The 135,000-nt window shown below is 46.1% G+C and overlaps 10 protein-coding genes and 1 long non-coding RNA gene across 36 annotated transcripts in view; 8 read left to right on the top strand and 3 right to left on the bottom strand.

Moving 5' to 3' along the window:
* The window catches only part of usp5 (ubiquitin specific peptidase 5 (isopeptidase T)), an 8,077-nt gene extending 2,457 nt beyond the window's left edge, over positions 1–5,620 (top strand). For 3 of the 8 annotated variants that reach the window (XM_049730320.2, XM_049730318.2, XM_049730319.2), the window contains exons 4-19: positions 183–310; positions 535–680; positions 756–940; positions 1,000–1,094; positions 1,159–1,352; positions 1,497–1,568; positions 1,640–1,922; positions 2,014–2,167; positions 2,321–2,483; positions 2,549–2,637; positions 2,715–2,900; positions 3,624–3,767; positions 3,865–4,004; positions 4,326–4,476; positions 4,559–4,643; positions 5,075–5,620. In XM_049730320.2, the coding sequence (XP_049586277.1) occupies positions 183–310; positions 535–680; positions 756–940; positions 1,000–1,094; positions 1,159–1,352; positions 1,497–1,568; positions 1,640–1,922; positions 2,014–2,167; positions 2,321–2,483; positions 2,549–2,637; positions 2,715–2,900; positions 3,624–3,767; positions 3,865–4,004; positions 4,326–4,476; positions 4,559–4,643; positions 5,075–5,168 (2,309 nt within the window). In that variant the 3' untranslated portion in view covers positions 5,169–5,620. The remainder of the gene's footprint in view (positions 1–182; positions 311–534; positions 681–755; positions 941–999; positions 1,095–1,158; positions 1,353–1,496; positions 1,569–1,639; positions 1,923–2,013; positions 2,168–2,320; positions 2,484–2,548; positions 2,638–2,714; positions 2,901–3,623; positions 3,768–3,864; positions 4,005–4,325; positions 4,477–4,558; positions 4,644–5,074) is intronic. The other 5 variants (XM_049730325.2, XM_049730326.2, XM_049730322.2 and 2 more) reach the window with 3 other exon arrangements.
* A 5,846-nt stretch (positions 5,621–11,466) lies between these two features.
* On the top strand, positions 11,467–20,455 carry cops7a (COP9 constitutive photomorphogenic homolog subunit 7A). Of its 2 annotated transcripts, none has more exons than XM_049730363.1 (8): positions 11,467–11,560; positions 14,855–15,007; positions 15,628–15,703; positions 16,078–16,166; positions 17,933–18,135; positions 18,219–18,324; positions 18,825–18,994; positions 20,044–20,455. In XM_049730363.1, the coding sequence occupies exons 2-8, from the start codon at positions 14,885–14,887 to the stop codon at positions 20,081–20,083; spliced, it is 807 nt and encodes a 268-aa protein (XP_049586320.1). In that variant the 5' UTR covers positions 11,467–11,560; positions 14,855–14,884; the 3' UTR covers positions 20,084–20,455. The 2 variants fall into 2 exon arrangements, with proteins under 2 accessions (XP_049586320.1, XP_049586319.1); XM_049730362.2 differs by having other exon boundaries at positions 11,523–11,560; positions 14,885–15,007.
* A 1,657-nt stretch (positions 20,456–22,112) lies between these two features.
* pianp (PILR alpha associated neural protein) lies at positions 22,113–43,698 on the bottom strand. 4 transcript variants are annotated; one of them, XM_068651814.1, is made up of 9 exons: positions 43,606–43,698; positions 42,513–42,726; positions 41,862–41,984; positions 41,413–41,790; positions 41,157–41,329; positions 39,101–39,504; positions 28,750–28,828; positions 23,685–23,822; positions 22,113–23,432 (listed from the first exon to the last, which is right to left on the bottom strand). In XM_068651814.1, exons 5-9 carry the CDS (start codon positions 41,315–41,317, stop codon positions 23,411–23,413), a joined length of 804 nt encoding a protein of 267 aa, XP_068507915.1. In that variant the 5' UTR covers positions 41,318–41,329; positions 41,413–41,790; positions 41,862–41,984; positions 42,513–42,726; positions 43,606–43,698; the 3' UTR covers positions 22,113–23,410. The 4 variants fall into 4 exon arrangements, 3 of the variants coding, with proteins under 3 accessions (XP_068507915.1, XP_049586325.1, XP_049586326.1); XR_011087357.1 differs by lacking the exon at positions 22,113–23,432 and having other exon boundaries at positions 23,710–23,822; positions 27,962–28,828; positions 41,862–42,726; XM_049730368.1 differs by lacking the exons at positions 41,413–41,790; positions 41,862–41,984; positions 42,513–42,726; positions 43,606–43,698 and adding an exon at positions 39,571–39,623 and having other exon boundaries at positions 39,955–41,305.
* Positions 43,699–47,947: 4,249 nt separating this feature from the next.
* On the top strand, positions 47,948–54,468 carry znf384b (zinc finger protein 384 b). Of its 3 annotated transcripts, XM_049730342.2 has the most exons (11): positions 47,949–48,086; positions 49,165–49,232; positions 49,613–49,844; positions 50,029–50,142; positions 50,328–50,458; positions 50,531–50,622; positions 51,006–51,230; positions 52,360–52,527; positions 52,604–52,682; positions 53,085–53,243; positions 53,364–54,468. In XM_049730342.2, exons 2-11 carry the CDS (start codon positions 49,170–49,172, stop codon positions 53,709–53,711), a joined length of 1,611 nt encoding a protein of 536 aa, XP_049586299.1. In that variant the 5' UTR covers positions 47,949–48,086; positions 49,165–49,169; the 3' UTR covers positions 53,712–54,468. The 3 variants fall into 3 exon arrangements, with proteins under 3 accessions (XP_049586298.1, XP_049586299.1, XP_049586300.1); XM_049730341.2 differs by having other exon boundaries at positions 47,948–48,086; positions 53,085–54,468; XM_049730343.2 differs by lacking the exon at positions 51,006–51,230.
* A 2,250-nt stretch (positions 54,469–56,718) lies between these two features.
* Positions 56,719–65,916, top strand: gnl1 (guanine nucleotide binding protein-like 1). 2 transcript variants are annotated; one of them, XM_049730339.2, is made up of 12 exons: positions 56,719–56,921; positions 57,498–57,645; positions 57,862–57,998; positions 58,099–58,250; positions 58,468–58,539; positions 61,655–61,847; positions 62,114–62,212; positions 62,299–62,481; positions 62,996–63,174; positions 63,293–63,479; positions 63,725–63,865; positions 63,983–65,916. In XM_049730339.2, the coding sequence occupies exons 1-12, from the start codon at positions 56,849–56,851 to the stop codon at positions 64,228–64,230; spliced, it is 1,812 nt and encodes a 603-aa protein (XP_049586296.1). In that variant the 5' UTR covers positions 56,719–56,848; the 3' UTR covers positions 64,231–65,916. The 2 variants fall into 2 exon arrangements, with proteins under 2 accessions (XP_049586296.1, XP_049586297.1); XM_049730340.2 differs by lacking the exon at positions 58,468–58,539.
* Positions 65,917–82,455: 16,539 nt separating this feature from the next.
* On the bottom strand, positions 82,456–84,485 carry LOC137840590 (uncharacterized). Its single transcript, XR_011087336.1, has 2 exons — positions 84,339–84,485; positions 82,456–83,411 (listed from the first exon to the last, which is right to left on the bottom strand). It is a non-coding gene; the product is annotated as an uncharacterized lncRNA (long non-coding RNA).
* Positions 84,486–85,185: 700 nt separating this feature from the next.
* ddr1 (discoidin domain receptor tyrosine kinase 1) lies at positions 85,186–106,966 on the top strand. 2 transcript variants are annotated; one of them, XM_049729527.2, is made up of 20 exons: positions 85,186–85,461; positions 91,293–91,471; positions 93,249–93,354; positions 94,723–94,798; positions 95,156–95,308; positions 95,376–95,523; positions 95,902–96,004; positions 96,539–96,725; positions 99,714–99,963; positions 100,170–100,295; positions 100,586–100,648; positions 100,765–100,931; positions 102,016–102,217; positions 102,530–102,595; positions 103,583–103,869; positions 104,022–104,149; positions 104,589–104,786; positions 104,853–105,123; positions 105,471–105,620; positions 105,705–106,966. In XM_049729527.2, exons 2-20 carry the CDS (start codon positions 91,336–91,338, stop codon positions 105,843–105,845), a joined length of 2,958 nt encoding a protein of 985 aa, XP_049585484.1. In that variant the 5' UTR covers positions 85,186–85,461; positions 91,293–91,335; the 3' UTR covers positions 105,846–106,966. The 2 variants fall into 2 exon arrangements, with proteins under 2 accessions (XP_049585484.1, XP_049585483.1); XM_049729526.2 differs by having other exon boundaries at positions 103,517–103,869.
* On the bottom strand, positions 106,957–114,751 carry flot1b (flotillin 1b). 6 transcript variants are annotated; one of them, XM_049729528.2, is made up of 14 exons: positions 114,613–114,744; positions 114,104–114,160; positions 112,953–113,028; positions 112,526–112,616; positions 112,055–112,198; positions 110,535–110,654; positions 109,751–109,846; positions 109,533–109,685; positions 109,282–109,463; positions 109,149–109,194; positions 108,932–109,069; positions 108,571–108,735; positions 108,422–108,501; positions 106,957–107,430 (listed from the first exon to the last, which is right to left on the bottom strand). In XM_049729528.2, exons 2-13 carry the CDS (start codon positions 114,144–114,146, stop codon positions 108,469–108,471), a joined length of 1,287 nt encoding a protein of 428 aa, XP_049585485.1. In that variant the 5' UTR covers positions 114,147–114,160; positions 114,613–114,744; the 3' UTR covers positions 106,957–107,430; positions 108,422–108,468. The 6 variants fall into 6 exon arrangements, with proteins under 6 accessions (XP_049585485.1, XP_049585486.1, XP_049585487.1 ...); XM_049729529.2 differs by having other exon boundaries at positions 106,957–107,391; XM_049729530.2 differs by having other exon boundaries at positions 108,422–108,498.
* A 2,086-nt stretch (positions 114,752–116,837) lies between these two features.
* tubb5 (tubulin, beta 5) lies at positions 116,838–121,728 on the top strand. The gene is made up of 5 exons (XM_049731687.2): positions 116,838–117,028; positions 119,417–119,525; positions 120,142–120,252; positions 120,426–120,670; positions 120,767–121,728. The coding sequence occupies exons 1-5, from the start codon at positions 116,972–116,974 to the stop codon at positions 121,577–121,579; spliced, it is 1,335 nt and encodes a 444-aa protein (XP_049587644.1). The 5' UTR covers positions 116,838–116,971; the 3' UTR covers positions 121,580–121,728.
* A 1,492-nt stretch (positions 121,729–123,220) lies between these two features.
* mdc1 (mediator of DNA damage checkpoint 1) lies at positions 123,221–132,528 on the top strand. Of its 2 annotated transcripts, XM_049731409.1 has the most exons (12): positions 123,221–123,288; positions 123,707–123,849; positions 124,137–124,703; positions 124,790–124,847; positions 124,923–125,755; positions 125,894–125,956; positions 126,237–128,872; positions 129,562–129,666; positions 129,745–129,927; positions 129,988–130,113; positions 130,311–130,421; positions 131,277–132,528. In XM_049731409.1, the coding sequence occupies exons 2-12, from the start codon at positions 123,720–123,722 to the stop codon at positions 131,472–131,474; spliced, it is 5,010 nt and encodes a 1,669-aa protein (XP_049587366.1). In that variant the 5' UTR covers positions 123,221–123,288; positions 123,707–123,719; the 3' UTR covers positions 131,475–132,528. The 2 variants fall into 2 exon arrangements, with proteins under 2 accessions (XP_049587366.1, XP_049587367.1); XM_049731410.1 differs by lacking the exon at positions 123,707–123,849 and having other exon boundaries at positions 123,230–123,288.
* A 2,099-nt stretch (positions 132,529–134,627) lies between these two features.
* si:dkeyp-77h1.4 (uncharacterized) overlaps positions 134,628–135,000 on the top strand; it is a 7,995-nt gene continuing 7,622 nt past the window's right edge. For 4 of the 5 annotated variants that reach the window (XM_049731592.2, XM_049731590.2, XM_049731593.2 and 1 more), the window contains exon 1: positions 134,632–134,962. The gene's annotated coding sequence lies outside the window, so the exon portion shown is untranslated. Of the gene's footprint in view, positions 134,963–135,000 lie in introns of all 5 variants that reach the window. The other variant, XM_049731595.2, reaches the window with a different exon arrangement.

Genomic DNA, 135,000 nt, shown 5'->3' with positions numbered 1-135,000 from the left:
TCTTGTGAGGTACGCAGGCAGCCATGTTGACGTACGTGACGCTTTATGACAACATTTTTACTACATTTAAAGTACATTGCCTCCCCCCTAAATTTTGGTGGATTTTCAAGGTGCTGTTGTAAATACATGTTGACGCACAGCGTATTTTGATCTTCAGCTTATCGATCGTCATATTTTCTCAGGCATCGAAGGTGGGTTCGATGTGGAGCAGGAGCACTACGAGGAGGACTACAAGGTTGTCATCTTTCCCGAAAGACAGGAAGTCACATCGGAGGAACTTGGAGCCATGCCCGACGTTGTTAAAGAGCGGGTGAGCTATTGTGAGGTGCTCTTAATGTGTTTTGTGCGTGCGGGTTGGCATTTCTTGTGGCTGCGCCCTGGCTCAGCGGTCGCTTGACATTTTTCCGCTTATCTCAATTTGAAGGATGTGAGGTGGCATTGCCGTACGTGTCAGCAGAGCTTGATTAGGGAATGAATTTAAGTCAACTTGACTTTTGTTAGCTCATCTGCTCTTTTTCCCCGCGCCCTGCAAAGGTATCCCTGTCAATGACGGGCATCATCGCCGCTGACTCCGTGTCTCACACCTTGCAAGTCCAACAGTGGGACGGCGAAGTGAGACAGGAGTCGCGATACGCCGCCGACCTCAAGCAGCTTGACAACGGAGTCAAGATTCCACCCAGGTGAGCCTTGACATTGCCGCCGCCAGCCTGCTTCACTCAGTTGCCCGTCATCATGAGTGTCCCTCGGTGCGATAGTGGCTGGCGCTGCGAAGTGTGCGGCCTCCAGGAGAATCTCTGGATGAACCTGACGGACGGCAAGATTCTCTGCGGTCGGAGATACTACGACGGCTCGGGGGGAAACAACCACGCCCTGCTCTACTTTCAGGAGACAGGATACCCGCTCGCCGTCAAACTGGGGACCATCACCCCGGACGGAGCTGGTGAGACCACCACGCCCAGTCGAAAGAATTCAATTCACCTGGTCAGTTTCCATCTCCAGATGTTTATTCTTACGACGAGGACGACATGGTGCTGGACTCCAAGTTACCAGAGCACCTTTCCCACTTTGGCATCAACATGATGACCATGGAGAAGGTAAAAGTGCACTCGGCATGTGGCCTTAGCGACGCTGTTCCCACTCGCGTGAGGTCTTTTCCAGACTGAGCGGACGATGACGGAGCTGGAGATTGCCGTGAACCAGCGCGTCGGGGAGTGGGAGGTGATCCAAGAGTCCGGCACCGCCCTGCGTCCGCTGTACGGGCCCGGCCTGACCGGCATGAAGAACCTGGGCAACAGCTGCTACCTCAACTCCGTCATGCAAGTGCTCTTCACCGTTCCAGACTTCCACAGCAAGTTCGTATCTGTCCTTGAGTGAAAATGAAGCTGAACGTTTGCTTTAGAGCTGCACTGAGCCGTGTTTACGTTCAAAGCACAACAGCTGCGCATAGGCAATCCGCAGTGGCAAGAGGATAACTTTGCAAAGCTATTCCGTTCCAGGTATGTGTCCAACATCGACAAGATAATAGACGAGGCCCCGAGTGACCCCACCCAAGACTTCAAAACCCAAGTGTGAGCATCTCTCGATTGTGTCCGTGCCACGTCTGTAATTTAACCGTGACAAAATCGGTTGTCTATCCCAGAGCCAAACTGGGCTACAGCCTGTTGTCGGGAGACTATTCCAAACCGGCGCCGGAGCTCGGGGGAGAAAATGGTGCAGCTGAGCCCAAGGTGAAGATGACAAAAATGGCTTGGTCTCAGCTGATAATGTTTTGCTCATGCGTTCTCACTGACTTCCAGGATTACCAAATTGGCATAGCGCCGAGAATGTTTAAAGCACTCGTTGGCCGGAACCACCCGGAGTTTTCCACCAATCGACAGCAGGATGCTCAGGAGTTTTTATTGCACTTCATAAACATGGTGGAGGTAGGTTTGAGCACCCCAGACACTATTTCATCGGGGTTCCCCCCCGCCCTCCTTTCCTCCTTCTTATCTTGTGACTTTCTTTGGACTCTAGAGAAATTGCCGATTGGCGCCCAACCCGTCCGAAGCCTTCAGGTTCCTGGTGGAAGAGAGGATTGTGTGTCAGCAGTCCCAAAAGGCCAAGTACACGCAGCGGGTGGATTACATCATCCAGCTGCCCGTGCCCATGGAGCAGGCCAGTAACATAGGTGAGCCGGTGCTCTTGAATATGATGGCATGCTTTCCAGGTGCAAACATGTTTGTCTCTCTGTAGCCGCTTGCAAGAACGGCGAAAACAAGGACCACTCGAGTGATCAGAATCCAAAAGTATCTTTTATTTTGTATTAACGTCCACCCAACAGACGAGCTGCAGGAGGCAGAGCGCCAGCGCGAGAACGGTGACTCAACGGTCATGCCCGTGCGAGCACACATCCCCTTTGCGGTTTGCTTGGCGGCCCTCAGCGAGCCTGAATTGCTCACCGACTTCTGGAGCTCCGCCGTGCAGGCCAAGACCACCGCCACCAAGTACGCGTGCAGCGGCACTTCAAATTGGATTGTTTACACTGAGTTGACCGCTTTTGTTGTGTCAGAACAACCCGATTCGCCTCATTCCCCGACCACCTGATTATTCAGATTAAGAAGTTCACGTTTGGCCTTGACTGGGTCCCCAAGAAACTGGGTGAGCAAAGAGAGCACTTTTCCTGAGTTGGCTATGGCTTAGCCCCGGAAGCCGCCTCACAAACATTCTCCACGCAGACGTGAGCATTGAGGTGCCCGACACACTGGACCTGAGCACGCTGCGCGCCACGGGGCAGCGGCGGGGGGAGGAGCTCTTACCCGAGGTGGCCCCGCCCCCACTCATGACCCCTGATGCGGAGGTTAAAGGTATCCTGGGCTCCCATGGCAACGAGGAGGACGACTCTCTCTACTCCCCACTGCTGTGTCAGTCTGTCATTTCTGCTTCTTGTCCCTCATACGGGACTGCTCGGCTTTTCTTCTTTTTCTTGCTTTTCTGCCTTTGACGTCCTCATCTTGCTTCAGTTCTTCACTTTTCCATCATGTCAGCGAGGGAGGGTTGGTTTGTTGTATAATTTGTCGTATTTCTACCAAATATTGGCCAACATTTTATCCACTCCGTTTTCGACAAAAATTACCTGCCTTACACATTTGAATAGTAGTAGTAGTAGCTTTACTTGCAAGTTGAATTCCTGTGGCAACTTGAACCATTCATATCACAAATCATCATTTCCTCGTGGAAAGGATTGCAAATGGCTCTAGTGTAACCCCACGTGGTACAAAAATTAGTTTTTTGATAGCACGACAGTATCGTACTTAATTCACCCTTCCAAAGTGACACAATTGGATTGAGTCAAAATGGACAGTATTGGCCACATTTTTCACTTCACTTCAATGGCCGTTGTGCTGCTCCTCTTGGTGTCTCTTTTGTACACATGGGACCAGTATGATGCAGGCATAGGGTGAGACCAGTGGGCATGGTCACAATTGCTCCCAAAACAACATTGGCACATTGTTTCGTATCACCCCTTCTGAGGTTAAGTTAATCGGTATCTCCAGCCACCATATGAGGAAACTTGTCAGCATTTTAATTTGATTTGGCTCAACAATCAAGTCGTCAATATAATTCAGCCTTTCAACATTCCTCAGCGCCGGTCCTCGACGACTCCACCGTGTCACAGCTCTGCGACATGGGATTCCCTCTGGAGGCGTGCCGCAAAGCAGTCTACTACACCGGCAACACCGGCATTGACTCAGCCATGAACTGGGTGATGGGCCACATGGACGATCCAGGTGCGCCGAGCGAGCCAATGGTCTGCGGGCGGGGCTTGGTCGCTTTTGAGCACGTCGCTCAAGCCGTGCCGTCCTCTCCTTTTCCATTGGCCCGCAGACTTCTCCGCCCCCTTGGTCCTGCCGGGCTGCAGCGGCGGCACCACGCCGACGATGGAGAGCGTCTCTGAGGATCACCTGGCAACCATTGTCTCCATGGGCTTCAGCCGAGAGCAAGCCACCAAAGCGCTTCGAGCGACGGTTAGAGGCTCGCATTCGCACAAGTCATCTGATACCCCCGCGTTTGGGAAAGGAGTGCCAATTTGGTTGTTTCTTCAAAGTAAGGCAAACAGTCGCTGGCGCACGCAAAGGTTGCCGTCAGCCACAGCTCTCGCGCTTACCCTCGCACACCGAGCCACTCGTGCCACCGCGCCAGGTAGAAAATAAACAATGTTATCTAGACAAGACATACTGAACAAATGCAATCTGAATTCAAACTAATGAGTTTTTACTCAGCAACTTGTTGACAACCTTTTTCTGTCTTGAAGTTAAGTCATTTGTACAATATCACGTGTTTGTCAGAGCAATACTCTGGAGCGGGCCGTGGACTGGATCTTCTCGCACCTGGATGACCTAGAGTCAATGGAGGTTTCTGAAGGAGGACGCTCGGCCGGCGAGAGCGAGGCCTCTCGGGAGCCTCCGCCGGGGCCTTGCGTCAGAGATGGACCAGGCAGTGAGTGGTTGGGGGGGGGGGAATACTTTTCTTTGGGCAAGTCCTGACATGATGATTGATGTTCTCTTGTGGTCTTGTTCAGAATACGAACTGTTTGCCTTCATCAGCCACATGGGCACGAGCACAATGTGCGGCCATTACGTCTGTCATATCAAGAAGGATCAGCAGTAAGTGTCCGCAAATGATCTCACTCGTGGGCAAGTTTTTTTTTTTCCACGTGCGCATTCTAGCAGCCTGCAGCCCCATGCAAACGAAAACCCTGACCTTCTGGAACTACGTGGGGGGGCAAACGTCAAAATCGACTATCAGTACACCATTGTTGGTCTGCTAGGGCACCTAATTGCCTGACTATGGAGGACAAAGCGTATTCATGGATCATAAAGACTCAAATGAATTTCTTATACTTAATACCTGCAGAGGGCGCTGTGTCGTTATATAAAAAAAAATCATGAGCTAGTAAATTAAGGCCTCTAAAGACATTCATTACACTTGAGTGTTGTTTAAGACCACAGAATTCTTTTTATTTTGATAGCATATTATAAATTCTTATGTATTTCTTTTTTGAATAATCATGGCTTCATATGTCTGTGTGTGACAGGTGGGTCATCTACAACGACCAGAAGGTATGCGCCTCTGAGAAACCTCCCAAGGACCTGGGGTACCTCTACTTCTACCGGCGGATGGCCGAATGAGACCAAGGGGGTGGGGGGGGCTTGTGGCACTTTTGTGGCAGTGAAAGTGGCGAGTATGGACACACGCACAGCTTTCGTGGCGCACATACTTCCCTACAATGTCTTCGAAAGACCTTGGCACACACAACTGTACATACTTTCTGATGACTTGGCTGAGTTTTTTTTTTTTAATCCAAATTTTCTAAGTAAACCCGCCATGAGACAAACTCTCACTTAATAACCTAGGCCTCCTTCAGCCTCTAAAATGGTGTGCCCATAGTTTGTTTTCAACGCATGTCTTCCTCCTTTGAAACGCAGCGTCCACGTCCTTGTGCTTGTTCAACATCATTTCAGCCAGGTCGGCCTTCACCTCATTCATTCATTCATTCATTCATTCAGAGCGGGCGATGGCGACAACACGCTGGCTCCAATGTGTACTACGAAAGAAAATAAAAACACCAAATCAACTTTCAGCCAATGTTGTTTTATGTGTTTTATTCCAATCATGCCTACAATAAAGCTAGCATTTTCCCTAGATGAGCTTTTTCAAGTGAAGTGATGCAGAGGCATTAGTTATTACACCCTTAAGGCGTGTGCAGAATCTCACTTGGGTTGCTTACAAAAGTACAAAGAGCAAAGTCACAAAGTTGTTTCTTTTGCGTGATCTAAGTTGCCGCTTTCTTCATTCTGTGTTGAGCCTCCTACAGTCTCTTGCAAGTGTAGCAGAGGGTGAGCAAAAATGTCTGCCTTGACTGAAGATATAGCACATCTAACAGCTAAGAAGCAATTAAGCTAACTAAAGTACAGTGTAGAGTTGAGCCACTGAAAACTTGGGCTGGGCTAATTCTGGTTTTGTGACAGTGCTGTAGTTCTAAGTGTTTCAGCGTAGTCGGAGCTCTTGTTTGCTGACACGACATTACAAATGTCACGCTTGAATTGATATTTTGGGTCACATTCACGCTATCATCGTGTACCTGAACTATATGGATAAAAAACAAATTGTTCCAAAATTGCGATATTTGGCAGAATACTGCACCAGTGGTGACACATTAAAAGTATTCTTTAAATGCGTTTCCCCTCAAGAAATGAAAGTAAATGCGGACCACTTGACCTTACTCTCAGGTCTAAAGGTTTTGTTTTGTGCAAGGTTTGCCCTCCGTGGCCTAGTGGAAGATGACATTTGATTTGACAGCTCTCACGCTGTGACTCGCAGGCTTCCCAGGACCGACTTGACTCTTTGGCCTTGTTGGATTTGGTCCACAATTTGGGAAGCGCGCTATCCGCGCCTCACGGCAAAAGCCATAGCCAATCACCTGTTATCCAATTTACTCACCGCGTGCTCGTTTTATTTCTTCAGTTTTAGGAAAAGGCTAAGACACCGAAACAAAATTTAGACTTACATAGGTTGGTTGAGTTCAATCACAATTCTTGTTAAGAAAGCTCTGTTTTCAGGAAAGTACAATACAGCGCTGGGCCTTTCGTGCGGCCATGCTCAAGAGGAGAAAGTCTCCATTCAGAAAAGGCAACGTTCAAGGTTCTTTGTGTCATGCTGTCATGTGTCGTCCGGATCATTTCCTGTTTTATTGTGATTTTCCTCTCGTTCCAGTCAGTGTGTCCTTCCCCTGTGCGTCCGGTCACGTGAACCCCTGATTCCAAGTGTGTGCACCTGCGTCAATGACCAACTGTCTTCACCTGTGTTCCCCTCCTGTGTCCATATAACCCGCGTCTTTCCTAGTATCCAGTGCCAGTGCGTCTTGCCTTGTCAGAACACTAGCGATCACGAAACCCTCGAGTTCCACGTAGAAGCCTTGTTTGAGCGACTTTGATCACCGATGTTAACTTGGTTACATCGCTACCTTGTTTTTGTATTTCCCTCGGTTCGAGGCGCTTTGATTTCCCCTTTTTCTCCCTCGGTTCGAGGCGCCTTTGTTTTCCCTTTTTTCCTTCCTAGTGAGGCGTTTTTTGTTCGACTGTCAGTGGAGACAATAAAAGCCTTTTTGGACATTGAACTCTCTGCATTCGAGTCCTCTCCGTGCTCTGCGCCTGACACTTTGGTCATCTTATATTCAGTTGCACATGCCAGTGTGGGTCAAATTTGATGGGTGATGAGTCAGGGGGTGTGGCAAGTTCACAGGAGAGTTTGATTCCATGAGAGTGGGTGCTGGTTTGGTGAGAGCTGGTTCCGTGGGAGTGGGTCATGATTATGGGTGATTCGGTATGTGTGGGGGCTGTTGTTTTCCATCCCGTCTTTCGGCCTTGGCGATCATCTTTGGCCAGGTTCCTGGTTGTTTTCCTCCTGCCGCTCTTCTTCTGGCACCTCTACCGGTTTTACTTCCATGTGTCCTTCCTGTAAACCATTCTTGCACATACACTTCGCCCACTGTCGCACACCGCCCATTCATCATTCTTTCAATTTTGTCATTTTGTACAGGATTATGTGAGCTTTTGGCTTTGACATCATCAATTTATTAATGTTCCCTGACCATGCAAAGTTTGTACTCACCATTTCCCATGTTTTTGTTTGTTTGTTCTTTTGATACTCCGTGTACTTGCTTACGTCATCATATTCTTAGTTTAATCATGCTTCCAACCATGTATTTTCTTTGTTAGGCAAAATATTTCCCTCTGTCCAGAACGTTCAGTAGTAATCGAAAACTGGCGTCTAGCATTAGTCAAAACATAAGATATAATCAAGTACTGAACATTTTTAGTCGGCTTTGACTGTGTCCATGATTTACAAAATCATCAGGCATGCATTAAACATTTCCTTGAGGGTCATTAAAGGGCTAGAGACACCGGTATATGTATAAATCGGTTTTAGTTAGCTTATAAATATAAATTGACGCTCGAAACAACGAAAAGGAAGCTGTTGCTCTGAAAAATATAATTTAAATTTGCGGCACAGACGAGTTTGACTGCACCGAGCCGCCAGCCGGAAGTGACGTCTCATGACGTCTCAAGTTGTACGCGTTTAGCTTCAGTGAATGTAAACAAAAAGAGAAGAGGGGCCAGCGCGTAGACGTCGGGCCAGGTTTGCGGCCAACCCAGCTCGCCTAGCCGTGCCTTCCATTATCCTGGCGTACATTTGTTCGCGGGACGACAAGATGGGTTGAGTTCGCCTTATAGGATCCACGAACCGGACAGTGCGTGCCTGCTGTGTGCTCGTGTTCACAGTGGCCTGGTTGACTGTCATCTTTCCGGACTCTGCTGTGCATCGGGAGCGGCTAGCGTGCTATCACTCTTATTGTTCATCTTCTTGTTTTATTTTTCCTGTGTTGTTTACTTGTATGTGCGTTGTGAACTCTGTCTTATCTTTCCGGACTCTGCTGTGCATCGGGAGCAGCTAGCGTGCTATCACTCTTATTGTTCATCTTCTTGTTTTATTTTTCCTGTGTTGTTTAGTTGTATGTGCGTTGTGAACGCTGTCTTGTCACTCTGGGATAGTGAGAAACGTAATTTCGATCTCTTTGTGTGTCTTGACATGCGGAGGAATTGACAATAAAGGAGACTTTGAGACTTTGACATTGAAAAGTATGTCGAAGAGTGACGGGAGGGGCACAATTCAGAAAACGTGCTCAGCTCGTCGAAAAAAATGCGATTTAAGAAATAAAATTTAAAATGCGCCTAAAACCTAAACCAAACGCTGCAGATGTTCATTTCTTCATTCGCAGTGGTCAACTCGGCACTCTACTCTTTTTACTATGCCAACCTAACCACAGTGACGGGAGAGGCACAATTCAGAAAACGTGCTCAGCTCGTCGAAAATGCGATTTAAGCAATAAAATTAAAAATGCTTATAAAACCTAAACCAAACGTTGCAGGTGGTCATGTCTTCATGTGCCGAGATCAACTCGGCACTCTAAAGCCCCCAAGAGCACTGTTTACTATGCCAACCTAACCAGAGTGACGGGAGGGGCACAATTCAGAAAATGTGTTCAGCTCAGCCCAAGTGAACTCCTAGATTCATCATATTCTGCGTCAAAAGAGGTTTCTGAATCGGATAAAATGATGCTAATATTGCCGCTAGAAACGGAGCTGTCGCTATCATCTGCCATGTTGTTTGGGTTTGTTGACATCCAGATGTACAACTTGTGACGTCACAGTAATGGTGCCGCCAGTTTGGCTTCGTGCGGGACCCGATCGATAAACTGGCATTTCATTTCAGCTTCATTCTTAGTAATCGGTGTCCATTTTTAATTTCCAATGCGGCAAATGTGTTCACTTTATACATTCTATCAAATTCCATTCTAATTGAAAAAGAAAAAGGGATGTCTCTAGGCCTTTAAGCTATTCAGGCAATATATAAAAAAACATTTGTTATTTCAAAGTGCTCAGAAATACATATCAGATCATAAAGTTATAAAAACCTTTGTCATTACCACCTATCAAAAATGTCTAGTTATGTCTTCTTTATTGATTTGGTGTGTAGGTATAATTATATGGTTAAAATGTTTCTTTTATTGATTTAATATGTAAATATACTTGTCTGCTTATGTACTTTATTCAATGAGGTTTGATCATATCTGTTTTTGTAGCTAGGCAGGACTTTTTGTATTTTGACCCCATTCCTTCAGCCTCCATCTGCACTGATTTCATCCTCCTCCTAGCAGGCACGCTAAACTTACACAAGACCACTCTTTTCGTCAGTTAATTTCACTCCCTTGCTGATTATGATGGCTTTTATTTCAGCGCCGATGCACTTTTGGCACACTGATAATTGGGCATAACAAAAATGAAGATTAAGCGCACTAACAGTCCAGAGAGGGTCATGTAATAGAAGGAGGGGAAAGCACCAAAAGTCCATAATTGTGAAATATTTCCCCCTGCAGGGTCAACAGACTACTGAGGATTCTTGCTAATCTAAAACTAACACCAAGCAAGTGTCAGTTTGAGCTATCGCCGACTACACGCACCCACACATGCTCGCATGCACTCAGCCTTTATTGACTACAATTTAACTGTCTGACAGTTTATATGGCAACTATATGGCAACTGTTAGTGCCTGTGAGCCAGACTGTCCTTTTAAGAAAGCAGCTCTGATTGGTTCATCATACATTTTCTTTCGAGAGGGGCATTATACTTAGGGTGTATTCAGACCAGAAAAGTCCTTTAGTCCGCTTGTTTGGTCTGGACCAAAAGCGGACTAAGGGTGTATTCAGACCTGACTGTTTGGTCCGCTTTAAATGGACCAACGCTGGTCCCGACCTTATGTGCAAACAAATCCTGGTCCAGATTAAAGAAACGGATCGAGACCCGCTTTTTCAAGTGGTCTCGGTTCGCTTTGTTGCGTGTTGTGCGGGATGTCCGATGTTGAGCCAGGAACAACAAAGATGTGGAGTATAGAGTTGGTTCTTTATTGACAAGAGCTTGGGTTGTTTAATGGCGGCCAATGCACAAGGCACGGCAGCAGATGAAACAACAGCTTCCTTCTCCAGGTCAGCTTCTTTTATACTGCCCGGAAAGGCGGGAACTTGTCACATGACCATTTGGTACCTGAGTGTGGGGGGCGTCACCCCCCTATGTGTGTGTGTTCTTATGTGTGTGTGTCTATACAGTTATGTGTGTTGTATTCATGTCCTGATTGAGCAGTTATGTCTTTATAAACTAATAAAGAGAATTGTACAGATATGAGCATCTAAACATACATGAGATTGTCTAACGGTTAGACTCTAACCTAACAGAAAATGTACAAATTGCTCTTGCTCTCTCTTCAGCTTCCAAACGAACTCTGGGGCGGATCGCTTCAGATGTGAATACACATAGCGTACATCCGAACCAACAGCACAGATATGCAGAGCAGGAATGCAACGCATAGTACTCGCATGTTTTCCTCCATTTTTGGGTCTGTGCAATGTGTGCCGCCCTGGTCATTGCTGTCCAATTGGAGCACAGATCGTCACAAAATGTTTACAAAATATACTTTGCTTGCAAAATGTACAGTCCGAATAGGAACCGCACCAAACGAAGAAAATTAAGTCCGCTTTTAGTCCAGACCAAACAAGCGGACTAAAGGACTTTTGTGGTCTGAATACACCCTCCAACTTCACGCTGTCTACAAACTCGAAAACTGAAGCCAATATTTCACTGTATTTATTTGGCCTGGACGCAGCTCAGAATTTAGCGTGAAAGTGGTACATATTATTTTATTATTTTCTTCCTCAACCACAAAACATATTGCAGATGACAAAGAGGGCACTTGAACGTGTTTTGGACGCTATCTCCACTCGAAGGTATGACATTGTATGGCCGCTGGATGTCGCTGTTCTTGATGCTCCATTCTGGTGACATATGCGGCTACAAACCGCGTCACGTTACCCAATCAGAGAGCACCTTGTCTTGTTGGACGTAAACTAAGCGGAAGTGAACGAACCACCGGGAAGGCGACACAACAGGATTGTTATCAGCACAACAAGGTAACAGCTGTGTTATTTTTAAGAATTTTACGGTGACTTTTATGCTTTCACACCTTTGTTAAGTCACATACAAAGTTGTTTACATTAATTCTTCTCTGCGGAGAGGCTTAGAATAAACCATGGCCTAGCGTTTCGAAGTCGTCGTGCATGCTAATGTGCTAGCCTGACATGCCGAGCTTTAGTCGCTCAAATAATAACACATATTTAGGTGAGGTGGGTAAATGACTTTTAGTCATTTAAGTGAGTCTTTTAGACTGAGTTGTTTCATTACCTTGTCACAGACTTTAGTGAATGGAAAACACTATTATAGGATAGGGAATCCTTATAGCCGAGGAGGCAAGGGACACGCAGGACATCACATTTCTAGTGCGATTTACTTCCAGAGTAAATGAAGTAACGAATAAATAATGTGGTACCAAATGTCAAAGTTGGCGTTGTTTTAGGCGATTATTTATATTTAACTACGTTTTAGAACGCAGGCATCTTGTTTGTTAGTGTTATACACAATTAAAACATTTAGCTGTGAAAACTCTGCTACTATTTTGGGTTGGCTTGATTGAAATGTATTAACGTCGATGTACACGCTACAAGGTGAAGCATTTATCATTCCCAAATTGCGTAACACTTCTCTTAAGCCATATACTGTTTCAATGTGTCTCAAACTTGCTTGTCAACCACCCTAATTATCAAGATTAAAATTACCCAAATGTCAAAACTACACAACGGTTTTACTCCTAAAAGGTGTCCTTATAAAATAAAATAGTAATAATGTAAGCCACTGTGGCGTTATGCACAATTTGAACCTGAATGAAGAACTAAAACCCATTTTTTAAAGCAAGCATACGTTGTATATGGCAAATTGAGACAAAACATGCTGCTTCGATTAATACTGCGCTCATAGAAGAAGAATTCAAATGTATTAATTCATCAACATATATAGCTTTTGTGCATGTGTGGAAATTGTGATGTAGATTTGCTAAACTTAATTCTCTTAAACAAAGCAGGCAGGAACAGGCCGATAGCCGTCAAATGATGTCAAGTTGTTTTCTGCATGCAAAACGACAATAGTCTAGTCATCTGCCTCGTTTTGAGTCTGTAAGTTTCCTAATGACAAGGTGCGACTCGGCCGGAGTTCGCCGTATCGAAGATGCTATTTACTCGTGTTTCTTCCTCCTAATAGCATCAAAGCATCTTATTTAAACTCCAGCTCATCAGGAAAATGGCTAGTTCTTGTTTACAATTGTGAAAAACGCTACAAGAGTCATTACAGTATAAGCGCTACTCAAGTAAAAATCACAGGTGGTGATCTTCAGTCATCACTCCTTATTGCCTGCAGGATTTTTATTTATTTATTTATTTATTTATTTATTTATTTTTTGCCTTAATTGAGTGTGGCCCGGGTTAGGTTGTATTCTTGTGTAAGTTGCAGAACTCCGGTTCAAACCGACCGGACCTTTTTTCCCCCCATCCAGACACTTGCAATAATAACAGTTCAGGCAACAAATAAACCGTAGGCCGCAGTGATAAAAGTGCAAGCTGAATCATTGTGCTCTCTGGGAGGAAGCTCTTATAATAGCTGATACAAGTCCATTGCACATGATGCTGCTTTGTCCTCTCACTTTTAATTAGACGAGTTCAATCATCCTTCTTTTTATGCTGTTCCCGAGTTATCCATAATGGTATGTTTGTGGCCAAAATGCCCTTGAGTACGCCCATACGCCCTTGGATATCGGTATCGACCGCCGTCCGTCGTGAGTACCGATTAGGGTTGTCAAGATACCAAAATTTCAGTAGTTGGTACCAATACCTGTGATTTTCCACGATTTTCGATACTAATTCGGTACCACGGTTAAAAACAACAGAATCCACTTACTTTTAAAATCACTAATCCATCTGCTATAGCCAAGAAGGCGACCAAATGTAATTTTGCATATTTGAGCCTTTGTCTGCGCACTTTGGCAGAACCGGTATGTCATTGCCCTGCCCTGCCCCCTCCTCAGCCCCCACTGATTTGATGGTATGCCCCCCCCCCCCCCCCTCCCTATAGAGAGGTTCGGTGAATGCGCACATGAAACTGATGGGATTCGGTACCTCCAAAAAGGTTAAGAACCACTGGTCTATGTGTTTGACATTAAATACATTTGGTAACCTTATCGTCCCAGCTGACTCATGCCAAAATGACGGCACGTAGGCTTATTCGGTTTAACGTATTTATAACGTAACGTGGCACAACAGTGATAGTAAACTGAAAATCACTCACCTTGAATTCCCTGAACAAGTCTTCAAGGGGGCGGCTTGGTGGTGCACTGGGTAGGACGTCCGCCTCACAGTTAGGAGGGTGCGGGTTCGGTTCCACCTCCGGCCCTCCCTGTGTGGAGTTTGCATGTTCTGCCGCGGGCCCGCGTGGGTTTTCTCCGGGCACTCCGGTTTCCCCGCACAAAACATGCTTGCTAGGCCGATTGAAGACTCCAAATTGTCCCTAGGTGTGAGTGTGAGTGCGAATGGTCGGTCTCTGTGTGCCCTGCAATTGGCTGACAACCAGTTCAGGGTGTCCCCCGCCTACTGCCCGATGACGGCTGGGATAGGCTCCAGCACACCCGCGACCCCCGTGGGGACTAAGCGGTTCAGAAAATGGATGGATGGATGGAAGTCTTCAAGGTGTTTGGCCATGTTGGACGTGTTTCCACTTTTGGTGTGGAAACCTCTCAGGCATTTTGTGCACGTTCAGTTGTTCGAATCTATAATTGCTCCGGTTGCATCTGCCTCGAATACAAAATATTTCCACACACAACTCTTTGAGCAACCTGGCTTCTCAACAAGCCGGCGTGTTGGACTTCTTCATCCACTTGCTGAAGCCATTGTTATGAAAGACCGAAAGTTTTCTTCTTCTTCAGCACCACTGACGGCTGCTCCGTGCTGCTCGCATACTTTCAGTTTTGGCAAGAATTGACACAGCTCGCCGAGTGAAAAGTTAAATATACAGTTCCGACGGTACAACAAAAAAGAAAAAAAAAAAACAGGTATTAATGTTTTTGTTTTTTGCCGGTTGGTACCAAATTGGTACTGGAAGTGTCTGTTCTTGTGACAACCCTAGTACCGATACCTTGAAATAAGGCTGGTATCGGTACTTGCCCGTTCCTCATGAAATGAGAAGGGGTAGGGCTGTGTTCATGACATGGATGGTTTTGAAAATGCCTGCAGCTCAAGCAGAGGGAGTCCCTAAAAGTCTGTTCTTTGGCATTGAGCACTGGCGCTTAGAATGCTATTCCTTGAATGCGCGGCCGGCACCTTAAGTGGCCGTTGGCGCTCTCTCTTTTCTTGTAGATGGAGGCGGAGCAGATCCTGTCTCTGTCCGGCTCAGCACTGGCCCAGGCCGTCAGCTCTCTGCTGGAGACCCCCGGCCTCTACGTCTTCTCCGACATCCTGGAGCTGCCTAACGTCCGAGAGGTAAGCGTCCCGCTCGGGCGGTGCCGCCTGAGCAAAATGGGCTTCGCCAAAGTGCTACTTTTGTATCCGGCAGGGCTTTGGATTGAAACTCTCTCTCTCTCTCTCTCTCTCTCTCTCTCTCTCTCTCTCTCTCTCTCTCTCTCTCTCTCTCTCTCTCTCTCTCTCTCTCTCTCTCTCTCTCTCTCTCTCTCTCTCTCTCTCTCTCTCTCTTTCTCTCTCTCTCTCTCCTCTCTCTCTCTTTCTCTCTTTCTCTCTTTCTCTCTTTCTCTCTCTTCTCTCTCTCTCTCTCTCTCTCTTTCTCTCTCTCTCTCTCTCTCTCTCTCTCTTCTCTCTTTCTCTCTTTCTCTCTTTCTCTCTTTCTCTCTCTCTCTTCTCTTTCTCTTTCTCTTTCTCTTTCTCTTTCTCTTTCTCTTTCTCTTTCTCTCTCTCTCTGTCTCTCTCTCGGCATCAAAGCACTTTTCCATTGATGGGCTTTGTCGCCATCTTGTGGCATTTTAAAGCAATTTCAGAAAGAACCCGAAACATTTTTTATCGTCGTGGCAGATGGAAAAATATTTCTCTACTCAGCCGCTCTTGTTTCTCATTTCCTGCAATCTGGTCATGGTTTTATCTTTGGCCAGCTGGAGAACGGCCCTCACGCCCCAATGTACCAGCTCCTCAATCTCTTTGCCTACGGAACCTACTGTGACTACAAAGGTACGATGCCACACGCGAATGACAAGCGCGTATCTCCCTCACAGTTTATCACAGGCTGTATTTTGTGGCTGCTAAGTGGGCGCCCAGACTCGCAGGTATGAAATAAACATGGTCTTAGGAGGGGCCGCGGGCAGCTTCATATTTTCTGTTGTCCCGCCGAGCCTTGTTTGCGAAGCCTAACCGACTTTCTCGTTTAACATCAGCCTTCTCTGCTCAGTGAGTATATGGTTACTTACATTTTTTTTAATAACAGCATCTTAGCGGCACCACTTGTTTTGATAACGCGAGAGGACTACGCCAAAGAGGCGCACGTTGGAGGCGCCCGCAAGTCCTCGGGTGCACTGCATTGCTGAGCAATTGTCATTCTTTCCCAGAGCGAGCGGCGTCCCTCCCAGAGCTGACGCCCGCTCAGCGGAACAAACTTCGCCATCTGTCCATCATCAGCCTGGCCTCCAACCTCAAGGTACACGCACCAATGACCTATTAGCTAAAATATTAAAACTTGTGTTATTTTGAACGAATCATTGGCGCTTTTACACGCGTTTGTGCCTAAAGCCCTATTCAGACGGGATTAGTTTTACAGGGGTACGCAGAGTAATCACCGTTTGAAATGTTCAATTCGGACGGGACTAGAAATCTCTGTAATGTTACTAAACATGGGTGGAGTAAATGTGTTTACGCCCTGCCATTACCCCTCGTCAGCATGTGCATGCTCTTGTTTTAATAATTAAATGATAATGATTAAATTTAAATAATTAATAATTAGTATGTGAAATACTGCCTTATCTAGTAGAATAGGTTATTGGAATCTAGTAGAATAGGTTATAGGTTATTGGAGGGATTTACATTACCTAAAGCAATAAGAAGTTTTGTGATTCTGATAACTGTTGTGGACCTTTGAAGCCTTTTCATTGGTCTTCAGCATGTGCGTTCAGAACGTACTATGGTAAAGAATGTCGGGGATTTTTGACTGTCCGCAAAACTGAGTGCGTCTTCAAGCCCCTCCATGTTCTTAAAAGTGCGGCTAACTATTTTAAAACACGATGTGGTATTACATAAATTTTTACTGAGTGTAGGGGAAACGTTGTCAATAGGAAGGTGGTTAGCTTGACTGTATTCGTGTGGTTCAAATTTTCATCTTACTGAAGCTCAGGGCGCCGACCAGAGGGCAAAATGGTGGAATAAGCAGGAGACAGGAGGTTGACTTTTCCACTTTATCCAACATTCAAATAAAAAAACAAACAGAATTCCAAATAAGGCTGAAAATGGGGTGTCTACACTATTTTGATGGTGGCCAGTAGTGTCCAATGTCCAATCAGGTGAGTTATGGGTTGACGCGTTTACCTGTGTGGGGCGACAGGCAGGTATGGATGGGTCTTTGGATGTTATGTGGGATTAATTTATAGAATTATGAGTGTGGTTTCTGGAGCAGAGAACAACAGCACGTCATCCACCATTAAGGGTTGGTACAAGGCACTTAAACGGGTGAAATTGAGCTAAATAACGTACAGTTGTATAATGCGGCGCAAGGTAGCCTTAGCGTGATTACACACAGACGCCAGTAGAAAACTCAACAGGCACTGATAGAAAGATAATAAACACATCGAATGGCGACATCACGTACCTCACACGGACGCACACTCGATGGACGCACGGAGGAAGGCACAAACACAACTTCAAAGACAAACTCTCAAATCTTACTCGCTGTAACTGCCCGACAGACGCCTCAACTCACTGGCAACTAGCTTTTTGGCTCGCGCTTGCCGTATGCGCCGCGAAAGCCAAAACGGACCGGAAACGTGAAATACATGAGTCTGTTTTACACTGGGGGTCGCATTCGGACGGGATTAACATTACATACGGTAGTTTCACCTGACCGTATTATAGAAGGTAAAAGTCGCTGACATGTCACGTTCGGACGGGACTAAATTTCCACTAAGAATACCACATGAAACTAATCCCATACGAATAGGGTTTAAGAATAAAATTGCTGCCATGATGATGTACTTGACCAGCCCGAGTGTGATTTTGCCTCATTATTGCCTCATTTCATCCTATCTGACGTCCCGCTACGGTTCTTTCCTTGCTGTGTGCTGCCACATTTAATGTCACGACTCTCAACTAGCCTGGCAGACTGTTCCCAGCTTCCTCCTTAGCCATTTCAGCAAATGCACCATTTCCTCGAGAGTACGCCACGTGACGCGCTGCGCGTTCCTTTGTCCCCCTCAGTGCCTGCCGTACTCGCTGCTCCTGCAGCAGCTGGAGCTGAAGAACGTGCGCGAGCTGGAGGACCTGCTGATCGAGGCAGTATACTGCGACATCATCCGGGGCAAACTGGACCAGCGCAACCAGCAGGTAGAGGTGGACTGCAGCGTGGGGCGCGACCTGGGCCCCGACGAGCTGCCCAACATCGTCAACACTCTGCAGGAGTGGTCAGTGATGTGACGGTCTCATCGCCTGACTCAGCCCCTCCTGGCCCCCCTCCTCCATGGCCGCACTTATGCTCTCCTCGCAGGTGCGCGGGCTGCGACGCGGTGCTGTGCGGCATCGAAGAGCAAGTCTCCCGGGCTAATCAATACCGTGAGAGCCAGCTGAAAGTCAAAGTTCAAGTGGAAACGGAGGTCAGTGGCGTCGCCGCCGCTGCCAGCCCTTTCCTCTCCAGGCGACCTGTGATATTTCAGAAGAAATCCCCAAGTAGACTTTTTTTTCCCCTATTCATCACGGTCTCTGACTCAAGTGCTTCAAGTGACGTTGGGCGGTCCCCTAAAGGCATTTCTCCGTGAAATGACGAGCGTCTTCCGCGTGATAAAGCGACGTGATGAAATGTCACTGTGACCGCAAACGACTCGAAACTTGAGAAAACGACAGCACATTTTGTATTTTCAGCCACTAACGAGTGAAATTTCAAATTTGAGCTACTTTTCTTGTTTTAGGCTGCACACATTTGTACATTTTATGTCATGGGTAAAAATATGCAAAGAATGTCCATTTCAAATTGTTGGCCACGCAACGATTGTCAATTAACAGTTGAGGCCGCAGGCTATTATTGGCTCGAGGTTTTTTTCCGTCCTCTACTTGTGGCCCAAACGTCTGTGGTAACCTGCTGGTGACTCTTCCTCAGGTGTTAAACCTGCAGAAAACCCTGAAGGCCAGCGCGGCCTCACCTTCGTCGGGTCCCGCCCCTGCCGGCGCGGCATCCAATCAGGATGCCGACCAGCCAGCCGAACCGCGGGACCCTGCCTCCTCTCAGGAACCGCGACAACCGGGAAAAAAAAGTTCCAAGGTGAAAGGGTGAGTACCATCAAAACGTTTTCATTTGGCTGGTGACGGAATTGAGTGTCCTTCGTTCGTTTCCCTCCAAAAGCTTTAAAAGGCCTACGCGTCATGTTTATTACATTTTATTGTTTGTGGTGAAGCGCTTTGGCCTTGGGAACACGTGCTTTCCAAATACGTATTGGCTAAGCATCTCCTCCAGCATGAAATGAACGCCATGAGAGCAACGTTAATATATTTGTTAGTTTTTATCAAGAAACACTCAAAAGATAGCTGTTGCGCTCGTTCGCCTCTGCTGCCAGCTTCCGACCACTCATCTGTCCCGGATTGTAAAATGTCAGCACACCATCCACACCCTTTGAGATGTCGCCATCTATCTACTAATCTCTTTATTCATTTGTTTGTTTCAACGTGGTGGTGGCGGCTTACCCAACTTTGGCTGAGGCCCCCAAGTTCCACTCCATGTTTTGAAATCCCCGTTAATGATACCTTAACCTCAATCCCATAATTAAAGCTAGTGAAGACACCCGCTGGAAGGACTTTTTTTTTCACCATTTAAAGCAGTTGCCAGGTGTCTCAATCAAAGTAGTAGCAAAGTTGTAGACAATCAATGACAAAGTCGGTTCTCCATAACGCTGACGTAGCGCAATGGCTAGGTGTATTCCTTTGTTTTTCTTGAAGACATTTGGTGTTCAGACTAAAAGCTGATTTGAGAACAAGGTGATATCAAAGTACTGACACCTCTGGGTGTTCAGGAGAGAGGACCCTTACCCTTGAGGAAACTGGTCACCGAGGGGTGTCGCTTGTTGCTCATTGTAGCTCGCTTGCTCAACGTTGTGCTCGTTTTTGCCGTCAGGTGACTATGATTTTGCCGACATTCAGAGAGCAATTTGGAATGTCTCCTGTAATCCTTGCGACGGTCCGCTTAAGAATGCTAGATGACAGCCAACCAATATGAGGACAGCAATTGACAAATGCATATCAGCGCTTCTACCCTCCCTCTTATTTGTTCAAACAAAAAAACAAAATCACCCAAATAACCCTTGGCCTCATTCTCTACTCGCCAGGCTGCGAGGCAGTGGCAAGATCTGGTCCAAGTCCAACTGAAGATGTGACAAACGGCACCACCCACGGGACAAAAACAGAAGCGTTCAAACACAGTGATGGGTTCAAACCCTCGCCAACGCCGCTTCCACGGGGAACGTTTAGTTTTTTTGTTTAGTCACCTAATGTCATCTGGACGGGATCGCGCCAACGACGGCGTCCTCTTTCCTGACTTTTTTTTTTTTTTTTAAAGCATGAACAAGAGTGGATAGTCAGTCGCCTCGGCCCAAAAGCGGGAGCTTCTCTCATGCGTTTTTGTCATTTTTAATACTTTCAACGCACTCCATTTGACTTGGGCTCCTTTTTGCCGTTTCCCCTCCCTGCTCAGTTGAGAATAAATTGTTGGGAAATAAAAAGAAAAAGACTAGATCTCAATCATGTCACCATCAGCTCTTTTAATATGTGCGCATCTCCAAAGGGGGCTGGCGCTAAATGTTAGCTCACCGAAGGGGCCTTTAGCAGGTCAAGCCGTTAAATTAGGGCACCTCTCCGGAGATGCCCGGGCATCGCAAGCGCCAAGGCGTCGTGCCCATTTCATTGCGCAACAAGAAATTGAGGAAAAAATGCATTTACACCATCAAAAGATGATACGGGTACATATTACGGGCAATGTCATTTATTTCAATTTAGATCGCTACACTACACACAGTCAAATACTTAATTTCTTAAAATAATTGTAAAAACAATAGCATTTAACCGTCTTAAGAAATGAGAATACCCCCCAAAAAAGGCCAGTTGTTTTTAAAAGACAAAGTATTATAAAATCGTCAAGTCAATCGATGTTGGCTACTTGTTCATGAGGTGAGTGGGCCACTTTGATTTGTTTGTGATAGTCCGCTGCCATTCGGTCCTATCTGAACCGTCATAACTCATCTCTCCCCCCCCCCCCCCCCCCTTTAGTCAGTTCCGATCACTTTTATGGGAGAGAGTTTGAGAAACGTGATTGTTTACAGGGGGCTGCCACGACGCTTTGCTGAGGCTCATGGGAGTCTGTGAGCTAAGGCTCATGGGAGTTTGCGGATGGCTAATGCTATAATGATAGCTGCTACACACACGAGGCTAAGGGAAACATAAATAAGCAGTACCAAGGTGTTAGATCAAACTTTAGTTAGTTCCAATCATTTTATAGGAGATAGTTTGTTTCCAAAGGGCTCATTGGTTATAGGTTAGTGGATGCATACCGCAACCCTAGTCAACCTCAGTTTGTTGCAGTATAGCTTCGAGTTTATGCGCCTTTTAACCCGGTGCGCCCTATATATGAAATCATTTCTAAAATAAAAAATTCAATGAGGGTGTGCCTTATAATCCAGTGTGCCTTATGGTGCAAAAAATACGGTATTTACAGACTGCAAGTTTGAATTAATATCCTGTTTTTGATTAAAGGGGTGGGAATTGAAATGAATTAATTCATCCCAAAAATGATTCTTCATCATTATCGTCAGTTGCGGCCCTATTTTCCAGTGAGTCCTTTGCATCTATTGTGCGGAATCTATTGAAAATTAATTAATCAATTAGTGTCGGTTCATTGCGCTTGAATAGAATGTAAATACGCACAGTGGTGCCTTGATAAAAAATTAATTGGTTCTGCAACCGCACTCTCCCCATTCTCCATTGGAATGAATTGAAAGCAACATAACCATGAGAGTGTCCCCTCCACAAAACCACGGCTGTTGTATCAAAGTGCAGGGGCGTTTGTGCGCCTGTCTGAAACTTGCATGTTCCCACCGTCATAACAGCCCAACCAAGATGTGACACCAAAATGCCTGACACCCACAATTTACCGTATTTTTCAGAGTAGAAGTTGCGTTTTATTTCATAGTTTGGCTGGGGAGGCGATTTATACTCAGGAGCAATTTCTATGTGAAATTATTCACAAATTTTCAAAATTCAAAAATCTGCGATGTAGTGAAACCACAATAAACGAACCGCGATGTAGCGAGGGATTACTCGCTAATTTGAACTGCAGCTGACGACATCAGCGGCGCGGCGTACACGTGGCGTTGTTTACATAAAGGACGAAGAATTCGATCGATGGATTTAAAGTCAAAGTCTCCTTTATTGTCAATTCCTCCGCATGTCAAGACACAAAGAGATTGAAATTACGTTTCTCACTATCTCAGGGTGACAAGACAGAGTTCACAACGCACATACAAGTAAACAACACAGGAAAAATAAAACAAGAAGATGAACAATAAGAGTGATAGCACGCTAGCCGCTTCCGATGCACAGCAGAGTCCGGAAAGATGACAGTCAACCAGGCCACTGTGAACACGAGCACACAGCAGGCACGCACTGTCCGGTTCGTGGATCCTATCAGGCGAACGCAACCCATCTTGTCGTCCCGCGAACGAACGTACGCCAGGAGAATGGAAGGCACGGCTGGGCGAGCTGGGTTGGCCGCAAGCCTGGCCCGACGTCTCCGCGCTGGCCCCTCTTCCTCTGCCTCGCAGACCCGCTGCCGACGCATCCCAACAATGCTCCAGGATGGAGCAGTCCGAGCTCACAACGCAGTCCAACCGGGGGAGGAAGAGCAGGCCAGTCCGGCGTCGCTCCATGACGAAGCAGTCCGAGCGCCCTTAATCTCTCCGCACCAAAGTCCAGAACGCCATAAAACCCACTTCCGCCAATGTTGAGCAGAACATGCCCGCCGCACTAGTAGCACGACGTATCACACGAGACGAACATACACAAAACCGCCGGACAAACACTCAGTAAACACTCACAAAACACCGAACGGGACAGAGAGTGGCCGCTGCGTGTGCACGCGGCGCCATAATGATAAGGAGTGACACTGATGGTTTGATAAAATTGTTGTTTATATTATAGCTATCTGATACATAGTTTATATATCATTATATGGGCTTGTGGAATAATTTGAACTGCAACTGACGACGAGTCCGACATCAGCGGCGCGGCGCACACGCAGCGTTGTTTACATAAAGGATGAAGAATTTGAGCGATGGACTTAATGATTTGGAGTGACACAATATTATAGTAAATATTCTGACTGGAAGCGCAGAGATGGAAATTGGGATCCTGCACAGCTATTAAATTGTTTGTTTGTGAATTTGTCACGGCAGCTCTGCATTTGGCACAGCTGGGAGCCGTGCACAGGAAATTTACGCTGAACTTGTGGGGAAAGGAGGGAGGGAGGGAGGCGTGATGAATTTAGGTTTAAGACCTCAGGCAAGTAGAGGGGCTTCTGCGGCGGCTCCAATAACTGCGGTCCCTCCACGTATTTCACACCTTGGGAGAAAATGAAAAATGCTGCTGCAGGCGGGAAGAAAAAACAAATTCTGGAGGCTCCGTAGAAGTGGAAAAAGAGAAGCCTTACAGGTTCACCACCGGGATCCTGACACAGCAAGAGACAAAACAAGAAAAGGTGTTGAAAAAAAACAATGGTAGTCTGAAGCCAGGGTGAGCGCAGCTGAAAGCACTCAAGCTGCATCCCGAGGGACTGAGAAGGAGTGCAGCACTATTGTTATCCTTATTGAGATTAACTCCAAATACCCTTGAACACAATCGTTCTGCATCTCCCCCCCCCCCCCCCCCCCCCCACCTCCCCCCACCTCCCGCTTCTGACTTTTATTAAGCGAGTCGTTACCTCTCCCGGTCGGAGAAGGAGGTATGCAGCGTCTGCTGGCTCTCCTCAGACGCCAGTGAGCACGGGAGCGCGCGAGAGAGGGGCGGGGCCACGCCGCGAGACAGCGGCGGCGGATGCTGCGAACAGCTGCGATCAGAACTGGAGGGAGGTGAAGAAAGTAGAATGTGGCCTTGAGTGTGGACCCAACCCACCTCTTAATACCTCAACAACTATCATTATTATACAGAAAAAAACAACAGCACACAACTCTTACTATCGCGAGAGCAGTACAGAATTGATACGTCCCAACTCACGTGATCGAAACAGAACAAAAATAAACACGTCACACTCGGCATCAATGCTGATCATTTAATGTATCAATGTGTGTTGAGTACGTCAAAATTGGGTTGCTCTGAGCTACCAATCGGATGATGGAAAAATGCTGACGTCAAATTTGAAATCTGCCGGAGTCGTTGCTCGTATTCTAGAGGGATACAGGCACAAATGCGATTGGACCAAAGACCCAACATGAAGAGGGTCAGAATTTTGTATTCCAAAAAGTATTTTGAAAAAAGTTAATCATCCTGCTCGTAGTTTACGTTTGGCTAACACGATCGATTGGGAAGGCCCTCTTCAGATTTGATTGACATGGCAATGCAGAGGCTAAAATCTGTCAAACATGCGCATGCTGGAAGAGAAAAAGACTGTTGGGAAGAAATGAAAACAATTTGGTGGACCAAACATGAGAATTACGTATGTAAACGCAGCTCAGAGCCCAGCATGAGAAACGAGAAAGCTTGTCAAGAACGGTGCAGTCGTTTTCACATCGGCAAACGCATTAACGCTGCAAATGCAAGGAAGGATTAGTTGCCCTCACCGGAGTCATTAAAACAATGGCCATGGGAAGGCAAGTGGGAGGCATGGAGTCAAAGGGGGTGTCGAAATAGACGGCTCATAAAAGTCTCAGAATTATTTTGTAAGAGTTTTGCTGCCTTTCTTGAAGGCATCCTCTGTTTTAAGAGCACTTGTGGCTGTTGCGAAGGAAGGCGAGCCTCACCACACTACCGACGTACTTAGGAGCCGTGGGCCCAACAACCGCTCCGTGGACACTTTGGTACCGGAACGCCGCAATTAACCTCCAATGGAGAAGCTGTAACAGAACATGACTTTAAGACTGCGCTCGCTAGCTTCGACTCGTGTTAGATTACGCCACCTTCTGATTTATTGAAATTAGGATCCCATGATTAAAGCAAATGATGATGGAAGAACATGTGGAAAGGCCAAATTGAAACTAAAACAGACTGATGAATTCTTGACTATTTGTAATACTCTAGGGCAGGGATGGGCAAACTACGGCCCGCGGGCCACATCCGGCCCACGGGACCGTTTAATCCGGCCCGCCAACCCTAAATAAATTGTATTATTAAACATTTTTTGGAGGTCATTTTGCCTGCAATGACTGCGTTTCCCCAGTAAACGGGGAACCACTCGCGCATTTACTACCGGAAGCCGTGTCAGAAAGCTCAGTGCACACTCACAAATGCGTGTACGTACTCAGTTGTACGGAAATGGCGCACTCGCGCTCTATTTGTATCAGTGCCGAATTTAGAGCGTGGGCTGTGACGACAGCATTCTTGTAATTTGCGCGCCAAGCTTTCGGATACAGTTTTACGCTAAAGCCACCCACAAACCTTCCCCTGGAATCCTTCCATTAAAATGAGTCGCCCAAGGAAAAGCAAGGTGGACACTGAGTGCCGAGTGTTTAAAAAGAGTGGCCAATTTGGCTCGACGTACGCGACGTGACGTTCAGCCACATGAACATCAACAGATCTAGGTAATCGGACCAACACCTCGGATCTCTCCTGAGAATTGCCACAACAAATTTTACTCCAGACTATGACATACTAGCAAAAAAAGGGAGACCAACAACACTGTTCCCACTGAAAATGAAGGGGAGGCTTTCAAGTTTGTTGTAAAAAAATGCATTTTGAATATGATCTGTACAAATAGCAGGGATTGAAACTAGCGACCATTCTCATTTTCAAACAATGCAGGATGCTCAAGGACATTGATGCACCACCTGTTTGTGACTAATCTTAACCTGTAAAGTTCTTAAGGCTTACTTTAAGGAAGTGTTTCCCGTTTCCTCACCTCTGTTACCAGGTGTTTGTGAGTTAAAACGCTGCTCTGATTTTCAGATACCCCTCACCGTGTTTGGCGTTTTCATTACTTTATTTGGATGTATGCTTTCACCGATTCTTCAAGATGATATATTTGGTCAGAATGTTTGCCGTTTGATGTGATCTCATAAGATAAACATCTTTCATTTATCTGACCTGCAGGCACTGAAGTGATGGAGACTGTTATTCATAATAACAGTGTCGTACTTTATGAGAATCACTGATAGCAGTTTTTTAGGGATGTTTTTTTTTTTAATGCTGTTAATAAAAATGTTCAAAAAACTATTTTTGAATATCCATGCTTTACTACCTACTAAAGGCCAAAACCTTTTATGCAATGACCTTTACAGGTCGTTTATATTACTTCACACAAACACTACATCCATCTGCTCCTGGTTCGGCCCCCCGGTCAAAATTTAGAACCCAATTCGGCCCGCAAGTCAAAAAGTTTGCCCACCCCTGCTCTAGGGCGACCTGCTAAAAACATTTCATGATGCTAATGTGAAACTGGCTGCTGGTGCTGGATTCACAAAAGCTTGAAAGGTGAGCTGTTCTACACGCAACCAAAACTCTCGTCTGTCGGAAACCCGCAATTTTGAATCGAGCCGTGTTGGCACCTGCACAACGTCATTGGACTACTCCAGCAGCGCCTTGGCTCGCCTTGCTTGTTCACAGTCAAAATGCTGCCTTGTGTTTCACAGCCAACATATCACAAATTCGACTGAACTCCAGCGGAGTCATCCTCAAAGGAGGAAGCCGCTCGGTTTTGATGCTCTCGGCAGAGCGTGTTGTTACGTCGACTGAAGTCAAATCAGTTCGCTACAAAGTGATGGATAGTTTTTTTGGGAGGGGGGGGGGTTGAATATGAACTTGGTTCTCACTTTGTTTGCCGCTGATGTATTGATAGATTTAGACATGCTCAGATTAAAGCTGTCAAAAAAGTGTCGCTACTAAAAACAATTCATCATCTCCGATGTTGATGTTGCGAGCATCTTCTGCTTCACACTTGCAAACGTTTTCGCTCCTGCGCAGTGACTTTTGGAATGCTAATGCAGATTCTTGAGGTCCTAACACCACAATAACAAAAACCGTAGTGCTAACCCAGTGCCGCCATGTACTACCAAACCCGGCGTGTCCACGTCTTCTTCTCAAGGGCTTCTGACCGCCCCGCTGCATGTTTTCCTCATTTCTTTCCGGCACGTTTGATTAAAGTGATCAGGATCTTTATTGGGCTACAGCGGCGCTCACCGATCATTTGATTTGCGTTCGTCGGCAAAGGGAAACATGTAACCCCTCAAGGGCTGGATTTGGACATTATCCCAACCCAGACCGTGAACAAAATTGTAGATTGGTTTTTGAGTGATTTCAATTGGTTGTGAAAATATCAGATGACACACAGGCAGTTTGGATTTTTGAAAAATTCATAAATGACTCGAAATTGGACAGACAAGGTTTCTGCCCATGGTGACAATGCAGAAACCAACGTGATTTGTAAAAATGCCAGAGGATTCCTTGCAGAATCCAAAAACAAGAACAGCAAATCTGTTCTTATCCGACCTGAGAAACGCCTGTCCTGTCCTGTCCTGTCCTGTCCTGTCCTGTCCTGTCCTCGGCCTTTCTTCAAGCTTGATGTGATCAGCCTGATGATTTTAACACAACTCGATGCACATATGCAGCTCTGGACGGTGGCTCCAATCCACTATATGCGATCCTTCTGCATGCAACATCCGCCATCCCGGCACTCATGTGACAGGTGCAAGCTTGCCATGGTTCAAAACTGAAAGCAAATCTTTAAAGGCATTACCTGTACAAATATGAACAAATGAGCGGTTGAGCAACGTCACGTCTCGTCATTGTTGAAAATCGGTTGAAAAATGTAGGAATTAAAAGGGAAGAATGAAATTTTAGAGAATTTGGCGTGAATTTCAAAATTGAAAATTTTGAATTTTTGGTAAGTTGGGAAGTGAGAAAAATGCTCGCATGAATTTTTGAAATATGTTGAAATTGGAATGGAGTGAATCGGATAAATTATGTTGAAGAAGTAGCAGGACAAAAAGTGAGGAGAATAAAATAGAAGAAGAAGCGGAAGAATAAAGTGAATAGTGTAGAATAACATACTAAGTGTGAAGGCCTTCGCATGTAGCAGCCGTCTCAGTGGGCCACCAAGGTCAAAACGCGCAGACAGGCTGATGGCAGCTGGGATCCAAGCTGGTGTGGTGATGCCTTAGTCTCCTTCACAGAGGAGCTCCGGGGTTCATTACAGGGCCACCAAGGCCTTGACAGCTTGGTTCCTCCCTCTGCTGGCGCTGGCTAGCGCTGACGCTGGCCTGGCTTGGCTGTGGCGACATGGGCCTCCAAACATGTGAACATTTGAAAGAGCTTGCTCAGCTGCCGCCGCCCTGCACCAGCAGGAGGCTTCAAATTCAGCGTGCCTGCTTTTTGCTTGGCAAGCCAACTGAGAACATACACGATCTATTGATGACCTATGCCAGCGACATTCTAAACGGAGAACGGCAACGATTTGAAATAATGCAACTTGAGTCGTGAGGAATCTGTTGTGCCACTTCATGTCACTTCATCCTCTATCAGTGATGAAATTGTTTCTCGAACCGATCCCATATCAAGTTTGTTCGCATAGAACCACAGCGCTGATGTCAGTATTTTTCTGTCCCCTAATTGGTTGATCAGAGCAATACATTCACTAATCGATATCTAGTACAGTATTTTCAGTCCATATTTTTGTCCCATTCTCAAGCGCTTGTGATAATGCGTATGACACACTTGTGATTTTGTAGCATGTTTTCTATGACTGTGGCGTAACGCCAATGGCGCTAGAAGACGGGCCGCGGGTAGAAAATATCTAGCCCAATGCTGCGTGATCGTAAATAAGAGGAGGAAGTTCCTACCAGAGTTTTGCCGTGATGATGATTGCAGTGAGGATGAGCAGTGTGGAGATGGTCACAGTGACGTAGAACTGAGGGTCCACTGTAACACACATGCACACGCACGCCATTAATATTTTCCAAGCGTGACCGTGCATAATTGCGCAAGAACAGAAGTAGAAATCAGTGAGGGCAGCTGATTATGAAATTGGATGTGCAAAAAGAGCCTGGCCTCCGACCGAAATGGCCATTGCACCACGTCTTCTGCATGCAGGTGATCAGGCCCATGGCGATCAGGCCCATGGCGATCAGGCCCATGGCGATCAGGTTGATTACTCTGAGTCTTTGATGTCAACTTTATGAGGCTTTCCAGATGTAGTAGGCGGATGGGGGCTGAAGGAATGAGGTCGAAATACAAAAAGTCCTGCCTCGTTACAAAAACAGATATGCTCAAACCTCATTGAATAAAGTACATAAGCAGACAAGTATATTCACATATTAAATAAATAAAAGAAACATTTGAAGCATATAATTATACGTACACACCAAATCAATAAAGAAGACATAACTAGACATTTTTGATAAGTGGTGATGAGAAAGGTTTTTATAACTTTATGATCTGATATATATATTTCTGAGGACTTTGAAATAACAAATGACTTTTGATATATTGCCTAAATAGCTTAATGACCCTTAAGGAACTGTGGAATGCATGCCTGATGTTTTTTCTCTGAATCATGGACACGGCCAGAGTCGTCTTGACCGTTCAGTACTTGATTGTATCTTATGTTTTGACTAATGCTAGACGCCAGTTTTTGATTACTACTGAACGCTCTGCACAGAGGGAAATAGTTTGTCTAACAAAGAAAAGATACGGTTGAATGCAGTACGACAGTGTATGTCCAAGATTGGAGAAGAATGTTCACAGGAAGGTCACGTGGAGATAAAACCAGTGGGTGCCAGAAGGAGCCACCCGAGAACTCGGCCAAAGATGATCGCCAAGGCCGAGAGACGGGATGGAAGACAACAGCCCCCTCCAAACACACACACACACACACACACCAACAGCCCCCCACCAACACACCGAGTCGCCCATAACCAGCACCACTCCCATGGAAGCAGACTCTCCTTCGAACTTGCCCCACCCCGAAGACTCATCGCCCATCAATCCCAGCCCACAATGTGCTACTGAATATAAAACTGATCTAACAACCTTGGACTTTGCCTTTTCTGAATGGAGACTTTCCGCTCTTGAAGGGCCCAGCGCTGTATTGTACTTTCCTGAAAACAGAGCTTTTTGAACAATAATTGTGATTGAATTCAACCAATCTGTCTAAGTCTAATTTCTGCTTCAGTGTCTTTGCATTTTCCTAAATCTGAAGAAATCAAACGAGCACGCAGTGAGTAAATTGGATAACAGGTGATTGACAAAGGCTTTTGCCGTGAGGCGCAGATAACGCGCTCCCTAAATTGTGGACAAAATCCAACAAATGGTGACCATCCGACGTGATTTCTTCAGAAGGGAAAGTGCATGCTCCACAAAGGATTCTTCGTTCTCCGCTCTTGCTCAACAGTATTGCAGTCCGATCGGCACAAAAGGTAAGGGGGAAACTTTTTTTCTCTCTCCCAGTTCAGCAATATTGTGGAGTGAAAGCGGAATACAAAAATTAATAATTTCAGCTCTGTGTTCAGGAATGGTGGTTGTATAGAAGTGTGTGTTTGTGTGGAACTTGGTAAAAGTGATTTGTGGAAAAAATTAAAAACACAAAAACAGGTGAAGGCGTCGCTGATATAGCAGTACGGATGCCGAGCGACTCCAATAGTGTGACCTTAGAACATTATAGGGCTGTCTAAGGCGAGGGACATCTGGGATGTCCGAGTCGTGGTGAATTAAGAGAAAGGTGGTGAGGACTTTGTCTGATCAGCAAAGGGCGCTCACACCGCTGGAACTTGTGGGATGCCAGTGACTAGCATATGGGCACCTGAGTGGCCTCAATAGTAGACACTTAGGAACTTATACTGTTGCCTAAGGTCGGGGTCGATTGGATCGGCCAGGCCACCAATACGAGTCGGGGACTCGTGAAAAAAAAAAAAAAAAAAAAATGGTGAAGGCATCGCTGATATAGCAGGACGGATGCCTGGCGACCTCAATAGTGCGACCTTAGAGACTTATATTGTTGTCTAGGGCGAAGGGTAACTGGGTTAACCAGGTCGCTACATAATTGTTGAAGTGTGTCTATGATGATATTGTGTGGAAAGCAGGCTTGGCTGTCAGATGGGACAGCGGCACAGCTGAAGAAGTGAGTGATTAGTTGTGGTGCTGTTCATGGGATGGAAGTGATGATTTGTGGTTCATGAAGAACAATAAGTTGATTTGTATAAAATTGTTGATTTTATTTAGATTTTGCATGAGAGTTGGAGTCAGAAAAATGGCTTAACAAGAATTTGATAAAGAATGTATATTTAATTAGCATGAAGGTTATATCCCATTGTGTGGTGGGGTTAAACTGTAACCATTTTTGTTTTCAAAAGGGTGCGGCTCTAAAATTTGGGCCAAACGGTCAGGTGGGCACAAATGCATATTTTGGACAGAGGTGGGGGGTTACATTGGTGGCGAGGCTCTCCGCACTTCAGTTGCCTCCCCCCCCCCACCCTTGTTATCAGCTGGGAAGATTGTCATGTCTATGTTGTGGGCCCGTGTGTTTGTTTATGTGCATGTTTGTCTTTGTGTATCAGTTCGTTATAAAGGATGGAATTGCGTTAAATGGTTTATCAGATTTGCATTGTTAAATGTAAAAATTAGAAATGATAGAATAATCTGAGGGTTGTGGTCAGAAACTCGTCCAACGAGGAGAGTGCCCAGCCCTCATAAAAATGTGAGAGTAAGAGAGAACATACATTGTAGAATTGGATAAAATTAAATTATGATTGCAGATTTTAAATTTAGGAGGAATTATTGATTGGTTATGACATAAGACTATACAAGGACATGTAAGGATAAGTCAAAGATTTGAATCACTTAGAGTTAAAAACAACAAATAAAAACGACATTGCAAGGGGGGCACTTTTTATCAAAAGAACACCAAGTAAAGTATTAAGTAGTGGGCATTCGTGATTGGGATTAAATTAAGGATAAAATTAGGTCAATGACTAGAAATCAATGGTGCTCTACACAAAAAGGCTTAAATTTTAATGGGGAAATATTTGGAGTACTGTGTTGGTCTACATAGGTCATGGGCCTAGTTTATTTGGTTTTGATTATGGTTTGGGTTTATTTTGTTTATTGTTAGGTTTTCCTTGTGTTTATTGTTAAGGTGTTCCTTGTTATTCTCTTATCCCCTGCATTGTAAATGTCTTCTTTATGCAGATAGGTTAACAGGCTAGGAATTTAGTGAGGAGATAATTGATCAATTGATGGGGGTTAATAATTGTCCAAATCCTAGTCACATGTTTTGAGGGACCACAGCATTATATTTAATTTGCAGGCCATTATTTCGTATGTGATGACAGTGTCTAGATAAGTAGACTGTTTTATCAAAAATGTGAGAATGAAGGAGGAGGTTTGATTTGTAATCTGGCATTTGGGTGCCACTTTTAAGAGTCTGTGCAGGAGCATAGATTGTTTTTGTTTGTTTTTAAAGATATATTTAAAAGTTTATCTCGGTGCAGTAAGGATATCGCAATTTTGAAAGACTTAAAATTAAAAGCAAAATTCCATTTTAATTCTGACACATGCCAGCTAACATGAGGATGGGAAATAAATAAAGGAATGAATACTAGCTCAAATGTGGCATGTGTTTTAAATTGGGTGATAAGACATTCACTTCCAAGCGCTATCCTTTAGCGCTGCTGACAATAATAACTTATGAGATGTTAAATCAAGGAGGAGTGTCATATTTGGAACACCGGCGCTGTATGACCTATAGATTGAACAATAACATTCACCGCATATACAACCATGTTGGTAGATTGTTAAATTACATTACAGTTTATTACAAAGGATTTCGGAACTTTATTTGATGATAAACACTGGAACAAGGATTTTAGCCGTGTTCATGGGTAGGGTGGATGGATTACTCAAAAAAAAAAAAAAAAAAAAAAGCATTTGATAAGGGCGGCTTGATAGTAAGATGATGAGTGTGCGCAACTGATAGGATACAAAATGTTAATAGGAAGATTTGGGGTGTAAGGAACAAATACTACACATGAAGACTGATAACACGAAGATAGTTTTGTGAAATTTGTGTCCCAGTGTGTTCTGCCCTAGCGCATGGCACAAGTCCTGAACTGAATCCTTGTACTCTACTGGCTGCCTCAAAATCAACAGAGGACTGTCCCTGGTCATGAGACACCTTTGACCTTTGGGAGAACACCAGGAACTATTATCATGCTTGAAGGGGGCAAGCACAGCTCTTCACAGGACAAGAACCATATAGTTGGTGGAATACACACAGTTGCAGATCAAAAAGAAAATGGACTGAAAGAACAAAGACAAGATGGACGCATTTGAGAATGGCGGACGGTCCAGCCCTGAATCATCATCATGAGAATCTAAGAGGAGAGGCTGCTAAAGACTTGCACGAGTCACATGAAGTCAAACTGGACACATTGCTAAAGACTGCTGAAGCATTACAAAGTTGGTGGAGTGTGGGACAAAAGGGATGGAAGTGTGTTTGGGTGCTGGGGCAGACATAACTGAGGAGTTTTGATAAAAGAGGGAATAATAAGGCTGCTTATTGACACTGAAACGGGGATAAAAAACAAAATACATAGATATGGAAAGTGAAGATGCACTGACAAATTATACGACAGCGTGATCAGAAACTTTGTAAAGTGGACATTGATCAATAGAAATTAAATCATTTGAATCATAAATTTTTATATGTAACTTAGCATTTCGAAGACATAATTAATCTAACTGAAATAATGAAATTTTATAATTGGACCAGTGAAAATTTGGATTCGGGCAACAGAAGGCTGAAGTGCTAAACTTAATTGACCTTTATCAAAACAACAGAATTTAATTACACATCCACTGCGACTGATTTATAGGATGCATATTTCAGCTTGAAGGGGTGAGGGGCCATAAGAAAGTTGGAATTCTGGATAGTCAGCAAAATAGTAATACAGTAGGGCTTTAAATAACCAATACAATGACATGACCCTTGTGACAATTGATTTAAATGGCAATTTATGATAGGCACTTGGGGTTAGGATTAACAATCCATCCATCCTTCCATTACTGGTGCGGCTTGTCCTTACGAGGGCCACAGGTGATTAACAATAATAACTACAATTATTCATTTCTGTAGAAATTGCGTGTGAAAGCGAAGAGGCTGAATACAAATTCGGGGAAAGCTACAAGATTATGTTTAAATTTGGAACGTGTTGAATTGGCTAGAAAATTGATTAAAATATAGAAAGAATTTTGTAAAATTGGGCGTGAATTTTAAAGTTGAAAATTTGAAATTTTCCACAAGTGAGAAGTTTTGGAATAGGATGAACCGTTGAAAAATTGAAATGGGTTGAGTCAGTGGAAAAAAAAAAAAAAAAAGAAAAAAGGAAAACTAGAAGAAATTCGAAGGGAAAAAATGAAATTTTGCAAAATTTTACCGCAATGATGGAAGTGAGGATGTGAAATTTGAATTTGAATCTAGGAGGTTAAAAGAGTAATGGAATAAATCAGATGAATTATGTGGAAATAGTTAAGATAAAAATAAAATAAAAGGAAGAAGAATGCGGAAGAAGTTGAATAATAATAAAGTCAAGGCAATTCAAATTTATTTATATAGCCCACAAGCAAGTCTCAAAGGGCTCCAAATGTACAAAAATTGCCAATTTAAAATACAAGAACAATAAGTGTGAGGGCCACAATGATGATCATGACAGCAAAAATATTTCTAATTGGTTTTGATAGGTACAAAGGGGGAACATGGAAGAAGGTTTTCAAAATTTGTGATATAGCGTGACTCAATTATCAAGAGTAAGTATTTCTTTTTAATTCTAAGAATTGGCATCAACAAAAAATGAGAACGATAATCCAAGGTTATAGTGTAAGTGGCAGGAGGAAGCTGTGTATATTTTTAAACATTATTTTCAGTATCATTATTTCTTAGGAGGGTCAGTAATGCTTGTGAGAAGATGAATGAAGGAACAAGGTAACAGTAAAAGGGAGTGCTCTAAAAATGTTTGGTTCTTTGCCAGAGGTAGTTATTTGGAGGGATGAATTTAAACTGAAAGCAAAATGGAACTGTTTAGTGGAAGAAATATGGGAAGATGGAAATATTGAAGTTACAGCTCAACACAAAGTGTCAAATAGTCTAAGTGTGAGATGTGAGCAAACTAAATGGGGAGTTAAATCATGTTCCAGTATTATGCATATTGGCAAACGATGTGAGGACAGGAGACCAGACAATTGGATATTAATTTTGGATTTAAAATAAAAAAGGGACATTTTAATTGAGGAGAAAATTTTGCGTAGGGAGGGTTCTTTTTACAATTTAATGTTGTATGTTTTATGTGTGTGTTGTGGGATGACAGTTTGTCTGTAATGCTGTATGAATGTCAAGTCTGTACTTGGGATTGGGTTTGTGTATTGTGAATGGTTAACATGATTCAAGGTTGGGGTGATGTGATCACAGCAGAGGATAACATTCCTCTCACCTGAAAATATACTACAGATTTGAAAAAGCAAGATTGATCAGGGCTAATTTTGGACTAAATATGGGTTTAGGATTACTCTGGGGCACCATTGACAACAAAAGACTTCAATGGAGAAGGCCCATTTCAAGATTATGACCAGACGTGACTATACCAGCATTGGTATCAAGACTCTGAGCCAAGACAGTGTATGACAACAACTCTGGACTTACCTGACAGTGTGACGAAATGTATGTGACGGAATTTGTGATGACTTGCTTTGTTTTGATGTTTTACCTAATTGTATTGCAGCCTCTAACAGCAACCCAGGGAGCAGATTGTGCTTTATTTGTTAAACTTGCGTTTACTTTGCAGGTTGTCAACTGCAGTCTTGGAGAATTTTGTGTCATGTCTGTGAACATGCATTAACAACTAACCCCTTACTTTTCATAATGAGTCTGTAAATGTGATCGGTTTCATGACAGGCTCCGCAGGCTCCAATTTTCTATTTCATGCGTTTGACATGCGCCCGTGTGTGGATTATTATTTTTATCATTGTGAATTTTATTTTTTTTGGTATTATGGATGTTTATTGTACGGAGAGCTGCATGCACAGCTACAGGTGGGTGGTGGCTTTTGTTCATACAGCCATGTGAGATGCTGCCAGTCGAGTTTCAGGGACTGAGAATTGGTGATTCCAGGCTAGGATGGCATCTGGAGGTACACCGAAGTCCAGCTGGCGATGGGTATGTCACCATGGACATTGTTATTTTTACTTTATAACCATTGTGACACGTTTTTTAGAATGTGTCAAAAGGGGGAGGTAGAAAAAAATAAATAATAAATAAAACAAAGGGGGGAATTGTGAGATTTTAAGTGTTTTCAGATTTGATGTTTTTTAAGTCTTCAACATGCTGGACAGAGGAGAAGAAGCAGCTCGGCAGAAATGAAGTGAATGGGAGACAACATCATGAGATGGAGCCAAAGCCTGGTAACAAGTGTGAAGAGTTTCAAAATAGCTTATAATAAACTGTAGACCTTCACAAGATAGGATCAAATAGGTGGGAGAGTATTAAATGTAAAAAATTACAACAATAACATACAGACTCCAAACAAATTGGGAACAGGTGGATTATGAACGTTAAAGTTTGAATAACACATCATTTACGTGATTCATTTGCAGGATAAACAATGGAAGGGATTGATAAACTGAACAAATTTAAGATGATTGCGGAAGTATTATGTCGGAAACAAATAGATTCGACAAGTTTTTTCCCTATAAAATGGTGCCGTTTGGGTTTGAAGTACATAGTCGCTTCAAAGGAGGAAAAGCATGATTTAAGATATGTGATTGATCAATTAGAAGGCTATCCCTTGTACCAGGGGGGTCAAACTCATTTGTTCACGGGCCGCAGTGTAGTCATAGCTTCTTTCGGAGGACCGGTATGACTGTCATACCCAAATAAATGTGTGAGCACCTCATAGAGTAAAAGCTACAAAACAAACTGGCAAGTAACTTGCTTTCAAATCAGAGAAATAAAAACCGGTCTAATATTTAAAAATCAAATATTATTAAAAGTGAAGACAATTTGCAATTCGAGTAATGACACGTGAATAAAAAGCACAATTTGTCTGCGCGGGCCGCATAAAATCATGTGTCGGGCTGCATCTGGCCCCCAGGCCTTGAGTTTGACACCTGTGCCTTATACAAAGGTAAAGTAGGATTAGAATTTGATAAAACAGATATGGACATCATCATATTCCATTAGAGTTTAAATTGCTTGCAATACAATTACAAATTAGTTAACACCTGTGTGATTGATTGAGTGGTTGATTGATTGATTGGTTGGTTTATTGATTGAGTTATTCATTGAGTGACTGACTGAAGGGCTGAGTGACCGAATGGGCAATTGTTCGATGTCTGTCTGTCTATATGTATGTACTATATATGTATGTATGTATTTTGTTATTTGTTTTACGTATGTAATTCGTTATTTGTTTATGTATTTCTCTTTTACATTTTCTTTCTCATCTTCCACTTCTTTCGGCTGCTCCTGTTAGGGGCCGCGACTGCAGAGCGATCGTTTCCATATCTTTCTGTACCACCAACCATCTGCATGTCCTATCTTTGTCTCTGCCACACTCTCCATTATTTTGGCCAGTAGATTTCCAAGCCTCGCTTCTAACATTCTTTCCGATAACTTCATGCTTTGCTTAATCAACATAACAACACCTCTGTAGCTACTACAGTTCTGCGCATCGCCGTGGTCTGAAATAAGGAATAGAAGTGAACACCTTTCCGGGGAACTTCTCGCTTTTTAAAAATCTCCCCTGCCATCTCTCCTTGATAGTTCCATGCTGTCACTGGAATGTCGTCTAGGCCAATTGCCTTTCCACTCTCCATCTTTTACAAATATCTGGGTATGAATTTTATCTATATTTATTTTTCTCACTCATTGGCGGCTCCACAGAGGGACGTGGTGTGCCAACAGAGGGACCCTGGTGGCATCAACGATTTTGGTGACCTCAGTAAAACTGAGGTCAACAGAGGGAGTGAAGGAATGAGGTCGAAATACAAAAAGTCCTGCCTCGTTACAAAAACAGATATGCTCAAACCTCATTGAATAAAGTACATAAGCAGACAAGTATATTCACATATTAAATAAATAAAAGAAACATTTGAAGCATATAATTATACGTACACACCAAATCAATAAAGAAGACATAACTAGACATTTTTGATAAGTGGTGATGAGAAAGGTTTTTATAACTTTATGATCTGATATATATATTTCTGAGGACTTTGAAATAACAAATGACTTTTGATATATTGCCTAAATAGCTTAATGACCCTTAAGGAACTGTGGAATGCATGCCTGATGTTTTTTCTCTGAATCATGGACACGGCCAGAGTCGTCTTGACCGTTCAGTACTTGATTGTATCTTATGTTTTGACTAATGCTAGACGCCAGTTTTTGATTACTACTGAACGCTCTGCACAGAGGGAAATAGTTTGTCTAACAAAGAAAAGATACGGTTGAATGCAGTACGACAGTGTATGTCCAAGATTGGAGAAGAATGTTCACAGGAAGGTCACGTGGAGATAAAACCAGTGGGTGCCAGAAGGAGCCACCCGAGAACTCGGCCAAAGATGATCGCCAAGGCCGAGAGACGGGATGGAAGACAACAGCCCCCTCCAAACACACACACACACACACACACCAACAGCCCCCCACCAACACACCGAGTCGCCCATAACCAGCACCACTCCCATGGAAGCAGACTCTCCTTCGAACTTGCCCCACCCCGAAGACTCATCGCCCATCAATCCCAGCCCACAATGTGCTACTGAATATAAAACTGATCTAACAACCTTGGACTTTGCCTTTTCTGAATGGAGACTTTCCGCTCTTGAAGGGCCCAGCGCTGTATTGTACTTTCCTGAAAACAGAGCTTTTTGAACAATAATTGTGATTGAATTCAACCAATCTGTCTAAGTCTAATTTCTGCTTCAGTGTCTTTGCATTTTCCTAAATCTGAAGAAATCAAACGAGCACGCAGTGAGTAAATTGGATAACAGGTGATTGACAAAGGCTTTTGCCGTGAGGCGCAGATAACGCGCTCCCTAAATTGTGGACAAAATCCAACAGGGCGGAGCATCAGCCTTCACCAATGTGACAATTAATTCCCAGGAACATTCTTGGCAATGCAGCACGTCATTTCCCGCTATACCTACCTTCCTCTAGCTCGGCCTCCTCCGCTGCCCCCCTGTCCTCCACCCCCTCTTGGTTCCGGGACTTCAGGGGCACTTCTTCTTTGGGATGCGCACTGACGTCGGGGTACAGCCAGTCCTTGGAGGATGCGGCGGCGGTGTTGGCCTCCCGCCGACTTCCGTGCCCGCGCATCTGCTCCGTTTCCTGGCTGAAGAGGAGGTGGTAGGTCTCATCCTCCAGCGGCTGAGTGGGCCCCCAGACCACAGCCCAGAGCGGGGTGGGCGTCACCTGGGTGGTGACGGACAGCTGGACGGCCGGGGCCTCCACCCGCTCCTCGTCGTCCCGGTTACAGGTGGAGGGCTGCGTCACCAGGGCGACTAGGATGAGGGAGACGAGGGCGCTCAGTCGTCCGACAGGAGCAATGGAACTGGAGGAGAAGACAAAGGTTAATGAGGGGCCACAAGTTGGCTGGTTTTTCCCTTTGCCATCTTACCATCTCTCCATCGCTTCTCTGTGTTCACTCACGCAACGGCACGCCTATCATCTCTGAGACAAAACGAGCAAAAGAGAGGAAAACAAAGGGGGAGTGTCCCGATTTTCTGCACTGTGATCGGATTGGCTCTCTAATCGATTGGAAATATACGCTTCTCGCGGGCCATTTAAAGTTTTAACGCACCGCACGCCCAATGGCTAAAAAAAGTAGCTGGCGATCACGCGTTCGCAGCCAAGCCAATCAATCATCGTCGGTGACGGCATGCACGTCGTGCGCGCGCGCGCGCGCGGCCAATATCTCCGATGACTATTTGGGCCAACTCGACTACTTCTTGACCACCCAAATTCCAAGCAAATGTCACCCGCGACGCAAAGCGGTGCCTACCTCTGGCGAGGGGAGAGTGGGAACGAGACGGAGAAAAGTGGAGACACGAGCGCAAAGTGGGAGCAAAAAAAAAAAAAGAAAAAGCATCGGTTGCCTTAGCGACCGAGACACATCGAGTCCGCTGGAGAGAGAGAGACATAGAGAGGCTTGCTTCAGTCGGGCTGTGTGTTTTTAACAAATGGGTTCAAATTAAAAATATCGGATTTGACGCGGCAAAGAAATGATACAAAAAGCTGTTCCGAAGCTCCTTAGGCAGGAGAAGGAGCAATAAAGAAAAAAAATCAATATAAAAACTGCAAGGACACTAGAGGGAAAACAAACCAGGGCGGGAGGGCGAGAGATGGAAGTATAATTGAATTCACATTCAAATACATAGGTCACACTCACGCCGCGATAAGCCGAAATTCCGTCGGCGTTAAAAAAAAAATTGCAAATTTGGGTTGTGACAGACAGAGGATACAATCGCTCACAAACACACACGCAGGCCGCAATTGTCAAATTGCGACCGAATGCCAAGATAATTATGTTGCCGTGACTCATGCCTGACGTGGTATTGTTCAAACGTGGGCATTGACAAGAATCCAATTATTCAATCAATTTGTCCGGCCATTTTTTTGTCAATGGGTTTTTAGAAAAATAGCTTTTAAAAAAAAGATAAGAAATAAACTGCGTTTCATGGTAAAGTCGTATCTATGTAATGACTACTGTCCATGAAGAGGCGCGGCCTAGAGAGTGACATCATGAGCTGCAGTTGAATCCGGTTGGCCGTTTTGTCTGTGAGTGGGCGTCTGGGCGTGAGCTGCGGCCAACAGAAGGTCATTGCGAGTGTTTTCATGTTGTATTTGTGTGTTTGCCCTGCAGTAATCCAATTCAAGTGAGAGATTAGACTCTAATGGGTCCCTACTAAAAGTAAAAACCTTTTATGCAATGACCTTTACATGTCATTTATATTACTTCACACAAACACTACATCCATCTGCTCCTGGTTCGGCCCCCCGGTCAAAATAAAAAAAACCAATTCGGCCCGCAAGTCAAAAAGTTTGCCCACCCCTGCTTTAGTATCTACTAAAAGTAAAAACCTTTTATGCAATTACCTTTACATGTCATTTACATTACTTCAGACAAACACTACATCCATCTGCTCCTGGTTCGGCCCCCCGGTCAAAATTTAGAACCCAATTCAAGTCAAAAAGTTTGCCCACCCCTGGATTAGAGGAACTGAAATGCTTGAGCCACACAATGTAGATGCAGCCTTGGTCTCGCTCCTCTTTCTCGGCCGTGGCTCCTCACTGGAGGACACAACGTAACCACGAACCAGCGGGCTCCACGTCGTCTTCATCTCTTCCTGCGTTGTCATCGTCATCTTCAAGGTGTTCTAATTTTAACAAGGAAACCGCAGTGATTTGTGACCATGCATGTTATCTAAAATTATCACTCAAATCTGCCAGAAGCTTTTACCGTCTGTCTCGTCGTCTTCCGTGTCACCCTCGGACTCCGGCGGCAATTCTAAACGGACGTCTCTCTTCACCGTGATGTCGCTCCTGTTGCATTTAGTTCAAGTCACTTTGCCGTTACCATGATGTCCATCGAGCGGGAATCCGGCAAGAAAGCAAAGTACTGCCCTGCCGGGAGCTCGCCAAAGATATGGGTGAGTCGCCGATGTGGCGCGATTTACTATTTTGCACTTTTAAAGGCTTGATTTTGTGTGTTGGCATGTAGGTCGAGGCCATGCGGAGCTCTTCACTTCCCAACGGTCCCCAACGGCACACAATGAATTCGTTTGTGCTCGCGGCCATCTCAGGGAGGCCAGGTAGTGGCAGTGAGGCAGCGAAAATACTGCGGAGAGACCAAGAACAGTTTATAACGTCTCGGCCAGCCGGATGCGCGCCTGGAAGCGACGCACTCACAGTTGAGGCCGCTGTCGCCGTCGCCTGCATCGTAGCGGGAGCCGATGAGGAGAGCACCCGTCTGGTGCACGCAGTCCGTCACCCCAGTCACACTCCCGTGATTGTTCAGTCTGGACAGCACCCCTGTAGTGTGTGATCCGACACGAGAACTGGGATGCATGGGAAAGACGGCTTTCCTCTTGACTAATTAATTTTTCCTCATTTTAGCAAAGAACCAAGCACCAGGGAAGTCGCATATGTCATGCAAACTTCCAACGGCAACACATGTTTGTTGTAGTCTGCCCGAAAATACTGGTTTTGTCCTCTTGCCCTCATTATCGGAGCTCTACCCCCCACCCTTTATAGTTTAATGACTTGAGTCTCTGAGATTTCTTTTCTCATTTTATTTGACTCAATAGTGCAAAATTATTCTCTTCTTTCTTGTACTGTTTCCATTTTGTTCTTCCAAAATGACACATAACACATAATATTCCAACTTTATTCACATCAATTTGGATTTTATTGTGCTGACTTGTCTTTTTTCCTCGACTGCATTTGGATGAATTTACGACTTTTCCTCGCAACACTCTTCTTGGTTTTCCTGTCGATTTCTGCTTGGTTCAGTTTTCTTTTTTGCCATTCACTCTTCATTATGAAGTGAGCCCCACTCACCCGTGGTCCAGTCCAGAATCTTGATCCACGGCCGTCCGTCTGCGAGTAGTACTTTGTCCCCCCGGGGGCTGAGGGCCAGGGCGCCCGTGCAACCCGTCACCTGACCGCTCCAGTGACACAGCAGCCTCAGGGGCTCTGGCTCGCCGCCACTGCGCCTCTCCCATACGGACACCCCTTCATCGGAGGAGCTGCTGAACACCAGCGGACCCTGTCGCTGCATGCGGATGGTTGTCATGGTGACGCGCGCGGATGTTGTCGAGGCCCAGTTGTTTAGAAAGGGTGGCTAAGCTAGCCAAGATGAACAATGACGACAAGGCGTTACGCTTGAACGCCTTGGCCAGATTGCAAATTGTGCAAAAACAGCTCCAGATTTCAATCATCAATAAAAAAGGCTCTTGCGGCACATTATGCCAGCTTGCACATCAACAAAAGCCATTTGGAAGCAATAAAAGGGCTCGGCTAAGACACAGCGGCAAGATTTACCAAAGGCTTTTCTACAAACACGTGACTGGAGAGGGAGGAACATTTGTTGTCATATTTTTCCATGTTTTCGGCAAGCAACTTAAAAAAATAAGCTCATGCGGAAGGCGGATAGCCGCGCATAAAGCGTTTCTTCGGCAAATCCCCCCGGGAAAGCATGGCGCCAAACGCTTTGGAAAACGGCAGACTGACTCGGAAGGTGATGGGATCAATCCATTGCATGCATTGAGGGTCAAAGAAAAGAAAAGCACTCAATGCTGTGTCTACGAATAACATTGTGTGTCTCACTTTAAAGTTCACAACCTGAAAGTATTAAGTAAAATGGCCAAAAGTGGACACTGATCTCTGCCGCTGTCATGAGTCAGCGGTACTAAGCGGAACTAAGTCCTATAGCAAAAGCCGTATCGGTACTTGGCCTTCCCTTGTCCTGGTGGCCGAGCTACTCACACCAGGAGGAGCAACATGATGGCCATTGAAATGAAAACTGTTGACATTTGATTGAAAGATTACCACCAACATATGTCATCATGCTGTCTTTTGGTTAGATCGAATGTAAGACACAACTCTGCGGAGGTCATTTGAGGTCTGTTGCCATGCCAATAGAGCCACTTACCTGGATGGAGGTGACCGCTTGTTGGTGCGCGTTGATTGATTGGCAGTTATCCAAAGAGCGCCAGCTCCAGGCTTGAACCTTGCCCCCGTCTGCGGAGCGGGGGTGTGAGAGAGTGCCGGTTTAGCGCTTGACGACAGTCACGTGGCGCCCATTACTGTCAGTCGCAGCTGATGCACCTGAGCCCCCCCCCGACCGTAATCATGTAATGTAATCGTCACATTCGACTTCATGCTTATAGCTGCAACTTGATTTGTCCGCGATCTTTTTTGGTTACACACACACACACACACACACACACACACACACACACACACACACACACACACACACACACACACACACACACACACACACACACACACACACACACACACACACACACACACACACACACACACACACACACACACACACACACACACACACACACACACACACACACACACACACACACACACACACACACACACACACACACACACACACACACACACACACACACACACACACACACACACACACACACACACACACACACACACACACACACACACACACACACACACACACACACACACACACACACACACACACACACACACACACACACACACACACACACACACACACACACACACACACACACACACACACACACACACACACACACACACACAACCACTCCCACGGAAGCAGACTCTCCTTCGAACTTGCCCCACCCCGAAGACTCATCGCCCATCAATCCCGGCCCACAATGTGCTACTGAATATAAAACTGATCTAACAACCTTGGACTTTGCCTTTTCTGAATGGAGACTTTTCGCTCTTGAAGGGCCCAGCGCTGTATTGTACTTTCCTGAAAACAGAGCTTTTGTCACGGTCGGGTGGAGCATGGAGCAGGACGACCAAGTGCAGCTTGGACCAGGGTTTATTGAAGCAACTCAAAATACAGACTCGGTAAACTGACATGACTTAAACAATAACTTGACTGACTGACCGGGACGTGGAACAAGAAAACAGCAGGACATGACGGCACCAAGACAGGATGACAACACCGAACGACAGCAACCAAAACCAAAACCAAAACCAGCAGCAACCAATACCAATGATCCGACCGGGAGTGAGGGGCAGACAGGACTTTTATACACGACAGGTAACGAGAGGCAGGTGGGAACAATCACACTGATCATGGGCACACAGGAGGGGAGGGGCGAGCACACAGACAGAAACCAAGACAACAGACACATAATGGAGCAGTTGGGGACGAGACGTGACAGAACCCCCCCCCACAAGGGACATCTCCCGACGTCCCAAAAAAAAAAAAAAAACTAGGGGAACTGAACCGCATCGCACTCGGGCGGCGACTTGGGGAACCGAACCGCACCGCACTCGGGCCGCGACTTGGGGAACCGAACCGCACCGCACTCGGGCGGCGACTTGGGGAACCGAACCGCACTCGGGCGGCGACTTGGGGAACCGAACCGCACAGCACTCGGCGACTTGGGGAACCGAACCGCACCGCACTCGGGCGGCGACTGCGGGGACAGATCCGCACTCGGGCGGCGACTGCGGGGACAGATCCGCACTCGGGCGGCGACTGCGGGGACAGATCCGCACTCGGGCGGCGACTGCGGGGACAGATCCGCACTCGGGCGGCGACTGCGGGGACAGATCCGCACTCGGGCGGCGACTGCGGGGACAGATCCGCACTCGGGCGGCGACTGCGGGGACAGATCCGCACTCGGGCGGCGACTGCGGGGACAGATCCGCACTCGGGCGGCGACTGCGGGGACAGATCCGCACTCGGGCGGCGACTGCGGGGACCGAGCCGCACTCGGGCGGCGACTGCGGGGACCGAGCCGCACTCGGGCGGCGACCTAGGGGACCGAGCCGCACTCTGGCGGCGACCTAGGGGACCGAGCCGCACTCTGGCGGCGACCTAGCCGCACTCTGGCGGCGACCTAGGGGACCGAGCCGCACTCTGGCGGCGACCTAGGGGACCGAGCCGCACTCTGGCGGTGACTTGGGGGACTGAACCGCACTCGGGCGGTGACTTGGGGGACAGAACCGCACTCGGGCGGCGACTTCGGGGAACAGAACCGCGCTCGGTCGGCGACCTAGGGGACAGAACCGCACTCCGGCGGCGACCTAGGGGACAGAGCCGCACTCCGGCGGTGACCTAGGGGACAGAGCCGCACTCGGGCGGCGACCTAGGGGACAGAGCCGCACTCGGGCGGCGACCTAGGGGACAGAGCCGCACTCGGGCGGCGACTGCGGGGACAGATCCGCACTCTGCGGAAACTCGGGGAAACACAACCGCACTCTGCGGCGACTCGGGGAAACAGAACCGCAATCAGCGGCATACAGAAGTCAGTGCCGCAATCGGCGGCCACTCAGGAAGTCCGTACGGCAATTGGCGGCGACTCCGGAAGTCTGTACCGTGATCGGCGGCCACTCACAAAGTCCGTACCGTGATCGGCGGCATTCGGAAGGCGGGGCTGTGCGCGGCGGCAAGAGCCATCACGCGCCGCAGCAGAGGGAGCGGAGCCAGGGACGATCGCGGGTCCGACGCAGCTGGCTTGGATGTCTGGCGACGTTCGCGGGTCCTGCGACGCTGGGGTGGAGCCCGATGGCGGCCGTGAGTCTGATGACGCCGGGGGGGGGGGGGGGGGGGGGGCACTCCGATGGCGGCCGCGGGTCCGGCGTCGCGGCAGCGAAGTCCGACGACGGTCGCAGAGCTGATGGCGCCGGGGGGGAATTCCGATGGCGGCCGTGAGTCCGGCGTCGCTGGAGCAAGATCCGATGGCGGCTGCAAGCCCATGGCGCTGGAACATGCTCGGATGTGGATCGGGCGTCGCAGCGGGAGCTGGTGGTGAAGGGTGGTCCAAGCGCTGGCCGCTGTGATGGTCGGATCATTCTGTCACGGTCGGGTGGAGCATGGAGCAGGACGACCAAGTGCAGCTTGGACCAGGGTTTATTTAAGCAACTCAAAATACAGACTCGGTAAACTGACATGACTTAAACAATAACTTGTCTGACTGACCGGGACGTGGAAAAAGAAAACAGCAGGACATGACAACACCGAACGACAGCAACCGCAACCACAACCAAAACCAAAACCAAAACCAAAACCAAAACCAGCAGCAACCAATACCAATGATCCGACCGGGAGTGAGGGGCAGACAGGACTTTTATACACGACAGGTAACGAGAGGCAGGTGGGAACAATCACACTGATCATGGGCACACAGGAGGGGAGGGGCGAGCACACAGACAGAAACCAAGACAACAGACACATAGTGGAGCAGTTGGGGACGAGACGTGACAGCTTTTTGAACAAGAATTGTGATTGAACTCAACCCATCTGTCTAAGTCTAATTTCTGCTTCAGTGTCTTGTCATTTTCCTAAATCTGAAGAAATCAAACGAGCACGCAGTGAGTAAATTGGATAACAGGTGATTGGCAAAGGCTTTTGCAGTGAGGCACAGATAACGCGCTCCCTAAATTGTGGACAGAATCCAACAACGGTCAAGACTTCTGGCCGTGTCCATGATTTAGAGAAAAAACATCAGCGAGTCTGATTACACAGTTCCTTAAGGGTCATTAAGCTATTTAGGCAATATATCAAAAGTCATTTGTTATTTCAAAGTGCTCAGAAATATATATCAGATCATAAAGTTATAAAAACCTTTCTCATCACCACTTATCAAAAATGTCTAGTTATGTCTTCTTTATTGATTTGGTGTGTAGGTATAATTATATGCTTAAAATGTTTCTTTTATTTATTTAATATGTGAATATACTTGTCTGCTTATGTACTTTATTCAATGAGGTTTGAGCATATCTGTTTTTGTAGCTAGGCAGGACTTTTTGTATTTCGACCTCATTCCTTCACCGTTCAGTACTTGATTGTATCTTATATTTTGACTAATGTCACCTAAAGTGAGTAGAGTACTTTTATTTTATGTAAATAGTCTGGTCGTCAGTTATCATTTTTAATTAATTATTAAACGGGTTGATAAAATACTAGGCGTATTTTTGTGATTGTTGAAGTGATTATAATTATAACGTGTGCGAAGGCAACATCAATTAGTTCCGAAGCCGAAATAATAACGCTGTAAAAAGCGTCAAAATTCACATTTTTAAAATTTAAAAACACCTAAAAGTTAAAGAGTATATATAAATATATATAAATTGTTTGCAATTTTATTTATTTTTCATTATGAACGCTGTGCTATTGCCGGACGTGACGTCATTACGCCAGTCTCCCTTTTGTCTGACGACTTCATCCGGAGGAAGTAAAGCGCCAGGCGAGGCAGCCACCATCCGAGGAAGAAAAAAAACTTTGAAAAAAACTGCACCTTTTTTTTTTTTTTTTTTTTTTTTTTTTTTTAAATTTATTAAATCCACACATTTGGGAATTATATCCAATTGAAAACGGGTGAACGATCTTCGGGTGGGGGCGGGAGACCGAGTTTGACGGTACGAGTAAAAAAAACATGTTCATGTGTCCATGCGATTGCTTGCTAATTGCTTGCTAATTTTGCATGACTCGGCAGGGGTAGTGTGCCCTTGTGTATGCTCGCGCTAACCACCCCCCCTCTCTCCCTTTCTCTCTCTCTCTCTCTCTGTCTCTCTCTCGTTGTCATCCATTTCTATTTTTTCCTCCCCCTTTTTTGCTCTTTATTTGTTGCTAGCACATTGACAGCCGTGCTAGCGCTCGTTGCTAACATGCTAATCAGCACACATTGGGCCTGTTTAGATAATCTCGGTGTGAAATTGATGAAAGACGCACAATTGGGCCTTAAAAACATGATCAATTTTACTTTAGGGTGATATGAGTCATATGGTATTTTTTTTTTAATGTCTCATACTTCCTCCTTGTCGTTACTTAACCATTTAGTGGTTATGCGTCTTTTACTTTTGATGTGCTGTACATAACTCTGACAAATGACAGTAAAGTGAATGTCGGGTTAGAGGTGTAGGAGTGGCAACTCCCAGCCAATCAAGATGAATAGTTGATCTTTTTTCTTACATTTTACTGCAGTTTCATTCTTACATTTCTCAAAACGCTGCGACTCGGCCATCAAATATGAAAACTGTTTAAACGTTGCACCACATCAAAAGAAATTGGAATTTGATTTATTGAAAAGGTTGGATTTATACAACCAAAATATTTTTGCACAGCTATATTCTGGGGATTGACATTTCATTTAGATTGACTTACATATTACAATATGCATTTTTAATGCCATACACAACATGTAAAATGATAGCAGTTGAGCTTTTTAAATACAGTACTGTGACTGCTAATATGTTAATGTGTGTGGGGAAGTCTAACTAAAGGGCTGTTGTTTTAGAGGGTGTAATTTTGCTCGTGCAGCCTTTGACCAAATAGTACTATCTATTGAAGCAGTGTGAAGCCCATCAAAACAGAAAAACTTGTCTATTGGCAAGCCCTGGGCCTTTTGTCACATCACATCATTACGTCACGATATGACACAATTGGGACATTTTGACCCGTTTGACACAGTTGATGAACTTGTTGTCTTGCTTGCAGGAATAATGGAGGATTCTCATTTTAACTCCTCCTATTTCTGGTCCCACATTCCCACTATGCCGGGACAGGTAAGACACGCTCATTTGAATTACTCGTTTAAATGTACCATGCTGTCGGTTTCACCACACCAAAAGTCTCATTTTGCACGAATACCTCAAATATGATTCTGAAATAATGACATCATGAAAACTGGAAACTTGATAAGATGATGGCAGTTGCAAAAAGCAAGTGCCTTTGGTCCGAGGAGCTCCTCGGCGCCTTCAGGGCATCAGAAACTCGCACTGAGATTGCCAGTTGTGAGCTTTTGGCCTCATCCTGACAGCATAAACGGCCCGTTATTGGGGCAAATTCAAATTCAGAAACGTTGTGTCAGACGTAGTCGGAAGCATGGCGATTGTCTTGATGTGTGATCCCGGCCTGAGAATGGATGCAATGTCTGCGTTTGCAGCTGGAGAATGCCGTGTTCCTGAACAAAGTGAAAGAGCAGCAGGAAAAGAGCGCCTCCTTCCCACCGCACTCGGCGCCCCACTATCAAACGACATTGCTCGGCATCCCAACGCCGGGGTGCAAGACGGCGGATGGTGGCGGGCAGCCTGCTGGCGCCGCCCATCTTCACCCGCCGCACAGCAGCCAGAATATCACCGTGCTGCCTGTCCCCTCCACGGGCATAATGACGGCAGGTGGGTCGCTTTTCCCCCCATCTCGTTAAGACCAACCAAATATTTACTGTGGGAAGAGTGTGAAGAGCCTCAATTTGGTGAACATAAGAAGTGACTCCATCATTGGCTTTCTCGCTCCTTCTCATTAAAGCCTTCACAGCGAGCAACCTTCTTTTTCTTGTCTGTTTGTGTGCGTGCTGTGCAGCGGGACTGGTCATCACAACTCCCCAAGGAACCTTGGTGTCTCCCACATCCTCGCCGTCCTTTGTGTCTGCACACCCCACCACCACCATGATCGTCTCCGCCGTTCATTCTCAGGGTACGCCCGACTGACCATGAAAGTGCCACTGCCACCGAGTGGAGTGGATCTGCAATCATACATACGGAGAAAAAATATGTTCAATCACTAGTTCATACCGGGTCAACTGTCGAAAATGTTGACAATGAAATACTTTGAGTAATCGTTGAGTTTCCAACTTACTCCGTTGTTTCAACCTTCCGAAGACAAAAAAGATGACGGCACGTCCCACGTGGTGGTGGTTCCGGCGCCATCCAAGCGAGGCCGCAAGAAGAAGAGCATGGCGGAATCGGGCAGCGAAACCGTCATACTGGCTCAGCTCAGCGCCGGCGGACAGGTGTGGTGCCCGACTGAAAATGCAGGCGAGCAAAGACAGTAATACCTAACTTTTTATTTTTTGACACTTGAGGTGACATCTTTGCATCATCACACCCGAGATCCATACGATTTGTCCAACGAGGACGGGGAGCCTGGGCTGAAAGACAGCACCAAGACTTACAGGTATGAGAGTAAGGGAGTGGGGGGGGGGGCTAGCGGCTGAGCACCCTGGCCTTCTTGCTCGACTCGCTCCTTAAATAGATGCTACCGCACGTGGCGCCGCAACCGAGGCGCAAGCCCGTTCTGCTTCATGCGTGTGACCCCCGCATCCTGGCATCCTTTGCATCGCATAGTCTGCGCTTTGAGTGGAGTGAGCTTTCCCCTCTTCTGCTTTCACTGATCTATCTCTTGACATCTTTCCCTCATTTGATCATCCCTTTTCTTCACATCTGCGGTTCATCCTCCCCTTCTCTCCTCTCCTCTGCTTCCATTGTCTCGCATCTCCTTTCCACGTGCGTCCGCCTCTCCCTTCTCTCCCCCCATTTCTGTGTCTCCCCCGCCCGTAGGTGCCGGATGTGCGCGGCGACCTTCTTCAGTAAGTCTGACATGCAGCTCCACTCCAAGTCGCACACAGAGGCCAAACCTCACAAGTGTCCGCACTGCGCCAAGTCGTTCGCCAACTCCAGCTACCTGGCGCAGCACATCCGCATCCACAGCGGGGCCAAGCCTTACACCTGCTCCTACTGCCAGAAATCGTTCAGGCAGCTCAGTCACTTACAGCAGCACACACGGTACTGTAGACACCCCTCTCGTGACCCTCACACAAGTCCACGCTTGCAGCGCACTTGCCTCGCATAGGGGAGACCCTCCTTCCATAAGCTCCCGGGCTTTTTCCCAAGATGGGATACCTGTTTTTGCTCCATCGTGCCTCGAGAGCAGCTTTTTTGTTTTTGTCACGTGAACGACGATACTAAAGCGCTGAATTGGGCACGGTGCCCTGCATTGGCAACGTAGTCAAGTGGAAACGCGACATGGCGCTTCATCATTCATCAACGATAATAATGTCAAATGATGATTGATTTAATGTCATCAAGGAAGTGTAGTTAAATGCCCGTTGTCCCAAATTCTCTGCCGGTCGCATTTTGTTTCAGAATGGAAGTCATTCATTGTCAACACGTCTGTCTCCTTTTTCCATCCATGTGCTGCCCACTTCTGTGTCCTTGCCTGACTGCTTGGCATTTCCTCTTTGCCCTGCAGAATTAGTTGCACCTTTTCCACTATTCATCTTTTGTTAAATGATGTCGCACCATCAACTCATCTGCCCTGCTCGGCTTTTTGCGCCTCTCATTCATCCTCCCGCTGCCAGAAGGCATTTGGATTCCCTCTGCGTTTGCACAAGCCCAGTCATGCATGCGCATTCTTTACATATGCTATGTGAAGCTGTGTACACACATGCCCCCCCCCCCTCCACGTGAGTCATGTGACTGCAAAATACAATTTGCTTGATTTTGCTGCTTCAGTGTGTGCATGTTTGCCATTCTTGCCACGAGGCTTGATTTGGAATAAGATGAAAAAGATTAGAAATGCAATGCATTGATTTTAATATGATCTTTTTTGTCACGTAAAAGTCTTTAAAATGTGCCATTTAATTTTCTGAATTGACCAAGAATATTTAAAAATGCAGAAGCAGCAAAGTTAGTAAAACCAAATGGTCCCGAGAGTCATCCCTCAGCTTTTGCGGGTCCGCACCTTTTGATCAGTCATTGTTGTGTGTTTAGCGCTTATTTTCATGTTGAGCGCATTCCTTGATATGCTCAAAACCTCTAAGCTGCCATGACCTTGCTGACAATTGTTGATCATGTTTGACATTTCAAAAGTGGAACGTGACCTCTAACAAGAACCGTGACATCTGCTCACCAGTAACCATACGGAGTCAAAGCCTCACAAGTGTCCACATTGCACCAAGTCGTTTGCCAACTCCAGCTACCTGTCCCAGCACATCCGCATCCACACGGGCGTTAAGCCTTACACATGCTCCTACTGTGAGAAGTCATTCAGACAGCTCAGTCACCTTCAGCAGCACAACAGGTCAAACACCGTTTTGTTTTCTTACTCTTTGGCTCTATGCACTCGCTCAATAACCGCCGTTGTGCTTTTCGACCAGGATTCATACTGGAGATCGGCCATACAAGTGTACGAATCCTGGATGTGAGAAATCCTTTACGCAGCTCTCCAATCTACAGGTGGGGCAAATTTATTTACCATTGTCAGCTTTCAATGCAATCTAATGAATTCTGATAAAATTTGAATAACATTCATTGGAAAGTAAAGTATTCCCCGCCAAAATTGTTTTAACACAGATGTAACCATCACCATGTATTATATTGTATTGTATACCCATTAATGTTTGTGTTATACTGCCTTCTGTTGGCAAAGATGCAGAAGCAGTTGCTCGATAGAGCAATCTTTTTTTCTTTACATGCCTTTTGTTATGTTCTTTCTGTATATTTTCATCAAGCATTTTCCATCGGGTAGTATTGGGTTGTTGTTTTTTTATTCATCTTTTTGAACAACATTTTATAGAATTCTGAGAAAGTTAATGAATCCAAAATCTCACTGTGCTGTTAACACCTGTCCCAATCAAGTCCCATCGACGTCAGCACAACAAAGACAAACCTTACAAGTGCCCCAACTGCAACAAAGGCTATGTGGACGCTGCCAGCCTGGAGGTGCACATGTCCAAACACACGGTCAAGCACGCCCGGATCTACTCGTGCGGCCTTTGCAACCGCACGTACACCTCAGTAAGACCCATATGCATTTGTGAAGAGAATTCCCAGTGGTCTCGGTGGCCCCACACGCCTGCCGGCTACGTTACTCCGTGTAGTCATGTGTCCACTGTCTCCCCTCTCCCTTCACCCCAGGAGACATACCTCGTGAAACACATGGAGAAACACGGCCAAGAGCAGTTGAACGCCTCCGACGGCGTGGCAGCGGCACAGCACAGCCAAGGCCAGGCGGCTCGCGCTCAGCCCGGAGCTCGTAGCCGGGGCGAGGGCTCGGAAGGTGTGGAGGGCAGAGCCGGGCGTGGTCAAGGCAGCTATGGCCAGCCGAACGCCATCCCCTGTCCTTTTGACCTTCACCAGTACAAGACGGTGTCAACGGGAGACATCCAGTACAAACCCATCGGCGTGTCGGACGTTGTTCCCCACAAGGACCTCTGCCTAACCGTGACGTCTTCCGGCATTCAAGTGGAGCACCTCAACTCGTAGAGACGCAGGCGGATGAAAACGCATCCAAGGACATCAAAGCAATACTAAAACAAAACGAGAACATTTGGAACTGTGCCTGCAAATGTTTTCTTGTTTCTCTGACGGGACAAGCAATGTGGATTTTATTTTGCTGGAGTGTCCTCGGGGAAGAGAAATGTGAGCCAATGAAAAGATTTACAGTCCATCACAGTGATGGTTTGAAAATGAAGATGGAGGAAGCGAGAGGGTGAGTGCCTGTCTTGTCCTTTTATCACCTGCTATTCTGTACAAATACAGCAGGTGGCTCTTTTTACATCAGTGTTATGAACTTTTACTGCGTGGCAGACTTTGTTAAAGGCACAGAGGTTGTTTACTTTTCAGGAAAGTCAAAAAATTGCATTTGTAGATGCATTGTGTACTACTCTCTGATAACGTGTGTCGTGTGGATAAATATGTATAATGTACACTCCAATGCAGGCTCTTGCTCGCATTGTAATGCCATCATTCTGCTCTGTGTATGTCTTGCTATGAAATATGCTCAACATAATGTTTGCTATTCTTGGTGAGGGACGCACTTGCACATCTGACTTTTTAAGAGGGGATATTGAACAATAAACAAAATGTGTGGCACCTTTATCACTGATTTGTTTTCATCACATTCGGTTGTATTCAATGTGTATGAAATCTACTTTGATTTACAAAAACATTGTAAAAAAAAAACCTTGAAATATGGTTATTTTTATTTGTGTAAATATTAATAAATGTTTTGGAACCTTTATCACTGGGTTGTTTATGCATATTGATCATATAATGCTACATGATATGCAAAAAATAAAATATTCTGTCTGAAATGTACTTTAGTGGCAGAAGAGAGGAACACGTCTTTATTCCATGACTGTCTGCCATCAACTGCGGCAAGAGACAATTTTTTTTTTTTTTTACGTCACACACGTTCACATCGTCAGCCGCTGGGATAGAAGTAACGGTTACGGCACAAAAGACAGGCAAGTGTACCCCTACAACTCACTTTTTTCGCGGGCCGCATTGTAGTCATAGCTTCTTTCGGAGGGCCATTATGACTGTCAACCCAAATAAGTGTATGAGCACCTCATATTCAATACGGTAAAAGCTACGAAACAAACTGACAAATAACTCGTTTTCAAATCAGACGAGTAAAAACTGGTCAAATATTTAAAAAATAAAAGGTTATTAAAAGTGAAGACAATTTGTAATCCTCGTTATGATACACAAATTTGATGCATAATTTGTCTTCGCGGGCCACATAAAATGATGTACCGTATTTGCCGGTGTACAGGTCGACTCGGTGTATAAGTCGACCCCCTAAAATTCGACGGAAATTTACGATTTTATGATATATCCTTTGTATAAGTCGAGCTCAATTGTTGCATTATATTAAACTTCAAAATTCAATATGCGAAATTTATTGACGAAATGTGTTCAAATTCCGGGAGGCCGTGCGCATGCGGCTGTTTATAAGCACCGCGGAGGAGATCGCGGCCGGCGAGCTCGCGCACGCCGCCCGGCACCAACGGGAGGCCGGAAATAGCTCCAAGCCGAGCGGATCGGCACTTCATAAGCACCGCGGAGGAGATCGCGGCGCCTCATTCGACTTCCAGCGGCCGGCGAGCTCGCGCACGCCGCCCGGCACCAACGGGAGGCCGGAAATAGCTCCAAGCCGAGCGGATCGGCACTTTATAAGCACCGCGGAGGAGATCGCGGCGCCTCATTGGACTTCCAGCGGCCGGCGAGCTCACGCACCCGCCAAGTGGCCGAAAATAGCCCCCGCCGAGCGGATCGGCTGTTTATAAGCACCGCGGAGGAGATCGCGGCGCCTCATTGGACTTCCAGCGGCCGGCGAGCTCGCGCACCCGCCCGGCACATCCGGGAGGCCGTGCGCACGCGCCAAGTGGCCGAAAATAGCCCCCGCCGAGCGGATCGGCACTCTATAAGCACCGCGGAGGAGATCGCGGCGCCTCATTGGACTTCCAGCGGCCGGCGAGCTCGCGCACCCGCCCGGCACATCCGGGAGGCCGTGCGCACGCGCCAAGTGGCCGAAAATAGCCCCCACCGAGCGGATCGGCTGTTTATAAGCACCGCGGAGGAGATCGCGGCGCCTCATTGGACTTCCAGCGGCCGGCGAGCTCGCGCACCCGCCCGGCACATCCGGGAGGCCGTGCGCACGTGCCAAGTGGCCGAAAATAGCCCCCGCCGAGCGGATCGGCTGTTTATAAGCACCGCGGAGGTGGTCGCGGCGCCTCATTCGACTTCCAGCGGGCCGCGCACTCGCGCACGCCGCCCGGTTCAAATTTTCTAAGTGCAACGCACAATGAGATGCATGAGAAACGGCCTTGGTTACCATCACATTTGAAGCGATGAATACGAAGTTAAATTTTATGACTCGGTGTATAAGTCGAGGTCGATTTTTTTCGGTCGATTTTGGATCGAAAAAGGTTGACCAATACACCGGCAAATACGGTATCTGGTCCCCGGGGCTTGAGTTTGACATGCCCTACAGCCTACAGCGTCTCCCGTGGCGAGAGACGATTCATCAAAGAGAGCATGCATCACAAAACCCCACCCGTACCTGTAGGCCTGCTGGGTGCAAGGCCTGGTACTGAGGTCCGCCACACTTTAACCAATTCCTAAATTAAAATTCTTGAATAAACCATGAATAAAAATCTAAAATTAAATTGACTAATTATTGTCACAATACATACACCGCAATTAACTTATCGTTTTAAAAAAATCGCACCGCACTTGGACGCAGCATCATGAAGATTTTACAAAATTGGACGAAACTAACAGGCCTCATTGTCTGGGGGAATACAATCAGTCACAGTTAGCATTTCAGTCGCGTTTGGTTATTTAAATGTAAAAAAAGTGGTGTCAGTACGGCAAAAAAAATTCTGTGGAAATTGACGTGTAATATAATTCACGCAAAAATAAATTATTCTAATCTCCTCTCGCTCGGTGAGTGAACATCGCAATGGTTTCGGCCGACATTCTCTGCAGTAAAACATGGCGTCACTGGAAAGCGGACATAGTCGAGAAACTTCGTGGCTGTGAAACAGTTCAAGAAACCAGGCTACTCACGACGACGTTTTCATCACAACCTATACCCGCTATCTTTCAAAAACATGCCTCGGAAAAAGCCATTCAGCATCAAGCAAAAGAAGAAGCAGCTGCAAGACAAACGGGAGCGAAAGCGAGGTATGGGAAAAAAAAATAGCCCGCTGGCATGAAGCATTACCTTGTTAGCATTAGCTGTTATTCAATTAAAGTTTCAGGTAATGCTACTCTTGCCATCATCGTGGCGGCGCGTTTGATGAAGTTAATTACTAGTTTCTTTGTAGGCCGTTGTTGTCATTGTAAACTGTAAGATAATGTCCCACACAGTGTTCTTGTCTACACTGTCAAAGTCTTTTGTCAATCTAGACAAAAAGACAATTACGCGTTGAGCATTTTAAAACCTTGAAACACCTTTGAGTCTGCTATCTTAATGCACTTTGGGAAACAACATCGAGGGATTAAAGAATAATCTCGATGTGGCATTATCATCAAACAGTGGTGAATTGAACACCATCAAAATCGACTCGCAGGCATATATTCCTGATCCTCTTTTGAAATAAAAAGGGTAAATTGTACCCCAGCTTATTTACGGTCGTCAGCGTGTTTAGTGATGGTATTTGATGTGTTTCTGGACACATGAATGTTTAAGCAAGGGAACAGAATAATTTGGTCCTCAATGTGCTGCATACTGACTGACTGACTGCTTTGACCACCCAGGTGACATGGGCTCGGGACCAAGTAGCCGCAATGCCAGCGTGGAGCGGGAGGCGGACCGACAGTCGGACACGTCAGACAGCGAGACCACCGACATCCGCAGGATCAACCAGCAGCCCTTCGGCCGAGAGGGAAGACACGATCCTAATAGGTGTCTGCCCCTTTCGCTCTGTTTCCATCCAGTTTTCCTCATCAAATGCATGCCAGCTTCACAAGCAGGAAAAATAACAGATTAGGTTCCATATGAGCAATACCGCCACGCGTCCTACTCGATTCGACCGTGCCACACGTTGCCTTTCGAGCAGACACGGCCTCCGTAAAGCTGAAGTTTGCAGTGACGCCAAATGCTTGTGTTTCCTCTCTGGAGGTTTCGTCTTCACTTTGAAAAGGAGAGCAAAGAGGAAGTAGAGAAGCGAAAGAAGATGGCCCAGGAGAAGATCCTGCTGCCCGTCTCCGACAAACAACTGGAAATCGGCATCGAGGACATCTACCCGCCAGAAAAAGGTGGCTTTTTTTCTTTGAAAAATTGTCTGCATGACGTTCCTTTTAAATAGAAGAGTGCTTAATGGGATGGGACAAATGAGCGTTTGATGCCGCTAAACAGGCCTGGGTTTCCCACGACGGCCGCCCTGGACCTATGAGATGAGCCGAGCTGACTTGCTGAGGGAAGAGGAGAAGTCATACAAGCGGTACCTGGACGACCTGCGGTCCAGAAACCCGCCCGGATCCCTCAGCCATTTTGAGCACAACCTGGAGGTAAAATAAGAAGCCAAACGACTTTGCCAGCGTTTCACAGAGAGTCACAGCCACCTCAATGAAAGTTTCCTTGATTTTCAGTTGCGTTCGCTAGAGCATGGCTCCCTGATCAATTTGGCACCAGGCCGCCACAGAGAAAGAAAAAAAAACATCGGAGCATATAGATCACTGCCCTCATGTGGCTGTGGAGATCATGTAAACTTTTTTTTCCCAATAGACATGGAGGCAGTTGTGGCGAGTGTTAGAGATGTCAGATGTCGTCCTGCTCATTGTGGACATCCGGCACCCGGTAGGTTAAAATTGGAAACAGTTTAGTTTGTTTGTTTCTCTGTTTATTTTTGCGCTCGCTCGACTTTCAAGTGTTCTTTTCCCCTCACGTACCGTATTTTCCGGACTATAAGTCGCACCAGCCATAAAATGCCCCAAAAAGTGAAAAAAAACATATGTAAGTCGCTCCGAAGTATAAGTCGCATTTTGGGGGGCAATTTATTCGACAAAATCCCACACCAAAAACAGTCATGAACGAGCAACAACAGGCTAAACGATAGCAACAACAGGCTAAACCAGGGGTGGGCAAACTTTTTGACTTGCGGACCGAATTGGGTTCTAAATTTTGACCGGGGGGCCGAACCAAGAGCAGATGGATGTAGTGTTTGTGTGAAGTAATATAAATGACATGTAAAGGTCATTGCATAAAAGGTTTTTACTTTTAGTAGATACTAAAGCATGGATATTAAAAAAAACTTTTTGAAAACAAATGCATTTATTAACAGCATTAAAAAATATATATATAATATATAATAATATATATTCAGTTAGTCTTATTAAATACGACACTGTTATGATGAATAACATTTTTCATCACTTCAGCGCCTGCAGGTCAGATTTATGAAATATGTTTATCTAATGAGGCGAAATCACATCCAACGGCAAACATTCTGACCAAATACATCATCTTGAAGAATCAGTGAAAGAATACATCTAATAAAGTAATAAAGAAATCAATAGTATTGTTGGTTTCGCTTTTTTGCTAGTGCATCATATTCTGGAGTAAAATTTGTTGTGGTAATTCTTAGGATAGAGCCGAGGTGTCGGTCCGTTAACCTAGATCTGTGACGGGCTTTGTTGACGTTCATGTGGCTGAACGTCTTCTCACACACATAGGTCGAGCCAAATTGTCCACTCTTTTTTAACATTCGGCCCTCAGTGTCCACCTTTCTTTTCTTCGGGCCACTCATTTTAATGGAAGGATTCCAGGGGAAGGTTTGTGGGTGGCATTAGCGTAAAACTGTATCTGCAAGGTCAGCGCGCGAATTACGAGAATACTGACGTCACAGCCTACGCTCGAAATTCGGCACTGATAGATGAAATAGAGCGCGGAGTGCGCCGCGTCCGTACTACTGAGTACGCACACGCACTTGTGAGTGTACACCGAGCTTTCTGACACAGCTCCCGGGAATAAATGCGCGGGCGGGCACTTCATCATCTACTGGGGAAACATAGTAATTGCAGGGAAAATGACCCCCCAAAAAATTAATAATACAATTTATTCAGGTTTGGCGGGCCGGATTAAACGGCCCCGTGGGCCGGATGTGACCCGCGGGCCGTAGTTTGCCCATATCTGGGCTAAACGATGGGTATGCTAACGTGACAAACACAAACAAAGAGCTGAGAACGGGCCTGACGTAACATATAGAGTGATTAAGGACAACTATTACATGAATAACATGTTTATAAAACCATCGGTGTCACTCCAATTCATTAAATCCATTGATCGTTCGATATGGTAGCAACCGGCTAAACGATAGGTATGCTAACGTGACAAACACAACTGAGGAGCTGAGAACGGGCCTGACGTAACATATAGAGTTATTTAGGACAACTATTACATAAATAACATGTTTATAAAACCATCGGTGTCACTCCAATTCATTAAATCCATCGATCGTTCTTTGTCAACAATGGGTGCGCGCGGCTGAGGGCGCTTGCACTTCAAAATATTCCACAGGCTCATATAACGATAGATAAACTATATTTCAAATAACTATAATATAAACAATAATATTATCAAACCATCCGTGCACTTTAAATCCATTAAATCCATCGATCAAATTCCTCGTCCTTTGTCAACATCGCCGCGCGTGCGCCCTGACGTCAGCCTCGTCTTTATTCCACAGATCTAGTATATAACTATATTGTAGTGTTAACAAGGTACAAGGATAGACGTGGGTTTGGTAAACGGCTCTTTATCAAACAAAACAAACTTCCAAGCGTGTGGCGGCGTGGACTTCCAGACACGAGAGCTCCATGGCATAGGACCGGGCTTGCGTAATGGCCATGTCCGAGCCCCATGCACTGTTCGCGGACAGCCACTCGGCTGAGCGCCGGCCCCCGACTCAGTAGAGTAGGACCGGGCGTGCGTAAAAGCCTTAATAGTTTTTCAAACCTTCTATGTCACCCCAAATCCTTAATTCCTTCAAACTCTTTGTCCTCCGTGTCACTTAGAAATGATCACCACTAATGATGCCGGTATTCCTTACGTGGGTACATTTGTCCTTTATGTGAACAACCGCCGCGCCGCGCCACTGACGTCACTTGAAATAGTAATCCATTGGTACATCACAGTTCTCCAAACTTTCTTTCTGCTGCTCGATTGCTGTTTTCAGCTGCATATTTTACAACTGAAGTTTGTAACTTGCAAAATATGAGTTTCTTTTTGGTGCCATTTTTCTTAAGCCCACCCAGTTGATGAGTCACAGCCAACGGTGAAATTTAGAGCGCCCTCATCCAGTTTCGTCTGAAAATATAATTTTTTTTCAGATGTAGTTTTTTGTTTTGTTTATTTGGTTGTTTTGTCAAAGTCTGCTTTATTGTCGATTTTTTTATTTTTTTATTTTTTTTTTTTTCCTTTCATATAACAAGACACACAAAGAGATTGAAATTACGTTCCCACTATCCCTAGATAGTACACACAAAAAAAACCAAGAAGGCACAAACAATGAATAAATAAGAGTGTTGAATAAATGATAAATAAACAAATAATAATAAATATAAGAGGAGCAAAAATGGAGCAAGTGTACATACAGCAGACAGTGGACTTGGATATGGTGCTTTAAAGTGTTAATTGCTTTATTTGATGTTTTCTCTATTTTTTATGTTTTGAATATGTTCAAGATAAAGATATAAAAGCATGTGAAGTGATCAACTATACTAAAAATAACATGGGAAGTGGTCAACTATACTTGTAAGTAAGTGATGTCTTAATGATCAAGTAAAAATTTGTGAAAAAAAAAAACATAAGTCGCTCCTGAGTATAAGTCGCCCCCCCCCCACACCCAAACTATGAAAAAAAACGCGATTTATAGTCCGGAAATTACGGTATTTATGAAAGATGTATCTTGCAGGTTCTGCAGTTCCCCCCCGAGGTGTACCGCTACATCACTGGTGAGCTGAAGAAGCACATGGTGTTGGTTCTGAACAAAGTGGACTTGTGTCCGCCCCCCCTGGCGATCGCTTGGAAGCATTATATGACGTCGCAGTTCCCACAGCTGCGCGTTGTCTGCTTCACCTCCCACCGCGGGCAAGCCTACAGCACAGGTGAGCAAGGCTGCCGCACTTTTCGTCTTCATGTTACCAAAACAGCACCACACCAAAATGTCCCCAAACCGTGCGTCACTGTTCTCCAAAGAGGATGCAAGGCCAGCTTGCTTCAAGTTGTTTATCCGACGCTCCGAGTTAGAAGTTAACGGAAATTGGATATTCTCCACGGCAGAGCCGACAAACCTCTCTTGGCGCGATTGGGGGAACGTTTGCGCTTGTTGCCGATCTAATGGTGGCCCGCCTGGCTGTTTACCGGCTCACAGTGCTCCAGAAGAAACGGATGAAGCGCAAGACCGACTGGAACCACGGCGGTGGTCCTGCGGAGATCCTGAAGTCCTGTCAAGAGATCACAGCAGGCCGAGGTAAAGCGGTCCAACTGCTTGACTTTGGTCCTTTGACACGACTCTTCCCACATTGGCGTTAAAAATGTCACCTTCGTGCCGCGCAGTCGACTTGTCCAACTGGGAGTGCAAGATCCAAGCCGACATCGTTGCCGAGCAACAGGGAGAGGAGGGGCCGGACGAGCAGGTCGAGTCAGTGCTGGTCGAGCATCAGAGTGATAGTGCCTTGGAGATGAGTAACCCGGCGCAGGAGCTGTACAAGGATGGCGTCCTCACCCTGGGTTGCATCGGTCAGTGTTTGGTGGGACACAAACTGGCTCCTTTCCAAGTTTGAATTAATAATGCTTAGCAATGAATCTAAATTAGTCCATTCCAGTCGCACCTTTTGTTAACTGCGGCCACAATGCTTTAAGTAAAGTACTACTTTTGTCTAAACCAGTGGTTCTTAACCTTTTTGAAGGTACCGAACCCCATCAGGTTCATATGTGCATTCACCGAACCCCTCTATGGGAGGGGGGGGGGGGGGGGGGGGATGACGTACCAGCAAATCATTGTTACTTCTGCTGTTGCCTTTGCAAGACCAGTTCAGATATGCGTTATCGCGAATTTACACGGCATTCAGGTGTGTTCGGCCATCCGTGGGGGGGAGGGGGGCAGGGGCAATGACATACCAGCTCTGCCGAACCCCTGAAGCCGACTCACCGAACCCAGGTTAAGAACCACTGGTCTAAACGTATGTAGCTCCTCATCTCAAAGCAAGTCACCTCAAAAACAAGTTTGAGCGCTCACTCTTTTCATTTTTAGGATTCCCGAATGTTGGCAAGTCGTCCATCATCAACAGCCTAGTTGGCCGGAAGGTGGTGAGCGTGTCACGCACCCCGGGCCACACCAAATATTTCCAGACCTACTACCTCACCTCCACCGTCAAACTCTGCGACTGCCCAGGCCTCATCTTCCCCTCCCGTGTGAATAAACAGTTGCAGGCACGAGCAAGTCGCCCCCCCATACACATACACACACACGTGTGTGTGTGTGTGTGTGTGTGTGTGCGTGCATGCGTACCATGAGAGAGCTCCCTCGTAACATAGTTTGTTTCCTTAGATTCTGGCCGGCATCTACCCGGTGTCGCAGTTGCAGGAGCCGTACAGCTCGGTGGGTTATCTGTGCGAGAGGACCCCCTTCCTCTCCGTGCTGAAGCTCAAGCATCCAAACTTGGAAGAAGGCGACAGCCGACAAGGAGAGCGCCTTTCGGACGAGGAGCCCTGGACTGCCTGGGATGTTTGCGAGGGTACGCGCCTCTCCTTGCAAGAAGTGAAGCAGCCAATTTTGTTTTGCTTGACTCTCGCTACGAGTTGCATTGGCTGTGGAAAAATACATGTATTCCGCTATGATTAGGAAAGTTTTCTGTGGGGTTGCCACTTTGTAGTAATCAATGCGCCATCAATTAGCATTCTGATTTATAAATTTTTCCAAAAGTTCACATGGCTTCACTTTTGGAGCTTACACTGTGCCGATGCTCCTCTCGATCCCCAGCATGGGCTGAGCGGAGAGGATACAAGACGGCAAAAGCAGCCCGAAATGATGTATACCGGGCGGCCAACAGCCTCCTGAGGTTAGCCACTGACGGCCGCCTATGCCTGTGCTTCCGACCGCGCGGCTACAGCTGCCTGAGAGGTGAGCCCAATCGGCAATATGCTTCGTGTCCCAAACCATATGCCAGGGGTGTGGAAACTCTACCAAGATCTCGATTGCGGGGCAAAATCTGATGTTCTCTTTGCCGGCAACGCTCAGAGCATTGGGAAAGCCACACTGACATCCCGAAGATTCTGACCTTGCAAGGACGGACGTCGACGGAGGACACCGCGGGCAAGAGGGACGACGAAGAGGACAGCGAATCCAGCATCGAGCCCGAGGAAGAGAGAGACCGGGACGTGGACGACGACAACGAAGAAGACGAGGGCTTTGGGCGGCTCGGGTCAAAGCGGCGGACTGTTTCGGGCTTGGCGGGCAACAAGTTTCATGTTCTCCAATGTGAGTGAAGGGAAGGAGCTTGGGGGACTTCTTTGGCTCTGGTGTCTTCCTCACTGGCCGCTCGAGGCGCGTTCCGTCTTGTGTCGTGACCCTCTTCAATGCAGATGTTTGTGCGAAGGACAAAGCCGCCACGATCATTGTCTTTTCGGCAGGATTGTCGGCCAAGGACGCTAGTTGGCTTGCTCGCTGAGGAGGCTGTTAGAGATTCGCTCACTCCAACTTATTTTGCAAGAACCACACGGGAGACAAGCAAGTCCTTTTAGACACCTGCAGGTGGAGAGTTCACCCGTTGAAGGAATGAAGTCTAAACTCTCCCTCCTGCAAGGGCATATTTATTAAGAGAAACAGAGTGGGGATAAGAGTAGGCTGAATAGGAAGCCCTTGTTCTCGAGTCAAAACATATCAGGGGGTGTTTTACGACCTTGTGTAGGATGGGACAAGCTATTTTATTTATTACCGGTTGCATTCCAACATACCGTAATTGCCGGACTATAAGGCGCACCGGATTATAAGACGCACCATCTAAAATTTAGGGATATTTCTTTTTTTTTTCTTACATAAGCCGCACCGGACTATAAGCCGCACGTGCGCACGAGTTTTTTACAAAGTACATAGAAAGCCTTTTTAACGTTTTAATAACATACTTGAACATGTCTTTCTTAACATTGCCTGTGATGCAGCAGTAGTACCGCAGCAACGCGGAAGTGTGCACGCGAGTTATTAGCGAAGACTGGACACAGAAAGTTTTTTTTAAAGCTTTAATAACATACCTTAACATTTCTTTCCAAACACTGCCTGTGACGCGGCAGTAATACCGCAGCAACACGGAAGTAACACAGCAGCAATACGGTAGCACAGCACGAACAGGGCTGGTTAAAAAAAACATACCAGTAAAAGTAAAAAAAAGACCCGTCTTCATCTTCCTCCTGTGCACTGAAACTATCGAAGTCTTCCTCCTTAGTGTCCGATTGGAATAGCGTTAGATATCCTTCGCCTCACACTTTCTCAGTCTGTCTTTCGTCGTCGGTTTTATGCATTTCTTCGAGTGTGAAGAGGTTCTGTTCATGGTAATCTTATTCATGCACGAAGCGCTAAATTATATTAAACTAGCGAGCGACACGTATTGCTTAAAAGCGGCATCATATGCATTTCTTTTATCCCCCATAATGACGGTTTGTGTATAAAAGCTTCCTGTCTTTGTGTGAATGCGGGTGTGTGCGTGATGCGCGAGACGATCACGTCTTCTTCGGCGCATTATCTCTTCTTCGTCTGTCTCGCTCTTACTTCCTGCTAGAGCGCCCCCCGGAGGCCGTAGAAATCCATAAATACGCTCCAGAGTAATCCCAAGGGATTAATAAAGTTGAATCTGTCTAAATCTAAGATAATGTCATCAACATCGACTGTCTTTGGCTTAGAAGCGGCATCATATGCATTTCTTTTGTCGCCCATGATGACGGTTTGTGTATAAAGGCTTCCTTTCAGTAATGTCCGTCTTGATCGCGTGATGCGCGAAATGTAAACACAAACTAGCGCGTCTTCTTCGGCGCATTATCTCGCCTGTCCCGCTCTTGCTTCCTGCTAGAGCGCCCCCTGGAGGCCGGAGGCCATAAAAATCCATATATACGCCACGCCGCCGTTTAAGGTTCAAAGTAACCTTCTGAATAAAATGCATTAAAAGTTCACATTCATTACAACTTGTTTTTGGTGAGCAAAATGTCAGAAGAATTGAATTTAAATGCTGATTGATTGGGTTTTACTACAATGCAGATTACTTCACTGGTTTCTTTTATATCAAACAAGTTGTTATCAAACAACATGTTTGATTTAAAAGAAACGAGTGAAGTGATTAAAGAAAAGGAAAAACAAGATGAACTTAGTACAATTACAATGCAGATTGTCCAAACAGCGCCACTGCTTTGTGTAATCTCTGAGTGATATGGCAGAGTAAGAGAAAGGGTTTAGAGCACCGGTGTCAAACTCAAGGCCCGGGGGCCAGATACGGCCCGCCACATCATTCCATGTGGCCCGCGAAGACAAATTGTGCATCAAATTCGTGTGTCATTACTAGAATTGCAAATTGTCTTCACTTTTAATAATAGCTTTTTTTTTTAATATTTGACCAGTTTTTACTCGTCTGATTTGAAAACGAGTTATTTGTCAGTTTGTTTTGTAGCTTTTACTGCATATAATAGTGTTAAGAGTAAAAGTGATCAAGTCATCACAAAAATCCCGAAAAAAATCTTATATAAGCCGCACCTGACTAAGCCGCAGGGTCCAAAATTTTGGAAAAAAGTCGCGGCTTATAGTCCGGAAATTACGGTAATCATACGATAAGGATAATCTGAAAAACCCTGACATCTCCCTCCTGTTTTATCATATGATTATGTCACCCCAAACAACAAAGGCAAGCAAGAAAATATAACGAAGAAAGAAGAATAGTAAAAATAAAAAACAACAAACAATGATAGCAACAATTTCCAGTGAAGATGAGGTTTTCCCTCAATACCCCAGATCAAACTTATTGTGTAAGCGAAAAACCTGCTGGTCAGATATTAGCAGGAAAAGTCTCACACGGTCCCTCTGCCTTAGGCGACCAGAATGCTATAAATAAAAAAAGAAAAACACAGAAACCGTACATCATTGTATCCATTACTTGCGAAGCATTTTTGATGGTCAAATCAACAAGTTTCCATAAAACATGCTCAACAGAACAGCATCTACGCAATCCACGTCTCATTATCATTATCACATCTGTCACGTCTAAGAAGTTGTATATGTGCTCGTGTTATCGTCAGCTGATGATGTTCTAGTCTGTAGGTGTGGTCTGTCACTCACACTGGCGCACACACTCGTGTCCAGTTGGCAGGCAGCATCGGACAACTCTTGTGACCACAAAACCATGATCCGTTCTGAACAGGCACGTGCACTCATAGGATGCAGGTGAGGCAGTGCTTCTGAACTTCTGGACGAAGTAGGTCCCGTCCGATGGTGCAGCCATGTTGGTAGTAGAGCCCTTACACCTTGAAAACGGCCCTCTCATCCTGGCACACAGCGGCGATGTCCAAAACTCCCATCCAGTTTCCTCCGTCTGCAAGTCCAGAGCGGGATGGGTCGGCAACACTGATTGTGACAGCTCGGTGTTGATATCCAACTCCTGGATGCCGTGTCCCTGTAAAACAATGCTCTAGACTTTCTTGCTACGTTTCACACAATAATAATGATGAGTAGATCATCAGATACCTCTCGTGCATACACTCCAACAAACGTTAAGTAGATGTGAGATAACTTGCATGAAGTCTACTTAACCAAACATTGAGTAAATATGGGATAACTTAAAAACTGTCCCAGTCAACAATTCATAAATAGAAACTGCAAGGTATAATAAAGAACTTTAGCTAAACAAGGAACGTTCATAACTTGTGAGGGCCTCTCACAGATAAGACAAGGAAGGGAGTATAAGAACTCCCTAAAACCTGGCAGATGTGTTGGCCTTGAGCGAAGGTATGAGACCTCCGGTTCAGGCCGGCCAGCGCTTCTACAAAACTAATTATCCTGACATTTCCCCACTGTTTATCACGTATTTGCTCAAATTCACACATCACCGTAAACAACCCCTTTTCTCGACTCTCAGTCGTCGGATCACATTCATGAGGACAAATATATTTATACTAAAGAATAAACGTTGCGATGTCATCATTCAGAATCGCATGGATCTGGGAAAAGTCTGGTAACACAGATGCAGGAATTTTAGGTATATCTGAGCAATCCCGTCCTCCATGGGCGATATTACTGTAGTGACGAGACGATTAAACAGAGCACGAAGACATGGTATGCAACATCCATACAAGGTGAGCATAGCAGCAAACACTGCAACTGATGGTAAAATTGAGGACACAATGGCGTTATACTTCCCAAAAGCAGTCATCCACTTGTAGTGCTCTTTCATCCTCGTTTTGAGGGATCGCAGGCCTGCAATCGCCTCCGTCAGGCTCCCATCAGGGGCGGTGTTGTTGGGGATGAAGGTGCAGCATTGTTCTCCAAACATTGCGCAGACCCCTCCTTTCTCAGACAACATATCATGAGCATTGTGGTTCTGGATCGACATTAGGGAAGGCGTGGCTAGCTGTTCATGCACTGCCTCGAGCCCCGCTTGTGTCCGTTTGCCCAATTTCTGCATGTTGTAATGGATGTAATTTATCCTGTCTACGTTCTTGTTCATCGTTCACCAGCAGGAAATGGAGGACTCCCATCCCGCTGCAATTTGGTCATTTAATTCTTATTAATCAGGAACTCCTCTAGGGACTCCAATTGCATCAATTTCGGTCAGATCATCGTCGCCTCTCAAATTTAAAGATATTTTGGTTTTTACCAGCTTTTTTCCCCAGATCTTGGCATGTTGATGTATATACAATTTCGCTTGACTACATTCTTTGAAAGCAATGGCTTCTTTTTTTTTCTTTTTTCTCTCAATGGATATTATATAGAATGCTCTGTCACACATTTCACAATCCAGTAGACGTGACAGATTTCACACAATCTTTAGTCAATGGCAACGGTACAACATAAATAATCGGTCGCAAATCCATACATATGACATATTCATTTTTTTCTGTCTTTGCAGCTTGTTTTGCCATAAGCAATCAATTGTTTCTTTTTTCAGTTACTCTTATAGTTAGTTACCTGAAACAAATTATCCACATTCATTCTAGAGATTCATCCCATTCTTTAACATCTACAGCGGTTGTTGACAAAGTACACATATAAACATCATACTTTCATGGCGGTCCAGATCCGACACAGCAGATCATCCTGCAAAGGTCAAATTGATCTTTTAAATTGATACAATGCAGCATAATTTTTAGGGTGACCTATATAAGTTGCCCACACATCTCTCCCCTATTCATTATGACTCCTAGTACCCACAAATACCATATTGTTGAAGGTAACAAAATGGCAACAAAGATAGCCACCCAACATGCAATAACGTCATTGTTCCATTTTCTTGTTCCCGGCATTTCTCTAAGAGGTAAGGCTTCTTTTGGCTTACTTTCTGCGATTGAACGTTACCTCAAAAGAAATGACCCTTTTGTAATTTGCCACCTCAACTGACCTTTCTGCTATTTTAATGGCAGTTGGTGTAGTTATCAAGATTCAATATGGCCCTTCCCCCTTGGAAGAACACCAGTGTTTCGTTTTCAATGCTCTTAATGAGAACGTGGTTTGTTCTTTTTGCCTTTTAAATATTTTTCTCGTGTAATCTGCCAAATTTTAATCATCCTTAGTTTCCCACTTGGAGTCAAAACATGGTAATCTATATTGTCACCCAAACAAACAACAAAAAGGAGTCTTCCTATCACATTGGTCCCAATTCATCCAAGCTCACCACACAACATTCATATATCATTTTCAACTCAGGTTTCCTGGTAGAACAATCCACCAATTAAAAAAAAAAAACTTAACTAAAACAACTGGTAAATTAATCTGAATTTTTTTTCTTTGTTTTTAAATTTGAAGAACTCAGTCTCTCAGATTTAGCTTGCATTTAGAATTTTGTATAATCTTATAACACAACCAATCAATTATTCCTATTAAATGTAGCATTGGAAAATCTTAAATTCACAATTTAGCGTCTTCCAATTCCTGAAAGCATGTTCTGTCGGTTTTTTTTTTTCTTCTTCGAATTTCTCATGTGGGCTCGACACTTAACATGCACTAGTGTGGATTAGTTTCTGCTCGCAAACAGATTTCTCTCTTTTCCTCTCATTTTTATCTGTCCAAATTGTTTCTGTTCTGCGGTGTAAATTGAATAGACAACAGTCTAGCAAATTTCTTTATACTAAAAGTTTAGCCAATCTTCATCAATTTAACACATATGCACACACATGCACAGCTCTCGCATGCGGAAGGTAGGTCCCAGCACCAATGATTCGTCACAGGCTGGCCATTTCCTGTGGTCGAACATGAGCTGGTCCCTCCCATGCACACGAGGACAGCATATTCTAATTTTATTTATTTATCTTCTAGAAGCAAGTTGCATTTCTTTACCACTTAATTTGCACATTTTATTTTTAGTGTAACACAATTTGATCTCTAGTCATTTGTAATTGGGCATACAAACAGCATTGTCATACTTCTCGTATGGACAGGAGCTCTAACAATCTAAAAAGATTTTTGATAACCTGACAATGACATGTTTTGCTGTCATATGGGAGAGGTTTCAGATCTTTTAAATTTCGATACATGATTTGCATAGGACCGGTAACTCCTCTTGCCCCTTGCTTGAGCCGCGGCTTGAGCTGCGGCCTTGCACCCGCTCACAGGGGCCTTATTGTCTCCTGGTCTGACTTGTGACCTCATCAGTTTTTATCTTTCTAGCTTTTGTCTCTTGAATTCGTTCTCATCTCTTTGTGAAGATTTCAACCACACTCCAGCACTTCTACCACTTCTTCCACATTTCAAATTTCCTTGTACTCCATACATTTTCTTCCACTTCAGCATGTATTGCATACAATTAAGAAATCTACTCGCCATGAACCTCTCATCGCAAAGAAGAGCCAAGCAAGAGATTTACCGTTCTTATTTCCCATCTTAATTTTAGTAGTTTAAGGTTTTACAATTTCTTTCCAAATTTTTCTTCTTTGAGGATCCTCAATGCAGGTTTAAATTGACCTTTCAACAAATTACTAGCCTGTATTATTGCCGTGGATCAATGCTAGAACTGCTTTTTAGTCAATTTATCCTACCAGTCACACACTCAATCACACATTTGCGGTTTTTTTTAGGCCTATCATAGCTCGGACAAACCAAAGCCGTATCTCATAGCTCGGACAAACCAAAGCCGTATCTCATAGCTCGGACAAACCAAAGCCGTATCTCATAGCTCGGACAAACCAAAGCCGTATCTCATAGCTCGGACAAACCAAAGCCGAATCTCATAGCTCGGACAAACCAAAGCCGTATCTCATAGCTCGGATAAACCAAAGCCGTATCTCTCGTGCACCTGTGGCTTTTTACGCGTTTCACAACAACACAATCACACAACTTCAGGCCTTTAACTTACTTGTCCCCTGGTTCGTTGCACTGCCGGGTCCCGTCAATCCACCTCTGTCAGACGAAGGCAGACCTAAGATGCTGGCCCAGCAAAGAATTCTCTTCCCAGGACTTTCTTCTCCAGGTCCTCCTAATGGATGCTGGCTTGTCGACAATGCAGCATGTCCTTCTTCGTCAGACAGATAGCGGGTATGAGGGATCCCGGGTTTCGGCACCAAAATGTTAGAGATTCGCTCACTCCAACTTATTTTGCAAGAACCACACGGGAGACAAGCAAGTCCTTTTAGACACCTGCAGGTGGAGAGTTCACCCGTTGAAGGAATGAAGTCTAAACTCTCCCTCCTGCAAGGGCATATTTATTAAGAGAAACAGAGTGGGGATAAGAGTAGGCTGAATAGGAAGCCCTTGTCCTCGAGTCAAAACATATCAGGGGGTGTTTTACGACCTTGTGTAGGATGGGAAAAGCTATTTTATTTATTACCGGTTGCATTCCAACATAATCATACGATAAGGATAATCTGAAAAACCCCGACAGAAGCTAGTTAGCGTGCCCGCTGAGGACACTCGTTAGCGTGCCCGCTGAGGACACTAGTTAGCCTGCCTGCTGACGACGCAACACGGACTCCGTTCCTGTACTCCGACAAAGCCACTAGATGGCAGAGGGTACTGAACAAAATCACCTCTGGGCTTCTTGCCTCTTTCATTTGTTACTTGCCAGAGCTCTGTTAATCAAATTGAGAGTTAGCTTCATTTCCTGATATTTGCACACTGGCGCCCCTGATGGAGAAAATATTTTTCTACTCCATGCTGTGCCTCACCTCTGCTTGTTAATGCACAAAGCTTCTCCACAAAGCTTCTCCTCCTGATGTCGGGCAGCCGTGTGGCTTGTATTTTTTTAGGTGTGTGTTCTCACAGCAGGGAACAAAACTTTCGTCTGTCCGGCTCAGGAATGGCCGTCCTGGGCGTGAAATGGCGAGCGCTCCTTGGCCGCAGTCGACAGATTCGTTATTATAATTGCAGGGTGTTCTAAAGTGTGAAGGCCAGTTGTCTGTTTTGATGCTTGGAACGGTCCTTTCTTGGTTCCAGAATCTCTTCAATGGACCGCTTTCTGCAATAAACCGGGAGTGTCCGAAACCTCGGTGTTGTCGCATCTGTAAACAGGCTTCAAACTACTCTAGAGGGCGTCGGGGGAGAGACTCGAGTCACGTACTCGCCTCACATGGCCAATTTTCGACCTTGAGAGTTGCTTCGCATGGGAGGATTTTTAAAAAAAGCTTGCATTTTCAAGATGGCGTGTAAAGGTTATCTGATGTGCTGTGCTGAGGCTGCAAGTATGGAGGGCGCTCATGTTTGGATTAAATGATTTTTTGGTAACAAATTGGGGCAAAAGATTGACAAGGATAAGAGCCACAACAATGACATCTAACTTCACTGTCACTACCCAAAAATGATAAAACATAAGCAGTACAGATGCAAATGTACTGCCAAGATGCCTCCATATGGTAGTACTTTTTGAAGTCCCAATGATCATCGTCACACACACATCTGGGTGTGGTGAAATTTGTCCTCTGCCTTTAACCCATCCCCATGTGATTTTGATCCATCCCCTGGGGGAGAGGGGAGCAGTGAGCAGCAGCGGTGCCGTGCTCGGGAATCATTTGGTGAGCTAACCCCCAAATTCCAACCCTTAAAGGGCTAGAGACACCGGTATATGTATAAATCGGTTTTAGCTAGCTTATGGGCTTATAAATATAAATTGACGCTCGAAACAACGAAAAGGAAGCTGTTGCTCTGAAAAATATAATTTAAATTTGCGGCACAGACGAGTTTGACTGCACCGAGCCGCCAGCCGGAAGTGACGTCTCATGACGTCTCAAGTTGTACGCGTTTAGCTTCAGTGAATGTAAACAAAAAGAGAAGAGGGGCCAGCGCGGAGACGTCGGGCCAGGTTTGCGGCCAACCCAGCTCGCCTAGCCGTGCCTTCCATTATCCTGGCGTACATTCGTTCGCGGGACGACAAGATGGGTTGAGTTCGCCTGATAGGATCCACGAACCGGACAGTGCGTGCCTGCTGTGTGCTCGTGTTCACAGTGGCCTGGTTGACTGTCATCTTTCCGGACTCTGCTGTGCATCGGGAGCGGCTAGCGTGCTATCACTCTTATTGTTCATCTTCTTGTTTTATTTTTCCTGTGTTGTTTACTTGTATGTGCGTTGTGAACTCTGTCTTATCTTTCCGGACTCTGCTGTGCATCGGGAGCGGCTAGCGTGCTATCGCTCTTATTGTTTATCTTCTTGTTTTATTTTTCCTGTGTTGTTTAGTTGTATGTGCGTTGTGAACGCTGTCTTGTCACCCTGGGATAGTGAGAAACGTAATTTCGATCTCTTTGTGTGTCTTGACATGCGGAGGAATTGACAATAAAGGAGACTTTGAGACTTTGACTTTGAAAAGTATGTCGAAGAGTGACGGGAGGGGCACAATTCAGAAAACGTGCTCAGCTCGTCGAAAAAAATGCGATTTAAGAAATAAAATTAAAAATGTTTATAAAACCTAAACCAAACGTCTCAGGTGGTCATGTCTTCATGTGCCGAGATCAACTCGGCACTCTAAAGCCCCCAAGAGCACTTTTTACTATGCCAACCTAACCAGAGTGACGGGAGGGGTACAATTCAGAAAATGTGCTCAGCTCAGCCCAAGTGAACTGCTAGATTCATCATATTCTGCGTCAAAAGAGGTTTCTGAATCGGATAAAATGATGCTAATATTGCCGCTAGAAACGGAGCTGTCGCTATCATCTGCCATGTTGTTTGGGTTTGTTGACATCCAGATGTACAACTTGTGACGTCACAGTAATGGCGCCGCCAGTTTGGCTTCGTGCGGGACCCGATCGATAAACTGGCATTTCATTTCAGCTTTATTCTTAGTAATCGCTGTCCATTTTTAATTTCCAATGCGGCAAATGTGTTCACTTTATACATTCTATCAAATTCCGTTCTAATTGACAAAAAAAAAAAGGGATGTCTCTAGCCCTTTAATGCTGAGTGCCAAGCAGGGAGGCAATGGGTCCCATTTTTATAGTCTTTGGTATGACCCGGCTGTGGTTTGAACCCACAACCTTCCAGTCTCAGGGTGGACACTCTACTACTAGGCCACTGAGCAAATACTTGAAGCAAATGGAAAATGCGCAATTTCATTTAGTGATTTATTTTGCTGGCCACGAGAGAGAGCCAGCATTCCTAACTCCCACTCTTTGCAGACGGCCAACCTTACGGCGTGTAATGGCTAAGCAAATCTGGGATAACTTCTTTGGATGTCTCCCTAATTGCCATTGATCGTCTCGACGCATAACTCATGTCAACATATCCGAGACGTATGTATTTTGAATCGCTCTGCTTGTCAATGTGGCCTGACGTTTATTCCGCCCCACCCTGACAGCGTTCATGCGGGAGACGGTGACCGGCGGTAATCGGCGAGCGCCGCCATAAACAATTTACTTTCGGGAAGAGGCTGGAAACTCCCAAGTCTTTCTTTTTTTTTCTCTTGCCGGTGCATCGTCGCGACGACTTCCCAGCTCGTATGGATCTCATACGCGGCTGACGAGATCATCTCCTGCCATCTGGAATTGTTTGAGATTAAACGCAAATAGCGGCTGATGACATCCAGACGCGAACACGCACGAGGGCGCAGGAACAGCGTTGTTGCTTTGCACTCAGATGCGCCGTCAAATGCATTTGCTTTCGTTTGGTCTCGTCCCCCTTGGCTTGACTTGACACACCAAACGTTTGGCTGAGAGCTGTTAACTAAATGAGAAGCGGCGCAAAAAATCTCATTAGGACTTTTGGTTTGTCAAGTGGCAACTTGCACTGGCAAGTGTGTGACTTGGCAAGTGTGTGACTTGATGGTGAGGAAAGGTAGCCTTGATGTCAGATGAACGGACGCACCGGATGCGAGTACACCACAAGCTCGTCCTCACATCGCGATGCAGCAAAATTGGATAATCGGGTTTGAATGATGTGGAAAATATCATACACAAATGAATAAATTGGTTCCAAAATAATAAAAGAAATCAAGCATTTTTATGTTGCTTCTTTGGATTTAATTAGCTTAACTGGTTTGAACTTAATTGGAGCGTTTGTTTTCTCATGTTGTGACCTCTTTGAAGGCATTGTCACTTTTGCAGGACTGACAAGTTCATTCCTCTTGGGAAATGGTTATCTACTTTGAACTACCTTGTACCTTGATCCGAGTCGTAATGGCATCGAATCGTTTTACTTTAACTTATCACACCGCCATCTAGATTTGTCCCACAGCGTCAGGCGGCGCTGCGCTAAAATCTGATTTGTATTCTTAATTTAATGTGAAATTTTAATGGTAGGATTTGGAACTTGTGAAAATAATTCCACGTCAATTGAGCTGGTCCGGACAGAGTATCGGAGACATGGTTACTCGTGGCGTTCAGGTGCAGTGATCTCAATGCGTGCTTTTGTGTCTGCCGATAACATCATCGGCGTGTTCAGCTTTTGTGGGAAAGTGGCTGATAACTCTTGGGAATGTGTGCGCAGCCTGCTGTTGGAGTGCTGGCTGTGGACACTTTGTGGAAGGTGAAAGACAGCCACGTTGTATTCACACAGTTGTCATGTATTGTTGTCCAGCCATGTGAATTCATTGTTGGACGAGAGTGTAAGTTAGTCATTTGGGCTGTGCGCTGCTTGTGAACTGAAACTCATGTGTCAGTGGGGTATTTTTAGCACCACCTCTCACTGCATTGCCATGCCACTCATTCGCACCTCTCTGAGTTTTCTGCACCCCTACCTAAACTATTCCTCAGTCATCCATCCATGCCCAATAACACTCGCCAAAGGGTCCATGAAATAGAGAGACGGAGATTGTTAGAGATTTGCTCACTCCAACTTATTTTGCAAGAACCACACGGGAGACAGGCAAGTTCTTTTAGACACCTGCAGGTGGAGAGATCACTCGCTACAGGAATGAAATCTAAAAGTCTCCTCCCTGCAAGGGCATATTTATTAGGAGGAACAGAGTGGGGGTGGGAGTGGACAGGTTTGGTGAACCCCCGGCCTCTGATAAGATCAGAGCAGGGGGTGTTTTACACTGTTGTGGGAAACAGAACAACTTTGATTGCTTCCCCTGCAGCTGGTCAATCAAGCAGAGGAAGCAACCACTTCATCTTACTCTGCATTGTGAGGGCAAGACAAGATTGATTTAATCATTATAGTTTACATTCCAACATAATCCTACGATAAAGATAACCTGGAAAACCCTAACATCTCCCTCCTGTTTTATCATATGATTATGTCACCCCAAACAACAAAGACAAGTAAGAAAATACATATATATATATGTATAATGAAGAAAGAAGAATAGTAAAAATAAAAACAACAAACAATGATAGCAACACTTTCCAGTGAAGATGAGGCATTACCTCAACACCCCAGACCAAACTTATTGTGTAAGTGAAAAACCTGCTGGCCAGATGTCATTAGCAGGAAAATCCTTACACGGCCCCTGTGCCACAGGCGACCAGAATGCTATCAATAAAAAATGAAAAGAAAAACACAGAAACAGTACATCATTGTATCCATCACTTGCGAAGCATTTTCGATGGTCAAATCATCAAGTTTCCGTAAAACATGCTCAACAGAACAGCATCTACGCCAGGGGTCACCAACACGGTGCCCGCGGGCACCAGGTCGCCCGTGATGACCACATGAGTCGCCCGCAGGACTGTTCCAAAATTAGCTCAAATAGCGGCACTTGTCAGTGAGCTGCATCTATTTATTTTACAGTCAAACCTCGGTTTTCGAACGTCCTGGTTCATGAACAAATCGGAATTCTAACAAAAAATTAGAGATTTTTTTGCTTCGGTTGTCCAACAAAATTCGGAGGTCGAACCTCGCGAGATGAGCCGGGAGGAACCGAGAAAACCCGACCGCACGGCCCGGATGCCGACTGACTCCGTTGTTATTGTATTTTCGTTACTTTGAGGGTTTTATTAACCCCTAATCATGCCTCCAAAGAAAGCAAGTGGGAGCAGTAAAGCCATCCTAAAACACAAAGACGCTCTTAAAGCAATGCGACAGTGAGCGCCCGGCGCGCTACGGTTGCGCGATCGGACCAAATTAAGCTCCCTGCGCACTGAGGTCCACTTAAATTTTGGAAAGTACATCAGGACTTTAAAAATGTTTTCTAAATTCTAGCGACGGCTCTGTCACAATAATGCGACCATCGCTGTGCAGTTGCGCGGTGGGCGACGCGCTCCGGTTGCGCGTTCGGCGGTGCGCTGCAGTTGCGCGATCGGACAAATATGCGCAAATGAAAAAAATGCTTAAAAAAAGGCGGGTTCTTTTGTTTTGAAACGGATTAAAATTTTTTCCATTATTTGTAATGGGAAAATTAGATTCGGAATTCGACCGATTCGCTTCTCAAACCGCCTTCTGAAACGGATTGTGGTCAAAAACCAAGGTTTGACTGTATTTTTGCTATTCTTGTTAAAATCACACATGTGAACTGCAAATGACAATAATAACACATGGTGAAAGCCAAATTGAGCAAATTGGCTATTTCAGAAGTGTATGTCAAACTGGTAGCCCTTTGCCTTAATCAGTACCCAGGAAGTAGCTCTCAGTTTCCGAAAGGTTGGTGACCCCTGATCTACGCAATCCACGTCTCATTATCATTATCACATCTGCCACGCCTAAGAAGTTGTATATGTGCTCGTGTTTTCGTCAGCTGATGATGTTCTAGTCTGTAGGTGTGTTCTGTCACACCCACTGGCGCACACACTCGTGTCCAGTTGGCAGGCTGCATCGGACAACTCTGGTGACCACAAAACCACGATCCGTTCTGAACAGGCACGTGCACTCATAGGATGCAGGTGAGGCAGTGCTTCTGAAACTCTGGATGAAGTAGGTCCCGTCCGATGGTGCAGCCATGTCGGTAGTAGAGCCCTTACACCTTGAAAACGGCTCTCTCATCCTGGCACACAGCGGTGATGTCCAAAGCTCCCATCCAGTTTCCTCCTGGAGAGCAGTCATCGTTAATGCAGACGTGGGTCTTGTTACCTTAGATGTAACATGTGTAATTCACTCCAGCTGGTCTCTCCGTGTAGGCCACTTGTGGTATTGTTCATCCTCTAACAGTCACATTGAGATTTGCCCAGAAGTGTTCACCATAGGCACCGTCTGCAAGTCCAGAGTGGGATGGGTCGGCATCACTGATTGTGACTGCTCGGCGTTGATATCCAACTCCTCCCATGGATGCCATACGTTTCGCTTCAGTGACATTCATTGCTCTGGCCTCCAAGCGAACTTGCGTGGAGGAAGGGGGGAGTTTCGAACACACATAGCACGCCTCCCGTGTATGAGCTCTCACAGTGAACCTGACATACCGGTACCAAGTGTTGGTTTCGTATGGGTTTCTGGGGTCCCATGACCAGTCTTCAAAGTTCTCATCATGTGACCATCGTTTACCACGGGCAACATTGTCATTTGGTCTGTTCAGATGAGTCAATAGACCATAGCACGCTCCAACCACAACGCAGCAGAGGATCCATCTGGCATATGGAGCCCCGTTGCTACTAGGATGGCAGAGACACCGGGACATCCCCTCGCCTAGCGGAGTGGGGATCGATGAATTCTTCACCAACATTGAGACGCCTCACCCTAAACGATGGGGCCCCTTTGTAGTCAGCCTTCCCCACCACTCCGAATTAGGGGTCCAGCACTCTCTGCAACTTGCAGTGGCTGAGGTGAATCCAGCTGGGCCGTTGAGAAATTTTTACCGCCGTGGGAGTAGCAAGAAAAACTTGGAACGGTCCCTCCCACCGCGGGCTGGCCCAGTTCTTTCTTTTGATGACCTTGATGTAGACCCAGTCTCCTGGATTGATGGGGTTGTCGACCTGTGAGGAGGAAAGATCAGGCGGCAGTAAATTTGTCTTTGACACAGTTTGAGCGTCCTGATCATATAATCTGCCAAGGACTGCTCTTCATCTGTTGTTTGCAACTCTCGTAGTTCTTATCGTTCTCATGTTCCTGTTAGCCTGCAATTGTCCAAATCAAAAATGTTTTCTTTTAACTGTCTTTCTTTTGAACCTCTAAATCTCTCGTGTTGCTAACCTATCTACACCAGAACAAAAAATTTACCACAGTATAACACCAAATGTATTCAAATTCATTGTCATAAAGTGTTGTATTATTACTATCTTCCACTATCTGTCCTACTCACTCCCTCCTTTTGAGGCTTGGCAACGCCCATGCCTCACACCTTGACAAATTTTTTGGGAGAATGCGTTCTTTACTACATACGATTCCATCATCATTTCTGTCTTTCCAAAACGCTTCTCAATTTCTCAGTTCACACATCTTCTACATGTGTTACTGGTTCTCCAGTTTTTTTTTTTTTTTTTTTTTTTTTGTAGTTAATTATCAACCCAAAAGCTACGTGTTTCTTTCTAACATTCAACCTGCTCAAAATCACTCTTTCATCAAAGTCGCTCTACTAATTTTCCATAGTAGTCGCCAACAACTTTAACCATTCAACCTGTAATTTCTTTTCATTCAGGCTATCATTCATCAATGTTCATTTGCATCTCACACACAGTCTCCAAAAAGGAGTCTTTCTATCACATTGGTCCCAATTCATCCAAGCTCACCACACAACATTCATATATCATTTTCAACTCAGGTTTCCTGGTAGAACAATCCACCAATTCAAAAAAAACTTAACTAAAACAAACAATTGGCAAATTAATCTGAATTTTTTCTTTGTTTTTAAATTTGAAGAACTCAATCTCTCAGATTTAGCTTGCATTTAGAATTTAGTATAATCTTGTAACACAACCAATCAATTATTCCTATTAAATGTAGCATTGCAAAATCTTAAATTCACAATTTAGCTTCTTCCAATTCCTGAAAGCATGTTCTGTCTTTTTTTTTTTCTTCGAATTTCTCATGTGGGCTCGATACTTAACATGCACTAGTGTGGATTAGTTTCTGCTTGCAAACAGATTTCTCTCTTTTTCCTCTCATTTTTATCTTTCAAAATCATTTCTGTTCTGCGGTGCAAATTGGATAGACCACAGTCTAGCAATTTTTTTTATACTAAAACTTTAGCCAATGTTCATCATTTTAACATATACGCACACACATGCACAGCTCTCGCACGCAAAAGGTAGTTCCCAGCACCAATGATTCGTCACAGGCTGGCCATTTCCTGTGGTCGATCATGAGCTGGTCCCTCCCATGCACACGAGGACAGCACATTCTAATTTTATTTATCTTCTAGAAGCAAGTTGCATTTCTTTACCACTTGATTTGCATATTTTAACTTTAGTGTAACACAAATTTGAGCTCTAGTCATTTGTAATTTGGGCATACAAACAGCATTGTCATACTTCTTGGATGGACAGGACTTCTAATAATCTAAAAAAAATTCTAATAATCTGACAATAACATGTTTTGCTGTCATATGGGCATCTATTCTTTCTTTCTCTGTATGAGCATAAGCGGTCAAAGAGGAGGAAGCTTGTCATGCTAAAAATTTGGCTTTTCCTCTGCTCCTTCCTCCACCCTTTGATTGGTATTGTTTTGCAAAACGACACTCTCGTGCAAAGTGTCCTCGTCTCCCACAGTTCCAACAGTTGTCTGAATCTGATGGGGGTTTTGATTTGAATGGCAGCTCGCGACGTTGTTGGTATCTAACTCTTCCTCTGCCCCTTTGGGAACTTTGGTAGAAGATCGTTGTATCTTTATTTAGATCATTATCAACATCTAGATGAAATACATCAGAACTTTTGCCTTTCTCAATCCCTTTATCAGCGTCTCTGGGCCACTGCATGTTTTTTGTAAACCAAGCAGTGTCCGCTTCCACCAAGTGTTTCCTCACCCAACTGCCCAAGTCAGGGGGGAAACCAGTGAGGAGCGCAATTTTAAGATGTTGCTGATAAGAACTCTCATCTGCATCATTGAATGGGATGCCACTATGTACCCAGAATTCTTTTTCAAATCTCAATTGAATGGCGGCCTCATCACTTTTCAACTTTCTATCTTTTGTCTTTTGGATTTCTTCTCTTCTTTCTTGTGAAGCTTTCGACCACATTTTAGCACAATCCAATTCACTCTCTTTTCTTTTCTTTTTCAGTCCATTTTTCTTTCTATCCACACTCTCTTCTAAAACATCAACTACTATCTTCCACACTTCAACTCTCAACTTCCCTTCTACTCCATACTTTTTCTTCCACTTCAGCATATATTGCATACAATTAAGAAATCTACTCGCCATGTACTTCTCATCTCCGTCAAGAGGTAGAGATTTACCGTTTTTATTTCCCATCTTAATTCTAGTAGTTTTAGGTTATACAATTTCTTTTTCTCAAAAATATTATTATTATTATTATTACTATTGTTACTTATTTATTTATTTAACTATGTCTTTGAGGATCCTCAATGCAGGTTTAAATTGACCTTTCAACAAATTACTAGCCTGTATTATTGCCGTGGATCAATGCTAGAACTGCTATTTAGTCAATTTATCCTACCAGTCACACTCCCAACCACACAAACTCAAGCGCTTTGTATTTTTCTCATGGCTCGGACAAACCAAAGCCGTATCTCATAGCTCGGACAAACCAAAGCCGAATCTCATAGCTCGGACAAACCAAAGCCGAATCTCATAGCTCGGACAAACCAAAGCCGTATCTCATAGCTCGGACAAACCAAAGCCGTATCTCATAGCTCGGACAAACCAAAGCCGTATCTCATGGCTCGGACAAACCAAAGCCGTATCTCATGGCTCGGACAAACCAAAGCCGAATCTCACGTGCACCTGTGTTTTTTTTTTTTTTTTTATATACGCGTTTCACAACAACACAATCACACAACTTCAGGCCTTTAACTTACTTGTCCCCTGGTTCGTTGTACTGCCGGGTCCCGTCAATCCACCTCTGTCAGACGAAGGCAGACCTAAGATGCTGGCCCAGCGAAGAATTTCCTTCCCAGGTCTTTCTTTACCAGGTCCGGCTAATAGACGCTGGCCCGTCGACGGTGTACAGCGCGTCGTCCTCCGTCAGCCAGATGATGGGTATGAGGGATCCGGGTCACGGCACCAAAATGTTAGAGATTTGCTCACTCCAATTTATTTTGCAATAACCACACGGGAGACAGGCAAGTTCTTTTAGACACCTGCAGGTGGAGAGATCACTCGCTACAGGAATGAAATCTAAAAGTCTCCTCCCTGCAAGGGCATATTTATTAGGAGGAACAGAGTGGGGGTGGGAGTGGACAGGTTTGGTGAACCCCCGGCCTCTGATAAGGTCAGAGCAGGGGGTGTTTTACACTGTTGTGGGAAACAGAACAACTTTGATTGCTTCCCCTGCAGCTGGTCAATCAAGCAGAGGAAGCAACCACTTCATCTTACTCTGCATTGTGAGGGCAAGACAAGATTGATTTAATCATTATAGTTTACATTCCAACATAATCCTACGATAAAGATAACCTGGAAAACCCTAACAGAGATCCAGGAGCGTCAGTGGGAAGCTGGTTGGACTGGTTGCCATGGTGACCAAGCGCAAAGAGTCAAAGTGCTCGATTACAAGGAGCTTAGTTTGTCTGTCTACTTGGCTCACTGTTGGAATTTTAACTAGCACAAGGAGCATTTTGATCTTGACCATGTTTGTCCTTGAAAACGGGCCTCAATTTTTTTTTCCAACTTTTTTCAACCGAGCTACAGTGTGAAATTTGAAAAAACAAAGCTTTGTGGCAGACTAATGCGGCTGTGTATGTTAGCTTGGAGCCAGCGAAGCATGTCTTTTCATGCTCGCCCAGGTGACTTCTCAACGCCTTGTCCAGCCACCACTGCTTTGTTGGTCACCAGGGCAACCGTCAGTCCCAGGTGAAAAATCTCCCCCCCCCCCCCCCACCTGTTATTTCCTTTTTGTACATCTGTGTCTTGCTCGCTCTCTATTCCTCATGACCTGTTTCCATATTTCTTTTCAAAAGTGAGATTCTTGGGGCTGGAATGTTTGTCCCATGCACTTTCTCCCGCAGCCTCCCCTCCTCCTTTTGCAAGTCTGATCCTGCGAGGAATTTGCCGTTAGAGCCGCAACTTCACAAGACGAGCCGGCCCCTATCAACCGATAGCACCTGTGATTAGCAACTGAGTTCCAACACTCCGCTACTGTACACTACATTTGTTAGGATCACTCCTATTCTCCAGTTCTTTCTCTAGAGATTTTTTTACTTTGATATTACACTATTCAAAAACAACACTTGTACTTTCTACTTGTGGATCCTCGTGCGTTAGTAACCTTTGTTGTCCCATCACCACTTTTTCTTTTCCCAGTCCAACGGGCATGAACCAACACATAAGGAAATTGCAGCCGAAAAGGCTTTTGCTGTGGAGCACAGGTAACCAACTCTTTTTGAAAGGCGAATTTTCTCGCAGTTTCTCCTCCTGCATGCTTCGGGGTCCCATATCAACAACTCTCAGCCTTTGCGGACTCATTGCTGTGCTTTACTGCAAAAGCCTTCAGTCTGACTCATTATAGCCTAGGGCCCGTAATGCTATGCAGCTGCTGCTGCCGCTCTGTAATAAAGTTCCCTTCACACGCATCAAGTTCGCAGTAAATGGCCTAAACAAGGTGCTTTGTAACACAAAATGATCATTCAGAGTTTGTTTGTAAATAATCATATAAAATGACAATCATCATAAATAAACACATTAACTGAGCTAATCTGTGGTGGTTTGTGTCATAAAAGTATATCCTGCCCTCCAAATATGTTGAATATCTGAAGACAGTAAGCTCAACCACTTTCACTCATCAAGACTCTGAAGGCCAGGTTGAAGGTTGACTCTAGGTTTAATAACAAGGTAAAGGGTGAAACTGGGAGAATACAAACCACATTCTATAATCAGTCATACGAACTAAATGAATTAAATCGATATGAAATCTCAAACATGCTTTTATCCTGTCGTCTAACATCACAGAAAACTATAATTTCAGAAGTCAAAAGATCTATTTAGATCCATAATAACTTAAACAAAGATACATACCAACGATGCCTTGTATCACACAAAATGTAGGTAGTAGTTTTGCCGAACTGCAGGAGAGAATAGAACAAGCAGCGTTCTCTTTCAACACTGTGCTGAACCTGCGCTTACTTCCTGATTCTAGTCACGTGACCTACTCTACCTTAACACTGATCACAGACTACAAAGACATGACAGTATAATTAAGAACGAAAGTAGACCATTACCATAAAAACAATCATTGGGATAAGCTTCAATGCATTTGCATGCAACCTTTCTAACTTTGTCAACACCTGATTTTAATCACTGATACCTTTTTGTTACCCAAAATATAATTCTGACACTCATTTAAAAAAATATTTACATGTTTTCTAGCCCATCAGGTTTTGGGGATATTTTTATTTGGCCTTAATAAGCTTGCACAATATGGATTTGACCACACCTAATATATAGCTAGTACGTTTAAAAAAAATCCATCATTTGTTGAACATGACCCTTAATTTAGAAATATTACTAAACATATGACTTTATGTAATTATTTTCTCATGAAAACATGATATGTTTTGACGTCAATTTCAATGTCATATTCAGTCGACAGCAAGTGGCAAAATGGCCGCCTTTATTGTATTTCATTGTACTGTGTTTCTTTTTGGGAGCAAAGGGTTAAAGAGGCATGCAATCAGAGCTCCTGTGCAATATTTTAAAAGGCTTTTCTCACACCCTTCAGTTTCACTCCAAACTGCTGTCTGACGGAGCCCCGCCCACCGCAGCCTCTTATTGGATCAGGCGCCTGCTTGAATACCCAATGAGGCACCTTGCTCTCATCCGCCATTGGCCACAGCTGGTGCAGTTATGTAAATGAGCACCTGGTGGCGCCCGCTGCGGTCAGGCTGCCCAGCCACTACCGCGGGGCTCGCATTCACGGCGGACTCTCAGTTTGGCGTCTCAGTTTGGCTTCTCCTTCACCACATTTATTGGACACATTTTGTTGCCTTGTGACGAGTGCAAGTGCGCAAAGCAACCCCACTCGCTTAGTTTGGAGTCAGTGTTTGGAGAAAGTTTGTGTGGACGCTTCCAGACAGTAACGAGACGGAGTGACCAAAAAGTTTGAGGGCGCTGTCCGAAAATAGCGGTTGCGGTGTTGAAGGTAGGTTTCCTTTTCAATTTCTATTCTATTTGCGGCTTCTAGCGTGTGTTTGTGTTCATGTGTGGCTTGGCGTCCGTCAGTCTCGTCGTGAAGCGGTTCTGGACTGCCGCCACACTGACGGAGCCCTCCTGCCGGGCGCATGTGGGCCGACCAAGGTGTAACGTTGCGCCCAAATATTAGCAGCCCTGTATCTGGAATTTCCCTGACAGTCTGCATCACGTCCTGGATTTACTGCATACTTTAAAGCTACCAAAACGCATGTGTGCAAACCAAGGTGGACTGCTTGGTTGCTTGCTTGCTTGCTTGCTTACTTGCTTGCTTGCTTGCTTGCTTGCTTACTTGCTTGCTTGCTTGCTTGCTTGCTTGCTTGCTTGCTTGCTTGTCAAGTGACTCAAATGAACATGTCAAGTTTTACATTGAGGACCTTATTTTATTGGTTTCTCAAAATCCACAAGATTGCGTACTACTTTTTATTCACTCGACTTTGGCAGTTGAAAAACAAATGCGAATTTGAGAGACTGTTTGCACATTTGTCCCTTCACGGCCACCATACCCTAATTGTTGCTCATGGTTCACTCTGCTGAGTGACAGCTGAAGCAAAAAGTTGAATATTGGATCCCCAACAACTTTGATTACATTTTGAGATGACAACTGTGCCGACCCCATTAATGTGAGAAATAAAGCACAAACCTGAATACTGATAAGTCTTACAATGGAGAGCGTGGCTTGTTTTGGTCACTGCAGAACTCTTGCTATCCACTAAAAATTGATGAACCTGTGTTTATTGATTTCAACCACAATTTCCTCGGGTGTGATTTCTGTGTAAAGACTGCACTGCTGACTACTGTACTTGTGAAAAGTGTCTTTTGTGAAAGAATGTTTGGTTGGGTCTGAGCCTTTTCAGAGCCGCATTCCTCCCCACTTTCTTTACATGGCACATCCTCGACTAAAACAAAGTCAAACAAAAGCCATTCTTTCCCAGCAACGGCTTTGGTCGGTGCTTGGGGGTCACCACCCATGTCACGCTTGCACTAGCTCGTGTGACCTTAGATGACATCATCTGGCGCATGTGCTTTTGTTTCAGGGCAAGTGGACACAAACGCAACATGAGGCCCTGCGTGCAAACGTTTCAAATGAGCAACAAAACCGAAATTGGATTTGCACAGAGCAATCTCAGATGGAATTTTGCACACACTGCACCAATGTGTTGCATTGAATGCAAAAGAGAAGCGAGCTGCAATTTCTTGCTGCGTTCACCTCAAAGCAGAAGACGCGTTGCTTGGTCCAAGAAGGCCTTTTTAGCTTTATGAGCTTTTTGGAGCAATTTCATTTTTTCTTGGGCAAAGGGAATGCTGGCTTGTTTAATGACTTTTTGGCTGCTAATTTCACCTATGTCCCCCTCCGTGTAATCGCCGTTTATGTGTTCGTGCCGTCCGGCCAAGACGTGAAACAGTTGGAGAAGATGTGTGCTGTGATGTTATTCATATGTTTTGGTTAAATTGGGAGGGACTTTGTTCTGCTTTTTTTGTTTTGGTGTTATTTATATTTCAAACATATTGCTGCTGTCCGTTGACAGCCTTGTACATGACATGCCCCCCCCCCCCCCCTCCCCACACATAAAAATAATTCTCATGAGACACAAATGATTGTCATAAGAAAGCTTTGCCACAGCAGAAACACGAATTCCTCATTTCACAGTCCGATGCGTTATTTGATGTTTTGAAAGATCGAAGCAGATTGGAATGTCCAAAGCAGAGCACCAACGGGCTTGAAAGGAGGCCGTTGACGTCAACGCAATTAGTGCAGTGATTACATGACATGTCTCCTTTATTTAACCGCAAAATTGAACAAGCAGAGCAAATAATCCTTTTTCTGTGATCTTCCATTGTTTCATGTTCCATCACGGGACGCTGTGATGAGATAGCGTCGATGCCGCTTGCGTGTGTGTGTGTGCTGGGCAAAAGTTTTATTTTGGCTTCGGAGCTTGACTTGAAAGAATTTGTCATTTGTCTCCCATCACATTTTGTCACGCCGCAGAAGAGAAAGGCGCCCCCCTCCTCCCCGTGCCTGCATATGAAACTTGATATGAGCAAGATGATGTCATGCTCTGCCAGTCACAAAGCCTCCGTCAGTTCAGGGATTGAGTCTGAGAATTGAGACTGTCAGATGGACGCCCGGTAATGAGACGAACGCCCTGCACACTTTTTTTCCAATTGCACCACATTTCAGTCCTGGGGGACGAAACACGTGATTGGTGGCCCAACACAATCTTCTGGTCTGGGCTGCCGGATTGAGATGGAGGCACTGCCATCAAAATAGTCGAATGGCACATATCCAATCTCTCCAGATAAAAAACAACTCCTGGAACACTCCCAATCAGTTCCTTCTTTTATGCTCATCCCAACTTTGTTTGATTTTCTATTATCTGAACATCAATTGCTTTTGAGTAAGCGAGCTTGAGAAGCGTGAGATTGACTGGCTGACGGTCGGGAATGTTCTCAAGGGACCGCCGGCGTTACTTTACAGTAAAAAAAAAAAAGGTTGCAACTTGAGCTGGTTCTTTTTTTACTTGCTCCTCGACTCAAGACCTCACGCGTCCACGTGGGCTGCTCGCTCGCTTGGGGCCTTGTCACCCGGGCATCAATCACCAAAGTCTCCTGGCAATGCTGCCGAATAGTAGAATCGTGGAGCAAAGTCGTGCCCGGCATCAAAGTTGGATAAGGGGTGCTACCTTTTGCTCTCAATTGCCGGCGGGGGGGGGGGGGCACATTAGCATGAAGGGCTTGTCGTGAGCTGCATAATTGAAGTCTCTTTCCAAAAGCTTTTGTTTTTTATGAGCAAATTTTGTTGCCTTTCTGTGAGACAAAGGAAGGCCATTAATACCTGAAACTGCTATTTTGACCCATTCCTATAGTTGAGTCTTGTGCCACACCGTTTTCATTTGACAAGAATTTGTCTGCTTGGGACTCTCTATGTTGCCAGTTAAGGTCTGGGATGTATACTGGTGTTGGCTCTTTGATTTCTGAAATTGTGTCTTTTGAACGTGGCTCACTCACAGGTGAAGAGTGTGTCGGTGCCTGCAATTAAAGGCAACCTTGCATTCCAATTAGAATGCACGATGCTCCTAAGAGAACAATATATTGGTGCCAGAGTGCACTTGACAGCAAACTGGCGTTGTTTGCCCACGCCTCATTAGGAGTTTTAGCGCTGACGCTTTTCTCATTAATGGCTGGAAGCAAAGGTCACAGCCCCTCCCCATCGAGGCAGGAGCAAATTAAAACACGAAAAAGTCGAATGGGACAAAGCAACACGGAGGACCGACGCCGGTAAGTCGTCGCATTTGCTCACAAACAAATGGCGTCCACAACAGAAGCCTCTTTTGGCCTGAGTAAAACTGTTGCCATGGCAACTATTCAAGAACCATCGAACGCCGCCGCGTCACACCTTTGTACAGTATGAGATCATTGAACAAACGACGCTAGCGCTGAAACCAAAGCACCAAGCACCCTCTCATTCACGACAAAACGAGCGAGAGTGAAGAGGCTCTGCTCACGCTCGGCACGTCCCGACTTGACTTGCGTGCGAGAGAAGCAAAACGCTTCCAGTCTAAACTTGCCGACCAGTTCGAGTCTCCTGACAACAAGTTGAGCCTTGGTGTGCCATGTTTTCTTTCACTTTGTAGCATTGGTGACTGGCACTGATGAAGCCCGAGCCGTGCTCATCAGTCAGCCCCCCCACTGCAAGTCGTCATTGTTTGCAAACTCCCGCTCTTCCTGCCACCGCCTCTTGGACTTAGTGAATTTGTGCAATAATTAAGCTGCTTGTGTGCTCAGAGGGGCCTTAATGCTGCTTTAACGACTCCCAAATTATTGCAGGAAATGTCCCCCGAGTATGCTTTCTTCTACCGCCTGGTTCACCAACTTGTCCACTCACTTTCCTTTTTGTATTTTCTTTGAGCTGACACGCTTTAAGTGTTCCATTGTCTTGCTTCTTAGTCGTGATGCTGTTGAGGAACTCGGACAACTCAATGTAGCGCAAAATACCAATGCGGTGACTTGCACTTGCTTGCATTGACGAACAGTGCACAGATTGATGAGCAATGCTAAGCAGTCGCAGCAAGTTGGCCCTCAGCTTTGCTTTGCATCCTGCCGGACAACGGCGGCCAGAACATGAGCGCACTGGCCCGATACCTTGATGCTAAGTTGGCGGCTGCTTTTAATGTGATGGAGATGCCCTTCAACTTTTGACTCTTGGGCACAGTTTTCAAAATCATGTTTGTGATTTAGTGTTTGTTGTATGATGTGCAATCCCAGCCTTCTCCTCTTTGTGTCTGCTGTTGATGCCGTTCCAAGTTGCTCTACAAGACAGCCGCCAGTGCTTTTGCTGCTCATCTCATCGTCATAAAAGGCGCATCCGAAAGGCACTTTTTGCCTTTGCGGGCACAGCGAGCGGCCTGCATTAGCAGAGAAAAACCGTCTTCTCCCGACAGGCTGAGCGCTACGCTAACTGCAGCTGTTGGCAGCCGCTCGTCTTTGCCAGCAAAACACAGACACTTGTTCCTGCTCGGCAAAACATTTGTCTCGCTGGTCTTTATGCGCTTTCCCTCCGTGTATGTCATGTCGTCCCCTCCCCGATCTGTGTCTGTCGGGATACATTGAGAAGAAGCCCGTTAGCCGATGACGAGCAACACCCGATCAGTGGAGCTTCTCGGCTTTTAGCGCAGCCGCACTCCCAAGCGGCTATCCCTTTTGCAGGACAGCTGCAGCCAGCGTGACGGCCTTGCTCCCCTCTTTGCTCCCACATGTTTCTCTCCAAGGCCATAAGTCAGCGGCCGCCCGACACAGTCGTCACGGCTTCCTTTCTTGCATTTCCTGCTTTCGAGATGAGAATCTTGCGCAAATCCATCTGATGAGAATCGCCTTGTAGTACTTTTGCTGATACTGTTTAGATGTGGGAGAAAGGCAAATTGTGAGATTCAAACTTGGAAGTGCGAGTCACACGACAGACACGCTAACCACAACGCAGCCCTTCAAAGTTTCTTGTCTTCCCCAGCGCAAATCATCTTGAACGTTAATGCTAATCTCCGCCAATGAAGAATGAGCAGAAGTGTCGTCATCATGCGTGTGCCACATGCCCGCGTGTAAATCATGGAGCACAAGTTCAAGTCTGGAGGCCGCCCGTTGCCACTACGGCTGCGCGTCAGCTGTTGGAGTTGAGGCCGGCCTTCTCTTTCGCTCCCAGCTGTCGTTCCCTCTTCAGACTCGCACTTGGCGTCTTCCCTCCTTCTCGCACAGGAAAAAATGCGAGCGGTCAGCTGTCATGTCAGTTTGGCAACCTTGCATGTTTGGGGATTGCAAGTGAGAGCGAGCCATGTTTTGGATGTGTTTTTGCTTCCTGTTAAAGGCATATCAGATTCTCCATTCAGTACCAGCGGATCTTTGTTTTTCAATCTTTCCAAACCTAATTTGCTTAAACGTGTCCAAGCCAGTTTGAGATTAGCAATTTGGCAAATGATGACCTTCTCAAATGCCCATAGAGTGAATGTGGTGCTAATTGTAGCGTCGTCACTAACTGCCAGAGTTATGCTTGATTGTCGCCCGGCAGGCCGCTACCCAGACCAAGAAACAAATTAGCGCCTCAAAGTGGATTTTGGCACTTTTGTGCTCGCTCACTCTTGGTTTGCTTTGCTAAGTTTTACAAACAAGACTTCTTGGAGCCACACTACTGCGAGAAACTCACTTTTGACTACGGCAGGTTTCAGGTTTCTGCCGTGGCACCACTTGGAACATAGTCAAAGATTTGTTTCTGATGTTTCTTCCTCTGGTTTGCAGGAATGCCTGAGGCCAGCAGTGTGTCGGCGCACAGGTAAGCAGTATGTGCACTGCTGCGGTCATGGCGAGGCCAGCCGGGCGGCTGACTCCTTGCGCTGAGGTCACCCGCCTGCTGCTGCTGGCGCTGGTGCTGGCGCCGGTGTCTTCAGCAGAAGAGCACGAGTGGCACTTCAATGCAGGTAGACCACCCACAGAACAAACTGTGAACTTTTTCCAAAAATGTATCCTTTTCTAAAAGTGAGCTGCATAGCCTATTAACCAAAACAGCAGCACCATCACCACCTCTTGAATATGGCCCCTTTTTGTGAAAATAAGATGTCCTGTCCGCCCTCGTTAGTTAGCTCTAGCGTTCAAGTCATTGATTATTTGACGCACTGAGATTTAAAGAGTTGATTAGCCGTGGCGGTTTTTGGCATCTCGTCTTTCAATTGGCTAATATACGGAGAACTTTTCCACTACTACCGTAACATTTTGTGGAGCGGCGAAAAGTCTAGCCAATAAGGTGTCGCAAACTTGAGTCGGAAATGAGATGAATCTGGATAAGCGTCGCAGTTAGCCTTGCTAGCTAAACTTGCTAGCTAACGTTATAGTGGACTGCGCTAAACTCTTTAGTCATTGAAGCTCTCACACGGGACACTTTGCTTCCTCGCTTCATTGCTTCCTTCCTTACTTGGTTCCTTCCCGTTTTCTCCTCACATTGTCAGTTGAGTGAGTCTTGGCATTGTGCTATCAACAGGCTCCGCTCAAAGTTCTCTTGCTGCCTGTCAGTCGCTCGAGTGTCTGTGTGTGTGTGTGTGTCTGTGTGTGTGTCTGTGTGTGTGTCTGTGTGCGTGTCTGCGTGCGTGCGTGCGTGCGTGCGTGCGTGCGTGCGTGCGTGCGTGCGTGCGTGCGTGCGTGCGTGCGTGCGTGCGTGCGTGTGTGTGTGTGTTGGGGGGGGACAAGAAGGTGTAGCAGGAGCACCGGGTTTAATATCTGACTGCGGCAGCAAACACAAGCTGCAACTCGACCTGCGCTTTTGTTGCAAATGGCAGCAATTGTTTCACACCAATTCATGATATGGCAGTGCAATGACTTCACTGGTTTCTTTTATATCAAACAAATTGTTTTAGGTTATTCACCTGACATGTTTCGGCGGTTTCTTCCGCCTTCATCAGAGTGTCCAATGTGCAATGCTTTCCCATTTACAAGTGGAAAGTAGACGAAATGAACCAAACTTTTACCCTCGAAGCAACTTTGATGGGTCACACCCACCACTTGACCAGAATGTGTTTGTCAAATGTTGGTTTGACGAAATGAAGTGGAAGATGTCAAATGTGTCAAGTTGAAAGCGTTGTCGAGTGTCCACGTGCCGAGGATGATTTCGGGAGTGTGCCTGCGGATCGTGCACAGCCCCTCACCCCCCCCAACGGGCTTTTCAACGTTTGGCACTCGGCCCCTAAATTCCAACCGGGTGACTCACTGACAGCGCCCCCTCCCGCTCGGCTCCCCCTTCCTGTCCCTTCTGGACTTTATCGCCACCTGACCAGAGCCTCCCCCTGCCGCTCTGTGATCTCTCATTCAATCTAAATCGTTTGATAATGTCTGTTGCAAGATGGTGAGGTTTCTGTGGCTCCTTTTGTTCCCGGTGCCACCTTGACTGGGACTGTCACAGATAATCCACATTTGCCAGCTGCGTTTGTGCAGTGTGAGGCTGTGGTAATTTACAAATATAACCCATCCCACAATTAAGTGTTGCAATGAGTACAAATAGTGTTCATCACTTATTTACACGAGATAACTTTCTAAACAGTTGCAGGGTTGGGAAGTCTCATGCAACGCGGCACCAAAGTTTCCTCAACGATGCTCCGTAACCGATGATGCTCGGGAAGGAGAGATGCCGTTTGTGACGTGGCTCACGACGGTTCTCTGCCTTTTCGTGTTTTCCTTTTTGATCCCGTTGGCCTTCACCGTCGGCAGCCGCTCAGTGCCGTTACGCCCTGGGGATGGAGGACGGCAGCATCCTGGACACCGACATCAGCGCCTCCAGCTCCTGGTCAGACTCCACCGAGGCCAAGCATGCCAGGTCTGTGAGTTGAGCCTTCCACTCATCATTCTTGCTGCCATTTTCTTGCGGGAGTTGAGCCCTTTCGCTTGTCTTTCAAGCACAAAGCACCTTTTAGCACCTTTTAACAACCTTCAGTCACTTTTCACGGCCACCCGACGTGCTTTAAAACGTTCCGCTTCATTAATTGGCAAGACTGCTCAGCATCCCTCAGATGTTTTTCTTCCAACCAATGTCTTGCAATGAAATAGGACCCCAAAGCAATTTTTTAGAAGATGATGGCAGGCGTGTTTTTTTAATGACAGGAGCGATTCATCTGTCTGGCAGAAAAATGTGGCGAGAGCAAGTTGGGCTTGGCGAGGCGCTAAGATGCACGCATACCAGCCGTAGCCAGCCGGCACGTGGGTGGGCGTCCGGGCGTGCGTGCGTTCGCCACAGAGTCCCACAATGTGCAAATGATTAGTAGCCTCCAGAAGACGCACATGGGATGGGGGGGCAAGACAGACGGACAGCGCGACGAACGCACGGCAAAGTAAACAAGTGAGGAGGGATCGGTGCTAACAGCACAGCAGGAATTGTTGAAGCAAGCAGGGGGCGGGGAGGGGTGATTGATGCAGAGAGGATTACCTGATTGTAGCAGTGGTGCTCCAAGGAAAGTGGAGGGTGGGCCTCAATAATGGCATCTGGATAGGAAGCAGTTAAATTTGGACAAAATGTATCGCATGTACACTTGCCAACTTGGAAAGCTGAAATAGGGAGGAAACTCTGAAAGATAGTTTAGTCCCCCCACCGTACCCCACATGAGAAACACATTTTAGAGTTGTAAATAGAAGCACATTATTATTTTGTCTCATCGCTGTCGAAAAGTGAAAAATCTAACAAATTTCATTATGACAATTTAATACCGCACGCACGCCCGTCGTATGTTTTTCATTGTGTGATGGTGATTTCAAAATATCGAGTTCTTCTTTGGCCTGAATATTTTTCAAAAGGATGGTGGCTGCATGGCGATATGATGTTGCAATGCAACCTTGACCCGCCCTGCTTGTCTTTCCCTTGGAAGGGCGCGATCTTATCCGTCTGTTTTCTGCCGCATGAGCGAGCAGCAGTACTCTGTGTGACGTCTCAAGAGTTGAGGCGCTTTGCCGCTCTGTGCGTGCGTGTCACAGAGTACAGCTCGAATAATTTCCTCTTCTTAGTATGTGCCGTACATTTTTACCTTTCCCCAGCATGAGCGCATTTGCAAACACGGTTGTCGATTTACACGTGGGCGTCTCCTTGCTGCCAAATCTATCTGCCGCTCTTTTTTCTGCTAAACGCCAGGTCGAGCATTTGGTTCCATCCGGCCGTGTGTCAGCCAATGTAAATGAGACCCATGTGCATCTTCAGGTTGAGCAGCGGAGAAGGGGACGGAGCTTGGTGCCCCGCGGGCGCTGTCTTCCCCGATGGATCGGAATACCTTCAGGTTAGCGCCACGCCTCCGGCTCGCTTGGATTTCTGAGCGCAAGTCACGTTACCTCGGAGGTTGTTGGCGCCAACGTCTGGAATCCAATGTGAACATGACTTTCTGGAAAAATAGGCACTCAAGCATGTCCGTATTATTCGAGATGAGACTGCTGCTCTCTGAGCATTTAAAGTAGTGTTCGACCTTTTCATATCCATTGAATAGCGGGCACGGGCAAACTTGTGGGCCGCGGTTGATTTTTGGAAAAAATGGATGAGCAGGACATTTGTAGATGTTAAAAGAAGCTGAGCTCTGCATGTCAACTAGTTGATTTAAATCATAAGCGAGCGTCGTAGCTAAGCTGTCTCCTTACTGCAGGTGGACCTTCGCCAGCTCCACTTCCTGGCCCTGGTGGGCACACAGGGTCGCCACGCCGACGGGCACGGCCAGGAGTTTGCCCGCAGTTATCGCCTGCGCTACTCTCGGGATGGTGTGAAATGGATCACCTGGAAGGACCGCTGGGGCCAGGAAGTAAGATGCATTTGAAAGACAATTTGAAGGCCTTTCCATCAATTATTTCCCACGTCATTCCTCCAAGGTGGTGTCCGGGAACGACAACACCTATGATGTGGTTCTGAAGGACCTGGGCCCGCCCATTGTGGCCCGCATGGTGCGCTTCTACCCGCTGGCTGACAGGGTCATGAGCGTCTGCCTTCGAGTGGAACTCTACGGCTGCGTGTGGGCCGGTGAGTGAGTGGCTGTCATGTAACCTGATTGCGCAAATCTTGCTTAAGTGTCCGCCCTCTGATGAATAGTGTTGTTCTCTGCCACCCGCCGTATTTACGAGCGCTCGCCGCTTGCGTCTCTCGTTCATTGTTCATCACTCTGTCTTGCCGCCCCGGATCGGCGCTGTCTTCCCGCCGCCTCATTAAAGTTGGCTGCCGAATTGGTTGGAGATGAGCTTGATTTGTCATCTGAATATGGTCGCTTTTACGCCACTCAGCTCGGTTTGAGTGACTTTGGTAGTCTGCGGTGGGGAGCGAGTAACGGAGCCGTTGCTTTGTTTGCCTCGTACCTACGCGCCATGTACGGACTCATTCCTCAATGGTTGTCGCCTCTCGTAGACGGGCTGAAGGCTTATACAGCTCCTGTGGGCCACGTGATGAATCTGTCAGGCTCGCCTGTCTACCTGAACGACTCCACCTACGACGGCAGCGACGAGCAAGGGTAAGTAGGACCAGGCTCAACGCAGCACCCACCTGTGTTGTTATGGCTGCCGAGGGACTCGGAGGCACCTTTCCTGCCCAGAATGTTTTGGCAAGCCGCCAGACAGGCCGCGTTGGGGTCACGCTCGCTCGCTCAATGGACCCAAAATGTTTTGCTTATGAGTAAGCCAACACCTTTTTGATGTGATCCAGACGGGTTCTTGCGCAGATGGCAGGCAGCAGAGGTGGGGTAACCTTGTCGTGTTAGTACGGCCGGGCCGTGCTGGACCGTGCCGTATTGCCTTGAAAGAAAACTGAAAGATTTCCAATTGGGTTTTCAACACAGATGAGATTCCCCAGAAATGCGAATTTACAAAATGGGCAAAGAAAATTGTTTTATTTTTTGACAAACTGAACATTGCGTCAAACATCTGGTCAAGAAAAGCCCTCAAATTGGAGTGGAACACCAAGTCATGATTCTTTCTGAGCGTATCTTCTCAACCATTGCTAGCTTCTCCCTGTTTGTCAACAAATTTGCGTTTGAATGTGGGCGCAGGGTGCAGTTTGGCGGCCTGGGTCAGCTGTGCGACGGCGTCCTGGGAGGAGACGACTTCACGGAGAGCAAGGAGCTGCGGGTGTGGCCCGGCTACGACTACCTGGGCTGGAACAGAGACGTTCTGGCCAAGCCCGCCGTGGACATCGAGTTCCACTTCGAGAAGCCTCGCCTGCTCCGGGTCATGCAGGTAGGCGGCACGACCTTGACGAGAACATGCACACGTGCGGAAAGAACGGCTGGCAGGCAGGCAGCTCGACACATGTTTCCTCATTTGGACGCTTTTCACTCCTCTGACTCGTTTCAAAGGCATTTTGAGGATTTTATCGGAGCGCAATGAAGAATTTTCCCATGGCAATGAATGGAAATGGAATGTATCTGTTCCAGGGTCAAACTGTCAGCGTGAAAGGCCATGTATCACGCTAATAAATTGTACTGTTTTACATTTTACTCATTTAGTTGTGGTCTATATCAGCGGTTCCCAACCTTTTTTGCACCACGGACCGGTTACATGTCAGACAATATTTTTACGGACCAGCCTTTAGATAGATACATAAATAAATAATACATTTATAATAAAAACCGCATACAAATAAAGTAAAGGTGCATTTTCATTGGCGCATCTCCAGTCACTGGCAAGCACTCGTCTACTTCCTCCTCATGCTCACACACACACACACACACACACACACACACACACGCACATGCGCACACACGCGCACACACACACACACACACACACACACACACACATACACACAATCAGCAAGGTGGCTAGATTTGAGGAGAAGGGCATGACTTATTTGCAAACCATTACAGAGTAACCTGGAATAGAGTGAAATGGAACAGAGTGGCAATTCTATTGACAATGTATTGTGCATGTGAGGAGTCAAACAAAATCCAGGACAGTTTTTGAAATTCCCCCCCAGACAGATTTTTGGGGCTGAAAAGTAGGACATGTCTGGGGAAAAGAAGATGTCTGGTCACCCTAGTTATAGATTTAAAAAAAAGTCATAGAAAACGCAGAAATCTTAATTGAGTAGAAAATAGCCCCCCAAACAGATCATAAAAGTATCTCTGCAGCACCTGGAGTGATAGATTACACTTTTTTACACTCCCGGGGACTCCAAATACACAATAAAATTATTTTAAAAGCAAAAAAAGTCGATTTTCCATATGTCCTTTAAGTCAAGTCAAGTGTATTTATATAGCCCTTAATCACAGACAAGTCTCAAAGGGTTTCACATGTGCAAAATTGACAATTATTCTCAACATCCCCTGATCTTAACTCCCAGGAGGGCAAGGAAAAAATAAACCAACTGGAGGGAAAATTGAGAAACTTTGAGAAGAGACCACAGATGGGAGGATCCCCTTTCCAGGATGGCCAGGCTGCAATGGATGCAGAGAGGGCACATTTAACACACAATGTAAAACAATTCAAAGAAAAAGTAGATGTCCATTTCAGTGAAGAGCTATAGGAAGGTGCCCTCAATTGTCATGGCATGTCTGCCATGGTAATCCGCCCCAGATCCCTCATCCTGATTGGTCGACATGAAATCCAGACAGCCATTTTCAGTTTGGGTGTCACCTTAACCCCCTCCCCGGCTGGGGAGGCAGGACAGAGAACACAAACTGCAGCCGAATCGGCCAACACAAGTTAATTAAAGGCCATAGCATAAAAATGTTCCTTTAATCCTGTCTTAAATGTTTCTACTGAGGTAGCAGTTCTCAATGTTCCCTCTAATTTTTCAAATGTCTGAGCAAACACACAAGCTCCCTGTGCACACTGTAGACCACTGTGTGCAACACCAGATTGATAAATAAATAAATAGATAAATGAATTAAATATTGTCAATGAGAACTTTAACTTGCTCGGGGTCGGATTTTGTTTTGTGTGATAGCTCGTTCCTTTTCTGTCGGTCTTTTGCGCTCTCTCGCAATAATGTACCGATCCCCTGTCCCATCTTGAGTCAATTTCAACAGCTTTCAAATGACATTTCTGCTGAATGTGACTCTTAAGGTAGCCAAATTTCCATTCAGTCCATATTTTTCCCTCCGTAAACTCGCCTGCCACTTTGTCTTCACTGCATGTTTTGCATAGTTGACATTTCTCACTCGAAAAAGTCACACCAAGTTCCACCCTTTGTTTTTTTATTTGCACACACTCCGACAGCCATCCCATCTTCAAAAACCGCCGCATCTCTTATTTACTTTGGCTTGGCGAGTGGATGTGTCGCTGTTCGTTCGTTTCGCCATGATAAGGGATGAGCTCACTTAGCATTTGCATCTCTTGACTCCGCCGCACTGTTGTTAGCTAGCTAACCTGCACGGCACGAATGGATAGGACACATTTTCAGGCACTGTCAATGTTATGATTGGCTATTTAGCGTAAGTGAACCATATCATATTGGCTGGACACCTGTCAATCACTGATTTACACTACAAAATGGCACAGAAAGAAAATCATCCGTCCACTAAATTAGATTAGATTACGTCTAACATTAGATATTAATCAATCAGTTTATGCTGAATTTTATTTCGTGTGCAGCATAGAGTTTCTTGTGCGCAGAGACTGCGTGAGCAGTGCGCAATTGCGCAGCTGCGCAGCTTAGAGGGAACAATGGATTCTGATATCTATCAGTAGGGCATTCCAACGCTCTGGAGTCTGAATATAGAATGCTCTTGACCCTGTGGACTTCTTTTTGGCCCTCGGGGTCGCTAAAAGACCAGTGTTGTGCGAACGAAGGTTTCGGCACAGAATGCGAGGTACAGCGAGGTTGACGAGATATGAAGACACTAAGCCATGCAATGTTTTATAGGTTAATAAAAGAACCTTGAAGTTGTGAAAAAAACCCTAGCACACTTCAAACAAATGACTTTTTAGGGGCAAGTTAAAAAAAAAAAAAGTGAAATTAGGTTTCAACCAGTGGTGGGTCAATGGCGATCGCAAGAGGTCTGCAAAACAAAATCTGGGAGTTCCAAGCAAAACGAAATCTGGGAGTTCCAAGCATATTTTGGTAAGTGCCCCCACAGTCCCACCTCTAGCTCCGCCAGTGGTATTAGTAGGCTGATAAGTTTCCATGTAATTTTATTACGATACAGGACAGTGCAATGTTTTAAAAAATTCAGTTGACTTTGAACAAGACCTCATCTATTTCCTGGTCCACTGTCTACGTAGGTGCACAGCAACAACCGTCACACTCAGGGCGTGCGGGTGTTCAACAAGGTGGAGTGTTCCTTCAAGGGTGGGCTGCTGCAGCCGTGGTCATCGCCGGTCCTGACCCTTTCGGTCCCATTGGACGACCTCAAGGACCCGTCATCTCGCACGCTCTCGTTGCCCCTGGACGGACGCCTCGCTCACATCCTGCGCTGCAGCTTCTTCTTTACCGACCGATGGATGCTCCTCAGCGAGATAACCTTCCTCTCAGGTAAGCACCACTACTGCTTAGAGTCATGATACTACTGCCACTGGTGGAGCTAGATGGGGGGGACGTGGGGCCACTGGGCCTCCCTGCATTATGCCAGGACTTCCCTGGGGTGAGAGTAAAAAAAATCAAATAAACTCCTCCGCCACAATGGCTGCATGTTGATGTGGTTTTCTGAAACCTCTTTCTCTCTTGTTCCTGTCCTCTAGACACTTTTGAAAAGGACGAGAATCAGATGAATGATCGCAAGACTCCCACCACCAGCTCCTCCCCTTTTGTCAACCACACCTCGGCCTCTCCCGCCCTGAGCCGCAGAGGCACCACTGCCGCCTCTTGTGAGTCCGGCCGGTCAAGCTGCCGCTCTCGCCGTCCTCCGCCTGCTCGTCATTACCCAATACGCTTCTTGCCTCCTCATCCACCACCCAGCAACATGACGTTGGACACAGGGAGCCTGCCAGACAGCTGCTTTTTTGTCTGATCTCGCTTATTATTGAAACTGAATATTTGCACTTGAGCGCCTTTGTGGTACTCTGGCAGATGTCGTCTCCGTCATTCTTTCGCTTCCGCTTTACCACCTCTGCTCATTCACCCTCCTCCTGTTAATCTGCTCCTCCTCCCCCTCCAGTGCCTCCTCCCACCACCACTTCCACCCTCATGACAGACACCACTACTAATTGGACGCTGTCAGGTGAGACAAAGGGAAAATGACTTTGGGCGCTCGTCCATCGTTCTCTCCAAGCGCGGGCCTTTGTGCCATCAATCACTCACGCGTAAGCGCTAGCTCATTCGCACCCTCTGGCGCAGGTTCCGAGTTGGCCGCCGTGTCTCCAAGGGCGGGGCATCCCGTGGCAAAGGACGACAGCGGCGATGCGGCTGTCCTGATTGGCTGCCTGGTGGGCATCATCCTGTTGCTGTTGGCCGTCATCGCCAGCATTCTCTGGAGGCAGTACTGGAAGAAACTACTGGGGAAGGTCAGAGTCAAAGTGACAACTCACCAAAGCAAACCGAATTTAAGGGTGTATTCAGACCTGACTGTTTGGTCCACTTGAAACGGACCAGGGTTCGAATTTAATGCTGGTCCAGACCTTTTGTGCAGGTGTGAATACACGCAAATGAATCCTAGTGCGGATTAAAGAAACGGACCGAGACCCACTTTTTCAAGTGCTGTGCTCTGTTCGAACCAGATGAAAGAAATCCAGAAAAGCCCTTTCGTCCGTTTTAGTTTGGTCCGGACCAAAAGCGGACCTAATTTTTTTCATTTGGTGTGGTTCCTATTCAGACTGTACATTTTCCAACGAAGTATGTTTTGTAAACACACCCACGCTTGTGACGATCTGTGCTCCCATTGGTCAGCAATGACCAGGGCGGCTCACAGGGCACAGACCCGGAAATGGAAGAAAACATGCGAGTCCCACGCGCTGCATTCCTGCTCTGCATATTTGTGCTGTTGGTTCGGATCTATGGTGTTTGTATTCACACCTGAAGCGAACCGCACCAAAGTTCGTTTGGAAGCAAAAAAGTGGGTCTAGGTCTGTTTCTTTAATCCGCACCAGGATTCACACCTGCACAAAAGGTCCGGACCAGCGTTAAAATCGAACCCTGGTCCGTTTAAAGCGGACCAAACAGTCGGGTCTGAATACACCCTTAGTCCGCATTTGGTCCGGACCAAACAAGCGGACGAAAGGACTTTTCTGACTTTTCTAACCCTATGATGCAAAAGAGACTTTACTGAAAAATCAAAAACCATGATGCTTGGCCACTAACTTTTGTCGACGCAAATTTACTTTTTGACAAGGCTATCTTAACAAAGCTCCTCCCTTCACTTCAAATGACTTTTTTTGGCACCAAGATAAGATGGTGCGGCGCCAAAGTATTACTTTGACAGTGAGTTGTTCAGCAAACAAAGAATAATGTCATTTTGTAGAACTTGTGATGGTGCGGCGCCAAAGCACTACTTTGACATTAGCCAGTGCTTTGTTCAGCAAACAAAGGATAACGTCATTTTGTAGAACTTGTGCACTCATTCCAATGCTGACGTGGGGCTCTGTCGCGCAGGCGCAGGGCGGCTTGTCCGGCGACGAGCTACGCGTGCACCTCTCGGTGCCCTCGGACAACGTGGTCATCAACAACACGCACAGCTACTCCAGCCGCTACCAGCGCATACACACCTTCCCTGACGATCCCGAGCGCGATGCAGAAAGCGAGTACCAGGAGCCCAGCGCCTTGCTGCGCCTGCGGGACCACTGCAACAGCACAGGTAGGTCGCAAGCGTTGGCCCGTACGCGCGCAGCAGTTTGTTGGCATGGTGTCTCTGTGAAGCGCTGCCGCATTGAAATGACTCAAGCCCAAGACTCCGTTACGTTGTTTTTGTGTTGTCGCCGCTAGTGCTTGCCACTTACATCCCATCCTTTGGTTTTTATCCATTACCACGTGCTTGCTAACAGAACCTTATTTTGTTTTGTTGTGTCTACTTGATACGGTGGCCTGCCCTGTACTGTACTGTTTGTGGCGTGGCGTGCGTTTGTGCTCTTGCTGTTGCACAACCCGGCCTTTCATCTGCTCCTGTCAGATCACAGGGAAGGCTCCAGGCCCAGCACCTGTCGGGTTCAGGAAAAGAGTCTCAATGTGCCCCATGGTAAGACACCTTGGAGCGGCCCACCGCAGCCCAAAACGTGGTGGATGCCCTACCCCCACCCTTACTTGAATCTTGCAGTCAGGTTTGGCTGCAATCTAGTGGAGTCACTCGTCACTCTTCTTCCTCTACGTCACGCATGCGTCTGACTTTGCTTTCTTTTTAACTCTTGCCTTTGTTCTAACAATAAGCGTTCTCCCAAGCTGAAGGCTTTGCGAACCTCCTTGGTAAGCTCTCAATATGCATTCTGTCATTTGTCTGCCAAGATTTTTATGATTGTCTTTGTGCCTTTCATTGGATGAAAAAAGACAAATAACATGACTTTTTGCTTTATAAAAACATCTCGTAGTGGCATAGTACAGACTATGTTGAGTCAAACCGTTTTTTCTTCCGTGTAGTGGACATTGTGCTGCTCGTTCTGATGGTTCTTGATGTGGTCTGCAACATAAGCTCAGTTTCCCTCGAGGGATTCCATTTTTTTCAAATCTTGCGCCAACATTTTATTCATACTTTCTGTGCGCGTTCTTCCTCAAATGAATAAGGGTGAGCGATTACTGCATTTTCCTTGTAAAAGAAGATGCTGGCGCCTAGGGGCGCCGCCTAATGCTTAAAGGAGGCACCGACTGACGCCAGATCTTTGGCGGGTGGGCCGGAGCCTGTCCCAGCTGACTTTGGGCAAGAGGTGGGCTACATTCTCCTTTCCCGAGGCCTGAAGTCTTTTCAAGTCAAGTTTATTTATATAGCCCTAGATCACAGGCAAGTCTCAAAGGGCTTCACATGTACAAAAAATTGACAATTATTCTCGAACATCCCCTAATCTTAAACTCCCAGGAGGGTATGGAAAAAGGAGAAACATTTTCATCTTGGGTTTCCCTTTTAAGGCCACACGTTTTTTTTTCTTCTCTCCAACACGTCTTGTAACAGCTGCCAACATGTCCGACCCGCTCGGTTCCTTGGCATTTCACCCTCAACATCCGCCAACTTCCCCAGGGTGTGGCTCAGTGTCTTCCCCGGATAAGGGATCCCCCCCGGTACGGGACGAGCCACCGCCCTACCTGGGCTCACCGCCCTACCCAGCATCCCCCCTGCTGCCTGCCAGTGTCCCGCACTACGCCGAGGCCGACATCGTGAGCCTGCAGGGCATCAGCGGCAACAACACATATGCCGTACCAGCCCTGGCCTCGTCCGGTCCGGGGGCTGACGCCGGCCCCTTGCCCGAGCTGCACCGCCAGTGTCTCGTCTTCAAGGAGAAGCTCGGGGAAGGACAGTTTGGAGAGGTAAGAGACTTCCCAGTCTAAGTTCTCGGACCCGACTGAGGCATTTTTCGCGGACAGATGAATCGATTGTCTTGTGATCACGGAGTGAGTGTATTTCTCAGTCTGGTGTAACGGCCAGTGGTTAAACAGTGCCTTCGTTGTTCTCATGCCAGGTGCACCTGTGCGAGATTGAGAACCCTCAGGACCTTCCGAACCTGGAGTTTCCCTTCAACGTGAGGAAAGGTCGCCCTCTGCTGGTGGCTGTCAAGATACTGCGGCCTGATGCTTCCAAGAATGCCAGGTTAGCTCATCACTTTAGGCAAATTTTCCATTCGTCAAGTAATCTTATTCAATATTTTTTTTTTTGCTCAAGTGGAACAATTGGGATTCGTAGTTTTGATGCATTCTTAATAGCAGAGAGAGGAAGTAGATCGAGTTGTACATCAGCAGGGTGTATTCCAACTGATGATTGCCATATCTGAAAACAAACATTCCATTTGGACCAGCTCCTCTGTCTGTGTTTCTGAATGTTTGCATTATACTGACCCCTGGTGGCCAAGGCACGCACATCAAATGGAGCAGCCCAGTTGATGCCCAACTTGTTTACATTATAACCATCTTTTTTTCTTCTTCCACGGATGTGAGCACACTGGTACTAAAAAATTGTTTTGAAAAGAGTTGTTTTTTTTCTTGGGAAAGATGAGCATTCTGTTCTAGTTTGTACTCTTATTGCTTCTTAGGAATGACTTCCTGAAGGAGGTGAAGATCCTGTCCCGCCTGAAGGACCCCAACATCATCCGTCTTTTGGGTGTGTGCGTGAGCAGCGACCCGCTCTGCATGGTGACGGAGTACATGGAAAGCGGTGACCTCAACCAGTACTTATCCCACCGAGTTCTGCTGGACAAGAGCGGGCCTTTGCACACCACGCCCACCATCGGGTAGAGAAATTCACCACATTGCAACGTCAATTTGAATTCCATTCAATGTTCCATTTTTGCTGCCAGGTACCCGGCCCTCATCTCTATGGCCGGACAGATCGCATCGGGGATGAAATTCCTGTCCTCGCTCAACTTTGTGCACCGCGACCTGGCCACACGCAACTGCCTGGTGGGCGGCGAGAGGGGCAACAGCGGCGCTGATGACCCCAGCGGAGAGCGCCACATCAAGATCGCTGACTTCGGAATGAGCAGGAATCTCTACGCCGGGGACTACTACAGGATCCAAGGCCGAGCCGTGCTGCCCATACGCTGGATGGCCTGGGAGTGCATCCTCATGGTGAGCATAAGCCTTTGGCCTGCTAGCTAAAATACTAATGCTAATTAGCTAGCAGGCTAATAGGCAAACAACAGAATAGTCATATTATTTGTCCTCTGTGTAGAAGGGCTAATATTAGTGCTGCGCTGATGAGCTGAGAGTTCCAGCCTGATAAGTGGAATTTAAAAAAACATGTCTAAGGCCTTCATAATCTTCTGTCATACATTCTGGGACTTCGACAATCCATTCTATGGCTCTCCTCACCAAAGATGTACTATTTAGCTCAAATTGTTGGGCAAATTATATCATTGCAATTTTGCTGCCACGACTTGAAGACTGCTTTTGGCCCTCCCGCCACGTATGAACAGGGTAAATTCACCACAGCCAGCGACGTGTGGGCGTTCGGCGTGACCCTGTGGGAGATGCTGAGCGTGTGCCAGGAGCAGCCGTACTCCAACCTGACAGACGAGCAAGTCATAGACAACGCCGGAGAGTTCTTCCGAGACCAGGGCAGACAGGTACCGCTCCCGCACTCGGTCAATCCAGTGGCATCATTGCAAGCACCTCCCTCCCTGCCTCACTCACGCCGTGTCTTCCGCCAGGTGTATCTGGGCAAGCCCGCCGTGTGCCCTCAGGGTCTCTACGAGCTCATGTTGGGTTGCTGGAACAGAGACTGCAAGCTGCGGCCATCCTTTGGCCACATACACGCCTTCCTTGCAGAGGACGCCATGAACATGGTGTGAGGCTGCGCAGCGTTCAACAAGCCGTGTCAATGTGCCGACCCCCAACCCGGACAACCATGTTTTGTACTTCTTTGGTGGGCGGGACTACTGGAGACGCTGCTGGTTCAGTTTTTCCCCCACACCCTCCAAAACCACAAAAAACTGAAGCTTGATAGGTGTAATTAGTTTTGAGGCTGAGCTACATTGTGTTGTGTGATGGTGGCGGGTGCAATCTGCATTAGGAGCCTTTTCTTCTTACAAGGACAGGAAATGAGGGGAGAGGAAGGTGAAGGAGCGTCACAACATCTCGGGGCTACGGCCCCTCTGCACTGTCGGTGAAGTGGTTCACATTGCGGCCATTCTTTAAGTAGGCCCATCCTCGATTCTCAGCAAATGGCAATCAAGTCCAGACTGAGCGCACGTTAATTAGGATGCTCTCCCTGCAATGCTTAACTGTGAGCATGGTGGTTCACAGTCAACCCAGGCTCAAAATGGAGGACTCGTCATCCTCCTCAAGATGTGGCGTCTCGAACAGCCGCTTGGATCTTTGGAGATGAGTGTCGTGATTCACATAGCTATGTGAATCATGACACTGCCTTGGGTTCAATTCCAGGGTGCACCCTGACTCGCGCTGGAACTTTCTTTTTTGCCCCCAAGCATAGCCCGTTGTCTATGGTGCACTTCCCAGACCCACCAACCCAAATTGACTCTTCTGAAAATGACGCAGTTCCTCAATTGTGGTGACACAACCTGCCAAATCAAACGCTCAGTCCAAACGCAAATTAGGCCTGGCCTTTTCAAACATGTCTGCCTCCTGCACTTCTGCCTTCCACTCGCTATTGGGTCAAGGAGGATACTTTGGATCTTCGGTCCCTCTCGATCGTATTGTTGTTTACTAATTGCAAATAGCCTCGGTGCTGTTTGAGTCCTTTTTGATACACTGTAGTTCAATTAAAGCTGTATTTTTATAGTACATGCTTTCTTTAGTTTGTACATATTTTTAAATGCAAATCTTTTTTCCTGAACTAATATGGAAAACTTTCGAGTCTCCTGTATGTGTGTAACGCTTGTTGCCATTGTGTCATCCATGTGTGCGGTTTATTTTTGTAGGCATCTCAATAAAGTTGAGCCCTTTCCAATAATTATAGCAGAACTTTATTTGTTGAATGTCACTTTAATACGGACAAATGCTGCACATTTAACACTATCACTGGGGCTACACATGCTTTGTTGTAACATAATAAAAAGTAGATGTTTAAAAAGGGCTATACTGAAAAATGAAGAGGCACCTGTAGTGGCAGCATTATGGCTCGGATATAGGCTTGCAGAAACTGGAAACTTTCCATTGGATTTGTAGGGAATACATTGAAATGTTGACTTATGCTTTCCTATCTTAACTTCCCATGGAAATTTTTCAGCCCTTTGTGACAGAACCTATTCAGATATAAGGTGATTTTTTTTTTCTCCCTCTTCCCTGATGCGTAACAGGTTGAGCGCATGAGCGCTGAGGTTTGACGAGGAGTTGAGGCAGGCAGGCACTTCACGGTGACGACATGCATCCATCCAGCTTTGGGTCATTAGTAAAGCGTTAAAAACTGAAACCAAACTGAAGTAGAAAAACCTCTAGGTGAGCCTAACATCTTTATACTCGTAGACAATTAGTCATCAAAGCAGCGTGGCCGAGTTAGTAACGTTGACGTACATGAACAATCCAAAACACTTGCTATAGCTTTCAGGAGGTGACACGAGGAGCCACGCGCTCCCAACTACCGCCTCCTCTCAAATTAAATTGCATATTAAAGAGGATCTTGGCCAATTTGAAAAGAAAATTCTCACTTTTCTAAGAATACATGTTATAAGTTGAAATAGAATAAATGTATCAATTTAGACTATGAGCGGGAAAAAATTAATTTTGTAAGAATTTATGCCTTTCAAGTTTTTATTTTCAGAGTAAAGGTATCATTTTTTGAGGAAATGTGTACTTTTGTCCTGATAAGCATTGCACTCAGCAATATTATAGTCACAAATCTTCATATGATTTTGATTGGACTTTTTCTTTTCACTGTAACCTGGTGACTATTCTCCTGTAATATTCCAATGTTAATGCAATGCCACACATTTATTCTACCATTATTGTCGTAGCGTCCACATCAAATTTTTCTTAACATTACAAACTTCTCTGAATTTGATGACTTTCACACCCTAAAGAATGCAGCATTATTCTCTTAATGTTACAATATATTATCCATTTTATTCCGCTAAACGTTTAGTTTATTCCTAAAATCACAACATGTTTAAACTTAATTCTCTAACTCGCATGAAAACGACCGTTTTTGTCTTATGACTTTTTGTCCTGTAAAAGTTACCACTTGTTCTTTTCAGTGAGGCCCGATGACTCTTTGGAGCTGAGCTGAGCTGGCGGTAACAACATGCATTGCAAACACTAACTTGATTTCAGAGACCAGCATAGCGGATAAAAAGCTCGTCCAATCGACAAACTTTACCCATTGCCCGGTGGGTAAAAAGCACTTGTGGGAGATATGACAGGATGTCAAAAAACAGACGGATACACGCGGTTGGATAAGGCTGACACTCACACGCAGGGATGTGGGGAGAGGGTGTCGTATGACTGGTCAATGGCGTACTAATGCACACGGAGGGCCTGCCCCGTCACCTGCTGATGGGAGGTACGGCGTCACAAGTCAAACCACAAACGAGCCGGCTTCTGCGAAACCACGACGCCTACCTGGGAGATGTCCACTCCGGTGAGCTTCTCCACCGCCAAGGGCACACGGGTCATAATCTCCAGGACCTCGCCGGCCAGCTTTGCGGCGCCCACGTCCGCTCCGCCACTGGACACCATGGTGACCTTCTGGGCCGACGAAAGTGGCTTGCTGATCTCTTCCGCCATCTGCGGGGATGAAGGCAGTGAGGCACAACCGGTCTGCTGGTGAAAGTCCACAGAATGACTAAGTGTGGTTAACACGGTGCGCCGCGATGGACAAAACTCCGGCAGCGCCCCCGAGATCCTCGGCTTTAGCTTTGCTTGAGCTTCTTCTGCTGATGCGCAGGAGCACACGTAGGTATAGCTTCAAAATGGAACTGACCAGAGGAAGTTTCTCCAGCAGCATGTCCACCATGGCTCCCTCTCCGTACTGCTTGAAGGCCTCGGCCTTCTTGCCCATCTGCTCGGCCTCGGCGCGACCTTTGGCCTCCAGGGCAAAGGCCTCCGCTTCTCCCCTCATCTGCACGCATGCACAAGACAAAGGGGAAGATTGTTGGGTACGTGCATTTCTCTCAACGACTAATCCCAAAGAGACTCACTCTGATGGACTCGGCCTCGGCCTCTGCCTCCATGATGAGCTGCAGGCTGTTGGCGAGGAGACAACCAGAAAACGTCCTCAATGCAAATCATCGGTTCGGATGGCCACTCACGTTCTTGCTGTTGGCGCTTTACCGCTGAGCCTCGGCCAGCTTCTCCAGACGATACTTCTCGGCCTCAGCGGGCTTCTTGACCTTGGCCTCCAGCTCCTTCTCCTTGCGGACAATCTCTTGCTCCTGCAGCATGATCTGTTGGCTGCGCTCCACCACCTGCACTTGCATCTTCTCCTCCTCGATGCGCTGCTTGGTCTTGGCCACCTGCCGGGACAAGAGCGGCCAAGGGCCAGAGACGAGCTTCCATCTGGCGAGACGAGGCGAGGGGGGTACCTGAAGCTGATAGGCCATTTCCGACTCCGCCTTCTTAGTGTTGACCTCCATGTCATAGGCCGACTTCTTCAGCTCGTAGTCCCGCTGGGATTTAGCCATCTCGATCTCATTCTTGTACTGAGCGGAAACCTTCTCCTGCATGGCCTGGGCTTCCTACGCACGCAACAGCAACCTTTTGCTCACTCTGACAAGGACTCGAGTCCAGATGACTTTCTTACCCTGATGACGGAGTCCCGTTTGTACTGAGCCTCTCCGATCCTGGCGTCCTTCTGCACCTGGGCCGTCCGGGCCTTACCCAGCGAGTGGAGGTAATCCTGAAGGTAACGCAGCTGGATGTAAATATTCTCCCTAGAGATGTATTTGCGTAGCAACATGATGATGCTTATTATAAAACTGCATTGTGAGCTACTCCTAACATTTTGGTTGCCTTGTCATTCTACTACAATCCTCCGGCGAATGGTTACCATGGTAGCACTTGGCGCTAATTTGTCACTAATGTACCGAGCGGTTGAGGGAGTCAATAACTTCAGTGCATTAGCGCTCAGGGGCATCACGAATGCTAAAAGCTTCATGAAAAGACAAGAAAGATGCAGGTACGGTCCGCATCGACAATTGGGACAAAGGATACCTGCATCGGGATTGTTGCAAATTTGTATTTGCATAGTCTTGATGTGACCGGCCACTTGCCTTGTTTCCCACTTTAAGAATAGCGCCATGTGAATGCGTGTCAATGAATTGTCATGCTGGTGGCGGGGCTCATAATCGTGAGACTTGTTTTCATTGATGGTGTGCTCCTTCATTCAAACGATAATGCAAGCTCGCAAAGCCTATTACTCAACAGGCGTGTGGTGTTGTACGCTAACGGACTTGAGTCGTGCACAACGTGTAACTGTATGCGCTGTGTTCAAAGTTCAGGTGGGGGTGGCAATAAACTGCTTTAAACAAGCTGTAAAACTCAAGTTTGCTGACATCATCTAGCGCTGGTTCCTCTGAAGCGTCTACCTGATCATCATGGACATCTTTGAGGGTGTAGCTGACCACTCCAATCCCCATGTTGACCAGGTCCGAGGAAGCCACCTTGAAGACCTGCTCGGAGAACTTCTTGCGGTCCTGGTAGATCTCCTGCGGCGGGTGTGGGATGTGTTTTAGTTGTCGCGAGTGCTTGTCTTACCATATTGTATAGCAGGGATGTCAAAGTCAAACACACCGAGGGCCAAAAAAACAAATTTGCTACAAGCCGAGGGCCGGACTGGTTCAATGTTTATTAAAATATATCGGAATGATTGCACATAACCTATTGAACTAAGACCTAACACAGTGTACATTATTTAATGATTAAATGAATATGGCAATATTTTGTTATGGCTCTGTCAGTAACTTCAAGGGAAAATATTTTCAACAGCCAAACAGCAAAAAATTAAATTGTTTTAAAAACAAAATGTGTTTCTTAATATCAAGATAAATGCATAAATAAAAGTGCATGCATTATAAACTGAAAGTTTATTATTGTGCTGCTCTATGATCTACCGATCATTGCTTTCAAATCCTAAAATAAAAAATTAATCAAATCAGTTGTATTCTTTCTCATGGCTCTTATCTGCAATTTTCCCTTGGTCCATTCAACTGAAAAATAAATATAAATAAATAAAATTCAAAAATTTACGGCACACAGACAAAACAATACTTTCTTCAAAGAAAAACCACGTCTTGTAGAAACAAATGTAAAAATGTAACCGAATTAAAAAACGGAAAATACGTTACTGTTCTGTGATGCTCACTTGTCTGAGGCTGAGCCTGATACTTAGAGGTGTCTCATCTTTTGTACAAGTTCATCAATGTTCGGGGTTAGGCTCTGAGGCTCAAAACCCGTTTTTGATCAACTCTCCTTCTGCAAAGGGCCGGGCTGATTTTGCGATCTCTTTTGCCACAATAAAGCTAGCCTTGGCAGCAGCGTCGCTTTGCGATTTCGCATACGTGAACATAGCCTGTCTGGACTTAAGGCCTCGTTTTAATTCTTCCACCTTCTGTAGCTTTTGTTCATATTCCATTTTCTTGTCTTTGTCTGTGTGTTTCTTAGACGTTTGATAGTGCCTTCTTAAATTAAATTATTTCATTACAGCCACATTTTCTCCACACAGAAGACACACAGGTTTGCCTCTTACCTCCGTAAACATGTACTCTGCCTCCCACCTGGCCTGAAAACCCCTGTTCTTAGCGTCCACCTTACGTTTAGCCATTTTTGAGGAGGGGGGTATCAGAAAGTTGAACTCTGCTCTGACTACTGATGAATAATGAAGCCGCTTGTGCGAGCTGCAGGGACATCGCGGGCTACCGTTGCATTGTGGGAAATGTACTGTTGGTGCGTGCAAAACACCAGCGGGCGGCTGTGGCCTGCGGGCCGGTTCTAATAGTAATTCAATATCATCCAGGGGGCCATAGATAATCAATTCGCGGGCCGGATCTGGCCCGCGGGCCGTAACTCTGACATATGTGTTGTATAGTATGTGAAATGACAGCCTAACCTCCACGGTGAGGTGAGCGATGATGGCCCTCTGGTGGCCCTCCAGCGTCTCCAGGGCGATCTGGGCAATCTCGGGCTCCGACTTGCCCATGAACATCTGGCAGGCAGTAGCTAGCATCTCCTTGTTCTGGCCCTGGATCTTCACCTGTGATGTGGAAAGGCATCAGTGGAACTTGACTACTGTTTACATTTTGGCCATGAAAATTGTGCCCCTGAAAATGATTTGGCACAAACTGGTCAATCTGGGAAAAAAAGAATCTGCCTTCGAGGTTAAATGTGTTTTTTGTTTTTTAATTGTGGTCAGAGCGCATCATATGGAGATCTGTTTTATCTAACGTGACAGACTGTAGCCATGAAACTTTGCATCAGCTGATCAAGGCGAAGTTTTTAAAAAAAAAAAAAAAGGATATTTTCTATGTCCATTTAAATGTGACCTTTGCCCCCACCCCCAATCCAGCCTTTCAACCATTACCTGAGCAATGCCCGTGACAGAGATGGGGACACCATGGCGGGTGTACACTTTGTCGCTCTTCACGTTCAGCGTCAGTGTGTTCAGCGTGATCCTAAAACAGAAAAAGATGCAAATGGGAGTGGGGGGCAACATATTTTCAAACAAATCAACCAAGAGGACTGTCGCACGGCAACAGAAAAGAAAAATCTAATAACGGGTTTGTGCCATTACACAAGAGGATTTGAGAAGCAAAGCCAGAGAGAAATAACTCAATTATTCACCACTCTCCTGGGCCTGTGATGACCAGCAAGACCAGGAACAGCATTTATACTCAACTCCCACCATCAACGAGCCGAATGTTTCAGGACCATTTTTTTTTTTTTTTTTTAAGCTCAGCCCAACCACCCAAAGAATACAAAAAAACAAACAAGAAGAGTAGCGCAATCACCTCTGAATCTGTTGAATACACGGGATGACAAACACTCGTCCTCCGGCGATCATGAGAGGAGGCGAGCGGCCAAAGCCTGCGAGTAAAGACAAGGTTGCACAACAGAAACGTGACATCTTACTGATCCAACTTGGCTGCATTCAAGTTGCAAACTTTCAGAAGGAAAAAAAAAAACTACCTCTGTTAATCCATCATGTTGTTACACAGGGATTCATAAGCCAAACTTAACGAAAAAGTCTAAACCAGTGGTTCTTAACTTTGTTCGAGGTGCCGAACCCCACCAGTTTCATATGTGCATTCACCGAACCCCTCTGTGGTGAAAAATAAAATTATTTTTTCAAATTCAAGACATCAGTGTTTTTACCGGTGCACAAAATGAGCTGTGCATGAACATCCCCTTGTTCAAAAAACAAAACCAACACAACTCAAAACAAATTACAAACTTGCAAATCAGCATGACTTCTGCTGTTGCCTTTGCGAGACCACTTCAGATATGCGTCATCACGAGTTTACACGCTAAATCAGGTGTGTTCGGTCCTCTGCAGAAGAGGCTCTGCCAAACCCCTGAGATTGACTCACCAAACCCCTAGGGTTTGATCGAACCAGGTTCAAAACCACTGGTCTAAACTTATATTTATCCTGTAATAAGCCTACAAATACATAGTTTAACGTAACTTTAACTGAACAAATGATAGTAAACATCTTATTCAAAAATATGAAATAACCTACTGCTATATTGATCAAAGGGAATTGACAGTATTATGGGTTTATTTTAATGTGAAACTTATAAATGAAGAAATGCAAATGAGTCCAATAAAAATAAAATAAAACCTACATTAATTTAAGTTTTATCTTTTGTGTGATTGAATGAGGCCACACTGCTAAGTGAACCCAAGGATTTAAATAGTAAAAAATATTTTAAAAATGAAAAAAATATATCAAATATAACCCCCCACTTCATTTAGCTGTTCCGTTAGCACAATAAAATGACAGCCCATGGCTAAACTGAACCCAAGAATTGTCATATTATGAATTCATTACTGTTTCAATGTTTGAATAAAGACAGAACAAGAACGGAAAAATCTCGTAAAAGTAAAACAAAATATAATTTTATACACGAGATTAAAAATACAGTAAATCACATAGTTTACCTGAGACCACCATGGCTTCATTGGGTCCACACGTGTAAAACATTTTTGCTGCTTTTGCTTTAAAACACAAACAAAACCCTTATAAGAACTAAAATCACAACAACGAATATTTTAGATTATTTTTCAAACCACTTTAATATGTACTCGTAGTAAAGATTGAAACGTCTTATCAATCAACGTGCAATAAATTTGATGATTCGAGAGCGCCGCAATGACATGACCACGCCCCCAAGAAATAAACCCAGAAAACAGCATGAATTTCGATACATTCGAATGTTACATATAAATGAACAGAATGTTTAAATGTATTTAAAACACGTTTCATAAAATTAAACACATTTCAATGGCACTGGTCAGTGTCGAAAGGCTGGCCCAACATCCTCCACATATCTCCTCCTCCACATTCCGAGAAGCCTAACGGGCTACATACACTACGGCGACTTACTTGTGTTTTAAAACAATACAAATTCTTATGACTACTAAATCGTTGGCCCGTATATTTAACTTACCCTTATTCGTCGGGCAGAGTAAAAAAAAAAAAATGGCCTTTAATCGCGTTGGGGGTAGATCAAGAAAGGGTTGCTGTTCGCCGTCAATCGGAGCGACAAAAATGTCGACCAGACCGGAAGTACATGGTGGCCGCGCCCATTACAGTAACGATACTCTGCTGCCGTCTAGCGGACAAGCATGGCGAAAGATTATCTATCTATCTATCTATCTATCTATCTATCTATCTATCTATCTATCTATCTATCTATCTATCTATCTATCTATCTATCTATCTATCTATCTATCTATCTATCTATCTATCTATCTATCTATCTATCTATCTATCTATCTATCTATCTATCTATCTATCTATCTATCTATCTATCTATCTATCTGTCGATAGATCAAATAAAGAAACAAACAGTGTCACGACCGTGAGCGTGCCCCTCATCCCCGCGACAAATTAAAAAGTCTCATGGCATAGGGAAGGAAGGAACCCCTCAGCCTCTACATGGAGCAAGACGGTGTCAACAGCCTGTCACTGAATCTGCTCTTTCGCCCAGTGATGGTGCTGCACAGTGGTTGTTCGGGGCTGTCTTTGATGAACAGCAGCCTGGCTCACACCTGCTGTTCTGCCACAGATGCCAGATAAGGTATCTCTGTGTCCACAACAGAACCCGCCTTCCTCACTAGTTTGTCCAGGCGGGAAGCATCCCTCTTCTTGACCCCCCCAGCACGCCACCGCAAAGAAGAGGGTGCTTGCCACAACAGAGCAATAAAGCATCCGCAGCATCACCTTGCAGACATCTAAGGATGCCAACCACCTGAGGAAGTACATTGTCCTTTATTGCATAAAGCGTCCACATGCGCAGACCAGTCGAGTTTGTCGTCCAACAACACCAAGATATTTACAGGTCTGCACTGTCACCATACAGTCTCCATTGATAGTCACAGGCTCAGGAGAGGACAGGACAGGACAGGCCCCTGAAGTCCACCACCATTTCCCTGGACTTGGCGGTGTTTAGGCGTAGGTGGTTGGAGCCACACCAATTAGCAAAGTACAAGGCCCCTGTACTCCTCCTCCCGTCCATCTCTAATACAGCCTACATGTAGCCATGTCATCTGCAAACTTCTGCACATGGCAGAACTCAGAGCTGTACTGGAAGTCAGAGGTGCCTGACCTACAGCCTCCCATGCACACACATATTGAGGTCTGCCCGCCAGGTAGTCCATGATCCATGCCCTCGCGCCCATCACCAACCTCTTGTCATTCAGGAGCGCAGGCTGAATGGTGTTAAAGGCGCTGGAGAAATCCAGGAAAGCAATCTTCACAGCCCCCTTGTCCGGGTAAGAGAGAGAGCAAAGCAGCATATAGGCAACAGCATCCTCGACCCCCACCTTCTCCTGATATGCAAATTGTAGAGGATCGAGAGCATGGCGAATCCGAGGCCTGAGTTGGTGAAGCAGCAAACGCTCCAGAGTCTTCATCACGTTAGAAGTCAGTGCAACTGGTCTAAAGTCATTTAGCGCCATAGGTCGCGGTTTCTTGGGGACAGGAACAATGCACAATGTCTTCCACAGCTCTGCACCTTTTTCCAGACTGATGTTAAAGACACGCTGGAGAGGGTCACCCAGCAGATGAGGAGAGACACCATCTGCTGGGTGCCTTACTGGGGCAGCGTCTCCTCAGCTGGCCACTCACTTGAGCTGCCGTCACCCTGGGTGGATGTTACACGTTAAATGGCAAAACTGTGACGCGTAAAATCAGGGATAAACATTGAATTTGAACGTTTCTTGGATTTTACAACCAACCTCCAAAATGATTATTATTACGATATGTGTGAACATTATGAATTTATATTTTTCAAATTCTAAAAATGACCACTTATCCCATAAGGTCATATTTTCCGCACAAAATCCCATTCGAAATACTGTACTGGAGAAAAAAAGCCCGCTACCATTCCATCAATATTATTTGCACAATATCATTTCCTGATTCATTTTGAAGAATTTGTTTCAGCTGCAGCTGTTGATTGTGTTGTATAGTGCTGAGGCTTTGTATTATTGCAACACGGTGGTATAAAAGGTATTCGTATAAAACACATAAAGATGGTTTTCAACCTGATTTTTTTGTCTGTCTCTGGGTCTGTCTGCCTCCTTTATTTCCTCACCACTCCCACCTTTTGACTCCATACAGTAAGGCCCCTCCCGCAGCGGGCCCCCAGCTCCGCAACAAGCCACGCCCTCTCCTCCCAGCTTGCCTTTCCCTGGAGCCCCACCAGCATTATAAATCCATTGTCCCACCGCCTCTCCTCGCTTTTTCTCTGCCCGTCCAGCAAACGCTCCCCTTTTTTTGTCCCCGACTTCTTGGCAGCCACTATGAGGGAGATTGTGCACATTCAGGCCGGTCAGTGCGGCAACCAGATTGGAGCCAAGGTAGGAAACAATGAGGAGAACAAAAGTAGTCAAAAACTGATAGTTAAACAAGTTTCGATTTGAGTGTGGCAAAACGGGCTTAATTTATTCGGGTGGGTTCGTCAAGCAATGACTCCCGGTTGGTGGACAAAGGGCTCGGCCAACAAAATAAATGAAAATGAAATTGTGACTTGAATGCGAAACGAAGGTGCGTAACTGGCGCGTCGTCTTTTGTTTTAAGAATGCCATTGTGCGGTGCTTGTGGAACGTTGGAATAATGGCACACTTATCTACACACTCGGGTCCACTGCTCGGGCGTGTCTGCTCTTTGTCTGCCTGCCAGTGTGGAAACCAGAGAAATACTACAAATGTGAAGGTCCTTAGCCTGTCTACTCCTCCCTTAGTCCTCCTTGCCTTTTAAATAGCCCACGAAACAGAGTGCTAGTGATTTTATTTTCATCTGCTTTTTTTACTTCTTGTCTAATCAATAATTGGCATGGATTAGATTTGTATTTCTGAGGGCAGCCGCATATGGTTCAGAACATCAGCTGTTGTGGAGTATGGGTGTGGCGTGGTTAATTGGCAGGGGGGGGGAAGCATTTAGGTTTATTTTTGGTTTGTTTTTTGTTTTTCAAAATGACTGATAAACTCATAGTTTTTTATTGGGGTGTTATTTTTATGATGTAATGTTGAGGAAAACATTTTTAGTTGATGTTGCTTTTATCGGCACATGATCATGAGGTGAGAATATGACACCATCTGCATCTGCTTGGCGAGCAAGGTTGCTTAAAACAACCTCCCACTTGCTTCGAGACACAGTTGCACTGTTTTCATCATTTTGATATTTTCAATGAATTTCCATTTTAGGACTTGGTTCGGATTTAAATGTTTATGTAAATTATCTAAACTGTCAATAAAATATATTTTAAAGAGTCAGACTGACTATCAAACAAAGGTAGTGAAAACTGAAATTAAATGCTTAATTTAAATGAAAAAAACATTTTATTTGTCTTTGAATATAGTTTGATGCCCGTTAAAAATGTTGTACAAAGTGAAAAAAAATATAGCAAATACAGAATGTTTAATAAGAAGCAACACGTCTAAAATTCTCCATATCGGCTGGTAAATGAAAATACAAATATCATTAAAAATTCTTTAAAGCCATTCAAACCTATTCTAGCAAATACTGTAAAAAATTAATTAAAACAATATTTCTATATCATTTAGTCAAATATGTGCCTTGATCTATACTTAAGAATTTTAAATAAATTCTACAAAGTGGTACAAGATATGTTAGGGTTCATTTAATTCACTAGAATTAAATACAATCTTTTATTTGATAACAGCACGTGCAATTTAGCGTTGTTTTTTTGTTCCCGATGATGATACTACTAATAAAAGAAAACTACTGTACAAGATGGCACGTGGTGTTTTCCAATCAATGCAACGCTCTGCAGATTCCCAAATATTGTGCGCGTCATTGTGGTTCACAAAGACTCCCTTAAGCGAATTAAGGCAAGGGTGGGGGAAGGAAAGGAGCAAACAGTTGATTTGCATTGCATCCCAGGGTGAAGCCGCTGGTCTCCCAAATTGAATTTCATTGCAGCTTCGCCTGCCCATGAAAGAATGGCAGCCATCATGCATCCAGCCACATTTGCCACCGTTTTCCGCTGGCCCTGCAGACACACTCGCATGTCCAGCGTGGATTTGATTGACACCATCGCTGAGCGGGTATCAAGTGGGTCAGGGTGTGGCATCGTTTTCATTGCTTTGCTGATTATCGTCCTCATTCTTTTTGCCAGCTGCTGTCTAGTGTCCTCATATTAAGGTCACTTTTTCAAATCATAGCCCACAAAGCTCCCAGTCGCTTCAATATCGCAACCCTGATCCAGATTGCCCCAAATCCTGCATCTGCTGCTGCTGCAAAAAGAAACTAAGGGAGTCTGCATCACGGAGCGAAGAAAAGTTGGAAGATCTGTTGTTGCAAATAGCTACTAGCTTGCGTCATCAGTTCCACTGGCATTTAAAGCGCACAAGTGTGGTATTTTAAAGGGAAAGAAGTGGGGGGTGGGGGATGTTGGGGCTGGGGGCAACAAAGCCTCAAGCACAGATCTCAATACAATAAACTTGTTCAGCGTGATGTTTATTTTTAGTTTGATGTGGCTGAGGAGCGTCTTTGTGCCTTCTTTGCTTGTTTTAAAAAAAGTGCTTAGCCATCAGTTTGTGACTCCCAGGGAAGTCGTCGCAGCTGCTCGACTGCTCAAAGGCGGGAGCGTCGAGCGCTCCGCCACTGCTGACGTGCACACTCGTGCTTTTCTCATCCCAACTCCCCCCTCCCTGCCCAAGCGACTTCAACACCGCCGCTTGTGGTGATTGTATTGAGTCATGTGATGCTCTGTGTTTGCACAGTTCTGGGAAGTGATCAGCGATGAGCACGGCATCGACCCAACGGGGACCTACCACGGCGACAGCGACCTCCAGCTGGACAGGATCAGTGTCTACTACAACGAGGCCACAGGTTCTGCTCCATTTTTCCAAATATTGAATAAAAGTCAAAAATTAGTTTTCGCAGGACACACATCGAACTACAGAGCGTGGCTTCCATTTCTGGAATGGTTTCATGAATCAGCAAGCACCTCAAAAATGCCAAGTTTGTTCAAGCGCTAGCATCGCGTCGTCAAACACAGATCTCCATTGTCAACAATTTAGATTGGTCAATAAGAGAACTTGCACATGTACAGACTGGCTAGTCTGGGTTTTTGAAAAAATAGCAAATTCCCCAAAATGTGACTTGAGAGGTTTTAACGCTAGTAGCTATCAGTTGAAAAAAGGTTCACGACCCCTCAATCAAGCAAGTGTCTAAATGTTGTGTTTCGAAAATGATAGCTTGATTGAGTTTTAAACTAGCAGCGAAGCTCAACATGTCTGGATTTGTAGTTGAGCGAATTTAGGTTAGCTTAGCGGCAGATTTGCTTCCGGGAGTGTCGGAGGGGGAGAGATTGAGGACAGCGAGGATTCCCAATGGGGGGGGGGGGCAGAAGGGCGGTGGGACCTTTTGTGATTGTTGCTGTTGTTTTGTGTTGCCTTGCTGAGCTCTTTTGCTCTCTGTCCGTTTACTTGCCGTCCTGCTGCAGGAGGCAAATATGTGCCTCGCGCCATCCTGGTGGACTTGGAGCCTGGCACCATGGACTCCGTGAGGTCCGGACCTTTCGGCCAGATCTTCAGACCTGACAATTTTGTCTTTGGTGGGTGTGTTGGTAAACCGCCATCGACAGTACTCGCTCACCGGGGGGGGGGGGGGGGGGGGATTTTTGCGATGTTCAAAGATTTGGATTGAATGTGGCTTCACTCGGTCAACTGGCATGTCAAGGCACTGACTGGTCTTTTAGGAAAATGGCTAAAGCGTGCTGTCGTGTAGGTCAGAGTGGCGCCGGAAACAACTGGGCCAAGGGTCACTACACGGAGGGTGCTGAGCTGGTGGATTCGGTCCTGGATGTGGTACGCAAAGAGTCGGAGAGCTGCGACTGCCTGCAGGGCTTCCAGCTCACGCATTCCCTGGGCGGAGGAACCGGGTCGGGGATGGGAACTCTACTCATCAGCAAGATCCGAGAGGAGTACCCCGATAGGATCATGAACACCTTCAGCGTGGTGCCTTCACCCAAGGTGAGATTGCCACTTTGTGGCATGGTCACATCGGCTTCACTGTCGGCTTCACCGTCGGCTTCACCGCCCGATCAAACTGTGTTTTTTTGCGCTCAGGTGTCTGACACCGTGGTGGAGCCCTACAACGCCACTCTGTCCGTCCACCAGCTTGTGGAGAACACGGACGAGACCTACTGCATCGACAATGAGGCGCTGTACGACATCTGCTTCCGCACGCTGAAGCTGACCACACCCACTTACGGAGACCTCAACCACCTGGTCTCTGCCACTATGAGCGGCGTCACCACCTGCCTGCGCTTCCCGGGCCAGCTCAACGCCGACCTGCGCAAGCTGGCAGTCAACATGGTGCCTTTCCCCCGCCTGCACTTCTTCATGCCCGGCTTCGCCCCGCTAACTAGCCGTGGCAGCCAGCAGTACCGCGCCCTCACCGTCCCGGAGCTGACGCAGCAAGTGTTTGACGCCAAGAACATGATGGCGGCGTGCGACCCGCGTCACGGCCGCTACTTGACGGTGGCAGCCGTCTTCCGTGGCCGCATGTCCATGAAGGAGGTGGACGAGCAGATGCTCAACGTGCAGAACAAGAACAGCAGCTACTTTGTGGAGTGGATCCCCAATAACGTGAAGACGGCCGTGTGCGACATTCCGCCCCGCGGCCTCAAGATGGCTGTCACTTTCATCGGCAACAGCACGGCCATCCAGGAGCTGTTCAAGCGCATCTCAGAGCAGTTCACTGCCATGTTCCGCCGCAAGGCCTTCTTGCACTGGTACACGGGCGAGGGCATGGATGAGATGGAGTTCACCGAGGCCGAGAGCAACATGAACGACCTGGTGTCAGAGTACCAGCAGTACCAGGACGCCACGGCCGAGGAAGAGGGTGAGTTTGAGGAGGACGCTGAGGAAGACGCTTAAAACAGAAGAGGGGCAATGAGAAAGTGGAAGACCCCACCGCTTCGCAGACCACATCAAACATCGTACCGAGCTGTGCTAGAACCTGAGTCTTTTAGTCGAAGTTGGTGTTTCCAAGTCATTCACCTTCAATAAAATCGGTCAAATGAAAAGCTTTCGTCCGTCTCTTCATCGTTGCTCACCTGTTCACTATTCAGTCTGTAAAATTACATTTGCCAACCTTGATTGACCCAAGTTGCATACATATTTTACAGTTCTGTGGGATCAAATGACTACTTTGTTTTGGACCGGGCTTTTTGCCATCTTGTGGGCATTAACAGCAAATGAAGTTCCTACCAAAATATCGATAAATTGCGCAATCAGCGCAATACAATTTAATAAGGAGAATTAAGCTTACTTTTGAGCCCCCTGCGCAGCCTGGAGGACATTGCCAACTCTCACTACCTGACCAGAGCTGGCAACATCATCAAGGACTCCTACCACCACCTGTTTGACCTGTTGCTGTCGGGCCGAAGGTACAGGTCACACAAAACAAGGACAAGCAGACTCGGGGATATCTTCTTCCCAAGAGCTATCACTGTAGTCAACAAAAACAGATGAACCAGTCCCCTTAACCCAAAAATATACTAACATACATACATAAATACATACATAAATATATACCGACCATATTGATCACAGTGCAATATCTTGTCACAGTGCAATATCTTATCTATTCGGAATCTTTCCTGTGCAATAATCGGGTTTCCCATATCCCATTTTCACATGTACATCATATATGAATATACAACTGCCTGTACATACTACTGCCTTTTCTACATATTTTACATGCTTTTTACATTTTATCTTGTGTGCTCTAATGCTCTTTTATTTTACTTTGCTTTTTGCACTAAACGGAGCAGCGTTCAAATTTCAATGTACTGTGTACAACGACAATAAAGGCGATTCTGATTCTAAAGTTAAATTGGGCAATTTCCCACAGTACATTAAGTGCTACGACACAGTGGTTCAGAATCATAGATTTAGTTGAGTTCTCCCAAATTAGTGTGGTGGGGGTAAGTTGATTTCCTGGCTCCGACAATGCATTCATGGGCTTCAAGGCTTGCAGCCGTGAGAATAAAATGAGTGACTTTGGCACGCATGGGCGTAGTTTCCAGTGGCAACGGAGCGGATAATCGTATTAAGTGTAAATATATCTGCGTTTCTACTTTGCCAGATATATCATTGCGTAGGCTGCATAACGAACATGACAAGCAAGCCAATCGACCACAGAGATCGCGGGCATTTGATATCGAGCACAAGTAAAAATTACATCCATTCAGACAGGGCAAAATATAATAATAGGTTTTTACTAAAAAGCTCTAGCTACAAACAAACTTATCTTGGTTAAAAAACAGTAAAATATACATAGTGACCGAAAGACTTGGCTCCACACGTCCGCGACCCTCGTAAGGATGAGCAGTTCGAATGAATGAACAACTCGTGTTTTCTTGCCGTTTAGCGCAAAACATAGTCTGATTCCTGATTTCGATCCGATCAGAGACTTGCTCATTGAGAAGGAAGTACAAATGACCAATGGATGTGAAGTTTATATGGCGTCTCAGTCATCCTGACCAATCACATGAGGTTTTCTGACATGCTCGTGGGCGTGACCTCGTACGACCCGGAAAATTGTTAAGATCTTTTCATTGAGTGGAGTAGAATCGTGCGAGGTAAGCTTACACTTCACACTCGGACGATCGATATTACAACTTGCCTACGTTCTACGTTCATATTTATCATTTAAAGTGTAGCATTTACATTGACATGACTTAGAATCTGCCCTATATTTTGTGGGCTGTAGCCATCCAGTGACATTTGAGTCCTAAACTCACCGTATCCGTTTGTTTACTAACGTAATGAAAGCGCAGGATTTTGGGGGGGATTCGGTCAGAACACAACTACGCGCAGAAATGTGCGTAAGGCACAAAAAGTTGCACTAAGCCGGAGCATATCTACGGATAGGTTTCAGTTTGGCTTCTCACGTTCACGCTAACGTTAGCCTCGTAGCATCGCGTATATGATGGGTGCCTGAATGTACGAAGAGGACGGTTGCAGTAAATAGGATGTGAAATGTTTGATGTTTGACAGACGTCCTCGAGGAATGGACGCCACTCAGGCCGTTAACGACTCCTTCGAGTCAGACGAAGAGGAAAATAAAGAGACGGCAGATAATGGGCGGCAACCTTTAGCCAAGCTTTGCATGTTAAAGAATGACCACCTTCCTGAAAGAGGTGAGAAGCAGGCCAGTCGACATCAGGCAGGGAAACTTGATGGGCAATGGATGGGGTCATGAGCTTTTTTGCAAGACAACTCTCTTTTTTTCCCCCCAAATAAAACCTTGCTCCTATCTGGCACTGGCAGTTTGACACAACGGTCAATCCTAATGTGCATCAGAAAGAAAGAAATTTGTTTGCAAAAAGGGGTATTTGTGATCTCAATGGGCTGTCTGGGGCTTCCCTAACCACTTTACCGATCCTGTTAATTTGTTGTAAATTGGCAACGCACTTCCCGTCCGCAGAATTTCCCCTGTTCATGGGGGATAACGTGCTTGGTCGGGATGGTTCCGCCTGCACGCTCCCCCTGCCGGCACCTTCCGTGTCCAAACGGCACGCCTCCATCCGCATCACCGTCCATCAGAGACCAGGATCCTGCAGCGGAGTGAATGTCGAGGCCGTGGTCCGGGACTTGGGCAGCATGAACGGGACCCGCATCGGTCGCGTCAAGTTGATCCCCAACATATCCTACCCCCTCAGCGAGGGCAACTCTCTGGTCGTGGCTGACATGCCGTGTCAGTACCTCGGCATCAGCGAGGTACGCCAAGACGTTGGGGGCTGCCCTACAGTCGTCAGTTTACAGGGGGAGTCGGTGGAAAAGAGAGACAGCTGCGAGGAGAGTGCCAGCCAGGTGTCCCGGGCTTCGGCTAAGGTTTCATCACCGAGTCAAGTGAAGAAGAAACCTACACAGAAAAGCTATTTGTTCCTTGAGACCACTCCAGTCCAGCTGCGAGGAACTCTGGTCCCAGAGTCAGAGTCGGACTCTGATGGCGAGAGGCCGGGAAACAGAGAGGCCAGGCGCAAGCTTCAAGGTACGCTTATGATTTGTAACTGGACAGAAAATTGTTCAAATCCTCATTTTGTGTCGATTCCATCATACGTTCCTGGATGCTTACAGGTTCTGATTCTATGGCCACCTGCTTCTTGGGTCCCACAAACCAAATAGTCCCTGAAAGGTATATTTGACTGGTCTCTAAACTGCACTAAAGTTGCCTGCACATGTGAACATGAATCTTTTGTCCTTTGCGTAGTCCCCACTGTGAAGATGGAACACCCATCACGTTGTCATCATCTCCCAAAGACAAGCCTCACATACGTGTTGGTTTCAGAAAAGCCGAGCCAGGCGCAGATGCCACGGGGCAGCGGAAAAAGGACACGCTTGCCTCTGAATACCACAGTGACAGGGTGGGGCAGGCGGGCGTGGTGGAAAATGGCCAGACACCAGGAAGGGAAGAGCTGAAAAGCAAGGCCGGCTTCACAGAGGATGACTTGGCGCAAGTGTCCACAAGCGCCGTCCTTAAATTGGACGCGAAGGTGGAGGACGCTGGCCAGGTGGACGCTGCGTGCTTTCACATGGACAGTGACACAGATGTGGATGAAGATGACACAGGCGCCGCAGGTGCACCTCCCACACGGCCCGAGGGAAGTGGCGCTTGCCCTCACGTGTCACCCCTGGATAAAAAAGACCAAGCGGCGCCTCCGTCGCTGCCGGACGACTTCCAGCTCGACAGTGACACAGATGTCGACGAGAAGGCTGACGACGGGGATACGGGACCTTGCCAATCAGATGACGAGCCGGCCCTCGCTCTTAACGCGCAATCAAACGTGACCGATTCAGCCGCCAGATCGAACAACGGCCATGCGGCGCGAGCTGCTCCTCACTCGTCAGCTGTCCCCTCCGCACCCTCCTCTGACGTCGCTCGGTCAGAGTCTGATGCGGACAAGTCCAGTGCATCCCCTGGTGACTGGGACACTGATACCGATGTGGAAGAAGAGAAAAATGCCCAAAGTCTTTCAGGGATAAAAGCGTCCGCTTTACGGTCTCCGCATCTGCAAAATTGGTCAACCCCCGTGCACCTGTCAGGTAAACAAAATGGAACAGTGCAGGATTAGCTAGATCTGTGCAACCAAATAAGACAAGAGCTGTCTCTATTGTTGTTTTTGTATGGTTCATCAACAGCCAGTGAATGTATCGTTTTGTTTTCCATTTGGATCGTTTCAGAAGGACAAGTGGAGGAGATGGAAACCCAAGCCTTTCTTAAACCCTCTCTGGAGCCATTTGAACGTGAGTTAGCGTTAAGTAGTTCACAATTTGAAGTCCTTCTTTCCCTCAGGGCCGAAGGATTCGGCTTAACTTATTCTTTTGCCGTAGCCGTTTGGATGATCAACTGTCAAAATATGTGCCGTATTGCCGTCACACTGCCATGTATTACTACTCGCACAGCAAAGACAGCTATTGGGATCGTGGCAGGCAAGCTTGATGGAGTTTGGGTTAAAAATAGCTTAATTTTTGCATGTTTTCAACACGATGCTTGAAGTAAAATGCAATCCATTCCATTACCTAGGTGGTTTCGACGGTGCGGTAAGATCTGCAGCCGTTCCTCTGTGCTTAGACAGCCAGGAGGAAGAGGAGGGCTTTGCTGTGGCCAAGACGCAGTCCTTCGGCCTTCGGCCCAGACGGCCAACCCCGAGCCGTGACGTTGACGCATTGTCCGGCGAGGACACCAATGAGCTGCCAAGCGGAGGTGCGTCTTTCCAGCTCGGCTTGTCTGACGGCGGCTACCAACAGAGTGCGCCCCAAGCCCGGGCCTGCGTCTCGGATACCCAAGCCAATAGCTCCAGCGCAGACGGGATAGCATGGAGCATGGAGGCTACCCAAGCCTATGAGGCACCGCAGGTATTTGTTGCCCTACAAGAAACGCAGGTCTATGCTTCAGAGCCCGATAGTGAATATGAAGAAGAGCCAAAGGAAGATGCTGAGACACAAACTTTTGACTCTTTTTCCCTTGCTTTGGCGGAAACCCAATTCGCAGCTGCTTTTGAGGAAGAGGATCTTTCGACGACAAACACTCCCGTCGCCCCTATAAATCCAAACCGGATGGCCAAAACAACAAATGTGAGCCAATGTCATTTTGTTGCTGTGACCATTGCCGGATCCCAGCCCAGGTGTACAAGAGAAGCCGTGCAATCTGTTCCGGTGGTGGGAAAAACAAACGCAAAGCAGCCTCAGCTAGAAGAAGCAACTCAAGTATTTACGGCCATGGTCATGGTGGAAAAGCAGCCCCGAGCTGCAAGTCAAACGGAAGACGAGCCCATTCTTGATGAAGCGATTTGGAGTGGTCGCCGTTTGGCTGCTGATTGTCAGCCTCTGAGTATAGCTGCCACTCAGCCCATGGCTACAAGTGCAAGTGACGATGAGGATGCGAGTCCACTTTTGGGTGCCGGAAAAGTCCAGGAAAGTGATGGCACAAACTGGCAGCACAGCAAAGTGCAACTTGACAGTTTGTGTGTTGCAACCCAGCCTCTGACTCCAAATGAGCACCTGGACAGTGATGATGAAGACTTGACTCCAGCCTTCCATGGAAGCAAATTACAGCTTGATCAAGTGAGACAAGCCAATATCATTTCTTACACTTTAGTTGCTAATCATCCGTTCACCAGCGTAGCCCTGACCCAGCCCACGGCTTCGCGTGTAACTGACGTTGAAGACTCAATCGAAGAGGAGCCACAACCCAATGCCAATCGTTCTGGTGGAACGCCACCTGCAAGTGTTGCTGCCACCCAGCAGATGGCTGCAAGTGAACATGAAGAGGAGTGCTCCATTCGAGTCTTGCGCGATACAGATCCAGGGAAGAACAAAGCGGAAGGCCAAGAGGGCGGCATTGAGCTCTCGTCAGGAACGTCAATGCAAGCGGAAAAAAAGCAGACTCGCCCTAATCTTGAGGAAGATAAATCAGGCCGTGGTCAAGACAAAAAAGAGACTCAGATGCTCATGAATTCCAAAGTTCCTTCAGCTGGAACTCAACCCGTGTACACGTGTGAAGATGAGCAGGCCGACGGCATGATCTTGAGCCCTGGTACTGGAATTGTGCGAATCAGAGAAAAGGACGAGCCAAGGGAAAAAAGACTAACAAGAAGCTACAAAGCTAAAGGAAGGATGGCAGAGTCGAGGCCTTCTGCCAGTGAGCTTGAGGAAGGGGCCACGGGCCAGCACTCTGAACTTCGAGAGGTCCGAGACAGGAAGCAAGAGAGACAACAAGGTAGAAATGCACAGAGGGAAAGGAAAGAACGCAAAGAAACCAATCGGTCAAAAACAGTGGAGGATCAAGAAAGACATGAGGAACACAAACCAGATCAAGCACCTCAACCAAACCTAGAGGCAGAAGCAGAGCCCACAGCAAGAGCCAGAAGAGCAACAAGAAGAACCATCCCTGTTCTTCCCCCGGAAGATGTCCCGGCTAAGAGGACCAGATTGCGCTCCAACTCTGTCAGGTCCAAGGTGTCCGCTTCAAGCTGCCGAGGGAACAGAGGCCAAATGCCCAAGACGTCCAATGGTACCGAGCAGGACGGTCACGGCACTTCTCCCCTGGGGGCGTTTTCCATATCCAGCTCCTCAAACTCCTTCGCTTCGGACATGTCTTGCGACAGCCTCGGCTCTTTGAGAGGTACAGGAGGCGGACAACGAGGAAGTTGGCGCAGAACGAAACCCAGGCCCAGTACGGTCCCACCTGTCTTCAGGCAGAATCCCGCTCCAAGGCCTTCGCAGAGGGGCAAGAAGGCAAACGTGTTCCTTGCTGCGCTTTGTGATGAAAAGGATGAGAAGCCAAAATCAAAAGAGGCAGCTGCCACAACGGAGCGTAGGCGAGCAAATGAACCGTCGTCAAGGGAGGGGAACATTTCCGCTGGTGAATCTCCCCTACCAAAAAGAAACATCAGGGGCAAAGTTCACAAGACTGTAAAAAGCAAAGCCTTCGAGGCTCTGGAAACTCCCCTGGGCAGCGATCAAGTGGAAGCCAAAGACCAGGCGGGAGGAGCAAAGAGAGTGTTGAAGGCAGAAGTGCAAGATGAGAATCCCGTTTCAGTCCAAGCCAAGAGAAGAGCCAAAGCGTTGTCTGCTCAGAGGGACAGCAAAGCCAAGGAATCACCGCCTGACGCCACCTGCCAGGATAGAAATGTGCCATCTTCTGGTGGAGGTGTCCAGGTAGTGCCATCCGTGTTTTTTTATTTTTCATCGAAAAAAAACAGAAATACTCGTAGTGCCCACAATGTTAGGCACATGTGCCCAGGTAGTGTGCTATTGTGTTTTTTGAATTTTAATTGAAAAAACTAAAATACTCATAGTGCCCACAACGTTAGGCGCATGTGCCAAGATTTAACATTTGCAGCAGTGTAGTACCAACCAATGGCAAGGAAGACTTAGTCCAGGTCAGATTTTGTTGTTTTAAATGTCCATGGCCGGTATCGGCATCCTTCACGAGTACTTGATACCTCTAAATAAGGACAATATTGTTATTGGTGCTCGCCCGTCCATAGTCAGAGTGTATGCTAGCGCCCTACTATTGTGTCTGTTTCCATTGTGCTGGCATCCCTAAAGTTGTGGCGGCAAATGGAATGTTAATTGCGTAGCATCAATCTTGAGTGCTTCTTCCGATTCGTCGTTTTCAACCAATGCGCTTCAGTCAGCACCACTCAAAGCGTGACTCCTTCCTTCCTTCCTTCCTTCCTTCCTTCCTTCCTTCCTTCCTTCCTTCCTTCCTTCCTTCCTTCCTTCCTTCCTTCCTTCCTTCCTTCCTTCCTTCCTTCCTTCCTTCCTTCCTTCCTTCCTTCCTTCCTTCCTCATTTTGTGGTAAGTGAATGGCGTACCGATCATCACCCTCCTTTTTTCCCTAGCCTCGCACACCTATCGGCAGCAAGAGGCAAACGCCAGACGCTCGCATGAAATCCTCTCCTGTGACAGTGAGGTGCCGACCGCCTGAAGCGAGCCACACGTATAAGGTATGTGCATCCGTGAGAGATAAAATGTTTGCCCATTTTGCCTTGGGCAGGTATTGAGCTGGTATGTGGCGTGCTCAGGTGCTGTTCACGGGTGTGGTGGACCAAACCGGGGAGAAGATGCTGGCTCGTTTGGGAGGCTTCCTGGCCAACGGCACCACCGACATGAACTGCCTGGTTACCGACAAGGTGCGCAGGACTGTCAAGTTCATGTGCGCGGCAGCCAGAGGGATCCCCATCGTCAACATATGCTGGCTGGACGAGGTCAGTTGCCAAACGAGCGGCAAAAACAGAAAGTTTCCAACTCGTGTTTGCGTGTCGCAGAGCGCTAAAGCCGGGAGCTTCCTGCCGCCCGACGCCTTCATCGTCAGCGACCCGGAGCAGGAGAAGAAATTCAATTTCCGCCTGAGGGAGTCTCTAAGGCTCGCCGGCGGCCAGCCTCTCTTACAGGTACTCTCGCTCGTTCATTGCTGAGCACATTTCTGTTCTCCTCTTACCGTTCAGGTTTCACATCCACAACAACTGAGCCGCGTGCTGCTGGCCGGCCGCTGACTCGTGTCAGGAATAAAGCAAGCAGCCGAGTCATAAAAAAAAGAAAAAAAAGCCATGAGAACATGGCTGTGATTTTGCTCGCCGTTCTTTTCCAGGGCTACAAGATCCACGTCACCAAGTCGGTGCAGCCCGAGCCAGCCCAGATGAGCAAAATCATTTCCTGCAGCGGAGCCACGTTCCTCCCGAGGATGCCTTCCTCACACAAGGTGCCAAATCCTCAAGTCTCTTTTGTTCTTGGGCTGGGTAATTTTAATTCTGTTAAATGCCCCACGTTGAGTTTTAGGGTGTATTCAGATCAGAAAAGTCCTTAAGTCCACTTGTTTGGTCTGGGCAAAAAGCGGACTTAATTTTTTTCCTGGGTGCGGTTCCCATTCAGACTGTACAATTTGCAAGTGAAGTATATTATGTAAGCACATCCACACTTGTGACGATCTGTGCTACCATTGGACAGCAATGACCAAGCAGGGCGGCACACAGAGCACACACCTGGAAATGGAGGAAAACGTGCAGTAGCTTGTGAAGCCCAAAAATGCACATCTATCTTGGACTTGGTTCAGATCTACGCTATTTCTATTCACACCTGAAGCAATCCGCACCAGAGTCCATTTGGAACCGAACCGAGACCACCCTAAAAGGTGGGGCTTGGTCCGGTTCTTTAATCCGCACCAGGATTCATTTGTGTGTATTCACACCTGCATAAAAGGTCCGGGCCAGCGTTAGAATTTAACCCTGGTCTTTTTGAAGTGGACGAAACACTCGGGTCTGAATACACCCTTACTGTCAAACTAAATACACAAGAAAAATAACGACCAAACTGTACAACTTCGTCTTGGAAGCATTGCCAGCTAATGTTAACGCAAGAACATTGTTTTAAAACAGCAAATATTAGCTGTCTTGTATGTTTAGAATTATTCTTTTTTTTAATTTTTTTTTTTTTAGATAGATTCTTCAATTCTTTTGTATTTTCAAAGTCTCTTTTGGAAATGTTACGTATGAGTTTTAAGGGACCAAAAAAAAAAAAAAAAAAAAACTAAATGTTTTGTCTCCTCCTTTGTCATCAGCCTTACACGGTGGTGATTTCTTGCACGGAGGACTGGCCGCTGTGCCGCGCGGCCGTCTTGGTGTCGCTGCCGATCGTCTCGGCCGAGTTCGTCCTCTCTGGAATCCTGCAGCGCAAACTGGACTTTGATGCTCACAAGCTGTCCTACCCGCCGCCACCGCCCAATGACGGCAGAAGGCGGAGCAGTCGGCTCACGTAGCCTCCGGAATACTGTAACAACGTGGACTCTTTGAAAAAGAGACCGCAAAGAATTGACAGCATCAGACCTGTGCACAAAAGGTTGTAGGCCTTCCAAGAAATGTCAAGTGGAAGCCACCTTTTGCGACACGTGTCGAATAGTGTTTGGACAGGAACGACGGCTTTCAACGCAGCTTCAGGGAGGGAAAAATATTCAAAACATTCTGCCTATAATTCTTATGTGTTAAGGGACCAAAAGGAAGGTGTTTTATTCGATCTAATTTTTAAAAAATGAATCGGTCATTAGAATGGTATTCTGCTCAATATCGGCGCTGGCCTCCCCAAAAATCCTTATCAGCAAAGACGATTGCTTGATTGACTTTCATTTTAATGGTTTCCCCCTTTTTTTTTTTTTTTTTATGTGTGCCGGCTTTTCCAGGCGATGTGAAGGCGGCTCATGAATGAGCTTGACATGCCGACCGTTGCTTCCAGTGCTTGCTTGCTTGTTGGCGTCTACATTGGACAACAAGCCCAGCCCATAATCGCCTGCATTCGGTCGCCATGTAAGTACGTTTTAAAACAAGCCGGATGGGAATAATGAGCCATTCATCTCCGTCACCTCGTCTTCACCACGCTGAGTGGGAATTAGCGGCACTTCAACGGCTCGTACCACCTCAGTTGAGTCAATCATGTTTGCATAGCGAAACAATTTTTTTAAAAAAGTACTGGGAAGCCGTCCGGCTGGATGAGGCAAGGGGTCATGTTTCCTGGTATCCTTTTTAATATGCTGAGATGCTAATAAACGTAGCAGAGTGTCCTCCCATCTCCATTAACGACCAGCCAACATTCCATTAAGGCCTCATCTTCTCCTCTTAGCTCCTCGGAGCAGAGTCGGCAGCTTCTGTCTTTGTAAGAATCCGTTTTCACTCATCATCAGTATCTTGCATACGCTTTGTCCTTGTCCGTCTCATCAAATATATGCTTTCAATGCTCATCAGCGGCAGGGAAACGCGTGTTGTGGGGTTTGAGGTAAATTAACTGGATAACAAGCAAATCCAATAAATGCTCAAATGGCATTCTGTCCTTTTCTGTCTGTGGGGGAAGATAGCTACTTCAAAGGATATTTGAACAAGCCAAGATGAAGTTATTAATGCTCACATTTTCATAGCTATTTATGCCTTATTGAAGTTCCCCAAGAGAATATTAGACAGGACTGAGGACAGTCACTCGTATCAATACCTCTCTCATATTTACATATGAATAAATTGAGTTTTTGAGGGAACAAGAACCATATTTAGTAATTCCTCGCTACTTTGCGGTTCTCCTATCGCAGCCTCGGTCCATCGCGGATTTTTATGAAAACAAATATCGTGGATATATTCGGTGCATCGCGCCTTTTCACGGCATCACTTGGAGCGCTGGGCTTTGTCTGTCCATATGACTTTACAGCACACTGTTGGCCGGTAGGAGACCAATGGGCACATGTTGATCTGTATTCTTGCCGATGATTGACTTAGAGCTGTAAGAGCAGCTCTAAACAAGCTTTATCTCAATCTCCTGCTACGTATCATCCACTCGTCCACTTCGTTTGTGTCAGCAGAATAAGCAGCATCTCTGATTAGCGCTTTTTGTCACAAACGAGGCAGGTCAACCAAATGCAACATGGGCTCTTTATTTGGGGAAAGTTTAAAGTCAACAAGGAGGTCTGGATTGCCGACAGAGCAGGACTACGAGGCAAGCTGGGGGTACGGTGAGTCGGTCTCAGGTGTTCGGCAGAGCCTCCACTGCGGAGGTCCGATTACACCTGATTTATCGTGTAAATTTGTGATAACGCGTATCTGAACTGGTCTCGCAAAGGCACACTGATTTGCAGGTATGTATTTTGTTGAGTTCATGCATTGTGTTGGTTTTGTTCTTTGAACAAGGTGATGATCATGCACGGCTCATTTTGTGCACCAGTAAAAAACTATGTCTTGAATTTGATTTTTTTTTTCTACATTTTTCACAAAAGGGGTTCAGTGAATGCGCATATGAAACTGGTGGGTTTCGGTCCCGCCAACAAGGTTAAGAACCACTGCTTTAAAATGACGAGCTGGTCATCTCGTAACACAGCGGGTCAGGCAAACGAGAATCAGGTGGCAGGCGTGCGTGTCAAAATTGACAAAACTGTCGGTATTGACGACCAACAGACAGGAGGATTCGATTCCACCTCCCTGTGGAGTTTGCATGTTCTCCCCATGCCCGCATGGGTATTCTCCGGCAACTCTGATTTCCTCCCACATCCCAAAAACATGCTTGGTAGGGCGATTGAGCACTCCAAATTGCCTCTATGTGCGAGTGTGGATGGTTGTTCATCTCTGTATGTCCTGGGATTGGCTGGTATCCCCCGCCTACTGCCCGATGACCCCCGTGGGGACAAGCGGTATACAAAATGGATGGATGGAAGAATGTTTATGATTTTTTTTTTACTCTAAAACTTTTACTAAAGTATTTAAAAATACAAAAAGCATTTAAAAGTACAATATACTGTGTTTAAAAATACAATAAAATACAATGATGGTTCATGAAAGTATTTTATGGAAATTGTAACAATATATTTTCTCTACATCGCGGATTTTCACCTATCACCGTGGTCTTGGAACCAAATATCCGCGATAAACGAAGGATTACAGCGTATTTACTCTTATTTATTTTCTTTATTTTCTTATTTATTTAAATAAAAATGATTATGAAAATCAGTTTGACATTAAAACTTTTATGAAAGTGTTTTAAAATACAAAAAGCATTTAGAAATACAATATACAGTGTTTAAAAATACAATAAAGGTTCATAAAAGTCTTTTATGTAATATTGTATATTTTCTCTACATCGCGGGTTTTCACCTATCGCAGGTGGTCTTGGAACCAATCATGACTGTAATACCTTTTTGTTGACGTACAACCTGTACTATGCAGCATATGTACATCAAGACGTTTTCTTTCGGTTTTATTAGCTCACCAACAATGAGCTCTCCAAACTTACCACTGAGATTTGACAAATGACGCTTCTATCGCATCCAAATAGAATTTTTTTTTACCAAATGGAACCAAGCCCATTGGTGAGACTCTTTCTCGACCATCGACCAAGTTCGGCTGGCGTGTCGTGGACCGAGTGCCGAGGGAGGCGCTGTGTGAAGTCGTTGCGTGTTTGCTGTTTCACGACGGGAACCGAGTGTCTCCGAATGCTTCCGAGTGCTTCCGAGGGGTCGACGCTCGACCGACACACTTTTGAACCTCTTCCAAGTGTGGACCCCGAGTCGCCGAGTGCAGCAGCGATAGCAAAGCAGCAAGCAGCCAAGCATCTCTCGAGGAGGGAGGGAGGGAGGACGAGAAGAGAGAGAGCGGACGAGAAGAGAGAGCGAGCGAGGCGGGACCCCACGCAGGAAACATTCACGCACATCTACACCACCGAGTGACGATCGGACGGACGGACACTTGTTCCAACCTCGCCGAGGGGGATCATCGGAAGCAGGTAGGCACCCCTAGGGGCCTCGCTCGTGTCGCTTCTCC

The sequence above is a fragment of the Syngnathus scovelli genome, chromosome 9 (assembly GCF_024217435.2).
Source record: "Syngnathus scovelli strain Florida chromosome 9, RoL_Ssco_1.2, whole genome shotgun sequence".
NCBI classification, from domain to species: Eukaryota; Metazoa; Chordata; class Actinopteri; order Syngnathiformes; family Syngnathidae; genus Syngnathus; species Syngnathus scovelli.
Note: the sequence above shows the minus strand (reverse complement) of the source record. Positions and strands in the feature narration are given on the sequence as shown.

Bases quoted from the DNA above. Each gene is read 5' to 3' on its own strand.
- ddr1 (XM_049729526.2), top strand. From the start codon at position 91,336: ATGTGCACTGCTGCGGTCATGGCGAGGCCAGCCGGGCGGCTGACTCCT. The intron at 99,964-100,169 runs GTAAGCACCACT...CCTGTCCTCTAG, and splicing joins CGAGATAACCTTCCTCTCAG to ACACTTTTGAAAAGGACGAG. The intron at 100,296-100,585 runs GTGAGTCCGGCC...CTCCCCCTCCAG, and splicing joins AGGCACCACTGCCGCCTCTT to TGCCTCCTCCCACCACCACT.
- gnl1 (XM_049730339.2), top strand. From the start codon at position 56,849: ATGCCTCGGAAAAAGCCATTCAGCATCAAGCAAAAGAAGAAGCAGCTG. The intron at 57,646-57,861 runs GTGTCTGCCCCT...TCCTCTCTGGAG, and splicing joins GGAAGACACGATCCTAATAG to GTTTCGTCTTCACTTTGAAA. The intron at 63,175-63,292 runs GCACGAGCAAGT...TTGTTTCCTTAG, and splicing joins GTGTGAATAAACAGTTGCAG to ATTCTGGCCGGCATCTACCC.
- znf384b (XM_049730341.2), top strand. From the start codon at position 49,170: ATGGAGGATTCTCATTTTAACTCCTCCTATTTCTGGTCCCACATTCCC. The intron at 50,143-50,327 runs GTACGCCCGACT...AACCTTCCGAAG, and splicing joins CTCCGCCGTTCATTCTCAGG to ACAAAAAAGATGACGGCACG. The intron at 52,683-53,084 runs GTGGGGCAAATT...GTCCCAATCAAG, and splicing joins CGCAGCTCTCCAATCTACAG to TCCCATCGACGTCAGCACAA.
- pianp (XM_068651814.1), bottom strand. From the start codon at position 41,317: ATGACGATGACAACGCAGGAAGAGATGAAGACGACGTGGAGCCCGCTG. The intron at 23,823-28,749 runs GTAGGAACTTCC...ACCTCCCTCCAG, and splicing joins ATCATCACGGCAAAACTCTG to TTCTGATCGCAGCTGTTCGC. The intron at 23,433-23,684 runs GTAACGACTCGC...TTGCTGTGTCAG, and splicing joins TCCTTCTCCGACCGGGAGAG to GATCCCGGTGGTGAACCTGT.
- mdc1 (XM_049731409.1), top strand. From the start codon at position 123,720: ATGGACGCCACTCAGGCCGTTAACGACTCCTTCGAGTCAGACGAAGAG. The intron at 124,848-124,922 runs GTATATTTGACT...TCCTTTGCGTAG, and splicing joins AACCAAATAGTCCCTGAAAG to TCCCCACTGTGAAGATGGAA. The intron at 125,957-126,236 runs GTGAGTTAGCGT...TCCATTACCTAG, and splicing joins CTCTCTGGAGCCATTTGAAC to GTGGTTTCGACGGTGCGGTA.
- flot1b (XM_049729532.1), bottom strand. From the start codon at position 114,146: ATGTTTTACACGTGTGGACCCAATGAAGCCATGGTGGTCTCAG. The intron at 112,617-112,952 runs GTGATTGCGCTA...TTTCTGTTTTAG, and splicing joins TGTATTCAACAGATTCAGAG to GATCACGCTGAACACACTGA. The intron at 108,736-108,931 runs GTCAGTTCCATT...TCATCCCCGCAG, and splicing joins TGCTGGAGAAACTTCCTCTG to ATGGCGGAAGAGATCAGCAA.
- tubb5 (XM_049731687.2), top strand. From the start codon at position 116,972: ATGAGGGAGATTGTGCACATTCAGGCCGGTCAGTGCGGCAACCAGATT. The intron at 119,526-120,141 runs GTTCTGCTCCAT...GTCCTGCTGCAG, and splicing joins CTACTACAACGAGGCCACAG to GAGGCAAATATGTGCCTCGC. The intron at 120,671-120,766 runs GTGAGATTGCCA...TTTTGCGCTCAG, and splicing joins GCGTGGTGCCTTCACCCAAG to GTGTCTGACACCGTGGTGGA.
- cops7a (XM_049730363.1), top strand. From the start codon at position 14,885: ATGGAGGCGGAGCAGATCCTGTCTCTGTCCGGCTCAGCACTGGCCCAG. The intron at 15,704-16,077 runs GTACGATGCCAC...ATTCTTTCCCAG, and splicing joins AACCTACTGTGACTACAAAG to AGCGAGCGGCGTCCCTCCCA. The intron at 18,136-18,218 runs GTCAGTGATGTG...CTCTCCTCGCAG, and splicing joins GTCAACACTCTGCAGGAGTG to GTGCGCGGGCTGCGACGCGG.